Genomic DNA, 128,099 nt, shown 5'->3' with positions numbered 1-128,099 from the left:
ACCAACACCTACGGCCAATTTAGAATCACCAGTGAACCTAATGAGCGTGTCGTTGGACAGTGGGAGGAAGCTGGAGTACCTGGAGAGAACCCACGCAGACACAGGGAGAACATGCAAACTCCACACAGAAAGGCCCAGTCAGCCCATGGATTCGAACCCGGGACCTTCTCGCTGTGAGGCATCAGTGCTAACCACCTTGCCACTGTGCCGCTATTATTATTATTATTATTATTATTATTATTATTATTATTATTATTATTATTATTATTATTATTATTATTTGGTCAACCTCTGCACATACACACTTGCCATTTGTGTGACAAACATTGAAGTATAACAACCATGTCTGGCAATTATTCTGTCAGACATAGTTTCCCCTCTTTTGCTTTGGTCAAATATGTCAAAAATATTAGTTTGAACTAGGGCTGGGCGATATGGCAGGACTCAGTTATACTTAGCCAGACCTTGGATTGGTTTCACAAACTGCGGTCCAGAGACTTAAATAAACCAGTAGGAAAAACATGAAAATGTAAAATAATAAAATATCATGTACTCAATAAATAAATAATAACAAATAATTTTTAATCTCAAATCAACAATATGAATATAAAGTATTAATCATTCATATTCATTAATCATGTTGATAACAAGTTTGATATTTGTCTTAAATAAAAAAAAATACATTTGTCAATTTCCTGCACCTGTCTTAGACGTCCATATGACCTCCAGAAAAGTTATCTACCCTGACGATCAAATGTTGAACCGCATATTGACGTCCAAGTGGGGTCATGGTTTAACCGAGAGTCAGCAGCCACTCACTTGGCCGGCAAATAAACGAAACTTAACCGACTCTTTCACCACAAATCAAGAGAGACAGCCAATATGCTCACTCGCCAACAAGTTTGCAGACAACATCGGTCTGAATCTTGTCTGACTTAAAATAACCAAAATATTGCCAAACTGGTGACGTGACCTTTCCTTTTTTATCTACAATTTCCTCTCGCGCCGTGGCACTCATGTTCTCCTTTAAGTCCACGCCGTTCTTATTTTGTTGTTGTTGTTGTTGCCACCAACTTGTCTTAGCTGGGCCGTGATAGGTTGAGAAACTAAAGCCCTTCCTCTGCCTACATCCCCCAGAATGGCTTGCAGTTCTGACTGAGGGTTTTCTTCCCATTTTTCTCTAACAGAGTTCAAGTAAAATTATCGAACATTCTATCCAAGGTATTTTCTATTGATATCGATCATGTGTCTATCGCGATATCGTTATCGTTTTATCGCCCAGCCCTAGTTTGAACTCTGGTTTAATTTATTTTAAAGCTTTTTTAAAAAAAACATCCATCTTTGAACAGTTTTTTTATTCATACAAACAGCTGTAGCAAGCACTTATCAAAATAATTGTGCATCCATACAATTTTACAGATACCCTCTTTGTCCCTTCCCACCCCATGAACAAACCCCTTTCAGGTCAGAGCCAAACAGGGACACAAGACATATACACTTAAACAAGGATATAAATAGATAAAATAAGTAAGAAAAAAATAAAAATAATAATCAATAACAATAACAATGACTAAAAAATAATAGTAAATAAAAAGGGGGGACTGTAGCTGTTGCTCTAAGAGAAAACTTAATTAAGTGTCGGTGCTCAAAAGTTACGCTGAAATGTACCAATTTATCTCATCCATTGCTAATCATTGTAATGTCAGATATAATCTATTGTAAAACAAACATTAGACAAACATCAGAATGCTTTAGAAAACCTTAAACTTAAGATGTCACTATAGTCCATATGTCATGTGTTGTGCAAAGAGTACAGAAAGTAAAGATGTATTTACTGTTCTTTGTCACATTTGTACTATTTTTAATTGCCAAAACCCACTCAGCTCTGAGTATACATAATAACAAAACAAAACTATAAAATGCTCCTCCTGGAACCACCACCTTATCGTGGAGGAGTCTGAGTGCCCTAAGGATTCTAGGGAATATGCTGTCCCGGGCTTTTTTGCTTTTTTTGCTTTTTTGAGTGCTATTGACTAGATATAGTCCCCGTCACCTTGACATATAGCGTCAGCCCTGGAGCCCAAGTCCTTGAGAGGGGTTGGACACTCTTCTTTGCTGGAGTTGAGAAGCAGAGGGCCGGGGTGTACTTCATGCTTGCCCCTGTGCCTGCATGTTGGGGTTCTCCTGGGTGGATGAAACGGTTGCTTCCGTGCACCCTCAGTTCGTGAAACGGGTCCTGACTGTTGTCTGTGCTTACGCGCCAAACAGCAGTTTAGAGTATCCACCCTTTTTGGAGGCCCTAGGACCCCAACTGGAGACTCTATTGTCCTGCTGGGGGACTTCAACGCTCATGTGGGCAATGACAGCGTGACCTGGAGGGGTGTGATTGGGAGGAACGGCCTGCCTGATCTGAATCCATGTGGTGTTCAGTTATTGGACTTCTCTGCGAGTTGCAGTCTGTCCATGACTAACACTATGTTCGAACATAAGGTTGTTCATCTGTGCTCTTGGCACCATGACGGCCTGGGTCGTAGGTCTTTGATTGACTTTATAGTCATACCATGACCTCAGACCGTATATTCTGGACACTCAGGTAAAGAGAGGAGCAGGGCTGTCAGTGAGTTGGATCAGATGGCAGGGGAGGACACCGTGCAGTCCTGGTAGGCCCAAATGAATAGTGAGACATTGAGTATGAATGGGCCATGTTCCGCTGCGCCATTGTTGAGGTGACTGTTGCGAGTTGCGGCCACACTGTCACTGGTGCTGGTCGCGGCAGTAATCCCTGAACCCACTTGTGGACACCGGAGGTGAGGGGAGCTGTCGGACTGAAGAAGGAGGCCTACAGGGCATGGTTCATCTGTGGGTCTCGCGGTCCACGGCCAGGGCAGTCGCTGAGGCAAAAGCTCGGACATGAGAGGAGTTTGGTGAGACTATGGAAGAAGTCTATCTATCAGCACTGAAGAGGTTCTGGCTGACCGTACGGTGCCTCAGGGTAGGTGGGCGGCAACTCTAACCCTAGCCCAACGAAAACGGTGTGGGCGGAGAGCTACTGACGTCACATGGGCATATCATCAGGCGGCGGAAAGAATACTTTGAGGAGCTCCTCAATCCCACCAACACATATTCCATTGAGGACACAGAGTTGGAGGGCCTGGGATTGGACCGTCCACTCTCCGGGGCAGAAGTCGCCAAAGTAGTGAAACAACTCTGCAGCGGTGGAGCTCCAGGAGTGGATGACATCCGCGGTGGGTATCTTAAAGCACTGGATGTTGTAGGGTTGTCCTGGTTGACATGCCTATGCAACATTGCATGGACATCAGGGGCAGTGCCTCTGGAGTCCCTGCACCAAAGGGGTGCGAGTTTAGTCTGTGTAGCCAGTAGTAAGTCGGACCTGTTCCCAGTGATGGTTGGACTCGGTTCGGTGATCGGAGGTCTCTTTGTTTGCGGATGATGTGGTCCTCCTAGCTTCATCAAACAATGACTTCCAGCTCTTGCTGGGGTGGTTTGCAGCCGAGCAGCTGGGATGAGAAGCAGCACCTCCAAGTCTGAGGCCATGGTCCTCAGTCGGAAGGGTGGATTGCCAACTCTGGGTCTGGGAGGAGGTCCTGCCTCAAGTGGAGGAGTTCAAGTATCTCGGGATCTTGTTCACGAGTGAGGGTAGGATGGAGTGGGAGATCGACAGGCGGATCGGAGCGTCATCTGCAGTGATGCAGGCACTTAACTGGTCTGTTGTGGTAAAAGAGGGCGCTAAGCCGAAAAACGAAGCTCTCAATTGACCAGTCGATCTACGTTCCAACCCCCACCTATGGTCATGAAGTTTGACCAATGACTGAAAGAACGAGATCGCTGAATGAGTTTCCTTCGCAGGGTATCTGGGCTCAGCCTTAGAGATAAGTTAAGGAGCTCTGACATAAGAGAGGAACTCAGAGTAGAACCACTGCTCCTCCATGTCAAGAGGAGTCAGTTGAGGTGGCTTGGGCATATGGTAAGGATGCCTCCCAGATGCCTCGTGGGAGAGGTGTTTTGAGCATGTCCCACTGAAAGGAGACCTTGGGGTCAACCCAGGAAACGCTGGAGGGATTAAATTTCTCGTCTAGCCTGGGAACGTCTCTGGAGGAGCAGGGGGGAGTGGCGGGGGAGTGGCTGGGGAGAGGGCTGTTTAACTATTTACTCTCTTTTTGAAATAGTTTTTGTGAGTAGTAATCCAACTAAATTATATCTTACTGAGTTTTTAAATAAGTATATTTATAATGGATAATGTTAGTTGAAAACGTCAAGATATTTCATTCCAAATTAAACACTCATAGTAAATTGAATTACTTCAGAGTAAATTGAATATTTCGTCCTGAAATTGTATCCGATTTCACATTTAGTGTCTTATACTTGTTTGTTAAATGCTTTTGATGTCTGTTATGTATTTTAAACCCTGTTTTACTTGTACGGTGACCTTGGGTGTTTTGAAAGGCGCCTGTAAATGAAATGTATTATTATTAATATTATTATTATTATTGTGTGCTAAACAGAAAACCTCATTGTGCCAGTAGAGGAAATATCGATGGATCACCAGTTCTGGCATTAAGGCAGCAAACAATTCTGACGTGCATTTGTTTGATCAGGTTAGTAAGACCATCAGTTTAGTCCTTGTCACAATAATAATACTAACTTAGAGTTGATTTCATTTGGTGTGTTCAAAACCTGTGCGCCAACTTTGGGTCATTTGGTCTCAGGCCATGCAGAATGACATCACTGCACAATCTTCTTTAATAATGTCGTATCCTGTAAAGTTGTGAATTCATTATATTCAACAAACTAAAAAACCAATACTTTATACCACACACATAGTTATAGTCCCTGTTGACGTATGTTGACGTAAACAGTGATATTCTCAATGGGACACTGGAACATTCTGATCCCTTTCCCATCCTGATATCTTAACACTTTAGAGACACTTAAAACAAGTCTCACTACATTATCAAAGTTCACTTCAAGACACGAGACTCTGAGACACTTGTTGGAGCTTGGCCACTGTCAGAGGAGGGCACTATTTCACTTCTTCCTCTACTGCGAGGTGGTTAGCACTGATGCCTCACAGCGAGAAAGTCCCGGGTTCGAATCCATGGGCCAACTGGGCCTTTCTGTGTGGAGTTTGCATGTTCTCCCTGTGTCTACGTGGGTTCTCTCCAGGTACTCTGGCTTCCTCCCACTTCCAACCACTGTTCATGCTTGTTAGGTTCATTGGTGATTCTAAATTGGCCGTAGGTGTGCATGTGAGTGTGAATGGTTGTATGTCTTTCTGTGTTGGCCCTGTGATAGACTGGTGACCTGTCCAGGGTGTACCCCTGCCTCTCGCCCGATGACAGCTGGGATAGGCTCCAGCAGACCCCCGCGAGCCTTAACAGGAATAAGCGGGTACAGAAGATGATGAAAAATGGTATTGTCGTAACTTTGTTCAGTTGAAGCTGTTGCAGAGCTTTGGCTAGAGTTCTCTACAGCAGCATAACATTTAGTACATGTCAAAAAATACGTTAGTTAATCAAACTAGTGAAACTAAATTTAGATCTTTGGTTGAGCAGAGTATAGTTTATTTGGATCACTTGATAATACTTTTATTAAGTGTCCCTCTTAATAAGCTTTGTTACATTCGATGGTTGCTATTTATAGTTCCTACTATAAAATAGTTATTGATACTGCTTACATAACTACTCCTATTAAAGATACTAAAGCAAATGGAGCACATATTTATGATTTTGACTCTAATCTGCAAGAGAATTACTGTCAGCAGGTAGCCTGGGTGTTCCCATACTGCTTTGCGCGTGATTTCATTCTCGCTGCAAAAGCAGTCTGGAAACCATCGCCCATATTTTCTCCTGAGATAGGGAACCAATCACAGAACGGGGGGGGCAGCAAGACGATGACGACGTCTATGCGCGACACCGAAGCTTGTAGTGTGTTAATCCAACATGGCAGCGGACCTAACGTTATCGTTCGATGCAGCCTTAGACAGTGTTTTAAGTAGCTTAGAACGCAAGTTTATTTTAAAAAAAGAGCAACGTTTGGCGTTGAAAGACTTCATTGCCAAGAAGGATGTTTGCTCTGCTACCAACAGGCAACAGGCTTTGGCTATGAATCGCGCGCAAGGCAGCATGGGAATTACCAGGCGCATTTGATAGACATTCGTAGCGCCCAATAAACGGCTCTAGGCATTTGTAAAACCACGCCTCAAATACGAGAAAATAAACACGTAGTTTCCAGACCAGCATCTCATTGAGATGTGCAGTCGCGTCAACCAGGCTAGTCAGCAGGTACATTTACAAGATAATTCTCTCTTTCAGTAACTCATACCCAACATATGTGATGTCTCTTTCATGTCTGCCACACTGTATGTACCAGTACCTGCTTCAATAATAGACGGCTGGTATTATGTTATCTTACTTCAACTAATTATATTTGAAAAATGTCACCTATATTTCAAGGTATTATTTTCTTTCATCTCACAGATGTGACAGTATTGATATGATAGTATTGCCTTTATTATTTTTCATTACTGTATTTATACTTTTATTTTCCTCCATAGTTACAGTCAGGGGCATAACACCAAATTCTGGACCCTGTACACTCTTAATGTCAGTGGGCCCCTATCCATGCCAGTGCACGAAGCGTAAAAAAAATAAATAAAAAAAAAATAAATTGCTGGCATTTATTTATAAATAAGCAAGCATAAATCAGGTTTTAAGCTAAAATCAGATCAGATTTCATTCACCACCTGAACTGATGCATCTGGCCTACTTGTGCTCAAACATCTATAAACATCAGGCTACATCTGGTTTGTGTACCAACGTTTTGATCCATGACACGTTTTTATTTAAAAACATTTATTCTTGAATAGGTGCCAACAACTGTACACAGAGAATCAAATCAAATAAACTAATTTTTCAATAAAATTGTTCTTCAGCTTACAGAAAAAGAAAAAAAGCCTTGCTAAAGCCTGTAAGGATGTAATTTACTGACCCTCATGTACGAAGGTTGCGTGCGTACAAAAACGTTCCGTACGTACTCGTTCACGGAAACTATAACTCCGACCGATTGGGACTGTGCCGGTCGACCCTGAGCAGAGCCATGCAATCTGCGTGGGACGTAATTATCCGCAAAACATTTTCATTCGATCAATGTACAGATCATACGTGATGCGCAAATGCAAGTAACCAACATTGTGGCAGCGTGCCAAAGAGTACATTTTTGAGCACCTCCACTCCGGTGAGTAGGGTTTGGCAGGTGTGAACTTTAATGGAAAAGCTTTCTCCTCTTCTTTTCGTACTCCCTGTGAGGAAAGGCTGCACTGAACATCCTCATCATCCTCTGAGGTCGCAGTGACGTGTGAGAGGTCAGCCAAATCGAGCTGGTCATCATGATTAAGGAGGACATGCACCCACTTACAACTCTGCTCTTTCTCACTCATATAACCTCACCAGTGGCGGCTCCAGAGATTTTCTGTTGCAGGTGCTATAGGGATGCTCAACACTTAAGAGAAGGTGCTTTGAATTTTGGTGCGTTTCATTATGGAGGTCACATCGGACCACCCTTGGTATATATACACACGTACACGCCCACATTAACTATACTCGTTCCGTGAATATATGTAAAAGTATTCAACACAAGTAGGGTTGCCAACTCCCTGAAAAATGAATGAGGGACATTGTCATGGCCGGCCGACCCGGTTGCCTTCACCCATGCTGGCATGGTGAAAATTTTTAGCCCTTATTTGTGTGTGTGAAATTATATTTTAACTATTTGACTCGAACCGGAATTGAATTAGATGCATATTTTTGAGTGATATGAACACATGGAAAACAAATTTTTATTCAACAATTTATTTTTAAAATAAAATAAATATCTTTCTTAAACAGAAACCTGTCCTGCTTAACTTAAAACTGTATAAATTAATATAAAACAATAGAAAGCAGCCCTGCGATGGACTGGCGACCTGTCCAGGGTGTACCCCTGCCTCTCGCCCAATGACAGCTGGGATAGGCTCCAGCGGACCCCCGTGACCCTTAATAGGAATAACCGGGTATAGAAAATGAATGAATGAATAGAAAGCAGAACATTCCTCTTGTAATAGTGCAAACAGAAAGTGTGAGGAAAAGTTGTAGCTTTGTTGTCTTCCGGTATCTTCTTCTCAAGCAACCAGTGTTGGGCAAGTTACTTCAAAAACGTAATACATTATGTATTACTTGTTACTGTCATTTCAAAGTAATTTGTTACATTATAATATTACTGTCTCTGAATTGTAGGGCATTACACTACTACTGCATTACTTTTAAGATACTTTCACCAAAATAACTGGAAATATATATATACTTATTCTAAATGTATCTTATTATGCTCCTAGGCTTAAAGCTAACCTTGCGTGCTGAGCATCCTCCACCAAAGACTGGAAAGACAACAATAAATGAAACAACACATCTTCCTTTAATGTCAAACTATTTGGTTTAAAAAATAAAAAATAAACTATTTTATAAATAAATAAAAGTACTTGAGCACCCCTAAAAACAGGCTTGACACGCCAATGGGCGCAGTGATGGCTCGTAATGCAATACAAGGAACAATCATAGCCTGAATTTAGTTAAAAACAGACCTTTAACTGCTTTGTCTCCGCTTTCGTCCTCAGTTTGCTTTCTTTTCACTAACTTAATGTTAGCGTGGCACCACTCTAAATGTTTCGCTGGATTACTTGTGCTATTTCGCGACGTAGATAAATATTTTGGTTACACACATAAAGTGCACTTAACTACTATGCTCCTCATATCTTTGTCTCTAACAAACTGAAAATAATGAGAGTAAGGACGAAATTTTGATTTCAGAGGTGGGGGGGGACTTCTATTTCTAGTATTTTTAATAAAACTCTAATCTTTCAGTTCACTGTGTTTTCTAGTAGTTCTAGTAGGTCTTCTAGTTTTCTATTGCTACTTTTAAGTTTAATGTTCCCTTTTTTGGTTTGACTGGTTGTAAAGCATGTAGCAAAACATTATCACCCAATTCTGTGTTTCACCTTGTTAGTCAACTTCACTCCAACTCGGTACCACCAATTTTACACTTATTTATGGAATATATGGTAAACAGACCTCATTACATACCACCACCCAGTGAAGGTGTTACGGGCTGGCTGTAACGCATTTCTTTGAGTAACTTACACTTTGACTTCTAAAGAAGTCTCTTATGTCTACTTTTCTTTTTTTAGTCATCCTGGCTGTGCCTAATTGCCAAACACATGGACACTGATTCAAACGTTAATGCAAATGAAACCTCTGATCAGTAGCGGTTTTAGGCACGGGCGAACCGGGCAGCCGCCCGGGGCGGCATTTTTTCATGACACAAGGAGGGCAGCATGAGCACTTGGAAAAAAATAAATAAATCTGCGCAGCTACATGGTTTTCTATTATCTGTCTTATCTGTGTGGGGAATTGGCAAATTGGCGCCCCCTGCAGCTGCAGGCGCCCCTGCTTGCTGAGAAGGTGCCGTGCACAGAAGCTGTGTGTGTGAGAAAGGGAAAGGGGAGGGGGGGCGCGGGGGACAGTTCACCTCTGGGTCTCTCCCAAATTGAATGGACGGGGGGGTCCACTATGATGCTTGCAATGCTTATACAACAGTAATTCGTCTAACAAACACCAGATCTAATTTCACCGTAAGATTGTGCTTTGCTACAAAACTGTTACAAGTTCACTTATTATTTATTTCCATCACGTTGGGTCCTGTAATTGGCCAACGGAATTTTCATATCTGTAGGTAGTTTCAAAGATGAACGTTTGCCATTTGCTACAACTCTATTTTGTGTCAAAACATAGTTTAACCAGTCAGAACTAAAAGTGTGCCAAGCATAGAATTCGAGGCAGTAACCAAGGAGCTAATTGTTCGAGGCGCTTGAAGGTGGTCTCGCCCGGGGCGTAATTCAATGTAGGACCACCACTGCCCAAGAACAAGCAGGAACTGAAGACAGTTGCAGTAGAGGCCTGGCAGAGCATCACCAAGGATGAAACCCAGCGTCTGGTGATGTCTATGCGTTCCAGACTTCAGGCTGCAATTAACTGCAAAGGATTTGCAGCCAAGTATTAAAAAGTGAAAGTTTGATTTATGATTGTTAATTTGTCCCATTACTTTTGGTCCCTTAAAAAGTGGTAGGCACATATACAAACTGTTGTAATTCCTACACCGTTCACCTGATTTGGATGTAAATACCCTCAAATTAAAGCTGAAAGTCTGCAGTTAAAGCACATCTTGTTCGTTTCATTTCAAATCCATTGTGGTGGTGTATAGAGCCAAAAAGATTAGAATTGTGTCGATGTTCCAATATTTATGGACCTGACTGTAACTTCTAAAGAGATTAGAGGTGAACTCCAAGGTCAAGGTGTCAGATGGCACCATCGTTGCTGTTTGAGCCAAAGTGGACTTATTGGAAGACCACAAGGGAGGACTCCATCCCTTAGTTATGCTGCTATAGGCCTAGGCTGCTGGGGGACGATGCACCAAACACATGTCCTCCTTCTTTCTTCTCTCTCCTCTGTTGCATCCTCCACTTTCTTTTCTCTGGCACAGAGCTCTTGCCCTCTTATTTCCTATCTACTACTAGTCATGCAATTCTGTGCAATTACTATATAGAATGTTTACTGCTGTGTGATTTGCTATGTTGGATGATATGGATAGAGCATGGTCATCTTAGTTAAATGTATTTTTAAAATCACTGAAATAAGGAATAGTGCAAGACAGACAATGTGGTTTATCACCTGTTTCCAGTCCTTTGCGCTTCTGGGCATGGGCGTAAAGAGGAAGCACGCCTCTATAGCTACCCTTTTATGGAGAGTAAAAGGAGGCGGGTATTGTTTTGATTGGAAGATGAAATGGGTGGAAATAATTCAGTTAATTAAGTTAAATTGTTCATGTTGTACATTTCGTTGATTAGATCTGAATGTACTGTATTTTTTTGTTTATATTGCAGAGTTTAATATGTATTTGTTGGGACAAACGAGTCAAGGAAATTATGGTTTTATTGTTAATCGTGTCCGTCCTCCCTTCACAGATCTACTCTGATAGGCTGGTTTGAACTGGAGAGAAGGCCTATCAGAGAATGGTTTTTAGTTGGGTTAGGTTTTTTTTGTATGCTATGGGAAGAGCAGCACCCCATTTGTCTTTGTTGCAAGACTGCCTTTGTTTGAACCATGGAGAATAAAAGTCAACCTGTTTTTCTGCACACCTCCTGGCCAGCGTGACGTGTTTGTGATCCTGCATCTCTCTTTACAACACACTGGACTATTCTAAAGTGGCCTTCCATGAGCTCTGATCTAAATCTTATAAAACATCTGTGGATAGAGCTGAAACATGCAGTCTGGAGAAGGCACCCTTTAAACCTGAGACAGCTGGAGCAGAGGAGCAAGAGGAATGGCCAAACACCTCTTACCTTTTAGATGCAGTTGTGTGCTTATCACCCAAGACCCAAACGTAGATAACAGCTTGTCTCTTTTTCTTCCAGTCCTGCTTGTGATGGCAATTTGAAGAAAGTTGCAGACTCAGAGAATTTATTGCCACAAACTAAAGAACAGTTTAACCGTATTGACATACGGTGAAGTAAACAGTGATATCGCATCGCTTAGTACAACTCTAAACTTAGTTGCTCCTCTGAAAAAGAAGGTCATGAATCGGAGGAGGCTAGCTCCCTGGTAGAATTCACAGTTGCGCTGTTCAAAACAGGCAGTCCGAAAGCTAGAAAGAATTTGGCATTCCACTAACTTTTGTGGCCATAACATTCACACATTTCATGTCGTTTTCGCACAATATGCAGTCAGTGAACACATTTCCACAATGCTTACATTTTCTTACAGTTTTTTCCAATTGCTTAAACACAATTTTGCAAACTAGGCTGGTTTTATCAAAATACTAAGAAGAAAAAAAGATGCTCACCTGTGGTCTTTTATTGCTTACCTCCTGATTGAAGTGTTACAGTTTTTGCCAGTTGCTTGAACACTACAGACACGTGCTTAAACCAAAGTAACATAACTTGAAGTTGTTGTTACTATACCTTAAACAAAGTGTAACCATACCTTAAACAAAAGCGCTGCTTTGCACTTTAGTTGAAATTCTGTAACACACTTGCCCCTTTCTGCAAGACACTTGCTGCTGCACACTACACACTATTTCCTACATAAGACAATGAGCTCAAAAATGAAATCTCAGGGTACCATTGGGAAAACACATCTATTCAAAATACAACACACATTGGTTTATTGAAAGCACTCAGACACACACCAGAAAATACTTACTTAGAAAAGTGAACACCAATCAGCCAGCTACAAAAAGACCTCAGTTAAGCCATTTTGAGAACTTTGCAAGCATGGAGGCAGGGAGAGCTAGAGGCAGAGGAAGAGGAAGACAGAGACAGAGAGGAGGACGTGGTCGAAGAGGCCATGCAAGGACCATTATTTCGGATGACATAAGAGCAACTTTGGTGGACCATGTCATAAACCATGGCCTGACTATGAGGGATGCTGGGCAGAGAGTCCACCCTAATCTAAGCCGTTTCACAGTTTCATCCATAATAAGGACATTCCGACTGGAAAACAGGTATGTCTTCAACTCTCTACTCTACTCAGACTCTATCTAGAGTATTTACAGTACTGTACCATATCATATTACCGTATCACATGTACTGTACACATTACCGTATCACATGTACTGGGTGGCTAATGCTCCTTTTCGAACAAAAGTGGTAGTTTTGTGAAACATATCGTGATCATGTGTTGAGATGTTTCAGTACTTTTCATGGTAAATACAATAAAGTACAGTATATTCAGTACTGTAAAAAAAAGAAGCAAACAGTAAGAATTTGTGGTTGCATTTTTCTACAGAATGACCAGAAGACCTACTGGGGGTGGAAGCTAACAGACGGCAGGATCCATAAGCCCATTTGTGCAGAATTGTGTTTTTCAGTGTTTACAGTAGTGTATTGTTTGTTTTATTTTTGTTTTATTTTTGCTTTAACTAAATTTACTGTACTGTAAAATACACTACTGTAATGTAATGATTTTGAGTATTTCACTTTTTGGTTGTTGTGAAAACTTTCTGTCTGTGAAACTGAATAAAAACAGTGAAAACAAAAGACTGCAGTGTTTTATATAAAGCAGACTAGTGTGTTGCTGCTGATCTGACAGTGTATTCATATGATGCGAGTGGGTATCATTTTGTCATCAGAGTGACATTTTGACAAAGGATTGTTAGGTTTTGATAGCAGAGTTTTAATTTGACATAGATGTGAATGGTTTATTTCCCAGTGTTGTGTCTTATTTGCTTGTGTGAAGAGTTTTGAAACACTTAGCCAAGTTTTGCAACGTGTTTAAGCAACAGACAAAAACTGTAACAATTACATAACACCTGTTTGGCCAGGTAGCACATATAGTGGCCAATCAGCTCATGTAGTGCGTCATTTTAAATGGCAGTGTTTTGAAATTGCAAACATGTGACTTTATGTCAGATTGTTGTGTCTTATGCAGAGAACCGCGTTCAGTACACTTAAAAAGTGCCATTTCAAATTGCAAAATGGGTGTAAAGCAGAAAATGTGTTTAAAGTTTTGGAGATTTGAGATGAGGTTTTGCTCCCTGTGTGTCAGTTTAAATATTTGTGCTATCCATGTCATTTTAGTGTGTTAGCAACTGGAAAAAACTGTAATAGACAAGCTATACCTCCCGACAAAATTATGGATTGTTTTTGTATTATTTACAAATGTTAACACACAACATCCCACAATAGCAAAAACAATATTCCAAACCTTAGATACAGTATAAAAACCTCTGCTTCTGCAATGATATCAGTTCAAAAACAATATATCTCAGCTGATAATACAGTTTTTTTCAATCGCTAACAAGCGCTTGGTTCCAGAGCAGGATCAGGAGGGTGAAAACATGAGGACCTTTGTAATCACCTGGGACAATGTGGCTTTCCATCATTCGCAAGCAATGACAACATGGTTTGAAGTCCACCCAAGACTGGTACGTCTCTTCCTTCCACTCTATTCACCGTTCCTCAACCCCATAGAGGAGTTCTTTTCTGCATGGAGGTGGAAGGTTTATGACCATCAGCCACATGACCAGATGTCCCTCCTTGAAGCCATGGATGCTGGCTGTAGGGACATCACAGTTGATGATTGCCAAGGGTGGATCCGACATACCAAGTGGTTTTATCCCAGGTGCATCGCCTTGGATAATCACATTATCGATGTTGATGAAAACATGTGGCCTAACCCTGAAGATCGCAGAGATTAGATACAGTAATTTTGTGCTTTTTTTAGTTCCACCCCCCCCTTTTTATCTGGGCTTTTTCCTGTTGTATTTTTTGTTCAGAATGCTCTTGTGTGTTTCATGGGTATTTTGTTCACTGTAAGCAATACTGTAAAACTTTTTCTGTTCTATCATACTGTAAACAGTATTTCTACTGTACCTCCTGTAGTAAACAGTAAAGGAAAAACAAAATGATTTGCTTTTTACTGGAATGCTTTTGAATGTGAACAATACATGTGGACATACAGTTCCAAACCAAGAAATTTAGTGTAAAAACGGTGGATTGCATGTTTTGCATGCAAATACCTGTAAAACTGAAGCATAAAAGTCTATGCAGTTTTTGTAATGTCAACAATAGCCAGTATTTTGAAACCTGGTGTACTTTGATTGACTGCATGTACCTTGTGAAGTGAAAACAAGTGTTATTCTTTGACAGAATAATTTCATTTTGAGTCATATTTCCAGTGTTTTGGTATAAAGTTGGTGTGTGCAGAGAAAGATGTGTTCTATTTTTAAATGAAGAGTTAGTATATATTTAACAAAATGTGTTTTTGACAAGAAAATTATCCATTTGGCCAAGTGTGTTTTGTACGTGTGAGTCTGAGTTAAGAGTTTAGAAAAAGTATCTGAAGTATGGGTAAGCGCTTGTTAGCGATTGAAAAAAACTGTAAAGCGCTGTGCCAGAAGTGTGTCAGACTGCAGGTTAATGAGTTCCATCTGAACATCACTGGATGCATTATCCACAATGCAGGTGAAGGGAGAGGAAATCATGTGCATTTCATTCTCAACTGTTTTAAAGTCTTGAAATCGCATTGAAAACTCACCATGCAGTGCTTCTCACATTGATGAGTACCTGTGGAAGTGATCAGCTGATGTTGCGGCTTCCTTCAGTGTTGGCAAGTGGGTGATAATGTTGTCCTTCATTTGGCTTGAGAGAAGCTGCAACTTTCTAATGAAAGCCTTCACTGCGCTGTACATTTCATGCACAAAAAGGCCCTTGCATTGCAGCCTGACATTTAGTTCATTCATTAGCGCAGTCACATCAACAGCAAAACCAAGGTCTGCCAGCCAGTCTGTGTCTGAAAGCTGAGGGATGTCATTTCCTTTCTTCACACAGAACTCCCGAATCTCCTCTCTCAGGTCCCAGACATTTTTTTAGCACTTTGCCCAGGCTGAGCCACCTAACAGCTGTGTGGTAGCTTATGTCACGATGTTCAGTGTCATTTTCCTCCAAAAGTGCAACAAACTGTCTGTGATTCAGTGCTCTTGCCCTGATGAAGTTAACTATTTTAGTGACAACATCAACAACATTCATTTTTAACACTGAGTTACACAGCACCTCCTGATGTATAATACAATGCAAAAATGTCAATTTCTGCTCAGGGTTCACTTCTGTCACTTTATCCTGCATTCTCCTCAAAAGTCCAACATTTTTCCCCGACTTACTATTTCTGGCGATTTTGTGGGATATGACATAACTTGTCTTGAACTCTGGGTGTGCAAAGATTTGTAAAAAATCCCTGTTGGTTTTGCAGTTTAGCTAGCAAAGCATTCGACTCCCTCGCGCGCTCTTCATCGGACAAGTTCTTGTATTTCTCCTCGTGTTTGGTCACGAAGTGGCGATTCAAATTGTAGTCCTTGAACACAGCGACCTGTGTACCACAAACTAAGCACACTGCTTTACCTTTGACTTCTGTGAATAAATATTTAGCAGTCCGTGTCTTGTTGAAAACGCGGCATTCGGTATCGACTTTGTGCTTTTTGGTGTGAGCTGACATTTTGAAGGCTAGCTGGCCGCATCACTCTGTTCACACACGCACATCGTGGATGCATAATACGCACGTGCGTCACATAAATTAAAAAAACAAAAACAAAACAACAGCACACAAAATAAAAGCAACACGATTGTAAAGCATGAACGGCATAAATTACACTACTCACAATAAGTTAGGGATATTGTGAGAGACTCAGTGGATGTCATACATACGGTGTTTGTTTGACTTCAGAGATTTTTGGGATAGGGAGGCAATCATATTGGGGTGATAGACACACCTCATTTTGTGTTTTCCACGTAATGGTCTCACTGTGTACAGTGTGCCTTACATATTGGGGCCAATACCAAAAAATACTAAAAGACAACCCTTTTCAATGTGGCATCAATTTCAGCATTCTGTTGGTATAAAAAGCTGGTATTGTCAGTAAGTCATTCCAAGTTCATCATTCAAACAGCCATGAACACATGACGTCACTTAACGGACGAGCAGCGCCACCTGGCCATAGCGCGCCTTCGGGTTGGTGGCAGGCAGTCAGATGTTGCTCGTGAACTTGGTGTGTCTCAAAGTGTCATCAGCAGACTTGCATCAAGACACAGAACTACTGGCAGAGTTTGTGACAGACCCAGGAGTGGAGCCCCACGAGTGACAGACAGCAACGATGACCAGTACCTGAGGACCTATGCACTCAGACATCGTTATGCAACTGCCACACAGCTGCAGGCCTGTTTACGAGATGTGAGGGGTACTAGGGTTTCCAGACAAACCATTCACAACCGACTCCACCGCTTTGGCTTGAATGCCAGACGACCGTTGCAGGTGATTCCACTGACACCAAGACACCGCCGTGTACGTTTGCAGTGGGTACAAGATCATGTGACCTGGACAATGCAGCAGTGGTCTACCGTCCTGTTCACTGATGAGTGTCGGGTCACCTTGCACAGAAATGATGGTTGTCAGTGTTGCTGGAGAAGGCGAGGTGAGCGATACGCCGAGGTCAACATGGTCCCCAGGGTTCGCTTTGGTGGAGGAGGTGCAACAGTCTGGGCAGGCATCACCAGTCAGTGCAACACAGATTTGGTTATTGTAGATGGCTCAGTCACTGCACATTCTTACCTCAGAGACGTCATAGAACCCATCATCATCCCCCAATTCCGCCAGCACACCCCCAACTTTCTGTTCATGGATGATAATGCTCCACCACATCGTGCCAGAATTGTCACAGCTCGACTTCAGGAAGTCGGAGTGCCTCATATGGTATAGCCAGCAATGTCCCCTGACCTGAACCCCATAGAGCACGTCTGGGACCAGCTGAAGCAGAGACTGGATGATCGTACCCCACCCCCACGTGACCTGGCAGAACTGCGTGTAGCACTTGTGGAAGAGTGGAACGCATTGCCTCAGAACAACATCATGAGGCTAGTGAGGAGCATGAGACGTCGCTGTCAAGCTGTCATTGCGGCAAATGGTGGAAACACCCACTACTGACATTGTCAATTTTTGTTATTTGGGGCTATCCTTGTTATTGTCTAAACTTTTGGGGTAATAAATATTAAACTAATGAAAATGGTGTTTCTTCTCATTCATTATTAGTAATATCAAAGGGAACTTTTACTTATTTCATTAAAATTCAGACCAAATAGGAAAAGCACTCATGCAAATAACAATATCCCTAACGTATTGTGAGTAGTGTATATAATATTTTTTCAGTCATGTTCGGATTGACCGTACCCTCACGCGGGCTGGACAGAGACGCCCAAAGGGCCGGATGTGTCCCGCGGGCTGTAAGATGCCCAGGTCTGATTTATATGAAAGGTACAGGTTTTCTGCAGATGGCATCAGGTATCTGTGCAGACTGCTGGGTCCCAGTGTGGAGCAAATGGTTTGTGTGGCCTTGCGCTTTTTTGCAAGTGGAGGCTTCCTGTACTCAGTGGGGGATGCAGAACAGCTGAACAAGGCCACAATTTGCCACACAATAAGGAGTGTGTGTCTGGCTATCAAAGCATTGTCAGATGTCTTCATCTCCTCATGGCCACAGAAGACTCTGTGACATCAGAGAGGAGTTCTATAGGATTGCAGGTAAGATAATCTACAAATTACAGGACAACTGTTAACAGTCATAGTAGGATACTCATTACTTTGTGTTACAGGTTTCCCCAATGTCATCGGTGCACTGGACTGCACACACATCAGGATAAAATCCCCCTCAGGTGCCCATGAGGTGGATTTTGTGAATAGGAAATCCTTTCACAGCATTAATGTTCAGGTGAACATAACTTTTTTTTTATGCAGACATGCGGGGTGTATTATACAGACCTTTGAATGTGTATTTATCCTTGTGTTGTATAATATGCTTTGATTCTGTGCTTTCTATCTTGTAGAGTCACTGTGTCACTTCAGTTTTGAAAGGAGCTGATGGTTTACCTGTTTTGATTTATCCTTATTCAGTAAAGGAACATAATGTTACACTTTGATGTGTATTTATATTTATAAGGGATGTGTATTTTATACGACGGAGTATTAGGGCCACACGGAGGAAGAAAAAAAAAGTCATACATTTATGAGACTGGTTCTTTCTGCAGAAAATATGCATTTTCTTGCATATTCTTTTTAGTCCTGATACTTATGACAATGTGATGCTGATGTGCCAAAAGATTAAGTATCTCCTTGTTTGTGAAACCTATACTGAAGTACAATTCCGCGAAACGCTCTACTGCCCTCATTTTAACAACTCTCTTCCTCTAAAACAATGGGTTACAATATTATGACTTTATTCTTGTAAATTTATGACTTTATTCTTGAAGTCTTTTTTTTTTTTTTTTCTCTCTGTGGCCCTAATATTCCGTAATTTTATATATAGCCTTATAGTCTATGGGAAACTGTAAAATATCTAATGATTGCAACATCATCTAAAATCATCATTTATCTAAAATGACTGAAATTAATGATCACAAACGTTTAAATAATGACAGTGGGTCTAGTTATATGTGATAATAATGTGTAGTGGGCAGTGGAATAACTATGGCTGGTTCAGTGGAGAACAGCTTGTTTATTCTCCTGGCCTCTGCCTCCTTGGTGTATCTCTTCAGCCGGGTGGCCAGCGCTGTTAGTCTCTGTTTGGCAGTTTCGAGTGCTTCAGGTATGGAGAGCTTGGTGTACTTCCTGGGTGCCCCTTTATTCACCATGTTGCCTTTCTGTAGTTCTGTCAGCTGGCTAACTTCCCTCCATGTTTCCCTTATCTTGGCCTCTAACCGTATTCTCCATGGTGGATGCTGTCTGTTATGGTTTGAGCCCATCTTGTAGCCAAGCATTTCTAGGATTACTGTTGCTGTACTGTGTATCAGCTTATTGGTCTCAGTGATGGTTCCCATAGGGATTGTTGTTAGTCCAGCATCTTCTGAAGGTACTTTACATGTCAGCCATATATATATATATATATATATATATATATATATATATATATACACATATATATATACCGTATATAAGGTCATGTCACCAGTTTGCCATCAGGCTGTACAACACCAGCCTGAGTCAATAATAACTGTCATTTTTTCACAAATAAACCTGCTTTTTTTTGCACTACCTTTTTGCACGAACCACTACCTCACCATCTCATAGTTTTTCAAAGTTTAAGCAATTATTTATTTGTAAAGTTTATTCCACCACCACACTGGATATACAGAATGTCTTTATATTTCTAGTTCTTCTCTATATATTTTATTTATTTATAGTATTGCTATTTTTTGTACATATTTTTCAAATTTGTATTGTGTTTTTTTTTGGTAACTCTTTTCCCTGTCGAAGTCGTCATTGTTTTCTGTATATATATTTTGCCAAATTTCGTCTTTGATGGCTGGTTATATGAGCCGAATCTTTTTTTTTTTTTTTTCCACCGCTACTGAATATTAATTAGAAATGAATGAAAATTAAATGCTATTGAATATGTCATTGTTATCATTAAAAATAAATAAATAAAGTGACGGGTGAAAATGGGTTATGACGGGATTTTTATGACCCTGTCAAAATAGACAACGAAAAAGTCTAGCGCAACCTCTGATCAAGAGGTACACGGCATATATATATATAGATAGATATATCGACTGATATACAGTTTCTGTTAAATATTCCTGCTGTACTATGAGCCATTGAACCGAAATTTCTTTTTGATGAAAATCAAAATGACAAATAGTCTGTCTAAAGTCTAATATGAAACACTTATACCGTGATACATTTTTCAGCCATATCGTAATAATAATAATAATATATATATATAAAAGTCAGCAAAAATACTCTCCAGTGTGCGATGTATACCACTTTTTGATTTTGTAATAGTTATATTGCACACCATCAGCACCTGGAGGAAGAAGGGCTGTGCACAGGGACTTTGTACCTTGATATATATATATATATATTATACACCAATCAGCCACAACATTATGACCACCTGCCTATTGTGTAGGTGTGCTTTGTGCCTCCAGAACAGTTTTGACTCATCAGAGAATGAACATGGGCCTTCTGTGGATGGCTGGCAACAGAATGTTGTTAGTGGGGGCCTTTGGGTCCTATGGGTTCAGGGAGGGGCCTCTGTGGCTCAGGCTTGTCCCAATGTGTCCCACAGATACTTGATCAGTTGGGGATCTGGGGAATTTGGAGGCTAGGTCAACACCTCGTGCTGCTTTTGAGTTGTTCCTAAACTGTTTTTATGTGCATGCCTGTGTCAGGTTGCATCCTGCTGGGGATGGCTGCTGCCATCAAGGAGCGTCATCTCTATGGGGTAGGGGTGGCTGATCTGGTTTAAGTGCGTGGTACATGTCTAAGTAACATCTACACCAGGGATGGGCAACCTAAATGATGGAGGGGGCCACAATTTTTCATCGACACTAGATGTTATTCACTTCTCCTGTCAGTGGTTTTAATGTTGTGGCTGATCGGTGTATGACGCTGCTTCATAATTCTTTGTGTCAACAGTAAAAGGCATGGTTGAGAGAGAGACATCCTTGAGAAAGACAAATAATCTGTTATGAATATGAAACGCTGTCTTGGTTGCTTTTGACTAAGAACTGTTTCAGCACTAAAACTGTACAACTGTGGTAGGACCACTAAGTGGATCTGTCCATGGTTCTGAAACCGAGTCTCGACCATGTAGGACTTCGGGCTGCTTTCGGTTTTCATATAATGTATATTCTGTTTCTTCCGATTGAGAAATACATCAATTAGTTCTCCTTCTGTGTTTTTAATGAACGTCTTTACTTTGTGTGTCAGACTTTAGACAGTACGAAAACAGCCGAGAGACCGAAGGGGCGGGGGATGATGTCATAGTTTTTAGTCTATGGCATGGAAGAAGCAGATGGCTGCAGCATTCCCTCTTTGCACTCGTTCTTGATCACATCTCCTTCCCAAAAACCAACCACGGCATCAAGACTATTCCTGTGCAACGAGTGATAATCGGCGGGAAGGAATCATTCCAGGTAGGCTAGAAGAAACAAAGCCGAAAGCGATTTACGAAGCGAGCGGATCGTCAACCGAAGATTGTACCAATAAAAACGTGATATGGATTATCTTATAAGAGGAAGCAAGGGGTTCCGTCCGGGCTTGATTTTTGCCTTTGCTCTGTATTATGAACAGACGGCAGTGTGAAGGAGCTGGTCCTGATCAGAAAGGAGGAGGTGTAGGAGAGAAGAGCAGAAGGGTGTCGACGGAGAGTCAGGGGTGGAGGAAAAGAGGAGGGGAGGGAAGGTAAGGAGGAAAAATAACTGAGTGATATTTCAAGATTCTAACTGCCTAATGGCGGCTAAATCGGACGGGGTCCTAAAGATGAAGAAGAGCGACGTGGCCTTCACCCCCCTGCAGAACTCGGAGCACTCTGGCTCGGCGCAGGGGCTCCACCCAGGAGGCCAGCCCGACTGCTTGGGCACTGGGGACGGGGACTTCGCCAACGGAGAGTCGCGGTGCTGCGGCGGTGGAGGCTCCAACTCGACGTGCCTTCGTCTGGGCATGGGGCAGCAGAAATACACTGTTTGGGACTGTTTGTGGATTGTAGCAGCAGTGGCTGTGTATCTGGCCGATGTGGGCACCGACGTGTGGCTGTCGGTTGACTACTACCTCCATCGCGACTACTGGTGGTTCGGCCTGACGCTCTTCTTCGTGGTGCTGGGTTCATTCTCGGTGCAGCTGTTTAGCTTCAGGTGGTTTGTCCATGACTTCAGCACCGAGGACGGTGCCGATTCTGACTGCTCTCACATGGATGGGAATAAACTGCTGAGCGGCTCAGCGTCACACGGCGATGTTACTGCTCAACACCACCCGGCCACGCCGCAGAGACAGGCGTCGACGGCCAGCAGGAACACCACAACCAACAGTGCCGCGAGTACGGCGATTGGGAGCAGGAGCAGGAAGCGACCGGCCTACTACTCCTTGTGCGTCTGGTTCGGCCAGTCCGTCATCCACATCCTCCAGCTGGGCCAGATATGGAGGTAAGATGGTAGCTAGAATGGAGGCCTCGGGGTGCCCGAAATGATGTCATGTGTAGATGTGTTCATTTATGTGTGTATGTGTGTGTTTGTGAGTGTGGAATAAACGAATGAATGAACAGAGGACAGGCGTAGACACTGTGTTGGCCTCTGGAGGACGCCAGCCCTTACACCAGCTACCACCTTTAGTCAAATTTACTTATCTTTAACAATTCATCATGAATGATAACACAGACTTAATACGAACCTTCCATCAGCCCTAGAAACAAATGGTCTTAGTCCACACCTGTCAGGCTTTTTCACTCACCTTTATTTATTATCCTACTACCTCTGGAATAAGATGTTAATATACAATCCCTGTAGGTATTGGTTTATTCATATAGGCATGTTTACATCCTCCATGGACTTTTGGAAAATTTCAAACATTTATAGCACAGTTTATGTATTGTTCTATTTCTTTAATATTTTTTTATTTTTATTTTATTGTTTCTTTCTTTCTTTCTTTAAAAGTGTCTTGTTTTGAATCTGAATATGAATCTGAAGGTGTTGATGGGGACATTCTCGCCTTTGGTGCCACTGGAAATAACTCTCATGGCTGACCAAACAGTTTCTATGTCAAGTAATGAATTTAAATTAACCACAATGCAAGACAGATACATTGGCGGTTTGACAGCAGGTAGCACATAGTATACCATACATATGGACAGCATGCAGCAGTGAAGTTGCGTTTTGTTGAAGCTGATCAAGATAGACGTAATTGTTTGGAGGGTTTAATCTCTCTCTGAAAGGCAGTGAAGCAGCAGTTTTTCTCAGTTGCATTAGCATTTCTTGAAAAATGTTTGTTGTTGTCAACACTGAAGGTGCTTTTTCTCAATACACTTGACAAGTGTTACAAAGCACTATACTTAAGTAAGATTTTACTTGTAAACACAGTACTGTTTCAAGGCAGCTGTACTGACATCACAGCTATTTCATTTAACTTTGTAGAGTTAGTTCGTTGTGACATGATATACACTATATTACCAAAAGTATTCGCTCACCCATTCAAATGATCAGAATCAGGTGTTCTAATCACTTGGCCTGGCCCCAGGTGTATAAATTCAAGCACTCAGGCATGCAGACTGTGAAACAAGACATTTGTGAAAGAATGGGCCGCTCTCAGGAGCTCAGTGAATTCCAGCGTGGAACTGTCATAGGATGCCACTTGTGCAACAAATCCAGTCGTGAAATTTCCTCGCTCCTAAATATTCCACAGTCAACTGTCAGCTCTATTATAACAAAATGGAAGCGTTTGGGAAAAACAGCAACTCAGCCACGAAGTGGTAGGCCACGTAAAGTGACGGAGAGGGGTCAGCGGATGCTGAAGCGCATAGTGCAAAGAGGTCGCCGACTTTCTGCACAGTCAATTGCTACAGAGCTACAAACTTCATGTGACCTTCAGATTAGCCCAAGTACAGTACGCAGAGAGCTTCATGGAATGGGTTTCCATGGCCGAGCAGCTGCAGCCAAGCCACACATCACCAAGTGCAATGCAAGGCGTCGGATGCAATGGTGTAAAGCACGCCGCCACTGGCCTCTAGAGCAGTGGAGACGCGTTCTCTGGAGTGATGAATCACGCTTTTCCATCTGGCAATCTGATGGACGAGTCTGGGTTTGGAGGTTGCCAGGAGAACGGTACATTTCAGATTGCATTGTGCCAACTGTGAAATTTGGTGGAGGAGGAATTATGGTATGGGGTTGTTTTTCAGGAGCTGGGCTTGGCCCCTTAGTTCCAGTGAAAGGAACATTGAATGCTTCAGGATACCAAAACATTTTGGACAATTCCATGCTCCCAACCTTGTGGGAACAGTTTGGAGCGGGCCCCTTCCTCTTCCAACATGACTGTGCACCAGTGCACAAAGCAAGGTCCATAAAGACGTGGATGACAGAGTCTGGTGTGGATGAACTTGACTGACCTGCACAGAGTCCTGACCTGAACCCGATAGAACACCTTTGGGATGAATTAGAGCGGAGACTGAGAGCCAGGCCTTCTCGACCAACATCAGTGTGTGACCTCACCAATGCGCTTTTGGAAGAATGGTCAAAAATTCCTATAAACACTCTCCTCAACCTTGTGGACAGTCTTCCCAGAAGAGTTGAAGCTGTAATAGCTGCAAAAGGTGGACCGACATCATATTGAATTCTATGAGTTAGGAATGGGATGGCACTTCAGTTCATAGAATGAGTAAAGGCAGGTGAGCGAATACTTTTGGTAATATAGTGTATCTTCAGTACTACCTATGATGGACTTGCTAGTCCTCTAGAACTGCAGTCTTCATGTATCTGAGTCTTACAACATTGTATGCAGTGACCATGTCGTAAGCCTGGCTGAAACAAAAGTAGATTAGCTCAGAGGAGTGGTTGTACATAATTTGTAGCAAAACAAAATACTAGGTAGAAATCACACATGGGCAGATGCAGCTCCAGAGATATAAAGCGTCTGAATAGATAGATAGATAGATAGATAGATAGATAGATAGATACTTTATTAATCCCGAGGGAAATTCAAGCATCCAGTAGCAGTTACAAACATTGAACATAAAATACAAAAGCTATATAAAAAATAGAAAGTGACTAGAAATAAAATGTTTATACAACTATAAACTATGTTAAAAATATAAAGTGACCTGTTAGAAAATATAAATATAAAGTGACCTGTTAGAAATATAAAGTGACCAGTAGAAGTAGAAGGGTTGTTTTTTTTTTTTATATATAAATATGAGAGCTACAAATGGGGGAAAAAAAATGAATGAAAATCACAGTCACCAGATGTAGCAGAGGTAGACAGACATGGTTATGACAGAGTGTCCAGTAAGTAGGTGCAAAAGATTTGTCCATTGTCTATTGTGTCTCCTGCCATCACTGAGAGCTGTTGTACAGCCTGATGGCCAGGGGGACAAAAGAGTTCTTCAGTCTGTTGGTGGAGCAGGATTGAGACAGCAGCCTGCCACTGAACACACTCCTCTGCCTGATGAAGGTGTTGTGCAGAGGGTGGTGGGCGTTGTCCAGTATGGACAGCAGTTTGTCCAGGGTCCTTCTCTCTGCCACTGAAAATGCCACTGAATGTGTGACATACAGTATGATTCAATAGTTCTGCATTTTTGAGCCCTATCCAGTTTGTTTGTGTCAAAAGTATTGCATGTCATTCAAATAATTTTATATAACGAATCGATAACCAGTACAAGGAGGTTAAAGCTGGACTAATTTAATAAGTGGTGGGTGTTTCTCAGAAATCTTAAGAGGTCTGTACATTCTGAAGATGAACTCTCATGTTTTCTCTGTGTCCTGGAGGTATTCCGACGCTGGTAGAATAATTGAAAAGTATTTGGATGCTCCAGATGGGACGAGGCTGTATGAAGTCCTAGACTGCAACCTCTGTTTTAAGTCCATAAGCTGCTTTAATATATATATTAAAATTGCTTTAATATATATATGTTAAAGCAATGAAAACGATACATAAATCATGAGTTTGCCCATTTGGATGCAACAAGGCCATAGTTGTTGAGGCAGTTAGCTGTTGTTGTCCTGGGCACAGGAACATTTTAGACAGGTGAGTAATAGAGCCTGTAGGTAAATGATCTTGTAGTTACATAGTGGTTTTCATGATTTCTATTTATGTGGGTTTGCTTTTAAACTTGAAATGTTGAAAATACAGTCTCTGTTCCAAGGACATACTGCATTGTGGTTCCTAAGTTACAAACTGAATTAGGGAAGACCGTTTTCTGTCTTTCTTTCATGGTAAAACTTACAGTCAAATCTTAAGCATCAAAATTTAGTATCCCTGAACAAGTTTAAAAAGATGGTGAACTCTGTTGAGCCCAGTTTGTCTGTGTACAAATGTTTTAATTTGAGCATTTCTTTGCTATGCAACTCTGTGATTCTATGTTGTGTTTTCTATGTTATTCCTGTTGAAACTGTGCTGCTGCCAGTTTTGGCCAGGTTCACCCTCGTAAAAGAGATCTTTGATCTCAAAGGGACAAACCTGGGTAAATAAAAGATGCATGTGCTCCATGGACTACAAATCAAACCACTAACCCTCTGGTTCGCTGACAACCCACTCTACCTACTGAGCCACCCTGTGGGAAAGAGAGGTTAAACATGATGGTAGACAAGTGTACCACCCACGCCCGCCGATAGGGGGGGGCAAATGGGTCTGCTGTGCCGGGCCCAGGATAGACAGGGGGGCCCAGAACTGGGCCCACATTAAATTATGGAATAATTAAAAAAAATAATAATAATAAAATAGGCCTATTTGTGAAAGCAATATGTAATATTTGAGTTACACAAAAGCTTTTTATTTGTTTTCTTCCTAATTGTCCTTGAAATAGTTGTCAACACAAAAATGGTTTGGCCACTGATCAAAATTTGATGTTGCCATTTGATTTGAAGTTCAGTACGCTCAAAGTGTTCGGTCAGCACAAGTCCGGTGCCCAGAAAAGGAAAGAAAAGAGAAGAGAAGAAGAAGAAAATAGAGGCCTTAAAGATTTTCTTAACAAATATTTAAAAAAAAGGTGGTGACGGTGAAGCTGGGACTATAGAGCAAAGTAAGAAACAGCGCAGCCAACGTTTACCAGCCTTGTAACGTAACCTAACAGGCTAGCTCTAATGTTAAAGTCCATTAGCTTGTATAAAAGCCTGACACAACACGTTATCTTTGACAGAAAACAGTTGAGTTTGGTAGCTCTGTCAGAGAGGATGAGACAGAGAGGAGAGAGATCCAGCTGCAGTCAGGTGACAGAGAGAGTGATGCGGGAGGGGCCCGCTGTCCCGGAGCGGAGGGACAGAGTAAGACTACCGGTGTGAGAGAAGAGCGAGAGAGAGAGAGAGAGAGAGAGAGAGAGAGAGAGAGAGAGAGAGAGTCACAGTGGGGGGGGGGGGCATCTAAGATTATCTCGTCCTGGGCCCAGGCAAGACTGTCAGCTGGCCTGGTACCACCTGACAACATATGTGGTACTGTTACTTTAGTGATATCTATTTTTCTGGATTTTACATGGTTGTGCTGAAGGAGTAGACTCTGCTCCTTCTTGGACAAGGTCATTTGAGTCACTCAGCTTTTCTTTTATATCAAAGTGTGCAAAGGTGTTGAGGGAGTGGACTGTCCAAGTGAGGTCTGATATTGTAGTCCATAATGATTTTAATGCCTTTCCAGGTGCTTTGGGGGTTGTTGTCTTCAAAGGGCTCTCAATGCACTGTTCATAACCTTGACTGGTCCCTGTAATGCCCTTCTTCTGGTCTCTCTGGACTATTCTATAGACCAGTATCAAAAAGAGAATGGTTGATATGTGTAGCCTATATAAATCAGCACCGTCAATAGCATTTAATAGTACTTCACAGCATGTTGTAAGATAATATAATGTAGCCAGGATTAAAAAAAATGAGCTATATCCCTGAAGCCTTCTCCATGTATACCAGCTAAAGATCTAATAACTTTAGACAATGATATTCACCAGCAAATTGCTGATTGTTGACTTGCAGCCTCCCTCTCTCCGTTACAGCAGGATGTTTGGTGAAGAAGTTAACTGACTGCCACTGATAGGATTTTCGGTAGCGGAAGCCTTTTCAGGTGATGCATTGCAGTAGTACATTTATTGTATATCAGGACTGACGTACACATTCTGCATGTCACGGTAGAATGGGATTCATCAAGTATTTCCACACACTGCTGCTAGTTTGTTGCAATGACCCACTGGTAGGGGTGTAACAGTACACACAAGTCATGGTTCAGTACGTACCTTGGTGTGGGGGTCACGTTTCGGTACAGGTTTGGTACAATGGGAAAAAAGCAACACAAACTCAAGCATGTATAAGACTAGCTTGTTTAATTTATTTTTAACAGACACCAGTTGACTGAAAAAACAAAAAAACACCTCCTGTTATAAAAGTAAAAAATTGAATAAAACATAAAACAAAGGCATTAGGAGGGTTCTCACGCCATTCATTCATTTTGTTCATTCAGAGGAAAAGAAAAAGCACAATTTCTTGGGATAAACTGAGGTAAGGTAGCAGGTAGCAACTGGCAACTTTGGTAATTTCATTATAAGAAACCAACATTTCCAATGTTGTATTACAAAGTAAAATGTAATCAGTGAACATACTCTCACATTAGCAATGTTGTCAAACAAATATTTCAAATAGTACCAAAACTGAAAATCTCCAGTGTTCCATATTCCAGTGACGTACTGTCGGCAGACAGTCTTTGTCCAATACACCACTCGCGTGCAATTGCCATTATGTTGCACTGCACCGGGAAACCGAAGCGTTCCCACACTGGTGATTTAAATGAAGCTGGCGGCTCTTCCAACTTCACACCTCTCTTAGTACATCTATGCTCCACGTGCTCCTTTAGTTTTCTTCTTCGTCTGTTTTTCTTCTTCTGTAGGCGTTAGCTGGCAGCTTTTACTCTCATCACTGCCACCTGGATTGAAGTGAGGACTCAACTTTTTCTTTTTTTTAATAGGCTACTCACTCAGACGTATTCGCTGTATGAGTGCGTGCACCGAACCGTGACGCCCGTACCGTGACGCCCGTACCGTGACGCCTGTACCGGCCGGGACACCGCGCGGCGAATATACCATTACAGCCCTACCCACGGGGCTCCTCATCTGTCTTCTTGGAGGTGTCACGTGAATGGTGACTAGTCGACTTGCTGATTAAAGCGTCACGGCACAGCAGTAAAGGCGACTAGTCGGTACAACCCCTAGCGGCTGGGAGTAATTTTAGTCCAATCCTCAGTACAGAACCACTTCAGTTCAGAAATGTTGATGAGTTTCTTGACATTAACTGCTTGCTTCAGTTCCTTCCACAACATTTCTGTTGGATTAAGTTCAGGACTTTGAGTTGGCCAGTCCCAAACGTTCATTTTGTTATTCTTCAACCATTCCTTAGTAGAACGACTTGTGTGCTTGGGGTCATTGTCTGCCTGACCCAGTTTCACTTAAGATTCTGCTCATTTCAGCAACATTTTCTTTTAGAATTCTCTGGTATAATTCAGAATCCATCAGTCCATCAATGATTACAAGCCATCCTGGCCCAGATGCAGCGAAACAGTCCCAAACAAAGACATTACCACCCCCATTTTTCTTGGATGTAATGAGGTTCTGATGCTAGAATGTAGTGTTTTTAAATATCCATATATGAGCATTTCATTTAAATGAAGTAATTCTACTTTGGTCTCATCTGTATTTCATTTAAATGAAGTAATTCTACTTTGGTCTCATCTGTCCACAAAACATTTTCCCAATAGTCTTGTCCACATGATGTTCAGAAAACTGTAGATGTGCAGAAATGTTCTTTTTGGAGAGCAGTGGCATTGTCCTTGCCACTCTGCCATGCACACTATGGTTGTTCAGTGTTCTCCTGATGGTGGATTCATGAACATTAACATTAGCCAATGTAAGAGAGGCTTACAAGTTACCCTGGGATCCTTTGTGACCTCTCAGACTATCATGCGTCTTTTAAGTAATTTTTGTTGGTTTTCCACTCCTGTAGAGGGTAACAGTCATCTTAAATCCTCTCCATTTGTTCACAATTGGTCTGACTGTGGATTTGTTCGATTCCAACTCTTTAGAAATGGTTTTGTAAAGCACAATAATGTTTCTATTTCATTTGTTTAACTGGGTTCTCTTTGTCTGCTCTTTCGACTTGTAGCGGCATGAATTCATTTTTTTTATTTCTGTCTCTGCCTCTTTTGTTGTTTGTTTCACAGCTTAAACATAAATTTCAGTGCTTGTCTGCCAATTTATGCAACCTCCTTACTCTTTATCAAAGGAACACATAGAAACACAAATTTGTAATGTATGAGGGGAGTTATATACAAGGGATAGACTAAACATGAAGAATTAAAAAACTGTTAACTTGTTTACTTGTCCACATTTGAAGGCGATCCAAAACATGACATATGCTATAATTCTGAGTGCACCGTCAGGCCTGAAAGTCGACGCAAAAATAAATAAAATGCTTGATAATGTTGAGGGGTTGTTGCAAACCGGAACCTTGTTGTGTGACACTGGAGACATGTTAGAAAACGTTCATGCATTGTACACGTTTTCTCCCGGAGTCTTTATTCATTCACATAACATGGTGTCAGAAGTCAAACGGAAAGGAGTAGGAGAATAGAGAAACAAACTAAATGTGTGGAAAAAAAAATAATTAGAAAAAAAAAAAATAATAATGGATGGAGGCACGACGGCGCCGCAGTTAGCGGCACAGCTAGCGCCGCCAGGCAAGTTCGACTTCTCCAGTGCTAATGACTAGCCGAGATGGATGAAGCACTTTGAACGTTACAGAATAGCGTCGGGACTGGACAAGCAGTCGCAAGAGTTTCAAGTAAATGCGTTCATGTATGCAGCCGGTGACGATGCTGAGGACATCCTGAAGGTAATGCCCCTCACGGAGGAACAGAAAAAGTCGTACGATGCGGTCTCGAGAGTGTTTATGGCACACTGCGTCAGCAAGCGGAACGTTATCTTCGAAAGAGCACGCTTCAACCGATGGTACCAGGAACCCGGTGAGAGTGTCGAGTCTTTTATAACGGCAGGATATACATTGGCTGAACACTGTAAATTCGGGGCCCTGCGAGAGCAGCTAATAAGGGACCGAATAGTAGTTGGTATAAGAGATGCTAAGCTGTCAGAAAGTTTACAGCTGGATGCTGAGTTAACTTTAGAAAAAGCCATGACAAGAGCGAGACAGAGTGCAGCAGTGAACTAACAGCAGCCTATGTTACGAGTGACGGAACAAGCGTCAGGACAAGTTGAAGTAATACACAAAAAACACACAAAAGGGCAAAAAACATCTAAAGATAAAGGTGAAACTAAGACAACTGACAGGTGTGGAAACGCAAGAAGACACCTCTGGGCGGACTGTCCAGCCCGGGATGCAGAGTGCAGGAGCTGTCACAAAAAGGGACACTTTGCAAAGAAATGTAGATCAACAGGCCGGGTCCACAACATCATAGCGGCGCAGCAGGAGAGTAAAAGTGAGGATTTTGCTTTTCTGGGTGAGATGTGCTCTGATAAGGAGGAGGAGTGGACTGAGTTGCTGAACCTGAATGGAATGAAGACTGTTTTTAAATTGGACACAGAAGCAAGTGTTACAGCCATTCCAAACAGCAGCTATTCCACCATAGAGCACGGGACACTGCAGCAGCCACACAAGGTGCTGTATGGACCAGGGAATCATAGGCTGGAAGTTAAAGGATGCTTTAAAGGGGAACTGTGTACCAATAAGAAAATTACTGAACAATACATTTATGTTGTTGAAGGACTGTCAAAGCCACTTTTGGGACTCCCTGCCATTAAAGCACTTAAGCTAATAAAACGAGTCGACACAGTTCAGGCCCAGCAAGAGGATTTTAGAGCTGAGTACCCTACAGTGTTTACTGGACTGGGAAAATTAAAGGAGTCTTACAAAATGGAGCTGGAGCCAGGTGCTATCCCATACGCTCTGTCAGCCCCACGTCGTGTGCCTCTACCACTGCGGGATAAAGTGCAGGCCGAGCTGAAACGGATGGAGGACATGGGGGTGATTTCAAAAGTGACTCAACCCACACAATGGTGCGCTGGTTTGGTGGTGGCACCAAAGGCCCAGCCCGGGAAAATCTGCCTGTGTGTGGACCTGACACATCTCAATAAATGGGTGCGGAGAGGGAGACACATCCTTCCAGCAGTAGACCAAACACTAGCCATGCTGGCTGGAGCAAAAGTGTTTACAAAGCTGGATGCTACTTCCGGCTTCTGGCAGATTCCATTGTCAGAAGAGAGTTGGGTCCTCACTACCTTCATCACCCCATTTGGGTGGTACGCCTTCAATCACCTACCATTTGGGATCTCATCAGCTCCAGAACACTTCCAGCGTCGCATGTCCCAGATGTTGGAGGGGTGCGAGGGAGTGGTGTGTCATGCAGACAACATCGCTGGGTTCTGCTCAAGGTTTCTTCTTGTTAAAAGGGAGTTTTTCCTTGCCACCGTCGCCTTCAGGCTTGCTATGGGGGTTTCAGGCCGGGTTTTTGTAAAGCGTCTTGAGACGATTTGTATTGTTATTGATGCTATATAAATAAAATTGAATTGAATTGAATTGAATTGAATCGTTGTGTATGGCGAGGACGTGTAGCAACACAACATGAGGCTGCATCAGGTCCTTAAAAGACTGAAAGAGGAGGGACTCACGTTGAATGACAAGTGTGAGTTTGCTAAGGACAGCATCATGTTTGTGGGTCACCGTGTCACAGCGGAAGGAGTGACACCCGATCCAGAAAAGGTCAGAGCCATCAAGGAGATGCCTGAACCGACTGGAGTTGATGGCGTGAGGAGAGTAATGGGGATGGCTAATTACCTCAGCAAGTTTTTGCCTCACCTGGCATCATACACCCGACCCATTAAAGAACTGCTCAGTGAAAAAAGTGAATGGTGCTGGGGAGCACCACAGAGAGAAGCGTTTCAAAAACTCAAAGCTGAACTGAGCTAGTCACGGGTGCTAGTCCCATACTCACCCACAGCAGAAACTTGTGTGTCAGCAGATGCCTCGTCATTTGGTCTAGGAGCCGTCCTCAGCCAACAACAGACAGACGGAACGTGGAAACCGATAATGTTCATCTCCAGAGGTTTGTCTGAGGCAGAGAAACATTATGCACAGATCGAAAAAGAGGCTTTGGCTGTGACCTGGGAATGTGAAAGATTGACGCCTTACCTGCAGGGACTGAAATTCAAGTTGGAGACTGATCATAAGCCCCTAGTGCCATTGCCGAGTACCAAGGCACTAGATGAGCTCCCTCCCAGAGTCCTGAGGTTTCGACTAAGACTCATAAAGTTCACGTTTGATATTGTGCATGTGCCAGGCAAGTGCTTAATAACAGCAGACACTTTATCGAGAGCACCTGTAAAACACACGGCCACACAGGACGAAAAAGACAGTGAGGCAGAGGTTAAAGTGTTTGTCGATGCAGTAATACAAAGCCTTCCCGCCACAGAAGTCAGATTAAAAACTATACAAAAAAAACAAAGACAAGACCCCGTGTGTGAAAAACTGATCAGGTACTGCAAGACAGAGTGGCCGGAAAAATATGCCCTACCAGCAGAGCTGGCAGCATACTGGCCAGAGAGAGAGATGGTCACACTGCCAGGAGAACTGCTTCTCAGGGGCCAAAGGATTGTCATTCCTCACAGCATGAGACAAGAAATCCTGAATGACCTCCATGATGGATCTCAAGGGATAGTCAAATGCAGAGCGAGAGCCCGCCAGTCAGTCTGGTGGCCAGGACTGTCTGTGCACATCAACCAGCTGGTCGTGAACTGCAACACATGCTCACGACAGAGAGCAGAGCACAGAGAGCCTCTGCTGACCACCCCAGTACAAGAGAGGTCCTGGCAGAGAGTGAGCACAGATCTGTTCTTCTGGGAGAAATGAACTTATTTCCTAGTAGTGGATTACTTCTCACGCTTTATTGAAGTTGCCCTTCTTCACATCGCCACTGCCAGCACAGTCATTGCTGCCCTGAAAGATGCTTTTGGTTGCCATGGGATACCTGAAACTGTTGTGTCTGGCAATGGACCACAGTACAGCTGTCGAATGTTCAGAGACTTTTCCACAGAGTATGGTTTTACACACATTACAAGCAGCCCAAGATACCCACAGGGAAGCAAAGCGAGCAGTAGCAACAGTGAAAGGACTGTGGAAAGGAGGAGGTGAGAAAGCAAAAGCTCTGATGACATATCGAGCCACACCTCTGGAGTGCGGTTACTCCCCTGCACAACTTCTCATGGGAAGACAGATTCGCACAACCATACCACAGCTCCCGCTATCTCAATTCCCTTGATGGCCAAACATTAAAGGACTAAGAAAAACGGAGCAGCGGGCAAAGGAGAATGTGAGACGCCGCTACAACCTGCGCTACAGAGCCCGTCCACTGTCTCTGTTACAGTCTGGCCAACATGTTTGGCTTCCAGGAGATGAAAAACAAGGAACAGTCGTACAACAGGCAACAACACCCAGATCCTACATCATCCACACTGATGAAGGACAGGTCAGAAGGAACAGGAAACACCTGCACCCACTGGACCAATCACAACCTCAGTTGCCTCCTGATAAGACTGTTACCACAATGGCAGAGCCAAGTAACACTGACATTCAACCAAACGGGACCAGTGGTGGAGACAATCACAAACAGGCAGTCGCAACTAACACACCATATGTGGCAAGTTCAGGAAGAATTTCCCGTCCTCCAGAATGTTTGAGATACTGCTGAGTCAAGTAGCAGAGAACAAAAGTATTCTGTAAATGTTCAGTTATGAGATGTGAGTTTGGGAAAAATATGCCAACAGAGGTATAGGGGTTATGCATTGCTTGTTAAGTATCAGGAGGAGATATTTACTTAAAGAGGGGAGGTGTTCTGTAATAGGAACTGTTGTTCAGGGGTAGTTGCAAACCGGAACCTTGTTGTGTGACACTGGAGACATGTTAGAAAACATTCATACATTGTACACGTTTTCTCCCGGAGTCTTTATTCATTAACATAACAATAATAAGCCTTAATAATAATGAAATGAATTCATTTCAGTTCAATTCATTCATTCATTACCCGCTTATTCCTGTTAAGGGTCGCAGGGAGCCTATCCCAGCTGTCATCGGGCGAGAGGCAGGGGTACACCCTGGACAGGTTGCTAGTCCATCGCAGGGCCAACACAGAGACAGACCACCATTCACACTCACACCTACGGCCAATTTAGAATCACCAATTAACCTAATGAGCATGTCTTTGGACGGTGGGAGGAAGCCGGAGTACCTGGAGAGAACCCACGCAGACACAGGGAGAACATGCAAACTCCACACAGAAAGGCCAGCCGGATTCGAACCGATGACCTTCTTGCTGTGAGGCATCAGTGCTAACCACCTTGCCACTGTGCCGCCCTCAATTCAATTCAATTCAATTCAGTTCAGTTCAGTTCAATTCAATTCATTTATATATATATATATATATATACACTATATTACCAAAAGTATTCGCTCACCTGCCTTTACTCATTCTATGAACTGAAGTGCCATCCCATTCCTAACTCATAGAATTCAATATGATGTCGGTCCACCTTTTGCAGCTATTACAGCTTCAACTCTTCTGGGAAGACTGTCCACAAGGTTGAGGAGAGTGTTTATAGGAATTTTTGACCATTCTTCCAAAAGCGCATTGGTGAGGTCACACACTGATGTTGGTCGAGAAGGCCTGGCTCTCAGTCTCCGCTCTAATTCATCCCAAAGGTGTTCTATCGGGTTCAGGTCAGGACTCTGTGCAGGCCAGTCAAGTTCATCCACACCAGACTCTGTCATCCACGTCTTTATGGACCTTGCTTTGTGCACTGGTGCACAGTCATGTTGGAAGAGGAAGGGGCCCGCTCCAAACTGTTCCCACAAGGTTGGGAGCATGGAATTGTCCAAAATGTTTTGGTATCCTGAAGCATTCAATGTTCCTTTCACTGGAACTAAGGGGCCAAGCCCAGCTCCTGAAAAACAACCCCATACCATAATTCCTCCTCCACCAAATTTCACAGTTGGCACAATGCAATCTGAAATGTACCGTTCTCCTGGCAACCTCCAAACCCAGACTCGTCCATCAGATTGCCAGATGGAAAAGCGTGATTCATCACTCCAGAGAACGCGTCTCCACTGCTCTAGAGGCCAGTGGCGGCGTGCTTTACACCATTGCATCCGACGCCTTGCATTGCACTTGGTGATGTGTGGCTTGGCTGCAGCTGCTCGGCCATGGAAACCCATTCCATGAAGCTCTCTGCGTACTGTACTTGGGCTAATCTGAAGGTCACATGAAGTTTGTAGCTCTGTAGCAATTGACTGTGCAGAAAGTCGGCGACCTCTTTGCACTATGCGCTTCAGCATCCGCTGACCCCTCTCCGTCACTTTACGTGGCCTACCACTTCGTGGCTGAGTTGCTGTTTTTCCCAAACGCTTCCATTTTGTTATAATAGAGCTGACAGTTGACTGTGGAATATTTAGGAGCGAGGAAATTTCACGACTGGATTTGTTGCACAAGTGGCATCCTATGACAGTTCCACGCTGGAATTCACTGAGCTCCTGAGAGCGGCCCATTCTTTCACAAATGTCTTGTTTCACAGTCTGCATGCCTGAGTGCTTGAATTTATACACCTGGGGCCAGGCCAAGTGATTAGAACACCTGATTCTGATCATTTGAATGGGTGAGCGAATACTTTTGGTAATATAGTGTATATAGCATCAATAACAATACAAATTGTCTCAAGACGCTTTACAAAACCCAGCCTGAAACCCCCAGAGCAAGCCTGAAGGCGACGGTGGCAAGGAAAAACTCCCTTTTAACAGGAAGAAACCTTGAGACAACAGATATGGAGCTACACAGGCCAGGTGACTCAAACATCTAAACACTGCATCAGCTTCTTGTTAAATGCTTTTACCTACCTGAAAGTAGCTACAGGCTAGATTCTTTTCAAAACAACAACTGTACTATTGGGTTGGTACTGTGTCGCTCTCTTAGGGAGCGTTGTCAGACCAATTCAATTCAATTCAGTTCAGTTCAGTTCAGTTCAGTTCAATTCAATTCAGTTCAGTTCAGTTCAATTCAATTCAATATATATATATATATATTTTTTTATATAGCGTCAATAACAATACAAATCGTCTCAAGACGCTTTCCAAAACCCGGTGGCTGGGCCTTTGCCCATGGGGTCCGGCCAGGCCCAGCCCGAACGGGAGACATGGGCTCGCCTCCCTGTAGGCCCACCACCAGCACGAGGAGCATGAAGGGTCTGGTGCATTGTGGATCGGGCAGCTGACCAAGGCGGGGGAGTTGGCGGTCTGATCCTCGGTTATGGAAGTTGGCTTTTGGGACATGGAATGTCACCTCTCTGGCGGGGAAGGAGCCGGAGCTTGTGGAAGAGATTGAGCACTATCGACTAAATATAGTGGGCCTCACCTCAACACATAGCGTCGGGTCTGGAACCCAAGTCCTTGAGAGGGGTTGGATTCTCTTCTTTGCTGGAGTTGCTCCAGGTGAGAGGCGGAAGGCCGGGGTGGGCTTTTTGCTTGCCCCTGGACTATCTGCCTGTACGTTGGGGTTCTCCCTGGTGGACGAAAGGGTTGCTTCCCTGCGCCTTCGGGTCGGGGAACGGGTCCTGACTGTTGTCTGCGCATATGCGCCGAACAGCAGTTCAGAGTACCCGCCCTTTTTGGAGGCCCTAGGACAGACGCTGGATGGCGCCCCGACTGGGGACTCCATTGTCCTGCTGCGAGACTTCAACGCTCATGTGGGCAATGACAGCGTGACCTGGAGGGGCTTGATTGGGAGGAACGGCCTGCCTGATCTGAACCCGAGCGGGGACCGGCTAACACATCTCTGCAACATTGCGTGGACATCAGGGGCAGTACCTCTGGATTGGCAGACCGGGGTGGTGGTCCCCATCTTTAAAAAAGGGGACCAGAGGGTGTGCTCTAACTATAGGGGGATCACACTCACCAGCCTCCCCGGCAAGGTCTAGGCCAGGGTGCTGGAAAAGAGGGTCCGGTCGATTGTTGAACCTCAGATCGAGGAGGAACAATGCGGTTTTCGTCCCGGACGTAGAACCATGGACCAGCTCTTTACCCTCACTAGGGTGCTGGAGGGGAAATGGGAGTTTTCCCAACCAGTCCCCATGTGCCCCTTTGTGGATCTGGAGAAGGCTTATGACCATGTCCCCAGGAGCATCCTGTGGGGGGTACTCCAGGAGTATGGGGTGGATGGCCCCTTACTAAGGGCCATTCAGTCCCTGTACCAAAGGAGTGCGAGTGTGGTCCGTGTAGCCGGTAGTAAGTCGGACCTGTTCCCAGTGAGGGTTGGACTCCACCAGGGCTGCCCTTTGTCACTGGTTCTGTTCATAACTTTTATGGACAGAATTTCTAGGCGCAGCCGGGTGGGGGAGGGTGTCGGGTTCGGTGATCGGAGGATCTCGTCCCTGCTTTTTGCGGATGACGTGGTCCTCTTAGCTTCATCGAACAACGACCTCCAGCTCTTGCTGGGGTGGTTCGCAGCCGAGTGTGAAGCGGATGGGATGAAGATCAGCACCTCCAAGTCTGAGGCCATGGTCCTCAGTCGGAAAAGAGTGGATTGCCCACTCCGGGTCGGGGAGGAGGTCCTGCCTCAAGTGGAGGAGTTCAAGTATTTCGGGGTCTTGTTCACGAGTGAGGGTAGGAGGGAGCGGGAGATCGACAGGCGGATCGGCGGAAGCTCTCAATTTACCGGTAGATCTGCGTTCCAATCCTCACCTATGGTCATGAACTTTGGGTAATGACCGAAAGAAGAAGATTGTGAATCTGGTAAGGATGCCTCCCGGACGCCTCCCGGGAGAGGTGTTTCGGGCATGTCCCACCGGAAGGAGACCTTGGGGCCGAACCCAGGACACGATGGAGGGATTATATCTCTCGTCTGGCCTGGCAACGCCTGGGGGTCCCTCTGGAGGAGCTGGCTGACGTGGCTGGGGAGAAGGCTGTCTGGGCTTCCCTGCTGAAGCTGCTGCCTCCGCAACCCGGACCCAGATAAGCGGATGAAGACAAGACGAGACGAGACGAAAACCTTGAACAAAGGAAAACTGGGTGGTTGGTTACCAACAAAAGTGATAAATAAGTGAAAATGTTAAACTGCTACATGGAAGCAAAATGCAGTGCAGACTAATATTAAACTATAACATACTAGAAAAAGTGCTAAGAATAAAAAGAGAATGAACTAAAATGCACAAAAAAGAAGCAAGTAGTAAACTAGAAAGAAGAGTCTAGGAAGAACTTGAAAACTGTCTCGGTCCCTTTGTCTCTGTCAGGCTACCTTTTCCCTGATGGCAGGAGACTGAAGAGGGGATGTAAGAGCTAGGAAGGGTCACTGGCAATGCTGATGGTTGTGAGGGAGGGCAGAGGGGCACCGATGATCTTGCTAGATGTGTTGACTACGCGTTGCAGGGTCTTTCGGCAGGAGGCAGTAGAAAGTAGAGGCGTTTTTGAGCCCTCTTGATGTTGTGTTGTTAGTCCAGGAAAGGTCTTCTGAGATGTGTACCCCCAGGAACTTGGTGCTGCTCACCCTCTCCGCAGCAGCAGTCAGTGGAAATGTAAATTAGTCAATGTAAATGTAGAATGGAAAAGATATAAATGGCATGTGGCAAACCAAATGCGTTAACTAAAATCCTGTGCATGTGAGAGAGATAGGCAGACAAGAATCAAGAATACAGATTATGGTGAGCTGTTACATGTGGAAATAACAAGATGATTCATCCAAATAAATTTCAGTTTCGGTTACATGATACTGCATTCTTGTTGAGTGCAATTACATCCCCTATGAAGAGGAACAGCAGAAACCATATCGAGGAAATTTTTAAAAGCTGCAGCTTTACACTTTTCTCTGTACTGCAGATTGCTGTGCTCTGAAAGGCGTTGAGTTGTCGATGATGAAATGGGCATTCCTCAATTATCCTGCTGGACCAGGGAGGTTAGTTTATCTCCTCCCTTTTCAAAGCCCCTGTGGAATAAGGAGCTTGAAACAAAAAGGACCTTAGCCTACAATTGAAAAATCAACATAGTAGAAAGGATAAGCCAAATATTAAAAACTATGATTTCCTCCAAAACAGACAGGAACTACATAAGTATACTGGGACAAGTGTATAGCATTGCTGTAGGATCTTCTCCTCACTTCTCCTCATCTTCCACGCCATTCAGCCAACTAAGCATCCTAGCCACGGCCTTGTCTTTAATCACACAAACTGACTGTTTCAACTGGTCTGAACCACAGGATGCAACCCCAACTTTTCAGAAACTGATACTTCAGATACTGCCAACACAGCTGTACATTGACATAGAGTACTGTATGTTAAACGTATAGCACTGCCACTGCTTATAAAAGCATTGCATGTATAATATAGATTATTATTGATTAGTATTTTGTTGATATGTGTTTTGTGTGTACCCGGGCTGACATAAGTATCGCTTCTTTTCCGAGATATTTCTCGTGCTGATTTACTGCTGAGCAGGCAAGCATATTAGCCCTTTGAATTCTGATTTTTATCTTACTTCGTTTTGTTGACCCATTCTATGTCACAGTGCTAAAATGTTGTATCCTGCTTAGTGGGTGCTGCAGCATGATATTTTTCCTCTGTTTCCTCCAGGTATTTCCATACCATTTACCTGGGAGTTCAGAGTCGTCAAAGTGCTGAGACAGACCGTTGGCGTTACTACTGGAGGATGGTCTATGAGTTTGCAGATGTGAGCATGTTGCATCTACTGGCCACGTTTCTAGAAAGTGCTCCACAGTTGGTACTGCAACTGTGCATCATCATACAGACACACAAGCTCCAGGCTGTGCAAGGTAACATGCACAAACACCGCTGCTACAACCGTGTAATCACAGAATATAACTGTATGACTTGGTCTTCATCAATTTTATAACTTAAGCAAGCAAAATCTCAACACAAACAATATGTTTTACTATCCTTATACCAGAAATTTGATTCTGTTCTTCAAAGTTACAGATCTTATGTGAACATAGTGTCTATTCCTATAATCATTTTTATAAAATACTCAAATAGCAATAGCATGCATCATCAATGTCAGTCCATGGAAGACATGGTCCAGTGTAAAAACATTGAAAAAGCTTCAGTTAAGAAGTGATTTTTTTTTTTTGTTCAAATACCTGATAAGATAGCTATTGTATTCTTTTTCCCTTTCTGTGATAATGCGGTAGCCTCAGGTGAACAATTTGTAGCTATCAAGCTACTGAGCTGATGGATACTATAATAGTGTAGATGTCCTTGAAATTATGCTGCTTTTCTCTGCATCTCTGTTACGTCTAAGGGAAAATACAGATTGATGTAGAAGTACAGCTCTGTATTAACTGAAAATGCTATCAAATTGGTCAGAAATGATGATACATTATACTTTGTGTCAATTCATATCTGAAACTACAGAAATAAAGAAATATTCATGCATTTCTTCTCATCAGATTTGTTATTCTAAAACAAGGAGTGTATGAGCAGTCTAAATTCAGTTCCCTCAGTTGGCCATAAAGAAATGTCAACATCCCAGTTTTGCATTGTTTGTATCTACTCTAATCTTTCAGCCGCTGTCTGTGTTGTATCAATGAGGTTCTCCAACAGCAGCAAAGTGTTGTAAACTGTTATTATGTATGACCATTAATTAGTGTATTTCACTATTATCAAATCACACCATGTTCCTTTTTAATGAAGATTAACTTAATGAATATAAATATAAAGATAACCAAATGAAAATACAGAAAAAGAAATGATGCTCCAAGTTGAATAAAAAGAATGGTAAAATAGAGCAGCCTGAGCTATAAAGGACTCAAGAGTTTTCAATGAAGCCTGTATTTTTTTCACATTCCATTTCCAAGTGTTTGTTACATTATTCTTTAGATAAACATTTCCCCCGGTTTCAGTCTTTGTCTGATAATCTTGGGTAAAAGCATTCTGAAATATTCTATGAACTTGCTACACAGAGATTTTCCCTTCCCATATGATGTGTGCGTCCAAAATATTTGTCTATTGTAGGTATGACAGCTGCAGCCTCCCTAGTATCTCTGGCCTGGGCCCTCGCCTCCTATCAGAAGGCCTTGCGAGAATCTCGAGATGACAAGAAGCCCATCAGCTACCTGGCAGTCATCATCCAGTTCTGCTGGCACTTTTTCACTATAGCAGCCAGAGTCATCACCTTTGCACTGTTTGCCTCTGTGTTCCAACTCTACTTTGGCATCTTCATCGTCCTGCACTGGTGCATCATGACCTTCTGGATTGTCCACTGTGAGACAGATTTCTGCATCACCAAGTGGGAGGAGATTGTGTTTGATATGGTTGTGGGTATAATCTACATATTTTCGTGGTTCAACGTCAAGGAAGGGCGGACAAGGTGAGGACACTCAACTCATTCAATGTGATGTTATGAGGGTCTTACTGTGTGCCACATCAAAACAAAGAGATTTCTAATGTTCTTAGAAAGAATTAGGGGATAATATGATGCATAATAAAACTTCGTGGAGTTGAGTTTTTAACTTGATGTGAAAATTTCTTTTTTAGTTAAGTATGGAAAATACATGCTACGCAGTCCAATGGTCCTATCCTCAAATATACAGAAGCACACCACAACATTCACCAAAGAAACTTTCTAAAAATTTCAAAAAGAGACAAAAGTGCTATATCCTGTGAAACATACCCAAGCAACATACTGCCTTTCATGCGTTTTTTTGCACTACATTTACTCACCTTCAACAATTAATGATAATCTGACTAATTTCTTTTTATCACATCTCTTGCATTTGTGCAGGTGCCGCCTTTTTATCTATTACCTGGTTATCCTGGCGGAGAATTCTGCTCTCAGTGTGTTGTGGTATCTCTACCGATCACCCCACGCCACTGATGCCTTTGCAGTGCCAGCACTCTGTGTTATTTTCAGTAGTTTCCTCACTGGTGTGGTTTTCATGCTCATGTACTACGCCTTTTTCCATCCCAATGGCCCCCGCTTTGGCCACTCACCAAGCAGCCAAGGCCTTGACCTGGACCCTACTGCTCAGTTTTCCACACTGCCATCTGAAGGTGCCACTAACTCACTGCGCTCCAACCGAGGAGCCACCACAACCCTCGAACGTGACATGGGAAAGTATTCTGAGCGTGACAGCTGCATGCCTGTATTTCAGGTACGCCCTACAGTGCCATCCACGCCATCGTCTCGTGCTCCACGCTTAGAAGAGACCGTTATCAAAATCGATCTTTGTAGGAATCGCTACCCAGCCTGGGAGCGCCATGTTCTTGACCGCAGTATACGCAAAGCAATCTTGGCCATAGACTGCTCCCTTACTCCTCCCCGGTTGCAGTACAAAGATGACTCTCAGGTGCAGGAGCGGCTGGAGTATGAGACCACGTTATAAGATCATCCTGCTCTCAGAATCCATACAGGAGTGCTTCATTGGGTGTCGCCTTGCTATGACATAGATAGCAACAGGGACAGTGTCAAAATGAATTTGTTAATACCAATAATCCCTCTTTTCATGTGTCATTCCCCTTTTTTATTTTCCTCTTCCACAGCATCAGTGCCCACCCAAGAAAATTCAGGACCTTCCGTAGTGACTGGTTTGGCAAGTTCAGTCACTGGATGTGTTTGGGTTGTTTGTAAGGTTGTCGGTGTTATTTTTTCTTCCACTAATCAAAGACAATAAGAGGCAGTGGCTAGTAAAAGATGGAGCATTTAGTTAAAAAAAGTAAAATAAGTTTAGAATGAGAAGGTTATTACTATTTAGACAAGTTTTATGTCATCAGATATTTACAAAAAACCTAAATGACACCTGGATTACATTTCTCTATTGTAACGAAAAGAGAGGTAATCTCAAATAATCAGCAACAGTAGAAAATGATATGAAAACATTGGTCATATGTTTGTATCTGTTTTGTTTTGAAGTTCTGATGATGTATTACTTTAGGAGTCACAAATGAGTCTATAATTTGATCAATATTTACATAAAAACTGTCATTTCTTCCATTCGCATTGTGCCAAAAAGTTTCCATGGAAACATCATCTAGCCACCGTGGGACAACTTAGAGTTGGCTGGGCAGCCCATGAGCTTTTCTCTAATTGAGACCTTCATTTTTCTTGGACAATTCTAATCTATACTGAAAGAAGGTCAGACTAAAAATGAACTACAACACAGTGTTCACTGGCAATAGGTTAGTAGCATCTATGCTCAGTCAATGGGTTTTGCTTGGACAAAATGAAACAAACCTTATTGGATGGAGTAAAAGGAACCAAGATAGAACGGATGGACGTTGATAAGTCATTCATAAGTCAACTCATACAAGGCTGAGAGAAAAATCTATCTGACAGCTTAACTCAATTACTTGAAGTCCAGTCTCATACACTTGACTGTGTAGCGATATTATTCTTTTCCTATCAGTGAAAGGGAATGTGGAGCAGAGAGCAAAAGAAAGGAGCAAAGCACCAGGCTGCAATGAATAAGAGGACAGGAGAGGATGACTGGGAGTCTGAAATAAGTCGAGGATGGAAAAGAAAACACAGACAAGCAGGCCTCTCAAACAAACAAATCTAATCACCAGGAAACAGTACTGTGATACAAATTTACATTTTTACCCCCCTTCAGAGATGAGGTAGAGGGTAATGAAATCATTGTACTTCTGTGTTATTTCCGGTTGAGTGTGTGTTAGTGTGTGTGTTATTGTGTGTGTGCATGTTTAGGAAGACTTGGCTGAATGCCTGAATTGGATCTTATTCAAGGGGACAGCTTCATCCTCACCATCATCCTACTTTTGTCACCCACCTGACCTGGAAACGATTTTTTAACTTTTAACACAACCTTTTCAACCAAACCACAAAGCAAAAATTTGAGAAATACTCACTGTGTATTTGCCTATACGAAAGCTTGATTCTGGACTGTCATACCTTATACATTAACATGGTCTGTAAAGCACAACTAATGAAATAAAGACATTTTCAAAATGGAACAAATAAAAAAAAACATGCGGGTTTAAAGTATAAGTTCATATGATTTGTTACAACAGATATTCTCAACACAATCTATCATCTAAATAGAGGCAAGAAGATCCGCTGGGCATGGCTCCTGGCTATCACACTGTTCATCTACGGGAAAGATATTGAACAGAAATGCATCGAAGTGAGTTGGCCCTGCTATTGCTGGTAGCTCAGATTACAAAGTTTTCTTGTTCAACTAAATATGAAGTGTCAACTTCATATCAAGTGTCAAATTCAAAAACATGATGGATAAGATATCTGTAGTAATTCTCTCAGTATAAACTACACATGTATATTAAACACAATGAACACAGACAGGGAAAATATGATTTTAAGCTACCTACTGTGTAAGTAGTTGTAAGAGAAAAATGTATGTTTTCAAAGGAAAAAAACAAGGGGATGACGATTCCAAATTTGATATTTGAGGGCAAAGGGATATAAAAATCTATCGCAAGTGCTGTAGTGTAGAGAACTTTTTTAAAGTGAGGCGGAAATATGCACAGTATAATTTTGTTTCCCACTGACCTGGAATGGAACAGTTGTCTTGATCTACTGTCACACTCAAAAGACATTGATTATGAGATAGGAAAATGTCCCCACCGTTAGAAGTCACTAAAAAGATTGTCTTTCATCTGGCAAGTTTATATTTTCATTGCTGACAGACTGAAACCCAGCAATCCATCAAATCCATCCACTTCTGGACTTGCCTAATCTGACCAGTGATGACCATACTCCAGGAGGTGTTCAGCAAACGATATGGCATTCATACAAAGTTAGACTTTTGGGGTAAAGCCCATTCTGATTAGGAGATACAGCATCCACTTTGGATAATACAATACATAATAAATTCAAGAAATCTGGCTGGTTTTATTAGTCTTGCAAAAACATGACAATCCAGAAATGAGGCCTGGAGGCCTTAGAATCTCCCAAATCCCGAAAAGCCATGTTATATTTTAAGGCAATGTTACACAATCTATTTGATTCCCAATAATAAAAAGTTATTAAACTAAAACAGAATAATTTAATGTGGACTGTCCAATATTCGACCTTTCTTGTCTAAATCTTTCTTAGTAAGTGACTTGACATCATCAAAATGATATATATATATCTTTTTTTTTGACAAGCTTCAGCTTGATGCATACATTAAATGAATCAGTGCCATCCAGACTACTTCTTGAGGCACTGAGGAGAAGGAGTGCCAGTAATCTTACATTGTAACTTCTTCTAAAAGCCTTACGTTAAGTCTCTCACCCCCAAACTGAAAAATACAGATAACATTATATATAGTTACATTTGTTGTTGTGTATCATCCACCTGCTCCTAATTAAGTTTTCAGCTAAATTCTCAGGCTTTTTATGTGACTTAGCATTGATAATAAATAATAATAAATTATAGTGGGCCACTCATGTAGATGTTGACAGTGACAGACTGAATACTTTAATTCATTTGGGTAGTTTAACAATGTATAAAAAGGCATTCTGTAAAACTAGAACATCATATTATTCATGAGTAAGATAGCAAAACAAGATAAAAAACAAACTTTTACTTTTCAGTGATGTAGCCACCGACAAGTCATAGCTCTTTTGAGCCATGTAGTCCTTTAACCCTTAGAAGTAATGACTTACTTAATTCTTTACTTAACAAAACTGTAGGAATAAAAGAGAGAATTCAAGACCTAGACATTTTCCCCACAACTGTTAAAATGTATTGATAATTACAGTGGCATTAGAAACATCTGTGAGGCCCTGTAAATATTTACACTGTTTCTCTGATATTGATCTCCTTTATCTACTACTACTGCACTACACTTTATTAATGTAATGGTTTGTTTGAAGATTTTCAGTCAGGTTTTAGAGTTCCTCGTCATACAGGAACAGCACTGATTAATATACTAATTGCCACTTACATCGATCAGGCATAGCATTATGACCAACTTCCTAATATTGTGTAGGTCTCCCTTGTGCCTCCAAAACAGTTGTGACTCATCAGTGAATGGACATGGACCTTCTGAGGGTGTCCTGTGGTGTCTGGCAACAGACTGTGTTAGTGGGGGCCTTTGGGTCCTATGGGTTGGGGGTAGGGGCCTCTGTGGATCATTCCACAGATACTTGATCAGTTGGATCTTGGGAATTTGGAGGCCAGGTCAACACCTGCTGTTTCTCATGCTTTTTTTTAGTTGTTCCTAAAGTGTTTTTGTGTGTGCCTGTGTCAGGCTGCATCCTGCTGGGGATGGCTGCTGCCATCAAGAAGTGTCATTGCTATGGGGTGGGGGTGTCTGGTCTGGTCTTGATGGGAATGCCAGGTCCAAACATTGTCAACGTTATTCATTTCACCTATCATTGGTTTTAATTTTGTGCCTGGTTGGTGTATACTTCTCCTGCTGAATCATAGTACTGCATTTAAAACTAAAAGAAGTAAAAAGAAGTAAGTCATGGAGTAACACAGGGTTCTTTGCAAAGACATACAGTTGAAACCAGATGTTTACATACACTGTGTTAAAAGACGCATAAACATTTTTTCCTCACTGTCTGAAGTTAAATTAGACTAAACCTCTCCTGTTTTAGGTCAGTTAGGATTACTAAAATTATTTCTATTTGCTAAATGCCACAATAATGAGAGAGAGAATTGCTTATTTCTTATTACTTTCTTCAAAGTCAGAAGTTTACATACACAAAGATTACTATGTCTTTAAACAATGAAGGAAAGCCCTGATGATGATGTCACAGCTTTGGAAGCTTCTGATAGGTTAACAGACAACATTTGAGTTAATTGGAGGCACACCTGTGGATGTATTTTAAGGCTACACCTCAAACACACTGCTTCCTTATTGGACATCATGGGAAAATCCAAAGAGATCAGCCAAGATATCAGGAAGAGAATTGTGGAGCTCCACAAGTCTGGTTCATCCTTGGGTACAATTTCCAGATGCTTGAAGGTGCCACGTTCATCTGTTCAAACAATTATATGCAAGTATAAACACCATGGGAATGTCCAGCCATCATACTGCTCAGGAAGGAGACGGGTTCTATGTCACAGAGATTAATGTGTTTTGGTCTGAAACGTGCGAATCAACCCAGAACAAAAGCTAAAGATCTTGTCAAGACGATGGCTGAAGCTGGTAAGAGAGTGTCATTCTCCACAGTGAAACGAGTCCTGTACCGACATGGACTGAAAGGCCACTCAGCGAGGAAGAAGCCATTACTCCAAAAGAAACATAAAAAAGACAGATTACAGTTTGCAAATACACACAGGGACAAAGACCTTAATTTTTGGAGACATGTCCTGTGATCTGATGAAACTAAAGTGGAACTGTTTGGCCATAATGACCATCGTTACATTTGGAGGAAAAAGGGGGAAGCTTGTAAGCCTGAGAACACCATCCCAACTGTGAAGTATGGGGATGGTAGCATCATGTTGTGGGGCTGCAGGAGGAACTGGTGCACTTCATAAAATAGACGGCATCATGAGGAAAGAACATTATGTGGAAATACTGAAGCAACATCTCAAGACATCAGCCAGGAAGTTAAAGCTTGGGCGCAAATGGGTCTTCCAAATGGACAAAGTGGTTTAAGGACAACAAAATCAATGTTTTGGAGTGGCCATCACAAAGCCCCGATCTCAATCCCATAGAAAATTTGTGGGCAGATCTGAAAAGGCGTGTGAGAGCGAGGTGGCCTACAACTCTGACTCAGTTACACAAGTTCTGTCAGGAGGAATGGTCCAGAATTCCAGCAGACTATTGCGAGAAGCTTGTGGAAGGATACCCAAAGAGTTTGACCCAAGTCATACAGTTTAAAGGCAATGCTACCAAATACTGAGGAAAAGTATGTAAACTTCTGACTTTGAAGAAAGTAATAAAAAAATCTCTCTCATTATTGTGGCATTTAGCAAACAGAAATAATTTTGGTAATCCTAACCTGAAATAAAACAGGAGACGTTTAGTCTGATTTAACTTCAGACAGTGAGGAAAAAAGGTTTATGTGTCTTTTAACACAGTATGTAAACATCTGGCTTCAACTGTATATAATACTTAATATATACTTACTATACTTTAAATACTGTGTACTTTTAAACTCTGACAAAGTCAAGGTCATTGTATTTTCCCAAGACCTTAGAGATTCACTATTTAATAAAAATAGTTACGCTGGTTGGCATTCCCTTGGTCCACGGTACTGTTGTGAGAAGTGACCAGCGATACTGATAAACAAGTTACTTCTGGGCTGGACTAGTGTCATTTTTTTGTCACTATCTTTAAAGACCAATCTTGATTTTGTCTTAAAGATTTCATAGTGCCATATTATTCCAACAGTGTTTTGTTCTCAAAGTGCAAGCTTACTTGTGGTTATACCACAAATTTTATAAGCACCCTGCCCATTCTGCTTTTCTACAATGAATAATTTTAGGTCTAGGTCTATCCAGTGTTTTTTTAACCACAATCGTTCTTCCATGTATCATACCTAGTAAACACTCTTGTTTGTATCATGTTTATTTGCTGCAGGTTTATTTGCATGTATCCAAATGTATCTGCTTGTCTGTTCTTCTCTTCCTCTTCTCTCTTCCCTGCTGTCCCGTCTCCCTCTTCTGTTTCTGTCTCTTTACCCGGCCGTCCTAACACACACAGGTCCCTATCAAGGTTTCTTCCTGTTAAAATGACGTTTTTGTTTAGTTTTGCTTACTTTTACTTTATTTTTATTTATTTATTTTAGTTGGCATTATTGACTATATACTGCAAATAAAACTGAATTGGATTAAATTCAGTTCTGATCTCCCAACCCAAACAGTTTGACTTCAGGGAATAGTGGAAAGCCAATAGCAATGAAGCTATCATACAGATGAGCTTTCAGTTAAATTCACCATGTTCCCTCATGCTCTCTCATTTGTGCCAACAGATTCAAGGCAATGGTATTCAGGTGGTAACATTATGCCTACACAATTTTTTTCTAAAAATGGCACATAAATGAGATAAAGCACAAAACAAGTCAATGGGATAATCATGGCATTTGACTGTAAACTGCTTCCTCTTGATTAACCAAACCAGTCACCAATATACTGAGCTATTCTGAGATATTTACATATTTTGTAAATAAACAAAATTACCTCCCCTGATGACTGATAAAGGCTTCTCTTATCTAAATTATTAGCCACCTCAACTGACTCCTCTTGACGTGGAGGAGCAGCAGTTCTACTCTGAGCTCCTCCCATATGTCCGAGCTCCTTACCCTATCTCTAAGGCTGAGCCCGACCACCCTGCGAAGGAAACTAATTTCAGCTGCTTGTATTCGCGATCCTGTTCTTTCGGTCATTACCCAAAGTTCATGACCTTAGGTGAGGGTTGGAACGTAGATCGACCAGTAAATTGAGACCCTCGACCTTCGGCTTAGCTCTCTCTTCACCACGACTGACTGGTTAGCATCCGCATCACTGCAGATGCCGCTCCGATCCGCCTGTCAATCTCCCGCGAACTGGAGGTCGTTGTTCGATAAAGCTAAGAGGTCTACGTCATTTCCCCTCTAGCACCCTAGCGAGGGTAAAGAGCTGGTCCATGGTTCCATGTCCGGGACGAAAACCACATTGTTCCTCCTCGAGCTGAGGTTTAACCATCGACCAGACCCTCTTTTCCAGCACCCTGGCATAGACCTTGCTGGGGAGGCTGAGGAGTGTGTTCCCCCTGTGGTCACACACACCCTCTGGTCCCCATGCCCGAGTTTTTGCCTCAGCGGCTGTCCTCGCCGCGGACTGCCTAGCCATCCGGTACTGGTCAGCTGCTTCAGGAGACCCACAGACCAGTCATGTCCTGTAGGCCTCCTTCTTCAGCCTGACAGCTCCCCTCACCTCCGGTGTGCTTAAACCAGAAATATAAAACTACAGCAATAGAAACTACTACAACAGAAATCTCTTCGCAGTTTTGTAAAGTACTTCCAGACACAGAGATGTTTAGTCACATTCTTTCATGGTTAATTTTGGTTTATGACAGACATAAAAAAGACAGAATGAAGTCTTTTTTTGCAGGTAATTACAGTCGATGTTCAAAATTTAAAGTGATAGTCTCAAAGATGTAAGTCCTGCAAGTTAGCAGTGTTTAACGCAAATGCAGTTTAATCCTAATATTTTTTTGAACCACATTCAATCACAGTATTTGAATAACATTCAGTGACTACCACTGTCATAGACTGCTAGTGTGCCTCTAAATATGTCTAAATAGCATTAGGCCATGTTCCACTGAGTATTGCCATTGAAGCCTTGCAGTGTTGTTCTCATATACTCTATACTTTTTTTAAATAAAGAATTCAGCAATAATTTTCATTTTTCCAACTCCCACAGAGAAAAGAGTTGGTTACCTTGCTGGGATGAATGAGGTGTACAGCCTGTCATCTACATCATTTAACTGTGGCTGCTCTTTCTTGTTACTTTAAACCCTGCAATATATCAAACTCATGCAAAAAAACTGTCAAAGGGGTCAATCTTGTTTTGTAAATGCATATTTAAGTCATCAACATCAAATGATGTGAAATGTGCTAAAACCACTGAGAAACAGTTACCTGTGCTTTAAAACATAAATTCTTTTAATGTGAGATCTCAGCTGTAGGAAATGCTTTGTTTGCGTAATAACAGTCTTGGAAACCATCAGCTGATATGTTTCTAGAAATTACAGTTCAATAGCTTAATACAGTGGAGAAACTTATTTCAATATAAATCTTGAAAATTGCCACAGAATTTACCATCTTACTCTTTTGGTTAAAAATAAACAGCTCTAAGCAGATAATTTAAAGGTCCAGTGAGCAGAAGGACATATTGGAAGATATAGCCCAAAGAAATATATTTGAAATTACTGTTTATTTACATAGTGTATATTGCATAGGGTAGCCATGGATCCCACCACCTTGTGCGACTACATTCTTACAGCAACCTAGCAACACACCTATACTACTAAATGTTACACCTTTAAAAAGTTCAGTATATAGACCATAGAGGCAACCACGAAAACATTGCCATAATTCACTGCCCTGGCAAATATTGGCGCATTTCATTTGCTGTTTCTATTGGATGGAATTTTAAACCACAAATTAGATTTCTGTAATAATTTATTGGTTGTGACAAAAAATGCCATGTCACAGTTTTTCTGCAGTAATCTACAACCTACAGCATTTCTAGAAATACTGTATTCCCCTATGTCTAACTGAAAATAGTATAAAGATGACATGCCATATGTTTAAATTAAGAAATGCTTTTGTGATTTTCTTTTCAAAAATATATCCCCATTTTAAGTTTGATGCATTTTTATTTATTTATTTTAAAAAGCTGAGATGAGTATGTTAACCACTGTGTTGCATTGCTTCTTAACACAACTATGCAAACATTTAGAAATTGAAAAGACCTATTGCTGTGGTTTTACCAAGAGTTTTCCAATTTCAGCTGCTCAACAATTCAGGGCCTCTTTTGTTGTATTTGTAATTTCATAATGCACCACATTTCTGGAGCCATGCTGCTTGAAATACATCTAGAAGGAGGTTAGACATTGGCAAAGCCCCCTCCCCTTTTCTTTCTTTTGCCTGGATGACACAGCATTTCTGGATCGTGTTATATTGTTTTCGTGTACTTGCGTTTGCATGGTTAAGATTTAGTTTATTTTGTGGATGCAGTAATGAACTGACAATGGTTTGTGGAAGTGTTACTGCACACACAGTCAAAAACTGTCTCCTTCTGGGGGCACTGGGAGTCTTACATTATTGGTTTGTGGCCTTGTCCCTTAAATCCATATATGGATATTCTAATTTTTCACAATTTTACTTTGAGAAACGTTATTCTTAAATTATGGGTTGCCCAGACACTTTCTCAGTGTTTTTGTTTTACTTCTAAAAGACTCAGCGGGTTGCTCTTTTTATATTCAAACTTAACCTATTATATTTTTTTTTTTTTTTTTTTTTTCCCTTACACATCGTCTTTCATTGTCCTTGTCCCAACATTTTTTAAATGGAATCAAATTAAACTGGAACATATATTTTCAAAAGTAAAAAAAAATTAATTTCAACAAATACAATATATATAAAAAAGATATACTAATAATTTGCATGCTTTTTTTTTTTTTTTACTGAATATTTCACATGTCTAAGATAAGCTAAACCAATCAAACACAATTAGGTCTGGCGGTGTGGCGTTTTGACTGAAGCAATTTTTCTAGACCTCTGTAACTTGCTATCTCTGCTGCAAGCAGCTTGTAGTCAATGCAACTTATCTGCCCACAGTCAATGCAAGCAGCATTAACCACTACTAACTTAAAACATCTGACATTCCGGCTGTGGCTGAGCTTCATTGTGGTTCAAATAAACTGCAAGGATTTTGTTTGTTTGTTTGTTTTCTAGTAGAAACGACTGGGTTCAGCAGTGGCTGTCTGCCTGTACAAGAATCTATCAAACCCACACCAAAAGGAAATCCATTGTGCAAGTCTGTTTGCCATATGAAAAGCAGATTTCTTGTTTGTAGCCTGCTTTTTATTCAGTACCATGACCTGGTTGACTGAGAACCTTCACAGATAGGCTGCTTTTTGTAATTACTTCCTTATATCATTTGAAAAAGACATCAAAACACTTTATTGAAACTAATTTTCAGCTTCCATTTCAGTGCTTTCCTTTCCAAACTCAGTGTAGCCTTAGTTCACTCATTAGCATCTCATGGACTTGAATACACAATGCCGATTTGCATGATGTGATGCCAATATGTACTGAAGCTACCTCGGTTTGTTTCATGTACAGAAAGGCCTCGACCCTGACCACAGGCAAAATGCTGTCTTCTGTAACACAGGATTCCCTTCAGAACTACTGTATGTCAATATTTCTGGATGGAATTCGGACCAAAAATCTGTTTTCCAAAACTGAAAATTCTCAAATACACTGTCTGGCCAAAAAAAAGTCACCACCTGGATTTAACTAAGCAAATAGGTATGAGCCTCCTATTAATAATTACTGCATACTACTCAAGCAGAGAAAACATCTAAGGAGATTGCAAAAACTACTAAAATTGGGTTAAGAACTGTCTAGTGCATTATTAAAAACTGGAAGGAATGTGGCCGGAAAAAAAATCCTGATTGATCACGATCGGTGAAATCAAATCAAATAAAAACAACAGTAGAACTCAGGGCTATGTTTAATAGTGAATGTAAAAGCATTTCCACACACACAACACGAAGGGAACTGAAGAGATTGGAAGTGAACAGCTGTGTAGCCTTAAGAAAACCACTAATCAGTGAGGCTAACCTTAAAAAAGGCTTCAGTTTGTTAAGGAGCATAAAGAATGGACTCTGGAGCAATGGAAGAAGGTCATGTGGTCTGATGAGTCCAGATTTACCCTGTTCCAGAGTGATGGGGGCATCAGGGTAAGAAGAGAGGTAGATGAAGTGATGCACCCATCATGCCTAGTGTCTACTGTACAAGCCTGAGGGGGCAGTGCTATGATCTGGGCTTACTGCAGTTGGCCAGGATTCATCAGGCTCAAATTGTGAATGAGACATCATTTTTCACACATGCATTGGCCACCACAGGGTCCAGACCTTAACCCCACTGAGAGTCTTTGGGATGTGCTGGAGAATAGAATGTCTTTATTGTCATTGTACAACAAAATTAAGGTGACCTGAGGTCCCCCCTTTGTGCAGTGGTCAGACTCTCCCATCATCAATACAAGATCTTGGTGAAAAATGAATGCAACACTGGATGGAAATAAATCTTGTGACATTGCAGAAGATTATCGAGACAATGCCACAGCGAATGCATGCTATAATCAAAGCTAAAGGCGGAGTGTGTGACCTTTTTTTTTGGCCAAGCAGTGTAACACTCAGTCCTCCAAATCATATACTTAACAACATACAGCAACATATATACATCAGATAATGAAACTGAATAAATATTGGGCTGCTTATAATCATATTTGCAGGTAACGCGCCAGACAGGAGTTGTAAATTTGTTTTATTTTTATTTTGTTACTGATTTACCAGATGTCCATTAAAGCAATGCCTTGTTTACTCTCACAGCTGAAAGATGAAATTAGACTCATACAAAGAGCATAATGCATTAAGGTTCCACAGATGCTCTAATTTACTCAGATGTATGTCAGTTCACTGCAGGAAATGTATCAGAAATGGGAGGATACATAAACAGACCTCCTTTGCTCTGGTGGTAACTCTTTCTGTGATCCACTTACTGTAAAAAAGAATATATTTCTATATTTGTCCTTATTTCAACCTCATCACACAGGACATTGTTTGACACTGTACTGAAAGTGCAACCTGTTTTTCTGGTTAACCTGGTGTGTGCGTATTTGTGCGTGTGTGTGTGTGTGGGGGGGGGGGGGGGGGGGGGGGGGGGGTTGATTTAACACTATTCAATAATGTGTCAGCAACTGTTACTGTGCTTATACTAGGACTATGCCATTGCCCAGCAAGGAGCTTTTAAAGACTTCGGCACTCCGTCCTCAGATTCTCTTTGGCACCAAGAAGAGTCAATCTAAGACACCAGTTGTGACAACAGTAATACATAATAAAATATAGAGAATAATATCACTAAAAGCAAAAAGTGTTCCCTCATATGACCCTTTGTTTCTCAGTTGCTGTAGGAAAAATATTCCAGTCGATCGCTATCAGTTTTGTCTGTAGTCTGACCTCACAGTGTAAAGGTTGTGACATTTTGTTGCCTTAGGAATCTATATAAACAATATCTACAAACATCAGGGATATAAAAATATGTTAAATATATCATGGAGAGAAGGAAGATGGTGTAGCCGTATAATTTGAAACATAATTGTCTCACCACATACACATGGCTACTTTTACTGTGAAAACAGTTTTATCTCCACCAATCCAAAAATGCTGCTTGCCTAAATATAACTAAAGTTAAATGAACTTTTTTGTTTAAAGGTGTAAGTGGCTGTCTCCACATCCACAGGACACTGATGAAAAAAAATTGAAACTTTCCAAAATCCAGCAAGAAGCCAGCAAACGGCAGCAGTGTATTGTGTTTCTGTGCCCTTTGAAGCTCTCTTAAATAGGCTGTGTTTCTTGTGAGCATCATGGCTCTTACATTGCTCTGTTCACCAGCTGTAATGAAACAAAACTCTGCTGCAGTGGTCAACATGCATACCAGCCAAACACAAGAGAGAAGTCGACTTTTGAACTCTTACCTATTTAACCAGATAAAAATTACTGCTTTAGTCAATACAAAATCTATGCAGCAGCAGCAGTTCCAAATGAGAACATCCAGCCTAAGTACAAGCACAGTAACCAGCAGGTGAATAATAATAGAATTCCAGGCATATTTGTATAATCATTCTGTACAGAGGTCTTTAAAGAGAGTTAGTTGTAATTGGAGATCAACTCAAATGCATATCTGTAAATAAATGTGTGCAAAGTGTACGTTAACATAAAAAAACTCCTCTCTTTTTGAATTTTAACCGTGAAGGACGTCATTAGAGGTTTGATGCCACCATGATGGCTTTAACTATGACAATATACTACAGAGAAAAAAATAAATAAATGTTGTGCGTGTTGTATTAAAAAAAAAATGCTTAATGTATATGGTCTTTTCAGTAGGTTGCATTGATGAAAGTCTAAAGTGCTAAAATGTGTCGGTGAAAGTATGGGAAAAGTGATAAAATAATCAGAATTACTTTTTGTATATATGGGAATTTTGTAAATTTGTAAATTTTTATTTGAATCTAATGCAACACAAACCAAAATTAATTTAATAAAGTACACTGTGGTTATTTTTCTGGCCCCAGGTTTGTTGATTTTATTCATCTCTAATTAGTAAATCTCTGCACTTACACTGATCAGGCATAACATTATAACCACCTGCCTAATGTTGTGCCTCCAAAACAGTTGTGACTCATCAGAGAATGGACATGGGCCTTCTGAGGGTGACCTGTGGTGTCTGGCAATGGATTGTTGTTAGTGGGGGCCTTTGGGTAGAGGGGAGGGGCCTCTGTGGATCAGGCTTGTTCCAGTGCATCCCACAGATACTTGATCAGTTTTGAAGGCCAGGTCAGCACACTTTGTGTGTCTGTCTGTGTCAGGCTGCATCCTGCTGGGGATGGCTGCTGCCATCAAGGAGCGTCATTGCTATGGGGTGGGGGTGCCTGCTCTGGTCTAGGTGGGTGATACATGTCCAAGCAACATGAATGCCATGTCCAAAAGTTTCCCAGCAAAACAATGAATTGCCACAAGATGGTCAATATTATTTACTTCTACTGGCAGTGGTTTTAATGTTGTGGCTGATCAGTGTCTATCCTCATTCACTGGTCTCTATTAAGTCACCCATTAACTACTGGATACAGTAGCAAAATATGCAACTGTGATAAGGCAATTTAAAAAAACAGCATCTTGAGAAAATACATTTATTAAGTAGCTGAAGTGGCTGCCAATACTTAATAGTGCAACAAAATAAATATTTTGATATAATTTAAAAATACATTTTATATAATCTCAAAACTAACAACATAAACATGGCAACCAATCCACAGACATCCCATCCAGTTAGACATCACTGAGAAACACCCTTGGTCTTGTGTTAAAAATTAAAAAAGTCATTTGCTGAATCACAGTATCTACAAATTTATATTACAATTGTACATGGCAAATGATTAGTTAACACCAATGATAAAGCACTGAAGATCCAGGAATGAAACAAAAACAATAATATTACACCATCAACAGTAATATTACACAGAGTGTATGTACTGACTTTAAAATTTAATCTCTTAAATTTTGGCGATTTGCTTCTTGATAAGACATGTACTCATAATGTGATTGAGTAAACAAATTAAGGTACCCACAACAATACCCTAAACACAGATACAGACACACACACATTTACTTTAATATTATTTACTTATATTCAGACTGAGATGGAAACAGTGACACAATGCTGATGCTTTTTAAAAATGTAAAACAGAACTACTACTCCAGTTACTTCTTTTACCATTTTTTCCTAGCTGCCTGAAACACTCCTTTTTTTTTTTTTTTTTTTTTTTTTTTTTTTTTTTTTTTTTTTTTTTTTTTTTTTTTTTTTTGTGTCCTGTCCAGCATCAAGGCAAGCAGAATAATGATCTGTTCTTCATATTGTGCTGAGCAGATTTTGATTTGCCAAGGGGAGCTTTATGAATGATAAGGCTCCTCTTGATAATCTCAGTTAAACTTTATTTTATTTTTTATACATGTTGGTGGATGGACCTTTACATAATATTGCTGAACCTGACACGGAGAGAGAAAGAGAAAGAAAGATAGAGTGGACAGGAGTTGAGAGAAAAAGGGGGGGGGGGGGGATGGAGAGAAAAAGAGGGATACACCAAGCAGCAACTGCTACACCTGTTGAGAAACACAACAAAGAACATCACCCGGTCTCGGCCGGAGAGCAAGCTGACAATCCTAAAAGGCACACAAAAGAGAAAGATTACACTGGGGTAGACAACAACCATGGCACAAAAGTTTTATACACTCGTGTTTAAGTCTACACATACATGTTTGTATAACACAGCAGATAACTGAACCACAGTAGTCCTTAATGTTCACGGTTTGTATACACGGTTTAAATGTTCACCAGAGGATGCAGTGACTGTGTCACCATGCAGAATGAGGATGAAGAGTGTTTAAAGATGGCTGTGATGGTGCAACCGTTCCCCCAAGGAGAGCAGTCAATGGACAGGAAGTCCCAGGATCCCAACCACCAGCAGCAACCCCAGGGTGCGTGTCCCCACCACCACACCACAGAGGGACATGCCTCCATCCAGCTGGTGGCATAGGAGGCCCCCGGCCAGAGCCCCCCCCCCAGCTGCAGCGAGCAGGCCCCGGCGGCCCAGATAGGCAGCCACCAACCTCGTCAGGCAACCAGCCACCCGGGACAGGCACGGAGCAGGGTCCACGGCCCCACGAGCCCGAGGGCAGCACCCCCCACCCCCACCAGACACGCGGCCCAGCCGACGCCCACAAGGACCAGGCCGCCCCAGACGGCCGCCCGGGACGGGCCAGCACCCGCCCCCACGCCCAAGCCATGCGCCCAGGGACCCCGGCAGCACCCACCCCCGCCCCCCCTCCCTTCCTCCCACCCACCCACCCAACCCTCCCCTGCCACCTACTTGCACACCCACTCACTCATACACTTCCATCCATCCCACTCAGCCCTCCTCTCATTTCCTCACTCATTCACACCCTCCACCAGGTTCTCCCACTCATTCCGTGCACTCACCTTACTCACCTCCCCCCTCCCTCATTCTAACACGCTCTCCCCCTGTGACTCACCCAGTCGAACACAAACAACACAAACCACAAACAAACCGTGACCGCCAGTCGGCAGCCACACCCATCCCCCAGATCTCCAGGGCCCTACACCCCCCCGCCGGCAACGGCCAGACAAGCACCCAGGGACCCCCCCATCCCGACAGGGCCCCACCCCACCGTACTCCCCCCCCAAGCAGTCCCCCCAACCACGGCTCGCTGCCACCACACCGGGACCACCACCCTGCCAGAACGAGGTCCCCACCGGATCAGGCAGATCCCCAGCGATACAGCCGGCAGGTACCGCAGGCCCATGGGAGAGCTGCCAGCCCCCCCACCGCCACCCCGGCGCACCCAGGGAACAGGGGAACAAGACGACCCAGTCGCCCCCCCCACCCCCACCTATGGTTATTTGTGAGATGTGAGTTGTTTGCGATTAAAATTGGGAGGTAGTGACCACACTGCGCTGGAGGCGAGGCCACACAAGCGGTCCTATCCTCCTGAACGGCCCCGCCCACCAGACACTGCATAGCCCACCCCCCATGGGTGATTGTGTGCTGTCAGTGTTCCATACGTTTAATGACTAAGTGTGATTAAAACTGAGAAGCATGTCATCCCAGGGTGCAGCAAACGAGGGCACTTAGATGCCCCCCCTCGCTGCGCCCCCCATGGTGTGCATGCCCCCAAAGCCCTACATGTGTGAGTGAGTTAGGCTGGAGGATGGGAGGGGTCCCGGGAATGTGTGTCTGGGGTCAGATGAACCTCTCCCAGAAGACGAGCCGCTACCAGCATTAGGGTTCCCCCGTTCCCGGAGGCCGGCACGGGACAGGAGCGGCCACCCCCACGGCCAGAGCCCACACCGACTGCAGCTAGAGGGCCCTGAACCGCCCCAGTGGGCCTCTGCCCCCGTCAGCCCCATAGCAGCAGCACATCGGCCGAGAGACCCAACCCGGAGGAGGATCGGGGCACGGGGCCCCGCTAGGACCAGAGGAGCCCCCGTCGCCTACCCGACCGGCACCAGCGGGACAGGGCAGCGCCCCCCCCCCCGAAGCACACACACCATACCTCCCTAAACACACACTCCCCCCATGCACACCAACCCACCTGCGCCTCACACAGCCCCCACCCAAACACACCCACACACCCGCCCACACAACCTTGCTCTCGCCCACCTATCCGCATACACCTCATACAGCCCCCCCAAACACACACGCACCCACACGCACACATAGCTCTCGCACACCAATCCGCATGCACCTCGTACACCCCCCGCCCCCCCCCCAAACACACACACAGTGCCTGAAACACTCCTAATGTATGTACCTCAGATCTGTTCCAAGTCCTCTGGGAAGGCAGTTTTGAGTTCTAGTATCGTTTAGTCTGAGCTGCTAAAAAAAACCTGACACCGGATGGAAGGGAAGCTGTTATCTTCAAATGCTCATTTCAAGTCTTTTAACTCTGACCTCTGCTTAATCGCTAAAACTGTATTTTTTTCCAATCAATTTACTTTATTTCAAATAAAAACTGTCCATGCTTATTTTTGCATATTTTTCTTTGTAACTGTATGTGCATAGATCGCCTTTTTACTAAATATGACGCGACTGGTCTGATTCTAGGCTCAGTTTGTCATTCCCCTGTGAATTTTCATCGATTGATACCTTGGTACCTTCACCATCACCATCAGGTCAACAAATGATCTCCTGTCACTTAATAATGAAATGCCCACACTGCTGCTACCAAACATTATTATCATTTTTGATTAATGAATTGATTTGTTCATCTCAACAAATGGCATAACTGTTTAATCTGTATAATGCCAATAAGAAGAAGTGTAAAATGCAAACTGTACGTCAATTGATTTAAATCAAATATCTTGTTTTTTCCAACAATCAAATATTGTTAATGAACTGATGATGATGACGAAGTTGCTGTGTTTTACTACTAGCAACCATCTTTGCATAGTCTCTGCAAGTGACAGGCATGGACAATAATCCAAACTGTTGATTAGCCAGCATTATGGATTCCTTATTACATAAATGTACTTCTAATTCTAATTTGTGATAAGTAAATTGCCTATATTCCACTTGTTTCAGAACAGATCTAACGACCAATTGCATCTAATGTCATGAGAAAACATTGTGCATGTGTGTACTGAAAAATGTAGAGTTGATTATTATGTAGTATGTATTATTGTTAAGTCCCCTATCACTTCATAAAGTATAGCTTAAAAAATATTCTTATTGGTTACAAGCAGATGAAAAATGTAGTCTAGGTAAAAAGAGAGGCATGAGAGGTATAAAAGAACCTCAACTGTCAGTGCAGTGGTGAAAATCGTGCAAATATTTCAACGTATTTTGCCACCAAACCGGTTCTCACTGCAGACATAAAGTATGTGCCAATATGATGTGTCCGCTGGCCGCACACTGGATAGTTTGTTGTGTGTCTGATATTAATGGTCTTTATGTTTGGTCTGGAATCTCTCCAACAGGGCTCTAAGGATGTTTCCTGGGATCTGCTGGTGCTCGTCTATCAGGGACTGGACTGCCTGTTGCACCTGCAGAGTAAAAAAAAACAAACAAAACAAAACCATTATGTACAAATGACTGGTTAAATTATTGTACTTTTATGCATTGATATAACAAAAACAATAATGAAAGTGCAGCTTTTTTAAAGAGAAATGATAGTTTAAATCTTTAGAAAATTCATAATTATAAACTGGATATGAAAAAATATTTAAAATCTTCCAAATAAATAAAACATAAACAGAATAAACCAAAGCCATATATGAATTCAGCCTTTTTTTCTTTGTCTTTTTTTTAAAAAAAAAACATTTTAATAGACATTTGGCTCTGGGGAACAGCCAATAATTTCTCAACAGTCAATATACCGCCAATATTTCTGTTTTTCAATGGTTACCTTTATTGAAGTGAAAATAACAACATTCATTCATTCATTCATTCATCTTCTATACCCGCTTATTCCTGTTAAGGGTCGGAGCCTATCCCAGCTGTCATCGGGCCAGAGGTGGGGGTACATCCTGGACAGGTCGCCAGTCCATCGCAGGGCTAACATAGAGACAGACAACCATTCACACTCACACACACACCTACAGCCAATTTACCTAATGAGCATGTCTTTGGATGTACCGGAGTACCCTGAGAGAACCCATGCAGACACAGGGAGAACATGCAAACTCCACACAGAAAGGCCCAGTTGGCCCATGGATTCGAACCCGGGACCTTCTCGCTGTGAGGCATCTGTGCTAACCACCTCGCCACTGTGCCACCAAAAATAACAACATATATTAGTGAAATAGAATGCTTGTTAGGTTAACTGGTGATTCTAAACTGGCCGCAAGTGTGCATATGAGTGTGAATAGTTGTCCAGTAGTTGCCTGCGATAGACTGGAGACCTGTCCAGGCTCCAGCCCCGCCGCAAACCTTCACAGGGCAAGCGGTTACAGAAGGTGAATGAATGAATGTGTAATGGCCTGGTAAATGGCCTTGCTTTTATATAGCGCTTTTCTACCTATTGGTACTCAAAGCGCTTTACAGTCACAGACACATCTACCCATTCGTTCACACAAGCACACACACATTCACACACCAGTGCCACGCACTGGGAGCAACTGGGGGTTCAGTGTCTTGCTCAAGGACACTTCGGCATGTGGCACATTCCGGGGATCGAACAGCTAACCCTCTGGTTCGTGGACAACCTGCTCTACCTACTGAGCCACAGCCGCCACAGCCGCCCGCCATGTGTGTGTGGTCTACTGGGAGCAGGCTTGGTTGTACTGCCTCACAGCAACAGGAAAGACGGACCTGCGGTAATGCTTCTTCAGGGAGCACAGGTGAAGCAGTCGCCTGCTGAAGGTGATGCCCAGTGTTGTTATATAGTGCCACAAAGGGGGTGGGATTGATTTTTCATGACAGCTTTGCTATCATCCTCCGATCACCCACCAGATCCCCAGGCTCAAGAGGGCAGCCAAGAGTGTTTGGTCTCTTTTTGTCTGCCCTTGAGATGCTACTGCTCCAGCGGACCACTCCATAGCAGATGGCTGATGCCATTACAGAGTAATAAAAGGTCCTCAGGAGTCCTCCCTGCACTCCTAAGGACCTAAGTGTTCTTAGCAGGTAGAGTCTGCTCTGGTCTATCACTGTTACAGTGGTCAGTCCAGTTCAGGTTAACATCCAGGATATGTACGGTGTGTGCCTGCAAAAAAAATCCAGCTCCAGCTCCTTGGTTTCATCCACAGTCAGCTGGAGGCAGTTTTCCTGGCATCAGAATACAAAGTCTTGGATGAATCTTCTATATTCTCCATCTTTCCCATCCTGGATGAGGCCAACGACTACAGTCATCTGACCATTTCTACAGATGACAGGTGGTTGAGAGGTGTCCAAAGTCAGCAGTGTAGAGGGAAAAAAGGAAGGGAGCCAGGACAGTTCCCTGAGGGGCTCCCATACCGCGACCACATCAGACACACAGTCCTCACATAATGCAGTCTATTGGTCAGGTAATCCAATATCCAGGATATGAGGTGGTGGTCTAGTCCTGTGTGCACCAGGTTGCCCCTCAATTTGATAGACTGGATGGTGTGGAAAGCACTAAAGAAGTCAAAGGATGTGATTCACACAGTGCTCCCAGCCTTCTTAAGGTTCAGTTCAGTTCAGTTCAGTCGTTTTTATTCAGACATTTAAACATTTAACAGATAAAGATAAATAAACATCAAGTCTGAAATGGAATAGGCAGAAGCTAAAGCTTATTGTGCCTATCCCAGTGTATTTACAGACATAAACGGTAAAAGCTGCCCATGTCTTATGCATGCACTCATACATTTTTTATTTTCAGATCATCCCAAAGAAGAAAAGAAAAAATCTATCATCTTAATTTTGCATCCTTAGCATCCATTCTCAACATATTTTTTTATAACTGATTTCTTCAAAAAGAGTTTTAAATTGAATTAAAGTTTTACAGTCTTTTAGCTCTTGGTCCAATTTACTCCATACATTAATCCCAACAAAAGAAACACAATGCTGCTTTGCACTTGTTCTCACATATGTTTTTTTAAACATTTCTTCCTTTCGGAAATTATAACCACAGTCTCGTTTTTGGAATAATCCCTGAATATGCACAGGTAACTTGTTATGGCTTATGTTATACATGAATTGTGCTGTTTTAAAGTCAACCAAATCCTTTAGTTTTAGTGCTTTTAGCTTAATGAAAAGCTCATTTGTATGTTCCCTGTAAGCCACTTTATTCACAATGCGGATCGCTCTTTTTTGAATTATAGTAATTGGATTAAGATTGGTTTTATAAGTGTTTCCCCAAACTTCTAAGCCATAGGTCATGTAAGGAAGAACCAGGGAACAGTATAAAATATATAAGTTTTTTTCATTTAAAAGTTCTTTGACTTTAGATATTATTGCAAGAGATTTACATAGTTTTGCCTTGATGTAGTTTATATGGGGCTTCCAGCTGAGCTTATTTTGTAAAAGTACTCCAAGAAATTTTATTTCATTCACTCGTTCTATCTCAGTATCATTAATTATTAACTTTCTATGAACATTAATGGCACGATTTCCAAAAACTATAAATTTGGTTTTGTTTAAATTGAGGGTTAACTTATTTGAATCAAACCACTTCTTTAACAAAAATAATAGTTTTTCTACTACATCAATTAATGTTTCTAGATTTTTACCACAACTAAGCATGTTGGTGTCATCAGCCAATACAATAAGGTTTAATGTTTTTGAAACTAAGCAAAGGTCATTAATATACATAAGGAACAAAAAAGGACCCAACACTGACCCCTGTGGAAGGCCGCAGGTCACTGTCAGCAACTGGGAATCAGTGCCATTGATGTGGACATACTGGGATCTGTTCTTCAGATAAGTCTGGAGCCAAGAAAAGGCCACTCCTCTAATCCCATATCTGTAAAGTTTTTGGAGTAGCAATTCATGATTCACTGTATCAAAAGCTTTGGTGAGGTCTAGGAACACACCAACAGCATATTGTTTATTGTCTATGGCATTTGATATTTTTTCTACAAGGTCCACTAATGCTAAGGTAGTGGTCCTATTGGGTCTAAAACCATACTGCTGTTCACAAAGAATATTTTGCTTATCTACATAACTGAATAATCTTTTATGGAATATCTTCTCCAGTATCTTGGAAAACTGTGACAGAATGGAAATGGGTCTATAATGAGTGAATTCATGTTTATCACCAGCCTTGTGAATAGGTATCACTTTAGCAATCTTCATTCTTTCTGGGAAAACCCCCGATTGTAAAGAAAGATTAAAAATGTACGAGATTGGTTTGACAACACATTCAATAATGTCTTTTAATACTGACATGTCCAGTCCATTCCAGTCAGCTGACATCTTAGTCTTGCAGTTTTTGACCACTGAAATTATTTCATTTTCATCAGTAGCTTGAATAAATATAGTTTTATCAGTGGTTGGTATTTTGCTTAAAGCATCAACTTTATTAGTGTTGACTATTTCTTTAGCCAGTTTAGGGCCAATATTCGTGAAATATTGGTTAAACTGATTTGCAATTTCATTGGGTTAATTGATCAAAGTTCTATCGTTTATTAGGAATTCAGTTGGAATGTCAGCATTTTGATTTCCCTTTTTGATTAGTTTATTTAAAACACTAAAAAAAGTATTTTTAATGTTACTTTTATTCTTCTCCAAAAGGGCACCATAATAGTTAATTTTACTTGATCTTATAATACTAGTTAATCTATTCTTATATTGTTTGTAGGTACATTCTGCCTCTTTTGTCCTCTTTCTCAAGAAGTCTTTGTACAGTTTATTCTTTCTCTTACATGCTTTTTGAATACCCCTAGTAAACCAGGGCTTTTCTGTAAATTTATGGTTCATTACTTTACTAACTAGAGGGCAGTGTTTTTCATACAAGGTGATAAATATTTTGAGAAATGCATCATATGCAATATTTACATCATCTACATAAACATTATCCCAATTTTGTTCCTTTAATTCATTCTTTAGTCTAGAAATAGCCTCTTGAGATTTTAACCTTTTTACTATGATTTTTTTTGTTTTCTTTTACTGATTTGATAACTCTCTTTATTACTGTAAAGACTGGTAGATGGTCAGATATATCAGTAATTAAAACTCCACTTGTTATTTCACTTTCTATAACATTAGTGAATATGTTATCAATCAGGGTTGCACTGCTTTTTGTTATTCGGGTTGGTCTTGTTATGGATGGATACAAGCATAAACTGTACATGGAGTGAATAAATTCTATAACAGTATTTTGTTTTTGAGGATTGAGCAGGTCAACATTGAAATCTCCACAGACAAAGAGCCTTTTACTATTTATATCCTCATACATATCAATCATTGTTTCCTTAAACTTTTCAATACAGGACCCTGGTTTTCGATACACACAACTTATTATGGCATTTCTTGACTTTTCAATCTCAATCTCTACTGTAACACATTCCATGATATTATCCAGGATTAGACACTTACTACTGACAAGTTTACTTCTCAAGTTCTGATCAATATACAATGCTACTCCCCCGCCTTTTTGACAATTTCTACTTTTGAAGAACGCATTATATCCTTCTATTTGGTACAAGGAAGATTGCTCTTCATAGCCAAGCCATGTCTCTGAGATTGCTATTGCAGAGAATTTATTTTTTGTTTGTGCTAAGCAATCTAAGATCTTAGAAAAATTTGTATTAAGACTCTTACAGTTGAAATGTATAATGGACAATGAATCTCTGAGAGTCATTTGGGCCTCAAAATGGTCCTCGGTAAAGTATTCACAATTATTCTTTATTTTTGTATAAAAATTGTTCTCTGGATCAAGATCATTTTGCATATCTTGTGGTTTATACTCTGTATAATCAAACGTTTTAAATTGCAGATTTTCATAATCAGAATAACCAGAATCTGCTCTTACTGTGTTTGCAGTTGAAATAGGTCCATCTGGTTGTGTCATGTATCCAGTTTATTGTGTTTCATGGCGTTGACTTCTTTCAATCTGGGTGATACACAGCAATATTCAGTCATTTGTATTGATCCAGCTCTGTTATATCCTTAACAGCGATCACTTTTGCTTCTTCAGGAGGTCCGTTCAGCTTGATGAGAACTCTGCAGTTTCTTGTCCAGGTGTCTTGAATCTTCTTTTCTTTCCTCAGAATCCTTGCTTCTCTTGCAATTGCAGCATTTCTCTTAGTTAGGTGCTCATTCACATAAACACCCGTTCCCTTTAATTTTCTGGCATTCCTAAGCACCTCCATTTTGTGCTTCCTGTTGACAAAGCGAATCAGGATATTTGTCTTTTTGCGGTCTTTCTGAGGCAAAGTATGGCAAGCAGCAATGTTCTTACTGTCTATTGTAATGCCATTACTATCAAAGAAGTTGATTACCTGTTGTTCAAACATTGGTAATTCAGGATTTGAAGCAGGATTTAGCAGGTTTTCCTCTCCCCCACCACTGGCTGCTGCCTGTGCATAAGAGCGTTTTATTTCAAGCCCTGATATCAACAGGTCATCCATCCTTGAATACTGCTCCAAGTCATCAATTCTTTTTTCCAGTTGTTCAATTTTCTTGTCCTTTACTTGTACCTCTTTTTTCAGTTGTTTAATTTCCTCCAGCAATTCCTTTAGGCCTCTTTGTTCAGTTACCACTTGAGTTATTTCCTGTGACAAGAAGCCCAGAGACTTCTTGATTTCTTCAATATCTTCGGCCAACTTCTTATTAGCCATTGCTTCAATGAAGATTGTACAGATAGGTATGCAAGCAGGCTTGGTCTTGTGATTTATTCAGTGTCTGCTGTTTCGCAGTTTAGGCCTTGTGTCCACAAATGTCCAAGATATGCCACCAAGACTCAAAATACTTGCACATCCAAAATCCTTATTTGTTCAGTTCACAAGGGATTACTTTAAATGAGGTAGATGCTGTCTTGTTTCTTTGATAGAGTTAGGATTGTGGAGCTAAGTGACACCACCACATCAGCACGGCAGCCATCTTTAAATCCATCAGGTGGTATAAAATTCCAAATCTAAGTATACAGAAAACCCACACACATAGATCAATACTCTAATCACAATAAGTCAGGGATATTGTGAGAGACTCAGTGGATGTCATACATACGGTGTTTGTTTGACTTCAGAGATTTTTGGGATAGGGAGGCAATTGTATTGGGGTGATAGACACACCTCATGTTGTGTTTTCCACGTAATGGTCTCACTGTGTACAGTGTGCCTTACATATTGGGGCCAATACCAAAAAATACTAAAAGACAACCCTTTTCAATGTGGCATCAATTTCAGCATTCTGTTGGTATAAAAAGCTGGTATTGTCAGTAAGTCATTCCAAGTTCATCATTCAAACAGCCATGAACACACAACGTCACTTAACGGACGAGCAGTGCCACCTGGCCATAGCGCGCCTTCAGGTCAGTGGAAGGCAGTCAGATGTTGCTCGTGAACTTGGTGTGTCTCAAAGTGTCATCAGCAGACTTGCATCAAGACACACAACTACTGGCAGAGTTTGTGACAGACCCAGGAGTGGAGCCCCACGAGTGACAGACCGCAACGATGACCAGTACCTAAGGACCTATGCACTCAGACATCGTTATGCAACTGCCACACAGCTGCAGGCCCGTTTACGAGATGTGAGGGGTACTAGGGTTTCCAGACAAACCATTCACAACCGACTCCACCACTTTGGCTTGAATGCCAGATGACTGTTGCAGGTGATTCCACTGACACCAAGACACTGCCGTGAACGTTTGCAGTGGGCACAAGATCATGTGACCTATACAATGCAGCAGTGGTCTACCGTCCTGTTTACTGATGAGTGTCGGGTCACCTTGCACAGAAATGATGGTTGTCAGTGTTGCTGGAGAAGGCGAGGTGAGCGATACGCCGAGGTCAACTTGGTCCCCAGGGTTCGCTTTGGTGGAGGAGGTGCAACAGTCTGGGCAAGCATCACCAGTCAGTGCAAAACAGATTTGGTTATTGTAGATGGCTCAGTCACTGCACATTCTTACCTCAGAGACATCATAGAACCCATCATCATCCCCCAATTCCGCCAGCACACCCCCAACTTTCTGTTCATGGATGATAATGTTCCACCACATCGTGCCAGAATTGTCACAGCTCGACTTCAGGAAGTCGGAGTGCCTCATATGGTATGGCCAGCAATGTCCCCTGACCTGAACCCCATAGAGCACGTCTGGGACCAGCTGAAGCAGAGACTGGATGATCGTACCCCACCCCCACGTGACCTGGCACAACTGCGTGTAGCACTTGTGGAAGAGTGGAACGCATTGCCTCAGAACAACATCATGAGGCTAGTGAGGAGCATGAGACGTCGCTGTCAAGCTGTCATTGCGGCAAATGGTGGAAACACCCACTACTGACATTGTCAATTTTTGTTATTTGGGGCTATCCTTGTTATTGTCTAAACTTTTGGGGTAATAAATATTAAACTAATGAAAATGGTGTTTCTTCTCATTCATTATTAGTAATATCAAAGGGAACTTTTACTTATTTCTTTAAAATTCAGACCAAATAGGAAAAGCACTCATGTAAATAACAATATCCCTAACTTATTACTTTTTGATCCTGAAACAGCTTTGGGCTATCAGAACTCTACATCATCGGGCTGAGTCTGTACCCGCACGGATTATGGGACACACAATTTAAGCAGCTGTATTTTGACTGTAAAGGAAGAGTGTAGCTGTATGCACATGATGTCATGTTAGTGCACAGTGGCACTTTTTCAAATAAACCATTTATAGCAACTGGAACCATGTCTCATAAGTGCAGTGTTGGGTATAGTTACTTTGGAAAGTAGTTAATTAGGTTACAACGTTACCATCAATTAAAAGTAATCTGTTACATTGCAGCGTTACCTATGAATAAAAGTAACGCGTTAGAGTACTCGTGCGTTACCAAAAATTAAAAGCCGTTTGCAGCGCCTCGCACATGCTGCAACTTAACTGACACGGACACACAGCCTCCTTTAAATGCACCGAGAAGTCCTGACAATGAATAACGTCATTCATCCAACCAAATTAGCTCTGCAGGATAACAATACCAGGGTGATAGAGTGGTGCTTGGATACAAGATGTTTTTTTTTTTTTTTAAATTGGAAGTGGAATTTTTTGCGGTCGACAGAAGCTTTTCACCAACGCAGAGTGTGCATTTTACCTTTATGTTGTTTTTGTCCTTTTTGCTGACGAATTGAAAATAATGTGCGTACTTCCACGATTCAAAAGCTGTCCTCTCTGTCATCTTGCTGTGGAAGCTTGTGGAGGAGCAGTAAGTCAAGGTGTGAGTTAGGACATTAGAAGAGGTCCAGGGATGTTCAGCATGAGTTGGTTGTAAATGCGTCCCTTTGATCCTTCTACAGTTAATTCTAACTTTTTCTTACCAGTCATGATCCTCATTTTCCCTCACACCTTTCTATGTTCTGTCACAGCTCTCTTTCAATGCTGTAAGACTATAGAGATCCTCAAACCGTAATGACAAAACATGCAGAGGAATGTAGGATATGCAGTTCAGTTGAAGGCACATATGCTTGCCTTGAACAGTCTCTTTTCTACTCTCCTCACAGAACTTGAAGACGTCAGTTAAACAGTGTAAACCAGACACAAGAACTTGTCCATTTTCTTGGTCAATGAGTGCACATTCCAGATAATAACAGAGTGAAAACAAGTCTACATTACAGTCCTCTCCATCTTCTTCTTCCTTACTGTTGCTCCAGTCTAAGTTCTTCTTTTTATGTCACCCCACAAGTTTTCTATTGGATTAAAGGTCGAGGGATTAACATTAATTTTGGTGGTCTGAAACCAAGATGCTGCCCCCTTACTGATGTTTGGAGTTGTCTTGTTGAAACACCCATTTCAAGGGCATTTCCTCTTTGACATGAGGCAACATGACCTCGTCAAGTATTTGGATCTATTCAAACTGATCCATGGTCCCTGGTATCTGTTAAATAGGCCCGACACATAGCATGAAAAACATGTGCCACTATGCTTCACAGTGTGCTGTGGCTTGAATTCGGGGTTTGTCTGAGAAACTGACTGCACCCCCTTGAAAATCTTGCTTTCATCAGTCCACAAAATGTTGCGTCATTTCTCTTTACGCTAGTCAGTGTGTTCTTTGGCAAATTATAACCACTTGAGCATATGTTGTTTTTTCAACAATGGGAGTTTGCAGGGGTTTCTTGCCAATAGCATGGATTACACAGGCATCTTCTAATCATTGCAGTACTCACAGGTAACTTTAGACCTTCTTTGATCTCCCTGGAGCTGATCATTGGCTTTGCCATTTTGGTTATTCTTCATTTGAATGGTAGTTTTCCATTTACTTCCATGTCTTTCTGGTTTTGGTCGCCTTTTAAAGCATGAGAAGATTTTAGCTGAACACCCTGTCATTTACTATACGTCTTTATATGTCATCCCCTCATTAATGAACTTTTTAATCAAAGTGTGCTGTTCTTGTGTGTAATGTCTGCACTGACCCATTTTATTCTGATTTTCAGAGAAAAACGCACTATAACCAGCATGTACAACATTTACTGCTTTCGTCCTTAATTAAGGGCCACCTGTTTGACACCTGTTTTTGTCACAGAAACAATGACCTCACTAATTGAACTCCATACTGCTATTATTTTAAACAGGCCCCTTTCAATTAATAATTCAGTTACAAAGAATCAGTAGCATGCATGTCATGAATGTTGGGTCTGTTGATTTTCTATAAATCTACTACACCTACTAGTAAATTACTTGCCATGTAGAAACATAATTTCTACCAAAAACAGTGAGTGATGCTTAATACAAAAGCATGTCCACCCAAAGGATAAAACATCCAGGCAAAAGCAGAGCAATGTATGGAGTTCAGTGCAGTGTTGAAGGCAAGGAAATCTTTCACACTTGCAAGGTACAACAGGAAAGTTCCTTTTCTCCATCTTCATCTGTAGAATAACACTCATTTCAGGACAGTAATGTACACATTTTGGCCAGACCACTGGGGAGTGAAAATATTTTTATACAACTCACTTTCTCTGCCAACTCTGAAGCATTTATGTTGGGGTCATATGGGATGGGATCACCAAGGAAAGTTCGAAACTTCACAGGAAATCCACCATAAACAGGAGCTGCAGGGATACGAAATTTCTCATACACCCAGCGGAAAAATCCTTAACGAAAATCCAAAGAGAGAGCAAGTTAGATGGGGGAATACAATGTGAATGTGACACAGTGTTCATATAACCAAGATATTCATAACCACCCTGTATAGTCAGTACATTCCTCTACCATGCTATCTTGGGGCTAATGCTGGTGATATTTTATCGAGGTACACGTTTATGTATCAAAGTCACTCTGTGCTATAGAACTTCATTGGTGACCAAGACCTACAGCAACAATGACCAACACTGCTGCACTGGGCGACATCTTGCTTTATTTCAATGATCACCCTCATTTCACACTGTCTTGTTGCCTCAAATACTCCAAACCGAGATATTATTGATAACTACAACTACATTTCTGTGACACTACACCTCTGCGTTGAAATGCCATTTGTGTATAGAATGACCTATACTATACACAGAGTTTCCCATACAATGTTAATACTATGGTGGCCTGCCATGGTCTAATTTACTCCGCCGTGGATCATTTTTATAGTCAAATTTACTGAATTTACATATTTCTTGTATACATACAGGGAGAGATTTTCCATACCCCAGTTAATGTATTTCATGTATAAGTGTAACATATTTAGTCTTGTTTATCTGACACTAAACCGCACTGAAAAAGCACGAGATGAGGCAGCCAGTACTTCTGCCTCATGGAAGAGGGCGCTAGTGAGCCAAGGGTTCATGTTGTTGCTCTTCCTCTACACTGAGTCCAGATTTACCCTGTTCCAGAGTGATGGGCACATCAGGGTAAGAAGAGAGGCAGATGAAGTGATGTACCCACCATGCCTAGTGCCTACTGTACAAGCCTGTGGGGGCAGTGCTATGATCTGGGGTTGCTGCAGTTGCTCAGGTCTAGGTTCAGCAACATTATGTGTCCACAGAATGAGGTCAGCTGACTACCTGAATATACTGAATGACCAGGTTATTCCATCAATGGATATTTTCTTCCCTGATGGGACCTGCATATTCCAAGATGACAATGCCAGGATTCATGGGGCTCAGATTGTGAAAGAGTGGTTCAGGGAGCATGAGACTTCATTTTCACACATGGATTGGCCACCACAGAGTCCAGAACTTAACCCTATTAAGAATTTTTGATTATCGGAAGTTATCAGAACAATGCCACAGCGAATGCGTGTTTTTTTTTTTTTTTTTTTGGCCAGGCAGTGTATATTTGATTAAGGAGACAATTTGGGTTAAAATTCAAATACTATGTCCATTTGCGTTGTTTGTTTTTCTCACTGGGTACTCTCATGTTGAATGAGTATAAATGAACTGTGGAATTGCGATGGCAAACGCGCGCTCTTCTCTTATTCCCTCTCTTAATCGCTATAGATTTGGCATTGTTCCTTTGGCCACATATGTACCGTACCTAAAGAATGCTCATTTGAGATATGAAATATAACCAGTTAGCGTGAAAGCAGTCAATTGAATGGCGAATTTAAGCTATTCCATCGGGTTCATAATTGTAAATCTGTGCCTCACCAGCCACGAACCTCACTGTATATTGCAAAATTTTCATTACCGCCACTTCTTAAGACCCAGTGTTTTTTAGACCATGGAGATTTATAATTATTTAAAGAGAGTTGGTCAAAACACAAAGGAAATGACTCCAGACGTAACGTTAACTAGCATTGTTAGATGAAAAGTCAACTGTTTACTATAAATACGATTTATTTGCTGACACATTATTTAATGGAATGCCAAATCTCAACATTTAAAAAAAAACAAACAAAAAAACCCCAAAAACAAATACCAAGGTCTGCATGTCTTGTGTGAAATTCTTCCACTAGTGATTACACGGACTTGTGCTAGATTTAACTGTATTCTATACTTACTAAGTGTTCCCAGAGATCTGAAGCCTTCTCGCACATTTTCAGTAAACATTGGAATTATTGGCTGAAAGAGAGAGGAAGAGGAAAAGAAAATGAGAGAGAAGAGCACTGAAAAGGGACTTAAAGAAATGTTATGTATACTCTAGTTAGCAACAGTGTGCCAGTAGACATTGGAATTCATAAAAACGATACAATATGTTGTTGGCAAGCATTGATAAGCTATTGATACAGTTTGTTAAAAACAAAGTTGCATTAGGTGTATCTATAAATCTTAAAAGTGTTCAAAGAAAGTGCTAGTCAAATATACTATTTTCTAATACTTTGCAGGTTTGGATAAACTGCCTATTAGGAGTAGTCTTCCAGCTGTCTGTTAATGTATCCAATGCTACATTTTAAACATAAGTAAACTTCAACCATATTGTATTTGCAAGTATTGTGGAAAACTAGAGAATGTAAATCATTATTTGAAACTGAACGTACGCACCACTTGAGAGTCAATGGCCACCTGGGCAAAACCTTTGCGTTTGCCCCATAGAAGAGGGTATGTCTCATCACTAAACAGAGCTTCCCGCACTCCTCCCGGAGAAATCCCTAACAGGTGACCATTCCTCAGAGCACGCACACACTCCTCCTGAGGACCATGAATCACACTGAAGACCTCCAACAGCAATTTGAAACCTGAAGAAATGGAACAAGATGCGAAAGTAAGGATACTAAATATTAGAAGACATGAAGATAAACTAAGTAACGTGAAGGTAGCAGTGAAAATGTGAGCAAAGGATTGCCTTGTGAGGAAACAAATACATAAAGCAATTTTAACTGTACATTTAAGTAGTGCATTCCTTGGAAGTTTTGCTCATGCATGTTCTATAAAATTAATATTCAGCTTAAGCTAGATGTTGCAGCGCTGGCCAGGAATAATTATGACCAATGCAAGCAGTACACAGGAAAATATGTTTGATAGCAGCTGTCCCCTTTCTAATACATACACATTGGCAAAAAGCACATCTGTGGCCTCAAGGTACAATAGGAAAGGATCTCTAAAGGCTAATAGACTCATATAGGTTTGCACCATAATCTTGTCTCCGTGTCTGATCAGGCAGAGTCAGGCATTCTAGCTATGGTTTGATTCAGGGATACTGCAGACAAAGCAAACTCCAAACAACCACAGCTTGCCGTCAATTCTAGATTTCCTGGGACCGACTTTGTAAACTATATTTAATTCGGGTTCTCTCAATGCACGTGATGCTGAAAGCTCATCACTAAGGTTTCTACAAGAGGATTTTTACAGGGCAAGTAAAAGAGATTTGTAAAGCCACAACTAGACTAGACTAATTTAGTTCTTGCGTAAATCTTCATTTCCACTCCTGCATGCATCCTTAAAAGGACCCATCATTGGAGTGATCTCTGATTCATCATTATTAAACATCAGAATGATTATTAATCTAGAGAGCTTAAATAAATAGACTGTGCAAAGTACTCATGTTCAAATGAAAAGATCATTTACAGGGAAGTCATTTCTCAAACGGTGAAAGATTTACCCCTTACAGATAATTAGTGTTTGTCTCACCAATTGCACTCATATAAGAAATGTTGCAATTAGTGAAGCAAATCATTGCATTACTCATGTTATCAAATAATCAACTGTAATTTTGGGCTGATATCAAATACCCCTGCTATTTGTAATTACAGTTGAGCCCTAAACAACTCAGAGGGACCATACTGAGCAAATAAAGTGAAAGACCAAGCCCAGCTCCTGAAAAACAACCCCACGCCATAATCCCCCTCCACCAAACTTCACACTTGGCACAATGCAGTCAGACAAGTACCGTTCTCCTGGCAACTTCAAAAGCCAGATTCGTCCATCAGATTGCCAGACGGACAAGTGTGATTCGTCACTCCAGAGAACGCATCTCCACTGCTCTATAGTCCAGTGGCAGCGTGCTTTACAAGACTGAATCTGACGCTTTGAATTGCACTTGGTGATAATTGGCTTATTTATTATATTTAGTAGCGAGGAAATGTCACAACTGGACTTGTTGCATAGGTGGCATCCTATCCTACAGTACCGCTCTACAATTCGCTGAGCTCCTTAGAGTAACCCATTCTTTCACAAATGTTTGTAGGGGCGGTTTGCATGCCTAGGTGCTTGATTGTACAGTCCCTGACAAAAGTCTTGTCACTTATCCATTTTGTAGAAACAACAGTTTATAACCTGACTTTTAATTAATCCATTGGTTTTAGAAATGGCTCATATGAAAGCTAAAACCCTCCCAAATTATGTTTGATATACTAAAATAAATTTGCTTCACTGAAGAAAGATTGATCATTTAATGAACACAGAAAGGTCAGATTTTGGCAAGACAAAAGTTTTGTCGCCTACAGAAAGTAATGTGAAAATTGAACAAATCATTTACTTCAAATACAAAAATATGATGCATAACATCAGTGAATTAAGTACTGGTGCTGTGAGATCCATATTTAATATCTTGTATGACTTCCATGAGCTTGAAGGACTGCATCCATGCGGTTCGACAATGATTCATACAATTAATTGATGAAGTCATCAGGAATAGCAAAGAAAGCAGTCTTACAAGAATAAGAAAAAGATTTGAAGAGACTGGAGATGTTTTTGACAAGCCCAGGTCCGGCAGACCCCGCAAGACAACTGCTCGGGAGGACCGTTTGTTGGCTCGAAAATCCAAGGCCAGCCCCTTTTCCACTGCAGCAGAGCTCCACCAGGCCTGGTCACCTCAAGTCCCCGTGTCAACCAGAACAGTTTGTAGAATCCTGTCTCGAAATGGCCTCCATGGTAGAATCAGTGCCCAGAAACCAGCACTAAACAAAAGGCAATTAAAAAAACGTGTGGCATTTGCCAAGGCCCACAGCCTGCTAAAAGGATGGACGCTGGAAAAGTGGCAGAAGGTGGATTTCTCAGATGAATCTTCGGTTGAATTACATCACAGCCGCCGCAAATATTGCAGGAGACCTACTGGAGCTCGCATGGATCCGAGATTCACCCAGAAAACAGTTAAATTTGGTGGCGGAAAAATCATGGTCTGGGGTTACATCCAGTATGGGGGTGTGCGAGAGATTTGCAGGGTGGAAGGCAATATCAATAGCGTAAAATATCAAGAAGTATTAGCTACCTCTTACATTCCCAACCATAAAAGGGGTCAAATTTTGCAGCAGGATGGTGCTCCATCGCATACTTCCATCTCTACATCAAAGTTCCTCAAGGCGAAGAAGATCAAGGTGCTCCAGGACTGGCCAGCCCAGTCACCAGACATGAACATCATTGAGCATGTCTGGGGAAGAATGAAAGAGGAAGCATGGAAGACGAAACCAAAGCATCTTGATGAACTCTGGGAGGCATGTAAGACTGCTTTCTTTGCTATTCCTGATGACTTCATCAATAAATTGTATGAATCATTGTCGAACCGCATGGATGCAGTCCTTCAAGCTCATGGAAGTCATACAAGATGTTAAATATGGATCTCACAGCACCAGTACTTAATTCACTGATGTTATGCATCATATTTTTGTATTTGAAGTAAATGATTTGTTCAATTTTCACATTACTTTCTGTAGGCGACAAAACTTTTGTCTTGCCAAAATCTGACCTTTCTGTGTTCATTAAATGATCAATCTTTCTTCAGTGAAGCAAATTTATTTTAGTATATCAAACATAATTTGGGAGGGTTTTAGCTTTCATATGAGCCATTTCTAAAACCAATGGATTAATTAAAAGTCAGGTTATAAACTGTTGTTTCTACAAAATGGATAAGTGACAAGACTTTTGTCAGGGACTGTATATACACCTGTGGCCATGGAAGTGATTGGAACACCTGAATTAAATTATTTGGATGGGTGAGTAAATACTTTAGCAACATAGTGCATTAATGAAAAGAAATAAAGACATGCACATACAACAAGCAGTGCTTGTAGTGTGAAAATACTGTATGTGTCAAACAGTGTAAGCACCTGGGATCTTAAAGAGGAAGTGATCAGCAACGGAGTGGCAGGTCCGACCCTTCTGGATGATAACACTGGCCAGGAAGTAGTAGTAGTCAATTGGAATGGCTCCATGATAGTACACTATCAGAGCTGGTCCTTTGTCAGGGATCTTCTCCATCCCATGTATCTCATAGCCTGGTACACAGTTCAAAGAACATAATGCATGAGTATACAAACCATACTGTACATCAAGGATCAAGACCAATACATTGATTGTGATCGACCAGTAGATCATATGCCAATAAAAAAAAAATCCACCTCCAGAACAAACAAGACAAACTTTCGTCTTTTTTTTATTTATTTTTTTTTGTGTGTACTTTTTATTGTTTGTGTGTGTGTGTGCACGCCCGCCGATGGGGGGGACAAATGGGTCTGCTGTCCCGGGCCCAGGGTAGAGGGGGGGCCCAGAACTGGGCCCTCATTAAATTATGGAGTAATTAAAAAAAATTAAAAAATTAAAATAGGCCTATTTGTGGAAAAAAAACATGTAATATTTGAGTTACACAAAAGCTTTTTATTTGTTTTCTTCCTAATTGTCCTTGAAATAGTTGTCAACACAAAAATGGTTTGGCCACTGATCAAAATTTGATGTTGCCGTTTGATTTGAAGTTCAGTACGCTCAAAATAACCGGTCAGCAGAAGTCCGGTGCTCAGAAAAGGAAAGAAAAGAGAAGAAGAGAAGAAAATAGAGGCCTTAAAGATTTTCTTAACAAATACTTTAAAAAAAAAAGTGGTGACGGTGAAGCTGGGACTAGTAAAGTGAACATAGAGCAAGGTAAGAAACAGCGCAGAGTTTACCAGCCTTGTAACGTAACCTAACAGGCTAGCTCTAATGTTAACATCCATTAGCTTGTATAAAAGCCTGACACAAGATGTTATCTTTGACAAAAACAGTTGAGTTTGGTAGCTCTGTCAGGATGAGACAGAGAGGAGAAAGATCCAGGTGCAGTCAGGTGACAGAGAGTGATGCGGGAGGGGCCCGCTGTCCCGGAGAGGAGAGGAGAGGAGAGGAGAGGAGAGGAGAGGAGAGGAAGAACAGAGGAGAGGAAGAGCAAGGGAAAAGGAGAGATCTGGGCGTGGGGGGGCCCATCTAAGATTATCTCGTCCCGGGCCCAGGCAAGACTGTCAGCTGGCCTGTGTGTGTGTGTGTGTGTGTGTGTGTTGACAGCAGATGTTTACATTCACTGTGTTAAAAGACACAAACATTTTTTCCTCACTGTCTGAAGTTAAATCAGACTAAACCTTTCCTGTTTAAGGTCAGTTAGGATTACTAAAATTATTTCTATTTGCTAAATGCCACAATAATGAGAGAGAGAATTTGTTAGAGAATTTTTTATTACTTTCTTTAAAGTCAGAAGTTTACATACACAAAGATTTAAACAATGAAGGAAAGCCCTGATGATGATGTCATGACTTTGGAAGCTTTCTGATAGGTTAACAGACAACATTTGAGTTAATTGGAGGCACACCTGTGGATGTATTTTAAGGCTACACCTCAAACACACTGCTTCCTTGTTTGACATCATGGGAAAGTCAAAAGAAATCAGCCAAGATATCAGGAAGAGAATTGTGGAGCTCCACAAGACTGGTTCATCCTTGGGTACAATTTCCAGATGCGTATAATTTCCAATTATACGCAAGTATAGACACCATGGGAATGTCCAGCCATCATACCGCTGAGAAAGGAGACAGGTTCTATGTCCCAGAGATGAACGTGTTTTGGTCCGAAACGCACAAATCAACGCTGTCCTCACCATCCGGGCTAAGTCCTTCCTGTTCTGTGCTGTGCAGCTGCCGTACCACACTGTCACACTGAGGCACAGGATGCTTCCGATGATTGTTCTGTAGAAGTTCATGAGCAGCTGTGAAAAGAGTCCACTCCGCTTCAACTTCCTGAGAAAGAAGAGCCATTGTTGAGCCTTCCTCACCAGGTGTGACGTGTTCGAAGTCCAGGAGAGGTCAGAGGAAATGTGGATGCCCAGGAACTTAATGCAGTTCTCCACTGCCTCCCCACGTAAGCAGAGAGGAGCATGTTCAGTCTTTCTGATCCTCCTGTAGTCCACTATGGCCCCCTTGGTCTTGCTGATGTTCAGGATAAGATTACTACTGGAGCACCACTGAGTCAGATTCTGGACCTCTCCTCTGTAGTGGGTCTCATCGTTGTTGGATATGAGACCCACCACAGTGGTGTCATCCGCAAACTTCACAACCATATTTATGTAGTGGGTGGCAGAGCAGTTGTGAGTGAAGAGGGTGAAGAGGGCAGGGCTGAGCACACAACCTTGTGGCATGCCTGTGTTGAGGATCAGTGAGGCATATGTGGACTCCCCTATCCTCACCACCTGGAGTCTGTTGGTGAGGAAATCCCTGATCCAGGAGCAGAGCGATGCTGACAAACCCAGAATGTGGAGCTTCAGGGCCAACACGTCCGGGAGAACCGTGTTGAAGGCTGAACTGAAGCCCACAAATAGCATCCTAGCATAGATGTTGCAGGTGAGTCAGGGCTGTGTGAGTGGTGTGGGAGCCCCACAGGGCACTGTGCTTTCTCCGTTCCTGTTCACCTTATACACCACTGACTTCCAGCACAACTCAGACTCATGTCACATACAGAAATTTCTGATGACTCTGCAGTTGTAGGGTGAATAATCATTGGACAGGATGAGGAGGAGTATAAAAGGCTGGTGGACAAATTTGTGGGGTGGGCTGGAAGGAATAACCTGCTGCTCAACATGGAGAAGACCAAAGAGATGGTAACTGACTTCAGGAGGATGGAAAACAGCTCCTCTGCCCCTCTGCCCCTCTGCATCCTTGGTAGGTATGTGGAGGTGGAGGAGGATTACAAATACCTGGGAGTGACCATCGACAATCGAGGACCAACAGTACAGGTGTGTACAAGGGGGGGCTGCAGCAGACTCTATTTCCTAAAGGAAGTACATTCAGAACAGCGCTGCCAGGATCCTGATGAGGGTACGCAAGCATGACCACATCACCCCCATTCTGAAATCCCTTCACTGGCTCCCTGTCCCACTCAGGATTGAGTACAAGGTCTCCCTCCTCACTCACCAGTGCATTCATGGACATGCCCCCCTTTACCTACAGGAACTCCTTACCCCCCACACTTCCTCATGCACCCGGTCTGCAACCTCAAACACCCTTCAAACCCCCAGAACCAAGCTCTGCAGCATGGGTGATAGGGCCTTTGCTTCTGCTGCCCCCAGGCTGTGGAACGCCCTCCTTGACCACCTGAGGGCCCCACAGACTACAGATACTTTTAAAAAGGACTTAAAAACATATCTTTTTAAAAAAGCCTACAACTAAATTGTATTTATTTCTTTCTTCTATTTTTATTTTTTAACCTTAATTTTAAATTTTTGACCCTGGATTATTTAACTTACATTATTTTTAAACTGTTTGCCCTGTAGCACTTTGAGATTGCTTTAAATGTAAAGTGCAATACAAATAAAATTGATTATTATTATTATTATTAGCTGAGGTCCTTCAATGTGTGCAGCAAGATGCAGACCTCTATCAGTCTGTTGTGACCAGCACTCTTTTCTCTGCTGTGGTCTGCTGGGGCAACAGCATTACAGCCAGAGACACAAACAGACTGAACAAGCTGATCAGGAAGGCTGACTCCGTCATTGGCTGCAGACAGAAACATTTGAATCAGTGGTGGAGAGGAGGACACTAAACAAACTGTTATCAATCATGGATAAGCCTGACCACCCTCTCCACCACACAACAGACAGACAACAGAGCACCTCCTCAAGGAGGCTTAGACAACTTTGTTGTCTCAAAGAACGCTACAGGGGCATTTTAATAGCCACAGGACTATTACTATTACCAGTGTAACGTTTTATTTGTATGATGTTGAACTTTGGAGTTTAGTTATGTCATTCATGTTTTGGAGCTCTGAAGAGCAGTTTTGAGAATGACGGCGAATAGGGGGAAGTGTTGTTGTGGAAGGGGGTGATTCCTGCGCGCTGCCTGTTTGGCAGAGAAGGGAGGGGATGTTCTGTTTAAGTTGGGGCTAACGACTGGTTTTTTTTCTTCTCTTTTCTTTTTTGAAACATTATGGATTATTTTGTTTTTACTGGATTTTTCGAAGGTTTTGTTTGAACATAGAGGGATGTATGACACATTTTTCATGTATAAGAATATTAAGCAGCATGCTAGCTATTGTACTGGATCTCATGGGTAACTATGGCTAACTTAAATTATAGGTTTGGGGGGGTAGCAGTCCGATTCATATCCTGGAATGTAAAAGGACTTAACAGTCCAATGAAAAGGTCTAAAATATTCACTCATCTTAAGAATCTTAAAGCTGATATTGTATATCTCCAAGAAACACACTTAAAGAACTCTGAGCAATTACGTTTGAAAAAGCAGTGGGTGGGACAAATTTTTCACTCAAGCTTCAACAGTAAGGCAAGGGGAACTGCTATTTTGATACATAAAAAAATACAATTTACTGCCTCCAATATCATATCTGATTCTCAAGGACGTTATGTAATAGTTTCTGGACAACTTTTTAGCACCCCTGTTGTACTAGTGAATATATATGCCCCCAACTGGGATGATGCAGAATTTGTACATAGACTTGTCTGTAGGCTACCAGATCTGAACCTACATCCTATGATTTTAGGGGGCGATTTTAACTGTGTCATGGACCCTAACCTGGACAGATCTAACCCCAGATCTACCACACTATCTAAAATGGCCAGTAAATTTTCAGATTTCTTTAAGCATGCGGCATGTGTGGATCCATGGCGATTTTTGAATCCTCATAGTAAAGTCTTTTCTTTCTTTTCCAATGTACACCATTCATATTCAAGAATTGATTACTTCTTTATTGATAAGAAATTTTTAGGCTCAGTTGAAAAGGTTGACTATTCTGCTATCGTAGAATCTGACCATGCTCCTGTAGTTTTAAATTTAGCTTTTGCGCATAATTGTAATAGTCGACCTCAATGGCGCTTTAACACTACATTATTATCAGACGAGGTGTTTTGCAATCTGATCTCTGTAGCCATTAGTGATTTTTTAAAAACGAACAGATCAGAAGCCGTGTCCCCATCATTACTTTGGGAGACTCTAAAGGTAGTACTTAGGGGAGAAATAATAGCATACTCTGCACATATCAATAGAGAAAATAAGAGGAAAAAACAAGAATTGATTGATGCAATATTTGATTTGGACTGTAGGTACTCCATGCATCCAAATCCATCACTTTTCAAGGAAAGAATTGCCCTACAGACTGAGTATAATTTGATATCAACTTCACAAACAGAAAAACTTCTACTACGATCACGAGGGGTATTTTATGAGCATGGGGAGAAGGCTGGGAGGCTTCTAGCTCACCAATTAAAATCTAAATCAGCTTCTCAATATATATCTCAGATTAAGGATGATACTGGACAACTTACTACAGATCCTCTAAAAATAAACGATATATTTAAAGAATACTATTTTAACTTGTATACTTCAGAATCATTACAGGATACTTCACTCTTTTTGAGTTTTTTTGATAAAATAGAGGCTCCCACTCTCTCTGCTGGCCAGAAAACACAGCTAGATGAACCCCTGGAACTTAGAGAGGTCTTCTCTGCAATATCAGCCATGCAAAATGGAAAGGCCCCAGGGCCTGATGGGTTTCCCATTGATTTTTATAAAAAATTCTCTACCCAACTGGCTCCTTTGCTATTAGATATGTTTCACCATTCTTTTTCTGAGCGTAGACTACCAAAATCTCTTACAGAGGCATCCATTACACTACTATTGAAACCTGGTAGAGATGCATCTAAATGCGGTTCATATAGACCTGTGTCTTTATTAAATGCTGATGTCAAAATTCTTTCAAAAATATTGGCCATGCGATTAGAGACACCTTTGCCATCTTTAATTTCAGCAGACCAAACAGGTTTTATGAAGGGACGGTACCTATTCTCTAACATTAGACGTCTATTAAATGTCCTATACAGCCCGTCCACTAATGATATCCCAGAGGTAGTTGTTTCATTAGACGCTGAAAAAGCGTTTGACCGCGTCGAATGGGATTATCTTTTCTTTACGCTGGAGCAATTTGGTTTTGGGAAGGCATTCAGGAAATGGATCCAACTTCTCTATTTCTCTCCCCAAGCGTCTGTGGTTACAAATCAATTGCGTTCAGAGAATTTTTCTTTATCAAGGGGCACAAGACAAGGTTGTCCACTTAGTCCACTTTTGTTTACGTTGGCAATTGAACCATTATCCCTCATTTTGAAATCTACACCGTCAATACAAGGTATAAGGAGATTTGGATTGGAAAATAAGTTATCTCTTTATGCTGATGATATGTTGCTTTATATATCTAACCCACTGGTATGCATTGATGAAATCATTGCATTGTTAAATATTTTTGGACGAATTTCAGGCTACAAACTGAATTTGTCAAAGAGTGAATGTTTTCCAGTAAACAAACTGGCGATCCAACTCCCTGATCATGCATTGCCATTTCATATCTCTAGATCTGGGTTTAAATATTTAGGCATTAATATAACTCCTTCCTTTCAAGAGCTCTTTGATAAAAATTTTACCCCATTGATTTCTAAACTCAAATCTGACCTGCAGAGATGGGATGTCTTGCATCTGACTTTAGCTGGTAGAGTAAATTGTGTTAAAATGAATGTTTTGCCGAGGTTTTTATTTTTATTTCAATGCCTGCCTATTTTCCTGTCAAAGTCATTTTTCTCTCAAATAGATAAATTGGTTTCAAAATTCATATGGAATGGTAAAAATCCTAGGATTTCAAAAGACTTTCTTCAACGTCAAAGAGCAGAGGGCGGATTAGCTCTTCCTAATTTTAGAAGTTATTATTGGGCAGTTAACGTACACAAACTTACATACTGGATGCAATCCCCAAATACGGATTGGTGTGTCTTGGAGGGTGGGTCATGTGTGTCAACTTCCCTACAGGCCTTAACCACATCTAGCCTCCCAGTTAGGATTTCACAATTTACATCTAACCCAGTTGTAATCTCTACTCTGAAAATATGGAGCCAATTTAGGAAACATACTGACACAAGAAAAACACTCTTACTTCAGAGTCCACTATGTAATAATCATGCCTTTTTGCCAGCTAAATTAGATCAGACCTTTGCTGTGTGGAATAGGAAAGGGATCCTAAAATTTAGTGACCTCTATATAAATGGTATTTTTGGTAGCTTTAGTGACCTACGTTCTAAATACGATCTTCAGCAGAATGACCTTTTCCGTTATTTCCAGTCTCGCCAATTTGCCAAAAGCCATAGTCCACAATTTCCATCTCTCCCAAGTAAATCCCTTGTGGATTCACTTTTGGAAATTCCTTTTTGGGTGCAGGGGTTTACATCACATTCATACTCATTAATTCTGTCTATGAATAATGATAAATTAGAGAAAATTAAGGCTAAATGGGAAAAAGAACTAGGGATTGAAATGTCTGAAGAAATTTGGACTGAAGCCTTACAAAGGGTAAATAACAGCACCTCCTGTGCGAGATTGGGTCTCATTCAGTTCAAGGTAGTACACCGGTTGCACTGGAGTAGAGCTAAAGTGTCTTCATTCTATCCTGAGGTGGATGGCAGATGTGTTAGATGTAAAACAGATATAGCGGATTTATCTCATATGTTCTGGACATGCCATATGCTGGCAAATTTCTGGTCAACAATTTTTGAGGTTCTGTCTAATGTTCTTGGGGTGACTATACAACCTTGTGCTGAGATTGCTATATTTGGTGTACCAGATACAGAAATGAACCTGACAAAAAAACAACTCAATGTCATAGCTTTTGTATCTCTGTTAGCACGTAGAAGAATTTTATTACTCTGGAAATCAAGCATCCCACCTACTGCGGCACAATGGTTACAGGATGTAATGCTTTTTCTACATTTGGAAAAAATTAAATTTACTTTAAGAGGCTCTACCAAATTTTTTTCAGTTTGGGAGCCTTTATTGTCATACTTTGATGGCCTTCAAGAACTGCCCAGTTAACAGGATTATTCATGATCCAAGGAGAGGGCTCACCCCCCAACACAACATAGAAAACCCAACAGTCCATTAAACCATGTTATACTTGACACTTCAAGGGTCATACTGTCCACATCTTTTTTTCTTTTTTTTTTTTTTTTCATGTATATGTTTTATTTTAATTCATAATGTAATTTGAATTTGTTTTATTGAGAAATTGTATGTGTTACATTTTGGGTTATCCTTTTTCAGTAAGTCCAGTCAGGGAGGGAGGGTGAAGGGTTGTTTATATGTTAAGAAAATACAATTGTAACTGCATTCCTATGTCCTTTTTTTATTTCTATTTGTCAATAAAAAGAAGTTTAAAAAAAAAAAAAAAAAAAAAAAAAAAAGAACGCTACAGGAAATCTTTCCTGCCTCAAGCCATCAGTCTATATAACTCCTCATCTGTGTGTGACAGATGACACTCTGGACTTTTGTTTTTCAAGCACATTTACACATGTTTGTTTGGTTATTGGTCGTAAATTCATCACATTTCATTGCAATTTAATTTTTAATATTCACTTGTTTTTAATATTCACTTATCTTTTATTCATTATACATATTGTGTATATTTTTTAATTTTTAATTTATTTTTTATTATGGATTTTAGCTTTTTGTTATATATTATGTGTGGTGTCGAGTGCTTGTACATTGCTGCTGCAACGGTGAAATTTCCCAGTTTGGGATTAATAAAGCATCTATCTATCTATCTATCTATCATTTAATGTTTTTTCTTCATTTTCATGATAATTTACATTGCAGATTCTCACTGAAGGCATCAAAACTATGAATGAACACATATGGCATTTGTTAATACACAGGATTAGATGTTACAATCCCTTGTGCCAAGATCCCAGGCAAAACACATTTAAAGGCCCTGTCCAACTGAGAAACCCTAACAAACCTACAGTCATGAGATATGACAATTAAACCTACAATCTAAATTAACTAAGTAAATGCTGCTGGCTTGTACGGCCTGCAGAGCAGCAGACAGTGGACAATTCAAACCTTGTGAAATATAAGCTAACCAAATGCTACTGGCTTGTATAGCCTGCTCAGCAGCTAAACAAACAAAGAAATATCGCTACCAACCAACATGAAGACATCAGATACCCGGCCTAGTCAACGGCAGTGTGCAGAATGTCATTGGGGTTTTCAAGTGGGCATCTCCCTTCACAGATGTTTTGTTAAGTTAGGCCCACGACACCTCAAGAAGGCTTAACAGTGACTTCCAGCATCCTGGTGTTACCCCCCCTCCACACTGCCACTGCACAACCCTGTTTTTCTCACCAATCAGTGACAATCAACAACTAATCTTTCAATAATTTGAGCCTAGCCCTTTTATGTAGCAGTCACACGTACCTGATACGTTAATGCGGTCTGAATTACGACCCAAACAAACAAATCTACCGTGGTTCGCCCCAATGATGCAGACTGAACCACAAACCAATCGACCAAATCTATCATGATTCGCAAACACTAAAGTTATGCAGCCAGCCTTACCTTTAGCGAGCTCCCCAGCTAGCATCCTTCCCCCTTATCCAAAGCCACTTGCTTGCTCTCTCTGCTGCCCGGGCAGTCCTCTGTTTTTTTCCGCATATGCCCAGCTTGCTCAGAAGAGCAATCGCCGATTTTGCCACAAATCCATGGCAGCCCACCTCTACAGCCATTCTGCTCTGCGTCTGCTGCTAACGCTGCATATTTAGCTCTCTTGCGCTTGGTAGCCTACTCAGCTCTATCTTCCTATGGAACAGTACGTTCTATGAAATAGACTACTTTCTCTGGCTCAGACCACAACAGCAGATCTGGCCATAGTCAGGTGCTAGCTATCTCAGTTGGAATAACTAGCGGCTCATTTAAGTCCAGTCCATCTCCTAGGCTCCTCCTACTCTTAGCTCTTCCGTGTTATGCCTGATGCTTGCTAGTCTAGGCTTTTCTCCCTTCCCGGAGAAACTCGATGTGTCTATTCCCTTTGTTAACGGCCATGGAATTTACTTTCACCCGTTTTTCCTTAATTGCAGCTGCTAAACATTTCAGTACCTGGTTGTGACGCCAACCTGTTAGAATATGGCTAAGTGTACATACACAACTGCACAGTGGGCAGGCAGCAACCTCAGTAGTAACTGGGAGCTCCAATACGCTTTTGTCATACAAGGCTGCACCGCTTAAGCAGCGCGGGACACCGAGCCATTTTCTGAAACATGAATTAATCGTCCTTCTAATTTTTCTACCTCTGAAAAGAGGAATCTCATACACTGTCAGTAGCCACATTAGCCAGGGCAGTAAACCAAATTGCTGTCCTTAAAATGCCTTGAATCATTTCCTGCCTCAACGCCTTATCACTGAGACTTGGGTCATACCATCTCCCCAAACTATTCACTGGCTTCTCTAGCACTGTGGGCACAAGGAGCGGTTGACGTTGTAGTCATCGTATCCATGTAGGCCTTAAATTGGAGGGAGGCGAACCCCTCCCTGCAGCTTTTCTCCATCCATTTAGAAGCCCTAATAATGACCTCCATAGCCATTGTAAAGGCTAGTGGAGAGACTGTACACCCTGCCATGATGCCTACCTCCAGCTGCTGACATGCTGTAGTGTACTCTGCTGTGGTAAAGCAGAGTTGAATGTCTAAAAAGTATGCTTTGACTAAGTTTTTTATACTACCTGGGACTCTAAAGAAGTCAAATGCTTCGAATAACAAACTATGTGGTACTGACCCAAAAGCATTAGCCAGGTCTAAGAATACAACATGCAGGTCTCTCTTCTCTTGCTTTGCTAACTGAATTTGGTCTTTTCCAAGTAACTGGACAACCTCTGTGCCACAACACTGAAGAAAATCTTCCCCTCAACATTAAGTAGACTAATTGGTCTAAACTGGTTTATCTCCAGCGAGTCCCTCTCTTTGGGAATAATAATGCCTCCTGCCCTGTGAGCTTGGGAATAACTTGTTTCTTCCATACTATCTTCATCAATCTCCACAGGAACCTCAGCGAATCTGACGCACTCTTATACAGCTGGTAGGGGACCCCATTAGGTCCTGGGGCTGAAGAGGCTCTTGCACGTCTTAAAACTTCTTGAACCTCTTTCCACCTTGGTGGGCTGTCACTCAAGATTCAAGATTCAAAATTTCTTTATTGTCAATTTTTCAATACGTTCACAACATACAGAAAAATCGAAAAACCGTTTCTCTCTCTTCTCACACAATAATAAAAAAGAAAAACCTAAATACACCTAAAGTGGATGAAGTGGCAGTGAAACAGTTACTATGTAAACATTCTGTATAAATATATGTATAAATATAGTGAATAAATAGAAATAGAAATTACTATGTACAACTTAGTGCAATGTATAGTTTGCAGCTTGGGTTTTCCCAGTAAATATGCAAAAGGTGCAGTAAGGTGCCGATTACTGTCAGGTTGAGTCTTTTTGTTACTAAGGGAGGTGAGGTAGAGTCCCTGTGTGATGGGTGGGTTCTAGTCCAGCAGGGGGCATGAGGCGGGGGGGAGGGGGAGATGGGCAGAGTTCAGCACCCTGACAGCCTGGTGGACGAAGCTGTTCAGCAGTCTGGTGGAGCGGGCCCGGAGGCTCTGGTACCTTATCCCCGATGGCAGGAGACTAAAGAGGGGATGTAGGGGGTAGGAGGGGTCACTGGCAATGCTGGTGGCTCTGCGAGTGAGGTGGGTGTGGAAAATGTCTGTGAGGGAGGGCAGAGGGGCACCGATGATCTTGCTGGCTGTGTTCACTACGCGTTGCAGAGTCTTTCGGCAGGAGGCAGTGCAGCCTCCGTACCACACAGTGATGCAGCCAGTGAGGACACTCTCAATGGTGCCCCGGTAGAAAGAACACATGATGGAGGGCGGGAAAGTAGAGGCGTTTCTGAGCCCTCTTGGCTAGTGATGTTGTGTTATTGGTCCAGGAAAGGTCTTCAGCGATGTGCACCCCCAGGAACTTGGTGCTGCTCACCCTCTCCACAGCAGCACCTTCGATGGTCAGCGGGGGATGCTGGGGGTGACCTCTCCTGAAGTCGACAACAATCTCTTTTGTTTTCTCCACATTGAGGATGAGATTGCTGTCTTTACACCACTGCACCAGTAGGCTCACCTCTCTTCTGTAGTTGGCTTCATCGTTGTTGGTGATGAGGCCCACCACAGTTGTGTCGTCCGCAAACTTGATGATGTGGTTGGTGCTGTAGGTTGGAACACAGTCGTGGGTTAGCAGGGTGAAGAGCGGCGGGCTGAGCACACACCCTTGTGGAGCTCCTGTGCTCAGCGTGATGGTCTTTGAGGTGTTGCTGCCAACCTTTGCTTTATTAGGGGTCCATGCAACAACATTGCAGGATCCTTATTGATTTTATTGTGATTTTTCTTCTTCTTCTCCTTCTTATGATTTATCTTATTCTGCTTAGCTAAAAGTGTCTGCCCAGGACAAACTGCAAGGGCGAAAGACATCAAACCTGGTAACCTGATATAAGTCCCAGCATTTCACTTTGCCAAGGTGTCAATACACATGCCTACATCTAGGTGGCGCTATAATAAGCCAATTTACGTATTGGCTGATATCTTGCGAACTGTGTGGCCCAGAAACAAAATTCTTTCTCCCTCTGATTCCTTACATAGCCCTGGTTCTAATGGACTAGGCCATGCTCATTTCCACTTGTCATTTTTTTCCGCCATTTTGAAAAAATTGCAATCAACTCCGTTCATCCAATTCTCACCAAACTTGGCATGTATCACTTATGGACAAAGACAATGAAAAGTTCTCAAAAGAACTTTAGCAGGGTTATTGATTACAAAGTTAATGGCTAATTAATTTTTTCGGCTTAGCACAGTATAAGTCCAAAGCTAATATTTTGTGAAGTATATACTCAAACTTAATCAAATCTTATACCATTGATAATAATATGATTCTGTACAAGCACCAAACTTTTGTGACCCTTGGTCTCTAGGGGGCGCTACAAAAGCAACATTTCAATATCTCCAAAATTGCAATAGCTGGCTTCATGAAATGTGGCACACACAATCTATAAAATATTGTGTAGACACACGTCAAGTTGCGTGACATTACGTCTACAGGGGGTGCTACAGGTGACACGGAAACATTTCAGAAGACTTCAAGGCCAATAACTTTTGAAGTATTCACCCTATCCTTACGAAACTTAGCAACCATCATTATAACATGCTTGAGTACAATCATGCCAATCGTGAAATTCGGGCTGTAGGGGGCACTATAACGAATACATGTTTATATCTCACAAACCACCACAGTAAACTGCTTGAAATTTGACAATAATAATATGTGGATGACTCCTTACAAGCCCACCAACTTTCGTGCAATACGGTATATTGCACGAAAGGTCTGATATTAGCATTAGTTGTGAAACCAATAATCCTGCAGGAAGCGTAACATTAAAAAGGTGTCAAAATTGTCATCTATCAGTTACTTATCTCGTCATTTGAGGAATCAGTTCACTTATAATTCTTGGACTAGTTTAAAAAAAAAAAGGCAACTGGGCTTGTAGAGTTTTTTGAGAAGACATTTCACCACTCATAGCTTTTTCAGTTCTGAACTGAAGAACTGAAGTAAACTAGCTCACACTAAGAATGTATGGGCACTTGTGAAACCCTCATGTGTGGACCAAAACAACCTATCCCAAACAAACACTGGAGTGGTTCATTTGTGGTGGGAACGAGATCTCACCTTAACTGGCTCCAACTACCAGGTCTACTCAGTAAGTTTGTGATTAATGGCTTTTATAGCCATTAGCCGTATAAGTTGGAGCACCAACTAGGGAATGTTGTAGCCCCTCTGAAATGTGAAAATATTTGTACAGCATTTGTTTAGGTTTATATTAACTTATTTAGTGAAGATTTCAGAGTCAGAGAGAAATCTTCTAAGCCAATTTGTATGGTGCTACTTAGAATATAAAATATTTACCCATTGCGCGCAGCGTGTCAAAGATAGAGAATTCATAGAATTTAAAGGCCCAGACACATCGAAGAACCTGCGTGACAAAGGCCGACTGTATCACTGCCGCATGTCACATTTGTCTAGACCTGAAGGTTGCACTGGAGATTACACTCAAATACCACATGCCCCTGCATGAGAGGAAAAGCTCTCAATACCAGCAGGTGGCAGTAGTATATTCAAACAGGTAAAGTAGAAGAATTGATATACAACTGTCTTACTGAATTGCACCCTCCTAAATCATGTTGATCAGATGGTGTGCAAACGGCTATGTTGTGAAATTATTGCATGGCAATGTTCAAATGAGATGAAGATGGATACCAAGAAGAGCATTTTGTTTACTTTCAGCTGTAGTGCATTGGTTAATTATCTTAACCGCTGGTCAGACGTATTTTTTTCACAAACCGGCTTTGCTGTTGATTCCCAATACGTGTGCATTTCCAAGTGTAGTAGTGTGCTACATTGTTTTGAAATGCACAATTTTAAATATGCAAATTATATTTAAAGTGACCCGGCACGTGAGCTTCCCCTCTCTGCACGATCAGAAAATGAAAACATAAGAATGAGTAAGATGGGAAAAAATAAGAACTTCGCAGAAAGCGAATTGGAGACGCTACTCACTGGAGTGGAGGTGCGCAAAAATGTCCTCCACGCGCCACAGTGTTGGTTAATTGCATTTGCGCATCACACATGATCTGTAAATTGATTGAATGAAAATGTTTCCTGTTGACACAAATTATATGATACAAATTCAACATGTGATAGCGCTTTTATTGCAATGTGTGTGCGGTCGATAGCTCCGATTACATTCAGAAAACTGTCTCTCGCTGCAAACTGCAGCTTTAATGTTGACCTGTTCAGATGCATTGTATGGGAATTTGATATACTTTTCCTCTGTATTAATAAAATGAACCCTCCTAGTGCATTTGTTTTATGTTTTGTTCTGTTTTTTTACTTTTATTTAAAGCTTTTTTCCCGTTGTACCGAACCGTACCGAACTGTGACGCCCACACAGAGCTACATACTGAATCGCGACTTGTGTGTACCGTTACACCCCTAATCTTGATCAGAGGTGGACAGAGTACACACCTTCACTACTTGAGTAAAAGTACAGATACTCCTTGTCAAATATTACTCCAAGTAAAAGTAGCTTAGTCAAAATATTACTTAAGTACTAAGGTATTTGCTTAAAAAAATACTTAAGTAAAAGTATTTAAAAAGTATCTCAGGAAATACAGGAAAGTAGCTTTATTGTCATTCTCTCTCTCTCTCTCTCTCTCTAATGTCAGTAGCTACTTTACATACCGCGAAGTGCTTTTTCAGGTTGGAAGATGAGTTCTTGTAGGCCGTGATATGATTTGTTCGCGGTAAGCACAACAAACATTTAAACTGAAACGAATCAGTTTTTGTGGCAAAAATCAAACATGGGTTTGAGATAAGGCCACGGGTGCTCGGTGGGAGTTTCTCCAGTTTCTTCCTGCATTGTATGGATTGTATGGCATGATGTAGTACAGGTACGGCAATACGACTAAGACAAACCATATGCAAATCAGCAGAAACAGTTTATTATATAATAATATATAATAATAATATTATTATAATAATAATAATCAGCTGATGTAACGAGAGCATCAACAGAAATGTAGTGGAGTAAAAAGTACAATATTTGTCCTTCAAATGTAGTGGAGTGAAAGTAAAAGTATCCCCCAAAAATAATGCTCAAGTAAAGTACAGATACTCAAAAACTGTACTTAAGTACAGTACTCAAGTAAATTTACTTCGTTACTGTCCACCACTGATCTTGATACATCTGAACTTTTCCGTGAACAAGAACGTATGGAACGTTTTTGTGCACACGCACCCTTCGTACATGAGGCCCCTGCACATTTGAACGTTATGTCTTCAGTAGTGCTACACTGTAGAAAATAGAAAGAATAACACAGTATGTAAAATTGTTGATATTTCCAAAAAAGGTTCAAAAAAAGGGCAACTGGACTTGTAGAGTTCTTTTTTTGAGAAGACATTTCACCACTCATCCGAGTCCCCTAAAACTGAAGAAGCCACTTGTATGAGTGAGAGTTGAACCTTTTTTGGATATACCATGACCTGGATGACTGAGAACCTTCACAAACATATTGTTGATATTGTCAGACATAATAATAAATGTTCACTTCATTAACATAAGGGACGATTGGTAGCATCTTACCATGCCATATTGCTCCATGTCCATCCCACAGAGTAGCCAGAGTCTTCCTAGCTCCATCCCACAGGTTGTTGCAGTAAGCTTCCCTCAGCTGATTCTTCCTCTAGTAGAAGGAAGCATCAGTCAAGGTAAGTTTTAATGTGTGTTTTTTTTCACTAGTTAGAGATTAACATTTGGTCAGCTGGGCTTTCTCAGGAGGAGATTTGGTTATTAGTGAAACTAATAATTATCGGGATTAATAAAATAATTTATTAGAATTAATAATTATAGGGCAACTGTGACGACCTCTCCAACTCTTTTCCTTTGTTTGATGCTGGCTTTCAGGTAGAGCTGGGAAGGTCTGCTGCATGTACCTGCCCATGTGGGCTTGGTCTCTAGAAGGGCATAACAGACAGCCCTTCTCAGTCTCTCTCTCTCTCTCTCTCTCTCTCTCAGCCAGGCCTACTGCATCCTCCTCAGCCTGTTCCTTTGTTTGGTTTGTTGCACCCTCCAACATGCATCACATCCTACTTACACCCATCCAGTCACAGCTGACATTACTGTCTCTTCTGATTTACACATCACACTGTTTTTCTTAGTATCATAATTTTGATTGATTTAAATAAACTATTTTGTTGGTTATCTCTGTGTGTGGCCTCCCTTTTTTTTGCCAGCCTTGAGCCCAGCGGTAACAAATGGGGGCTCGTCCGGGATCATCATTTTCCTTATAGTCTGTTGTCTTCTGAAGGGATGGTTGAGAACCTAGGTAAAGGTAATGTGTTTTTTAAGGAAGTGCCTCACACAGATGTTAGTTGGCTCAGTCATGAGGATTGATATGTTGGCTTTATGTTACCAAGACTCTCTGTAGTCTGGTAAATGTACCGATTCTTAGATTTTGGTCTGGTAAAGCTGAATTATATTTTCTTCGGGTGTCAGTAAGTGGTGAGGACTGATATTCTTCATTCAGTCATATTCTTTATTCCTGATAGGCATAAACAATGAAGGGCACTTTAGCCTTTTGTTTTTGTGAAATGGCTTCCATTGAAGATTTAGTGAGGCTACATGCATTCAAAAAGGATCAGCTCTTGAAAGTGGCTGACCACTGTGGCATTGAGGATTAAGTTAAATAAATAAAGATGAATTGCTGGCCATATTAAAATTTCAACCACTGGAAAAAAAAGGTTTCGTCTTTTTTAGTGACTACAAGTGCACCTGGAGAATCTCAAACCATAACAGGCAGCATCCACCATGGAGAATACAGTTAGAGGCCAAGATAAGGGCAACACGGAGAGAAGTTAGCCAGCTAACAGAACTACAGAAAGGCAACATGGTGAATAAAGGGGCACCCAGGAAGTACACCAAGCTCTCCATACCTGAAGCACTCGAAACTGCCAAACAGAGACTAACAGCCCACCCGGTTGAAGAGATACACCAAGGAGGTAGAAGCCAGGAGAATAAACAATCTGTTCTCCACTGAACCAGCCAAGGTGTATTCTCAGTGGCAGGGAGTAAATGACAACCGGTCAGACCCACCAAGAGCTGAGGTGGAAGAATACTGAAAGGTTATATAGGAAAAAGAGGCATCACACAACCCAGATGCCCAGTGGCTAGTGGACCGAAGAGCAGACCACAGCAACCTCCCAGAACAAGAAGCACTAGTTTTTAAGTGTGTAAAATCGTACACCTGAGAAAGCTGTGCAAAAGTTCTGCTTGAGAACTGGGGACCATTATCTGTGACTAATTCGTTTGGACATCCCCATCTGGCAAATATGTTTTTCAGTTTAGCTCTAGTAGTTTCACTGGACATGTCATTGAGATAGGCTATTTTTATGTACCTTAAAAAGTAGTCAACGACTACCAAATAGTTTTGTTTATTCAACTCACATATGTCAGCTGCTACTCTTTCCCATGGACGGCTGGGAAGTGGGGTAGTGATCAGGGGTTCTCTTTTCTGGGCCTGGACTCTTGACAGTGATTACATGCGCTGATTATTTCCTGAATATTTCTACTTATCCTAGGCCACCACACACTACAACTAGCACGTTCTCTGCATTTCACAATGCCCTGGTGCCCATCGTGTATGCGCTGCAGTATCTCTGACCTCATCATGTGTGGTACTACTATTCTATCATTGTACAATACCAGTCCACTGGATGTAGTTAGGTAAGGTCTGGAAGTGTAGTAGGCTTTTACCTTGTCTGGCACTTTAACTGCATACTTGGGCCAACCTGTTATCACATAATGCTGGACCATTTGCAGTTCAGCATCTTGCAGGGTCTGCTGCTTGATCAGGTCGAGCTTGGTCGGTGAGATGGGCCATGCTGTGTGGACTGCTTCCTCGTAGGCCTGTATTTCACTTGCCAGCTCTGCGATTTCTTGTGTCTCAGCTGCCTGTGGGTGTCTGGAAAAGGTATCAGCTATAACTAGTTCTTTCCCTGGTACATGTTCAGCTGTGGGGTTATAGCGCATCATGCGTAGCAACAGTCTCTGGCATCTCATAGGCACAGAGTTGAAATCTTTACAGTCAAGGTCAGTAATGGCTTTGACCTTGGCCTCATCTGGTCTAATGCCATGCTCATCAATACAAGTAGTTGAGGTAGTTGAGTTGTCGCTGACACAGGAGACATTTTTCATGGTTTAACTTTAAACCTGCATTCTTCAGTGTGTCCAGGACTTTCTGTAACCTCACTTCATGTTCTTCTGGAGTGTCGGAATATATGAGAATATCGTCCATGTAAATGGCTACACCTTTGTGATCCTTCAGGAGCTCAGTCATTTCACGCTGAAATATTTCAGGCGCACTTGTGATACCAAAGGGCAGTCTGTTGAAATAATATCTCCCAAAGGGGGTTATGAATGTTGTCAGTTTGGCACTTTCAGTGTCTAGCGGTATCTGCCAGAAACCACTGGCTGCGTCTAAAAGAGAAAACACCTTGGCACCTGAGAGTTTGGGCAGTATATCATCAATGGTGGGTAGAACATATTTTTCTCTCTTCACAGCTTTATTCAACATTTTCAAATCAACACAAATCCTTGGCTGGTCTTTCTTTTTCTTTGGTACAGCAACCATCGGAGCACACCACTCCGTCGGCTCTTTGATTGGCTGTATCACTCCACTGGTTACCATGCGGTCTAGCTCTCTTTTCACTTTTGGGAACATGGGTACTGACACACGCCTGGCAGCGGTCACACTGTAAGGTATGGCATCTTCTTTTAGAATGATTTTGATTGGCTTTATGTTTACTTTACCAATCTCTGCTGGATGGGGACTGTACAGCTGTTCTGTACTCTTGATCTCCCCTATTCACTTTATCAAGCCCATGGCAGCAGCTACTTTGTGACTCAGGAGGTGGCTGCTATGTGGGCCCTTTCCTAACTGTAGTGGCTATAAAGTGTCCCATACAGTCCAGTGTACCCCCTGGGCTCACTAGTCTTATTGCTTGTTTTCTAAGTTGTGGTCTGTGCTTTAACTTATTAAAAGTCTTTTCAGGTATGACACTTGTATCTGCTCCTGAATCAGTCTTAAAGTCTATTTCAATACCTTGTATAGGCAGCTTCACAGTCCATGCCTCATTTGAATCATCCACGTCTGTTATTTCTCCTAGGAAATGTGCTTGACTCCCTTCTCCTTCTTTATAGGGTGCAGTAACCTCGTTGACCACACGGGAGCGACACGCACTTGCGGCATTCAGCATTTCGTTCTGGACACACGTTGTCTTTCATATGCGCCCGGCCACATCTGGAGCATTTATGTCCTTGTTTTCCTCCGTCCCCTTTATTGTGTCCGTGTCCATTTATGTGCCTCTGCTTCACCCTGCATGGCGCACGTTTGCACGCGACCTCACTCACTTGTGCACATACAGCATTAACGCCTTGCTCACTAACATGCTGTTTCACTTGTTCTGACTGCCTCACAAGCCCTACCGCTTTGTTGAGCGTCAAGTCAGGTATTAACTGTAGCTTCTCTGATAGCTCTTTATCCAATATCCCTATGACTAACCTGTCACGGATATGTTCATTCTTAGCATTGGCAAATGCACAGGTGTCAGCTAGATCATGCAGGCTCCTGATGAATTCCTCCGCAGTCTCCCCCGGCTTTTGAAAGCGCTGGTGGAAGGGGGCTCTTTCGTGAATTGTATTCACTTTGGGCACAAAATAATTGTCCAATTTCGCCATAACAGTCTCATAATCATTCGGATCTTCCTCGTCCCCTTCCGAAAATGTAAAAGTCTTGTAAACTTGTTCAGCTTCTTTTCCCAGCGAGTAGAGCAGTGTACAGACCTGCACCTCTCCATCTTCCTTGTTTAGTTTTGTAGCTATCCTGTATCGGTGAAACCTCTGGCGCCATTCGGGCCATTGTTCCGGTCGGGAAAAGTCGAAATTCTCTGGAGGTGGGAACTTAGCCATCGTCCGGTGAATTCTGACACCATGTAGTGTTATGCGCCTCATAAGGATTGTTCGGCACACAGCCAAACAATGAAATCATTTTGTTCAAGCTGTAACAGCCAGAATATAACATGGAGCATTACCAGTTTACGCCACAAGGCGGCGCCTCCTTTGTTTTCATCGCTTAGTTCAGCAGGTGTCACTCTTGTTGCATCCGTTTTTAATTTTTTTTTACTTCCTCCATCTCTGTAATGTGGACGCTGGTGAAGGCTACAAGCCACGAACGGTGCAGCAACACATTACAAACCGAGCTGAACATCGGATTCCACTTCCAGGTCTCATTTGTAGTTTAATTTCGGCGTACTGCTAATAGTTATATTTAATAAAGAACTACACAGAACACACAGAACTAACTGTGAATACCACCGATGCACTGGACGAAATGCGAATGAAGCAGTAAATGGACCTAAGGATTTAAGACTTGACGAAATGTAATTTAAGACCTACAATGCAAAATATGCATGACTTTTTAAGGCCTTAAATTGGCATTATCAAATTTAAGACTTTTTAAGATGTTTTAAGACTCCGCGGAAACCCTGACTTTAGGAGTGTTAACATACCAACACTTCAAAAAGAGTCAAATTAACACTCTGTGGTGTGGACCCATATAGACACTTTAAAAGTGTTGAGATTAACTCTGATGGTGTTGATTTGGGTATGCTGAATTTGCTGTGTATCACAGCTGTATTATGGCTGTATGTCAAACACCAATCATATTAATGTGATGTTGAATTTTATTTTGTATACGTATGCCAAGATAGTTGAACACGTTTTGAAGTATGCTGAAACTATTTTTTACTATTACTATTCATAGTACTGGTTAAAGTTACCAATCTTAAAGTTACCATCTCCTCATGGCTTCAGACAGTGGACTTGTCTCTATACTTGTTCTGCTAGATCTTAGTGCTGCATTTGACACTATTGATCATAATATTTTACTACAGAGATTTGAAAGTGAGATCAAGATTAAAGGAACTGCATTGGACTGGTTTGAATCCTATCTGTCTGACAGATTCCAATTTGTCCATGTCAACAATGATTCTTCGGCTTATACAAAAGTAGTTATGGAGTTCCTCAGGGTTCTGTGCTAGGACCAATACTCTTTACGTTATACATGTTGCCATTAGGCAAGATTATTAGAAAACATGGCATAAACTTCCATTGCTATACAGACAACACCCAGCTATATTTATCCATGAAACCAGATTAAACTAATGAGCTGGTTAAACTGGTTAAAGGCTTGGATGACCTGTAATTTCCTACTCTTAAACTCAGACAAAACAGAAGTCATTGTATTTGATCCTAAACATCTCAGAGATTCATTATCTAATGACGTGGTTTCTTTGGATGGCACTACCTTGGCCTCCAGTACTACTGTGCAAAACCTTGGTGTTATATTTGACAAGGATATGTCCTTTAAATGTCACATAAAGCAAGTAACCAGGACTGCCTTCTTTCACCTGCGTAATATCGTCAAAATTAGGAACATCCTGTCTCAGAGTGATGTTGAAAAACTAGTTCATGCATTTGTGTCGTCCAGGCTGGATTACTGTAATTCATTACTGTCTGGCTGTCCAAATAGCTCTTTAAAAAGCCTCCAGTTGATTCAAAATGCTGCAGCAAGAGCATTGACAGGAATTAGCAAGAGAGATCATATTACTCCAGTTTTAGCTTCTCTTCACTGGCTCCCTTTAAAGTCTAGAATAGAATTTAAAATCCTCCTCCTTACATACAAGGCCCTCAAAGGCCTAGCTCCATCATATCTTAAAGACCTCATTGCACCATATCATTAAGACCTTCCTTTTTGATAAAGCTTACAGTTAGGGCTGACTGAACCATCCCTTAGTTATGCTCCTATAGGCCTAGGCTGCTCGGCAACAATGCACCAAACACATGTCCTCTTTCTTTCTTCTCTCTCCTCTGTCGCATCCTCCGCTTTCTTTTCTCTGGCACAGAGCTCTTGCCCTCTAATTTCCTATCTACTACTAGTTATGCAATTCTGTGCTATTACTGTATAGCATGTTAACTGCTGTGTGTCCCTCCCCTCTCTTCTCTGTCTCTACTCGGCTGGTCTTAGGCAGATGTGTCCTTCCATATGAGCTGGGTTCTGCTCAAGGTTTCTTCCTGTTAAAAGGGAGTTTTTCCTTGCCACCGTCGCCTTCAGGCTTGCTCTGGGGGTTTCAGGCTGGGTTTTGTAAAGCGTCTTGAGACAATTTGTATTGTTATTGACGCTATATAAATAAAATTGAATTGAAAAAATTGAATTGAATAATTCAATTCAATTCCAAGAATAGTGAAGTTGAATATAATATTGCACATGACACAGTTGTGTTTTGTTTAGTAACTCATAATTTGATAAGTTGAGTGGTAAATGGATGATCTTCAACACATAGCTAGTTACCTGAACTTCCCAACTTACCATATGTCCTCCATGATTCTGGGGAACATTTACAGTTACCACTGCAGTTAGATGTTCCATTTTTTCTGCATTTAGAGGAATCACTTTTTTCCAAGTTTCCCCTACCCATGATTTTTACATTTTCAGCAATGTATAGTGCATAATTGAGGACAATGATTATTACAAATAAGTATATCCAAAATGAATATGAAATTCTGCTGCCTATTAACCTACAATGTAATGAAGCAAAGTAAAAACAAGTTATTTTATAAGATTTAATATTTAAGTGACTAATACTGTAATGCCCTTAATAGCCTTGCTGGGATGTCTCTGTTTATTAAACTATAAGTGGCAGTTTTCAAGCTGACAGTGCCTTTTCAGTCTTGTAACACAGAAGAACTGTTACAGGCAGACCTCAACTGATTACCAAAAAAGTTCTTATTTGAACAGAGACTATAGTTTTCTATAGTTTTCCTATTTAATGTATCTGTTCAGACAAGTTTACACTGATAGATGGATAAGAAAGGTTGTCCTTGACATTAAAGTAATCCTGCAGTACCGTTTATACTATGATGTCTGACAACACTGTCTGGCAGACATATTTTTGAACATCAATATTAATATTAATATTACTCGAACATTTTGCTTGTCCATTTGTATGGCTAGTCCTGTCGCTGGATGCTCAACTTCACTCTCATCATCTCTGAGCTGGCATAAACTGTGGTTCACTGTTCTCATAATGCATGAAGTGGAAAGATTGTTTGCGTACCTTATAGACATGAAGGAAGAGTATAGAGAGGTATAGGAGGATAACGATGAGGAAGGGGACGATGAAGACGATGGCTAGAGGGGTGAAGACCCACAACAGGTACTCCAGAACACTCAGATAGTCCTCGACCTGTCCAAACCCTGCCCATTCTTCCCATGCACGAAACAAACACACCTGTGGATCAGGACAAACCAAGTAAATACTTGGACAACCACTTTGGTCCATAATGAAACATCTCAACGTGGACTGCTATACAATTTTAAACAGACATTCAGGTTTGCAGGAGCCTGCAGCTTAATGGATAACCTGTCTTAAAAGGCTGACATAATCTAGTACTGAGAGAGAGAAATTGACTTACTAAATGTGAAAGAAGCTGCTATTGCAACGAATGAAGCAATATTAAGAACTGTATATATGTCATATAACAGTATACTGATCAGAGGTCTTGAACATCATTTCAAAAAGGATACGGAACTATTGAGGACCAAAAGTTCCCAAATAAAAAGAATAAATAATAAAATTAAAAATAATAAGAAATAATGAATATATTCATTATTTATATTATGATTAAGAAATAAATGCAGATAAATGCAAAACAAATCATATTAGGAATAAATGATATTTCATTTCAAATTTGCTACTCTATTTTTATAGCTATTTAACAGCATTTTATTTGATTCAGTTTTGAATATTTGTTTATTTCTGTATTTTCTTCCTTCGCATTTCCCAAATTTATTTTTTTCATTCCTGCTTTAAAACAGACCTGTCTTGATACTCAATCTGCTAGATTATAGTGCTGCATTTGACAGTATTGATGATATTTTACTGCAGAAACTGTGGGTCACTGAGAATAGAGACATTAGGCAGGAAACTCAATGATGTTTCTTCCACTTATACATACGTTAAGGAGTTCCACAGGGCCCTGCACTAGGTCCAATACTTTCCATGTTATACATGCCCTTCTTAGGCAATACTGCATACATTCCCATTTCTATGCAGATGTCAACTAGCTGTATTTATCCATGAATCCAAATGAAACCAATCAGTTAGTTGAGCATTGCTTGAAGACATAAAAGTTTGGGACCAAATATTCGGCCACTGAAGATTTTTGACAGAAAATTACCCAGAAGTGCATTTGTGGTTTTTGGCCTAAAGACTTTTATCACCGAAACAACACAGCCGAAACAGGATGTTGTGATGACGCAAACAAATACCGCAGCCAGCCCTGACATGTCTGGAATGGCCAACATGTCTGCGGTGTGGACATATTTCAGTATATAAAATATTATATAAATATTATATAAAAACCTACAGATAGCAATTTGCCAAACATGTAATGCTGGAATTTCAAGAGGGGTACATCTGCAAAGTATTTAAATCAATACAAACATCCAAGCAAGGACGTTTCCGAGTGATGGTGCCATGGCAAAGGGCGGGGGTGCCCAATACGTCGTTCGCGATCGACCGGTAGATCGCGAATGCAGTGCGGGCAGGTCGCGTGCGATTGGAAAAAAATGTTTTAGAAGCCTAATCATTTATCTGCTTCACCTCTAAAACAAACAGCAAGACAAACTTTCATCTTTTTTTTTTTCACTTTTTATTGCGACATGCCTGTGCAGCGGCACACATCCACAGCATACAGTCAATGATTCACAGCCATGCACAACTTCAATTAAGACTACCGTCTTTCTTAAATGGACGTTGCTATTTTTTTCCAGTGGACCTATTTTTTTTTAATAAAAATAAAAACAAATATGCTCAGTCAGCAGCGTTTTTAGGCAAGGGCGAACCGGGCAGCTGCCATGGGCAGCATTTTTTCATGACACAAGGGGGACGGCACGAGCAAAAAAATAAATAAATAAATCTGCGCCACTACATGAATTGTGTGAAATGGCAAAATCAAAACAGGTAATACAAAATGATTATGTGGTCACCAAGGTGAATTGGTTTAGTCATGACTTCTGGTCGTGAGTGACAGCGTTTGGAATCTGTTGATTGTCGAGTGTCAAATAAACGCAGAGGTGGACAGAAAAAGGTCAAAGCCATCAGGTGACCAATTTAGGAAAAAAGGAGAGGAGAAACAAGCAAAAGATAAAAGGTATGCTATGTTCTCTCTGTATGATTACAGTATCCATGTTATGAATGAGGGGCTAATGTTAATTGGTGGTATACGTTTGTTAGCCTTTTTGCTATGATGCTTGCAATGCTTATACAACAGTAATTCATCTTAACAAACACCAGATCTAATTTCACCATAAGATTGTGCTTTGCAACAAAACTGTTACAAGTTCACTTATTATTTATTTCCATCACGTTGGGTCCTGTAATTGGCCAACGGAATTTTCATATCTGTAGGTAGTTTCAAAGATGAACATTTGCCATTTGCTACAACTCTATTTCATGTCAAACATAGTTTAACCAGTCATAACTAAAAGTGTGCCAAGCATAGAATTCGAGGCAGTAACCAAGGAGCTAATTGTTCCTCCCTGAAAGATAAATATATCGTCGAATGACAGACATTTAGCATGTAAGGGCATGTTTATTTAAATTTGCAATTTATGGATGTTTTATATAAGAGTTATATTGTAGTCTACGGTCTTTTGATGTCAGTTTCAATTGCAGGGGCACTTCTAAAATATTTTGGAGCATCCTCTGCCACTGGTCAGGATGAGCCACCCACCTCCCCTGCTAGACCTGCCATCTACCGACCTATGTTGGAGGTGGAGATTGTGCACCTTAAAAAGTGTGTTTCCTGTTGTAATTGCAATAGTTGAATAACTGGAGGTCCCGGGTTCGAATCCATGGGCCGACTGGGCCTTTCTGTGTGGAGTTTGCATGTTCTCCCTATGTCTGTGTGGGTTCTCTCCAGGTACTCCGGCTTCTTCCCGCTGTCCAAAGACATGCTCATTAGGTTAATTGGTGATTCTAAATTGGTCGTAGGTGTGAGTGTGAGTGTGAATGGTTGTCTGTCTCTCTGTGCTGGCCCTGCAATAGACTGGCGACCTGTCCAGGGTGTACCCCTGCCTCTCAGCCGATGACAGCTGGGATAGGCTCCAGCAGACCCCCACGACCCTTAACAGGAATAAGCGGGTACAGAAGGTGAATGAATAACTGGATTCTCTTAAGTGTGATTTTCAAATGTTCAATTGAAGGATTTGTGCAATTGCGTAATATAAGTTTTTGTTTGTTTCACTTATATTATTATAAAAAAAGCATGGCTGTTTGTGCAAAATTTTGTGTTATTTCTTTTCGGAGGGGGTATCACCCGGGGAGTAATTCAATGTAGAACCGCCACTGTGCTCAGTCTAACTGCACAGTGGATCGATGCTGATTTCCAGCTGCAAAAGCTTCTGTTCCATTATTATTTAATGTACACATAAGTGGGATCAAGTTAAACATTTTATTTAGAATTTTATTTTATATTATATTGTGCATTGTTGGAATGTGCTAAATAAATATTTTCATAATTTTGTAATTGATGTATTCTTTGAAACATAATGTTTTATGCAATTTATCCAATTGCAATGCCTTGATTTTAGTGAGGTTAGTACACAGTCATAGCCATATATGCAATGGTACTAATGATTGTCATAATAATTTCTTTCGGTGTTTCAGGTTTTGGCCTTGGTTTCATCATTTTTGGTTTTGGCCAAGAATTGTCATTTCAGTGCCCTTGCCTGACTTGTAACTTTCTACTTCTACTAGACTTAGGCAAAACAGAAATCATTCCTGTAATGCAGGGATGTCCTGATCAGTACTGGGGCCAATCAAGGCTTTTTTATAACGATCATGCTGAGCACATAGCCAAGCCCAATTTTTTTGTATTTGTTCTATGGCTACCATAAATCATACCCAAACATCAAAGAATGTGACTCAACAAGTGTGGAAGTACTGTACTTTAGAGAACTAAAAATGAATTTCTGTTGTATAGATTTATAAGGCTATTCAAAGGAAAATTGTAATTTAGTATTTGTTGAGACAGTTTGAATGTTGAAGTTAACCAGTACAGTGCAGAGCTTTTTATTTGAGTTTAAAACCTGGTTATTTATTTTGCTAAAACCACCCAGCTCAATGTGTTTTTGTGATAAGAGCTGGTATACTTAGTTTACCAGTTATTTATTTTGCACAATGAACAAGGCTCCACATTAATACATTCATTCATTTTCTATACCCGCTTATTCCTGGGTCGCGGGGCTCTGCTGGAGCCTATCCCAGCTGTCATCGGGCGAGAGGAGGGGGTACACCCTGGACAGGTCGCCAGTCTATCGCAGGGCCAACACAGAGACAGACAACCATTCACACTCACACCTACGGCCAATTTAGAATCACCAACCAACCTAATGAGCATGTCTTTGGATGGTGGGAGGAAGCTAAAGTACACGGTGAGAACCCATGCAGACACAGGGAGAACATGCAAACTCCACACAGAAAGGCCCAGTCGGCCCATGAATTCGAAACCGGGACCTTCTCGCTGTGAGGCATCAGTGCTAACCACCTCGACACTGTGCCGCCCACAGTAATACAATAAAATCTTTAAGGAATGGTTTGGATTTTTTTTTCTTTCTTAATGCTTTGCAGAGCAACTCAATTGTCAAGCATATGGACATCATTGGATTGATTTTGTTTGTTGGAATAAATACAGCTGTACAATGTACACATGACATAGGAGTATACAGAACAGATAACAAAAGCCTTGATGAATCATCATCATTTACAAAACATGCAAATTATTACAAGAAATCAGCTTGCATTGGCTAATAATCAATGTAAAATAATAGGGATCTGCCCCTCCTCTCAAATCTCCCTCGTCTTTCTGTGAGTGTCTCCTTCCTGAAGAGGCATGTATCTGATCTGCAGAACAGCATGCGTCTCATCTGTGGTCCTGGTCCCACCTACTAGGCATTTCATTGCTTACATTTCACTATTTTTACATACACACAAATACACTGCTTGGTCAAAAAAAAAAGTTGCCACAAAGGAAAAAAGGTCATACTCTCCAATACACTTCCGCCTTTAGCTTTGATTACAGAACGCATTCACTGCGGCATTGTTTCGATAAGCTTCTGCAATATCACAAGATTTATTTTCATCCAGTGTTGCATTCATTTTTCACCAAGGTCTTGTATTGATGATGGAGAGTCTGACCACTGCGCAAAGCCTTCTCCAGCATATCCCAAAGATTCTCAATTGGGTTAAGGCTGGACTCTGTAGTCAATCCATATGTGAAAATGATGTCTCATGCTCCCAGAACCACACTTGTACAGCAGGCATGATGGGTTTATCACTTCATCTGCCTCTCTTCTTACCCTGATGTGCCTATCAGTCTGGTAAATCCGTACTCAGCAGACCACATGACCCTCTTCCATTGCTCCAGTCCAAACTTTATGCTCCCTAGCAAACTGAAGCCTTTTTTCCAGTTAGCCTCACTCATTAGAGGTTAGTGGACTGTTAAGTCCCAATCCATTGAGTTCCCATCGCATTGTATGTGTGGAAATGCTCTTACTTTCACTATTAAATATAGCCCTGAGTTCTACTGTTGTTTGTCTTCGATTTGTTTTTTATCAAACATTTAAGTGATCACGATCAATCAGGATTTCTTTCTGACCACATTTCTTCCTCAAAGATAATGGTTCCCTACTATCCTTCCAGTTTTTATAATGCGTTCGACAATTCTTAACACAACTGCAGTAGTTTCTGCAATCTCCTTAGATGTTTTCTCTACTTGATGCATGCCAATGATTTGGCATCTTCTCCATGACCACGGGATGTGTCTTTCGACACGGTTTAAGAAATGAGAAGCTACTCATTGCATCACTTGGGGTTAAATAACTTGTTGCAAGCTGAAAGATAATCACCCATGCAGTAATTATCCAATAGGAAGCTCGTACCTATTTGCTTAGTGCATAGTTGATTGATAATGGTTAAATATAATGTCTTAAGCAGATATGATGGATATAACCTGGATTTAACTAAGCCTCCTACTGGATAAGAACTGTCCAATGCATCATTAAAAACTGGAAGGATAGTGGGGAATCATCGTCTTGGAGGAAGAAATGTGGACAGAAAAAAATCCTGATTGACCGTGATCTGGATTTGGTGAAATTAAATTGAAGGAAAACAACAGTAGAACTCAGGGCTATGTTAAATGTTCAGGGAGCATGAGACATCATTTTCACACATGGATTGGCTACCACAGAGTCCAGACCTTAACCCCACTGAGAATCTCTGGGATGTGTTGGAGAAAGCTTTGCTTTTATAGAGCAGCAGATGGCAGCAAATTAATCAGGTTCCTTCTACTCCTCCATCACCCCTTCACTTCTCCCTGGTTTTCTTCAGAAAATACGGATTGTTATTGACACAAAACAAATTGAATTGAATTCAAATTATTTTCTTTATTTTTTGTATACTGGCAGTTCCATCCCTCCATACAGTACCACCAAATCTCAGAACAGACTATAAAACTGCACAAGTATGCACTGGACTGTGTGTGTCTCTGACAATTCAATTATTCCGAACCATCACCCATGTCAAATCAAACTCAAAGATATCAATTAAAAAAAAAAAAAGGCACTATTTTATATACTTATGTAGTTGTGATTGTCTAAGAAAAAATTAGTTTAGGTTGATAATTCTTTCTGGAAAACTGTATCAGTTCATCATCAAGTGATAAATGTTAGTATGTTAGTATAATTAGAGAGTTCATACCAGGAGGGAAACCATGTCCTCTGCTCCCATTAGACATGTTTGGTTGCCACTGTCTGACATTCTGCTCTGTTATCAGTCACAGGAGCTGTAGTTCAGTCAGCTGATGACAAGATCCACTACTCCTCCTGCCTCAGGGGGAAAGATCCCGTTGCGTGGAGAGCATCTGCTGCTACATAAAGATGAACTAGAGGAGAGGAGTGAAGATGAGACCACTCACTTAGTTCTATAACTGTATTTTTCCTGCATTTAACAAACCTAAACAAAAGATGGTTATGGACATCATATGGACTATGTGCCAAGACCAACACTTTTCACATCATACATTATTCCCTTATTTCCATTGCAATGCAGATAACAACTAATCGAAACTAAACTCCCAAGAACGGCTTGAAGACACAAAGCTTGACCAACCTGAAACATTCAACTTAGAAATTCAGACAAAACTGAAGGTACTGTATTTGGCCCTATGCAAGTTAGTGATTCACTACCTAATTATAGGTAATTATCAGTTACCTCGAGTTACCTTGGCCATTCTTGCAGTAGCTACTACTGTCAGCAGGATATGTCCTTTAATTTGCTCATAAAACAAGGACTGCCTTCTTTCACCAACACAACAACGTCAAAGTAAGGAACATCCTGTCTCCACGTTTTCTAAATGTTAGAAGGAACTTCCTGTCTCCACGTTTTCTAAATGTTAGAAAACTTGAATTATTTATATAATAATAACAATAATACAGACGCCTAGTTGTTAGCACTGAATCAAAGAACAGCTATGTTGTCCTTTTAACTTATAAGCTTTGTTTAGTGTTTGGATTAACGATACAAGACAGCTATAAGAAGAAGGCAGAAAACTAAATACTATAATAATACTACTAATAATAACAATATTAAGACTGGAGCAGCAGCAGTAAGCTACCTCGCGTTAAATGACGAGAGAGCTGAGCTGGAAAATGGGACAGCTGACAGCCAGCGTCGCCCATAAACGTCACAACTAAACACAAAACAAACAACAAAAACGTTACCTAAATGCTAGACAAGCCAGTATATATTCAATGCTCTTCTTTTTCGAGATTTACTTTACATTCCGTGTCACCCTAGCGCAGGATACTACCCCGACAGCTAACCCACATCGTCTCTATTCTTTCTCTTCTTTGTGATTTTGGCAGTTTTAACGCTACTGGGCGTATTGCTGCCCTCTGCAGGACAAAATTACTCACAACGAGGAGATCAACACCTGTTTATAACCTCAGCGGAACGCTTTTTGTACCTACAAAAGAAACTGCGTCTTCGGCTTTGTACTTATGAAATTCATTCATTCATCTTCTAAGGGTCGCGGGGTCTGCTGGAGCCTATCCCAGCTGTCATCGGACGAGAGGCGGGGTACACCCTGGACAAGTCGCCAGTCTATCGCAGGGCTAACACAGAGAGACAGACAACCATTCACACTCACACTCACACACACACACCTACCAGAGCCGGTCCTGGCTAGATTTACGCCCTGGGCGAACCATCCCTTTGCCCGTTTCTTCTTCTTTTCTTCTTTTTCTGAACTGGGCACCTGATGCTTCTTTGGTCTTTTACTTTGATCCATGATGAAGATGAGGACTCAACATCATTAACTTTTGCATTACTTTTTGCCAACACCGTCCGTTCGCCCGTCAATCAACCGGAGTTACGTGAGTCACGAAGATGACTGCACAGATTTTTATTTATTTATTTGTAATTTTTCACATAACCCGATTAATTACATGTAGGTATATGGGTCTATGGGTCTATGTTAATTTTAGGAATGAAATACAATTTATTTGGAAGCAGTCTGTGTTGTGTAGCCTGGGATCAGTCTATCCCTCGACCCCCTCCTCCTTGCCAACCTCTGCAGTCGCAAGTTGATCCCCCGCCCCCTCCCCCTTGCCTCCTCTGACACACACACAACCCTTATGACTCTCAGCAGCAAGTTGACACAGACATACACTCCTGATCAAAAATTTAAGACCAGTTGAAAAATTGCAAGAATTTACATTTTGCACTGTGGGATCTTAAGAAGGTTCTAAGTAGTGCTTCAAATTGCAAAAAGAAGAAATGGGAGTGAGACAAGAAAAAAATTTGAGTAAGCAATTTATTGCAAACAACCATTAAACTGAAATAGGCTGTTTATCAGCTGATCAAAAGTTTAAGACCACAGCCTTTAAAAGCCCAAATCTTCGTAAAAATGTGGATTCAGTGTCATTTTCTGTCAGGTACCCACACTGTCATGACCTCCTGATGGCAAAGGCAAAAAAGCTTTCTCTCTTTGAACGCGGTCGGATTGTTGAGCTGCATCAGCAAGGCCTCTCGCAGCGTGCCATTGCTGCTGAGGCTGGACGCAGTAAGACAGTCATTTTAAACTTCTTAAAAGATCCTGAGGGTTATGGGGAAAAAAAATCAAGTGGTAGACCCAAAAAAATCTCACCGGCCCTGAGCCGGAGGATCCAATTGGCTGTCCGTCAAGACACGGGATGATCCTCGGCCCAAATTAAAGTTGTCACTGGTGCCAACTGCAGTCCCATAACCATTAGACGGCATCTGCGAGAGAAGGGTTTTAAGAACAAAAAACGTCTTCAAAGACCTCGTCTCCTTCAACGGCACAAAATTGCCCGTTTGGAGTTTGCACGAGGGCACCAAACATGGGACAATGAAAGGTGGAAGAAAGTTTTATTCTCTGATGAGAAAAATTTAACCTTGACGGTCCTGATGGCTTCCAACGTTACTGGCATGACAAGGAGATCCCACCTGAGATGTTTTCTACACGGCACAGTGGAGAGGGCGCCATCATGATCTGGGGGGCTTTTTCCTTCAATGGAACAATGGAGCTTCAGGTTGTGCAGAGGCGTCAAACGGCAGCTTAGATTGCGCCCTGGGCGGTCACCCACATTGCCCATAGCAAAAACCGGCCCTGACACCTACGGCCAATTTAGAATCATCAATTAACCTAATGAGCATGTCTTTGGACGGTGGGAGAACCCATTCAGACACAGGGAGAACATGCAAACTCCACACAGAAATGGATGGACCTACGAATTTTTCAGAAGGAAGTATGTTTTTCAAAGGAACACTCTGTAGTCACTGATGCGATTCCTTCTGGAATCTTAAATCTCCTAAAAGATATTGCCTCCGATTACATTTGATACTCCTGTAGGTATGCTGTCATTGTGACAAGACATGTAAATGGCCTTGCTTTATAGCGCTTTTCTACCTATTGGTACTCAAAGCGCTTTACAGTCACAGACACATCTACCCATTCACTCACACAAGCACACACACATTCACACACTAGTGCCATGTTGATCCTGCTTTACCGATGTACATTCGTTCCCCACTCTATGAAGTGCTGATGGCTGCCCATGCACTCCGGTGAGACAGACAACAAAGACGTGGTGAGTGAAATAGTTTTATGTTTACGATAACGTTTGTTTTAGAGACAATGCGTTGGCAGTTGGCATACAAAGACAATTTCTGTCTAGAGTCTAGCCTGAATGTTAACAAGGGGCGCTAACGTTTGGTAACGGTTAGCGTTAGCTAATGATTTTCAGTGGAACATGGAAGAACACAGAAGACCCAAGCGTCAATGTCAAAGTTCTTCATACCCCAATCATCTTCTGAGACTGATACGGTATGAGACATTATGTTATGATTGATTACCTATCTGGTTGTGCTTTTGCCAGAAGATGTCAGTTCATGATCATAGCATATTTTATTAGACTATTGTGGTTTGATTGATTGTTTAGGACAGTGGCGTCAAACTCAATCAGCGGAGCTAACCACATTAACATGCTAATGCTAATACCTGTTAAACATGCTACTGTTATTTGGCTAACGGTCACTTTCAGTGTGTCTGTATGGTAGCATGTATGCTAACAGACTGGTGTTTAGCTGTAGTGGTGTTGTCATTTATAGTAAGCTTTCTGTTAGCCATGTGTGCTACCGTAGAACAGTAGGCTAGATTTAGCCCGTTGTCTGCTAACTGGTACATCTTATACGCTGTACCAGTAAACATATTTTAGTATTTAGTGCTCTAATGGTTGTGGCTTGAGCTTTTATTGGTCAACCGTATGAACTTCAGCGCGCTGCGCTGCCGCACCGATTCGCTGAGCAGTTGCAAGGCAACCATGAGACTCTGAGGAGTTTTGCAATAAAGTTGGGAGGATGAGCTGATTGACGTACCTGCTTGACGCACGCAAAATACCTGCGGGTCAGTTCTGATAGATATAAAATATTATCTTGCCTGATACAGTTATGGGCCTTGAGTTTGACATGTGCGGTTTATGAATGATCATTTATTTGATATACAGTAGTATTAGCTAATATAAATATTATATATGGTCATTTAAAAAAACAAATCATACTTATAGATTTACAGTTAATAAATAAACTTGTTTATATTTTAAAAGTTCATTGGTACAGATTTCATTAAAGATTTAATTAACTGCACTTTGTAAGAGAATGTGTTCATTGTCAATAAAGCATTTCAAGCTTTAAGTATGACTAATGGCTTTCTCCATCACCCCTTTACTAAGAACACCAGCACAAAATATAACATACCACTGCTGCAGGCCCCCTGTCCTACAGGAGTCAGGTCTGTGGTGGTCATGGCCCCGAGGAGCCGTGGTGGGCGTTCCTTATTTTTATTTCTCAAAGGTGGCAACCCTATATGGACAGCACCATATCTTAAACTCGTGCTGAGAGTGTTTATGGAGATGTGTAGAATCATAAATGTACAGTTTTTAAATTTGTTAAGTGTTTGTTAAATGTGCAGGTGTGTGTACTGTGTTGACATTCAAGATTTATTTATTGTCAATTTTTTCAATACGTTCACAAACGTTTCTCTCTTATAATAATAAAAGAAAACCTAAATAGACAAAAGTGAATGAAGTTGGCAGTGAAACAGTTACTAAGTAAACAGTTATAATACAGTTATAATACTGTACTTGCTCAGTACCTCGCTGTGCAACTGGATGCTGGACTTCCTGACTGGAAGACCACAAGCAGTGCGGGTTGGCACCAACACATCCAGCACCATCACCCTGAACACAGGGGCCCCCCAGGGATGTGTGCTGAGCCCCCTCCTCTTCACTTTACTGACCCATGACCAGGGTTGGGTCAGATTACTTTGAAATGTAATCGATTACTGATTACAGATTACATGGCAAATTTTGTAATCAGTAACGTAATCTATTGGATTACCCAAAACATGTAACGTAATCTGATTACTTTAGGATTACTTTTTACACAACTTGTACAAGACATACACAATCTTATTTTCCTCTGTCTTTAATTCAAAGTTGTGGCGATGTTGCCAAGTACTGAACGTATTTTTGCCGACTGGAACAGGTCTATTCCCAGATAGCAAGAGGCTGGCGGACCAGCGTCAGCCCACTGGGGATAGACCTGGCAGTCCGCTGGAGTTTTGCTCATCGGTTCACTGGCGGTCCGCGAGCGAGTTGTCGTCAAATGCCCCAATATTTTGTCACTATTGGTCTAAAACCTTTTTCATTTATTCAGTTATACTTCATCCATCACTTTAATAACATTTCATGTATTTTCTTAATATTCATGATAAGTTAAATTTCAAGAGATGGTGGACCAACGGTGGACCACAAGTGGCATGCCACCAGCGGTCTGCTATCTGCCAATCTGATTTTGCTATCTGGGTTGGTTGACGTTGACGGTTCCTCCATCTTGGGTTTTGATTTGAACCTTTTTCTTGTCAAGAAACTACACAGGCAAATGGATGATAATGACATCTAGTGAACAAACAAATGGGCTGCTTGTCAAATGAAAACACTGGCTAGGCTATCATAAAAAAGTTGCATTGTTTGCATGATAAAATGTAATCAGGTAATCCCCAACAATGTAACTGTAATCTAATTACGCATTTTTGTATTGTAGTCTGGGCTGATTACAGTTACTTGATTTTTGTAATCTGATTACGTAATCTAGATTACATGTAATCAGTTACTACCCAACCCTGCCCATGACTGCACACCGATGGATAGCTCCAACCTATTCATCAAGTTTGCAGACGACACGACTGTGGTGGGTCTCATCAGCAACAGAGACGAGACCAACTACAGGAACGAGGTTAGCCGCCTGGCTATGTGATGCGGAGACAACAATCTCTCTCTGAATGTGGAAAAGACAAAGGAGATTGTTGTGGACTTCAGGAGAGCGCACACTCAGCATGCTCCTCTGATCATCAACTGTGCTGCTGTGGAGAGGGCAGCACCAAGTTCCTGGGTGTGCACGTCACAGAGGACCTCTCCTGGGCGACCAACACCGCATCACTCGCAAAGAAGGCTCAACAGCGCCTCTACTTTCTGCGCAAACTGAGGAAAGCCAGAGCACCGGCCCCCATCATGCGCACCTTCTACAGAGGCACCATCGAGAGCATTCTGACCAGCTGCATCACTGCGTGGTATGGCGCCTGCACCGCGTCCTGCCGCAAGACCCTCCAGCACATAGTGAGAACAGCTGAGAAGATAATGTGTCTCTCTCCCTTCCCCCCAGGACATTTACGACACCCGTCTCACCCGCAAAGCCCTCTGCATTGCAGGTGATCCCACCCACCCGTCACACAACTTCCTCGTTCTGCTGCCATCAGGGAGGAGACTGCGGAGTCTTCAGGCCAGGACCAGCAGACTCAAGGACAGCTTCATCCACCAGGCTGTCAGGAAGCTCAATTCCTTACCTGCTCTGCCCCCTCTCCCCGTTCTGCTCCCCGCTCACACACACACACACACACTAACCTGGGACTCTGATCCCCCCACCACCACCACCCCACGGACTATACTTCATCTGAGAGACCAATATTGTATATACTGTATTATATATATCATATATCATACCCTTTGCACCTGCCCAACTCAGGGGTCGCACCAGCCACTTTATTTTATTGTAGCTCATTCTATTTTTATTTTTATTTTTATTTTTTTTAGGTATGTATGCGTGTAGTATATATATGTGTATATGTATATGGGTGTGTATATGTATGTATATATAGATACATAGATATATATATATCTTATATTTTTACATTTCATATTTGTACATTTTGTGTTTAAGTTGCTGCACCGTAGGAACTTTGAGGAAAGAAATTTCAATCCTGTTATGTGTTGCACATGTCAGAATTGACAATAAAGCTGACTTTGACTTTGACTTTTTTTTTTTGACTTTGACTTGTTGATTTTATATATATATATATATATATATATATATTTATATAAATAATCTGGATCAAATACGGCACATAAATTAAGTGGCTGAGTTAAGGTTGAATTAAGGCTGACATCAGGAACCACTTCTGAAAATGGTTTGGCCCACCATAGGGCCAGATTAGGGCCAGCTCTGGTTGCAGTTTGGCTGAGTTGTGGGCCTTATGTGGCACACATGTTGGAAGCCAGATGTGGACCACATAAGGGCTGCAATTCATTCTTGCATGTGGGCCAAGTGCAAGTGGGTTGTGTGGCCCATCACTGGGCCAGACCAGTTTTGCTATGGGGGAATGACTGATAGCATAGGTCTTGTATGAGAATCAATGGAAATTGGTGAAAACAGATCAGATCATTGTAATATTGAAATAAATGAAGGTTTCTGTCCCTGCTAGCTTAAAACAGAGTTTAATGCAAATCCAGAGATACATAGCTTTCAGAAAAATATTGTTAGTGACACGCCCCTTTTTAGTTAGTTTGTTCGTGCATACTGTAAGCTAAGTCGACTAGCCTGCTAGCAAGCTGCAAATGATAATTTTGGTAAAGCCAAATGCAACATAACGACACAAACATTGCCTGCAGGCCAAGGTAATTCAACATTCATAAAAAAGTGATTTGTCCAAATTCAAAACACGTTGTCAAATCTGGGATCTAGGTCCGAATGGCCTGCAGGGAGAAGCTCCTCCTCACTCCTTCTGTGTTTGTCTTCAAGGAGCGGAAACACTTGATCTCAACAGAGTGAAGAGGCTGTTGTTCTGGCTATCTTCTTGGTCCAGCACCACTTGTTGTGTATTGACTCCAGGTCTCTGCAGATGGTATGCTCCATCCTCCACTCTCGCACCGCCTTCTGGACTTAAATTCATGTTTGTTAAGACTCATATAACACTGTACAAAGACTATTAAGAATTTAATTTAACGTTATGATCCCGCAGTGAAGTTGACATTTAACCTTTTGGATATAAAACATTGCGTTTTATCCAATCAGACATTGGTGGAAATGGTTTTGTCATAATTATCATATGACTTCTTGGCCAAAATCATGTTTACTGTGGTCGCAAAGACCTTGGCTTTCGACCCTTGAACACCTAGTATTTCTGAGATATCGTGGTCATAAGAATGGAACTGACTGATGTAGAACCAAACTTTTAGTCGATTTCCTGGTCTGTGGTCCCAGATGTTAGACAGTTACGCCTTACAGCAGCTGAAACATACACACAAAGCACAAATGATTGGAAATTAACATTTTTGTGTGATTAGGTAGCTACTGTAATTCTATTAAAACTGATCCTGATGACAATATTCTGGTGTCAGACCTCAAGTGTTTCCCCTACATCTACTCCATAGGTTCGTCTATATCATTTAGTCAAAATGAATAAGCAAGTTTAACAGTAAAACAGTGCAGTCCATCCTTTCCTGAGCCGCATTTTATGCTAACGCTAATCGTTAGCTAATGCTAACCGTTAGCCACATAGCTAAACGTTAGCGCCCTTAACATTTAGGCTAGACTCTAGACAGAAATTGTCTTTGTATGCCAACTGCCAACGCATTGTCTCTAAAACAAATGTTATCGTAAACATAAAACTATTTCACTCACCACGTCTTTGTTGTCTGTCTCACCAGAGTGCATGGGCAGCCATCAGCGCTTCATAGAGTGGGGAACGAATGTACATTGGTAAGGCAGGATCAACACCGCCACCTACAGGAATATTTTTTTTTGGGGGGGGGGTTGTTGACTTTGCATCGGTTGAGACCTTCGCGTACAGATTGGATTGGAAAAATGCGAAAGGAATGTCTCAAAATTACGTAAGCGGAAGAAGGGATGAATGCGCGCGTTGGATGATCCGCAAACGCAGATTCAACACTTCACACACGGAAAGTAAGAGTCGCAAATGAAATTTCAAGACAGATGCAGGTGTGAGAAGTGATATATTTGTACAAATTAGTATGATTTAATTTGCAAGTTTCCAAACATTTGAATAAATCATTACACCTTTGTGCAAATACCAATTTACAAGTCACGAATCTTGACTTTGCGCTTGCAAATTAAATTTACAAGTCACGAATCTGGACTTTGCGCTTGCGAATTTTATCATACGCGTGCATTTCGGTGTTTGCGTATACGAATAATATTGCGACATATCTCTCTCCATACAAAATTACGTAAGCAGAAGCAGGGATGAATGCGTGCGTTGGATGATCCGCAAACGCAGATTCAACACTTCACACACGGAAAGTAAGAGCCGCAAATGAAATTTCAAGACAGATGTGAGTGCGAGAAGTGACATATTTGTACAAATTGGTATGATTTAATTTGCAAGTTTTCAAACATTTGAATAAATCATTACACCATTGTGCAAATACCAATTTACAAGTCACGAATCTTGACTTTGCGCTTGCAAATTAAATTTACAAGTCACGAATCTGGACTTTGCGCTTGCGAATTCTATCATACACGTGGATTTCGGTTTTTCGCGTATACGAATAATATTGCGACATATCTCAGTCCATAGAACCCTGACTGCACAGTGCACATATGTGAAACTCGAGGCCCGCTGGCCAAATCCGGCGGTTGCCAAGGCAACCACTCGGCGTATCGGTACAGCAGCCCGGCGCTCTGAAGTTACATCAGTCCACATAGTTGATCAATAAAAACTCAAGTCACAAGCATTATGGCACTAAATACTAAAATATGTTAATGGAGATTCTTATACAAAGACGTAGTAACGCTATACCAGTTAGCAGACAGCGGACTGAATCGGTTAGCCTACTGTTCCGGTAGCACATAGGCCTACAGCAAACAGAAAACTTATTAAAATATATGATTTTAGTACACTGCGGCTAAACGGTTAACAAAAAAGAAATAACACAAAATTTTGCACAAACAGCCATGTTTTATTACAACAATATAAGTGAAACAGAAACTTATATTTCTCAATTACACAAATCCTTCAATAGAACAAAATCACAATTAAGAGAATCCAGTTATTCAACTATTACAACAGGAAACACACTTTTTAAGGTGCACAATCGCCACCTCCAGCATAGGTAGGTAGATGGCAGGTCTTGTCTAGCAGGGGAGGTGGGTGGCTCATCCTGACCAGTGTGTTAAGCATATTTGATAAACAGTGGCAAAGTCATGTTAAATAGCCCACGTAGTGATGTCATGCTGAACGTGAGTGCCTGCGTGCACCGGGATGTATGTAACGGGCATGCGCAAAAATAAATGGCCAGTGTGAGTGTGTGATGAGTTCCAGGCCAAAGAGACGATGGAGGGTCAGTTATTTTCTCCCGTGAATATTAGCCATTAGCTGCTGCTAGTTAGCCACCGTGGTGACTGTGTGAACGATAGACTGCTGCAGGCAGGCCACAGGTGGCTGAGACTTTTATTCGACAGTGACGAGAAAAGTTACGAACTCTGGGAAACAAGGTTCCTCGCGCACATGGAATTGCATGGTCTCAGAGGTGTTATCCTGGAGGATCCGGAGATAGATGAAGGAGACGAAGAAGCTCTCGCGGAAGATGAGGCAAAGAACGGAGAAGCATATGCACAGCTAGTGCAATGTCTGGACGATAAGAGTTTGTGGTTGGTAATGAGAGACGCGAAACGTGATGGAAGAAAAGCACTGGGGATTCTTCGCGAGCACTACGCAGGAAAGGACAAACCCCGCATTGTGAGTTTATACTGTGAACTTTCTTCACTCTATAAGGCTAGCAATGAAACAGTTACTGACTATATTATTCGAGCAGAGACTATATTCACGTCATTAAGAAGAGCAGACGAACAAATAAGTGATGGACTTCAGATAGCAATGGTAGTAAAAGAGTCATACAAGCCGTTCGTCGTGCACATCACACAGACGAATGATGTTGTAACGTTCGTCGAGTTTAAAACGAAACTGCGAAGTTATGAGAGTACAGAGAAATATGGGAGAGGTGACGTGAATGTGGAAGACAATGTAATGAAGACAAGCGGGGCAACGAGAGCATGTGGTGGAGGACGTGGAAAGAAAATTGACTTGGCTGATGTCGAGTGTTACACGTGTGGTAAAAAGGGCCATATGTCCAGGGCATGTCCTGACAAAACCCAACAGAGAAGAGAGGATCGAAGGTGGAACACACCACAGCGAGGAAGAAGGCGCGGTCGAGGACGAGGCCGTGACCACGTGAAGAAAGCTGATGGAGAGACCGAGGAAGCGTCTACAACTTTCTGTTTCTTCCAGATAAGTGACTGTCCTATACAGCAAGCCGACAAGACGGGTCTCATGGTCGACTGCGGTGCCACTTCACACATGGTCAATGACGCCACAAAGTTCAAAACAGTGGACAAGAGCTTCAGACCAGAGGACCACATGATCGAGCTTGCCGACGGGACCAAGGTGAGCGGGATGGCGGAAATGAGGGGAGACGCCGAGATCTACTTTCTGGACAGCGAGGGACGACGGGTGAGAACGAGGCTCAAGCAAACACTCTACATCCCATCGTTTCCACAAAACATCTTTTCAGTCAAAGCAGCGACAGCCAATGGAGCCGAGATCCGCTTCAAGGACGGTGATGACTGGCTGATCAAAACGCACGGTACGCAGTTCAAAATGAACATGTATGGTAGGCTGTATTACCTTAGCACAGTAGAGGATGAAAATGTTGATGAAGTGTGTGGTTGTCATGACATTCAAACCTGGCATAGGATACTTGGCCATTGTAATTTTGATGATATTGCAAAGTTAGAAAAGGTGGTTGAAGGAATGTCGATAAAAGGGAAAAATGACAAGTCCAATCAAAATTGTGAAATATGCACACAGGGCAAGTTTACACAGAGCAGAAACAGGCAGGCTGACGCAAAAGCTACTGCCGTACTAGAGCTAGTGCACACAGACTTATGCGGCCCTATAGAACCAGCAGATAAGGATGGATACAGGTATGCGATAGCATTTACTGATGATCGACTTTTGCATTTTAGGGTGCCTGTTAAGATCTGGCTAGGGACAACAGATGGAAACTAGCACTTGTAGCTAACTCTGGCTTGTTTACGGCAAGTAACTTGTCTGTTGATTAATGAGCATTGTCCCTATCAAATAAATAAACAAAATAAAATAAAAGATTACAGTGGGATGATTTTCCCATACTTTATCAAAGCAAAAATTCAATTCAATTCAATTCAATTTTATTTATATAGCGTCAATAACAATACAAATCGTCTCAAGACGCTTTACAAAAACCCAGCCTGAAACCCCCAGAGCAAGCCTGAAGGCGACTGTGGCAAGGAAAAACTCCCTTTAACAGGAAGAAACCTCGAGCAGAACCCAGCTCATATGGAGGGACCCATCTGCCTAAGGCCAGCCGGGTACAGACAGAAGAAAGAGAGAAGAGAACAGCAAAGAGAGAAGAGAAGAGAACAGCAAGATAAACATACATCTGTCATAGATACACATATCTGACAAAAGCGTACATGTGGAATCTTATGATACAAACTGATGATGTTACATGACAGTTTGAAAATGTAAGAGGAATCATAGGCAGGTGACAAAAAGTGACACGACAAAAGCTACAGAGAAACCAGGGGCAGGAGTTCCAGTCTTTACTTAGGAGTAAAGGGATAAGGCACGAGACAAGTGCACCCTACTCACCTCATCAAAACGGAACTGCTGAAAGAGGATGGAGAACCTTATTTGAGATGTCACGATGCATGCTATTGGAGAGTAACCTTCCAAAGCAGCAGTGGCGGTTCTACATTGAATCACGCCCCGGGCGAGACCCCCTCCGAGCCCCCTCTGGAAATAAATAAGAACTGAACTTGTAACAATTTTGTTGCAAAGCACAATCTTACGGTGAAATTAGATCTGGTGTTTGTTAAGACGAATTACTGTTGTATAAGCATTGCAAGCATCATAGCAAAAAGGCTAACAAACATATACCAACAATTAACATTAGCCCTTCATTCATGACATGGATACTGTAATCATACAGAGAGAACATAGCATACCTTTATCTTTTCTTTTTTTTCTAAATTGGTCACCTGATGGCTTTGACCTTTTTCTGTCCATCTCTGCGTTTATTTGACACTCGACAATCAACAATCCCCCAGCGCTGTCACTGATGACCAGAAGTCAAGACTAAACCAATTCACCTTGGTGACCACATAATCATTTTGTATTACCTATTTTTATTTGGCCATTTCACACAATTCATAAATACAAAAACGTGCAGAAATTATAGGCCTGTATTTATAATATTATGAATAAAATGTCAAGGGTGACTGACTTTAGCCCTTTTATACAGTGGATCCCCCCGTCCGTTCAATTTGGGAGAGACCCAGAGGTGAACTGTCCTCTGCGCCCTCCTCCCCTTTCCCTTTCTCACACACACCTTCTGTGCACGGCACCTTCTCAGCAAGCAGGGCCGCCTGCAGCTGCAGGGGGTGCCAATTTGCTAATTCCCCAATTCCCCACACAGATATGACAGATGATAGAAAACCATGTAGCGGCGCAGATTTATGTTTATTTTTTTCCAAGTGCTCATGCCGCCCCCCTTGTGTCATGAAAAAATGCTGCCCTGGGCGGCTGCCCGGTTCGCCCGTGCCTAAAACCGCTACTGCAAAGCAGTTATGGACCTATGCTGTACAGACAGCAGCTCAAATTCGTAACAGGTGTTACAGTAAGCACCTAAAGCAGACACCTTACCGTGTTTTCACAGGAAAAACACCTAACCTATCTCACATGAAGGTATTTGGCTCTGAATGTTACGTATATAAGCAGGAAAAAAAGAAGTTGGATTCTAGATGTGACAAAGGGATCTTTGTCGGCTATGATAAGTATAGCCCAGCATACAATGTGTATTATCCAGGGAGACAGGGAAAGTCCTAAAACATAAGCTAGTGAAATTTATCACCAAGGGTAGCGCAGATAGCCAGACTCAGACAGATTGTGACATGGGGGACAACATTGAGAGTTATAGAAATACACCACCAAGGACAGTCAACCAGGGTCAGGGACGGCCAGAAGAGAGTAAAGAGTCTAGTGTGGAGGAGACTACTGAGGCAGGCCCAACCCAGGCAGATAGCACTCAAAGAGAACAGGGAGAAAGGAGAAAGGAGAGCTCCAGAGTACTTAAAGGAGTACCAATGTAAAGCTGAGTGTGATAATGATGAGTGTGAAAATGTGGATTATTTCTACAGAGTGACTTATGATGTACCTAAAACATTTAGAGAGGCTATGGACTCTGAGAAATCAAAAATGTGGATTGATGCAATGGAAGAAGAGATGAACTCTTTGACAGAGAATGAGACTTTCACTCTGACTCCACTGCCAAGGGGCAAACAAGCAGTGGGAAGTCGCTGGGTATATGCAGTGAAAGAAAGCCCAGATGGATCTGAGACTTGTAAAGCCAGATATGTGGCAAAGGGGTATGGTCAAGTGGAAGGGATAGACTATAAAGAAACTTTTTCACCCACAGCCAACATGACCTCTGTCCGAGCATTAATGCAGGTTGCTGTACAGGAGGATCTTGCCCTACACCAAATGGATGTGAAGACTGCTAACCTCCATGCTCCAATGGACTGTGAGGTATATATGGAACAGCCGGAAGGTTTTGAGATTAAGTCAGATACAGGAGAACATTTAGTGTGTAAACTCAACAAGTCATTGTATGGGTTAAAACAGTCCGGTTGTAACTGGAATTTGTTACTGCATGATCACCTTACAGGGAATGGTTTTGTACAAAATGATGCTGATCATTGTGTCTACAGCAGAGAATCTGAGAACGAGAAAGTGATTCTGTTAGTGTGAGTAGACGACTTAATCATAGCAGCGAGCAACAACACATTACTCAGTGATGTAAAAGAAATGCTGAAGAGAAGGTTTAAGATGAAGGATATGGGTCCACTTAAACACTTCCTGGGTATTGACTTTAGTCACAGTGAGGGAGAGATCAAAATGACTCAGAAGAGACACATAGCGAAGATGTTTTTGGTGTTCAGACAATTTGGAATGTCTGAATGTAAACCGAGATCCACCCCATCTGAGCAAAAGTTAAATTTTGACAGTGAGGGTGAGGCTATTGACTCAACAGGATACAGAGAGATAGTAGGTAGCTTGATCTACATTATGACATGTACCAGACCTGACTTGAGCTGGGTTGTTAGTAAGCTATCACAACACCTAGCCGAACCAAAGCAACAGCATTGGGTTGCAGCAAAACACCTACTGAGGTACTGAAAGGGTACAATAGATCAAGAATTACACTATCGAAAATGTGAGAAAAGGCTACAACTTGAGGGATATAGTGACGCTGATTGGGCAGCTGACAAAAATGATAGGAGGAGCATATGGCGCTAGCAGCCACTACCCAAGAGAAGCTACACAGTGGCAGAGGATGCTCCAAAATATTTTAGAAGTGCCCCTGAAATTGCAATTGAAACTGACATCAAAAGACTGCAGACTACAATATAACTCTAATGCAAAGCATCCATGAATTGCAAATTTAAATAAACATGCCCTTACACATGCTAAATGTCTGTCATTCGACGATATATTTATCTTTCAGGGAGGAACAATTAGCTCCTTGGTTGAAATAGAGTTGTAGCAAATGGCAAATGTTCATCTTTGAAACTACCTACAGATATGAAAATTCCGTTGGCCAATTACAGGACCCAACGTGATGGAAATAAATAATAAGTGAACTTGTAACAGCAAAGCACAATCTTACAGTGAAATTAGATCTGGTGTTTGTTAAGATGAATTACTGTTGTATAAGCATTGCAAGCATCACAGCAAAAAGGCTAACAACCTTAGCCCTTCATTCATGACATGAATACTGTAATCATACAGCGAGAACATAGCATACCTTTATATTTTGCTCGTTTCTCCTCTTCTTTTCTTTTGTTTTCCTAAATTGGTCACCTGATGGCTTTGACCATTTTCTGTCCATCTCTGCGTTTGACACTCGACGATCAACAGATTTCCATGCCCCAACGCTGTCACTCATGACCAGAAGTCAAGACTAAACCAATTCACCTTGGTGACCACATAATCGTTTTGTATGCCCCCCCCGCTACTGTAGCTTAGCCCCGTAGTTAGCTGCACTCTCCACCGTGTAGTATAAATCGAGACTGGCCGGACGTGGTAGTAACTTACTGAACACACTACACACACGCACTACATTCACTAAACACGCTACACAGATGTTAAAAAGACAGTAATTTTAGCGATACAGTTACTAAATGTGAAGTCCTCTGCCCTGAGTGGCAGTTCTCAGGGGCGCAGATGGGATTTTTGAAGTGGGGGGGACCAAGCTGTCAGCAAATGATTTCAACTCAATAAGTTATTTTTGTGTAATTTGGGTTTAACTAGCGCTCAAGTAGTTACTTTCATAATAGGCTATGGGCCAATGGTTTGCACTAAAAAGCCATTGGAGAATTCCTATTTGAAATCCTGGATAAACAACAACGAACATTGTTAAACAAAGGCCAACCTGATCAACAATATCTGATATCCTCTGTAGAACCCACCGCAGAGCCTCCAAGGCTGCGTGGAAGGAGCTCCCATGGACCAGTATGTCATCCAAGTAGACCAGACATTCCTGTCGGACAATGTCATCCAGCACCTTCTCCATCAGCCGTTCAAACGTGGCCGGGGCGTTGCACAGGCCAAAGCAGAGGACTCGAAACTGCCACAACCCAAAGCAGTGGTTGGTCTGACTTCAGGGCTGAGGGGCACATGCCAATACCCGCTGCGTAGTGTTGTGGAAGTTTTTTCCTCTGCTGCTGGTGAAGAATGAAATGGAGACTTCTGCCGGCCGACAAGGTTTTATTTTCTTTGCAAAGAAAAGGTCAATCAACACGCGAGCGGTCAAAAGTGAAGAAAGACCCCGAATGTGGGGAAACCTAAACATTTATACCTGAGGAACACCCCCTTTGCATCCCTTTGTCTGCTGCAGGGGTGGCCCCACTGGGAAATGTTGCCACACCCTTTTGTCTATTGCAGGTAGCGACGCCGACCCCCCGTTGGTGTGTTTTACACTTGGAGCATCCTGCAGGATCTTGCACTTAAGCGCAAAGCCGAGTCCAGACATCACAATCCACAAAGGCAAAAGGGCCCAGTATCTCACGTTAGGAAGGGGGAGGTCGGCCATCTTGAGTGGCCGAGACAAAGAAATTAAAATTTCTATTACAATTCCCCCTTTTGATTACTGATTAATCACTAATGGTAAAAAAAAAGAATACGAATAAAATAAGATAAAGTATGTGGTCACAACTTAATTATCCGACACATTAATTCACAGGGATTTTAAAATGTATCATCATGGCAGTTGTTTAGAAGAGTAAGAAACGAAGGGAAGAAAAGAAGAAAACTAAATAACGAAAACAAAAATAAAACAAAAACATTATTTACACAATGCCATCATCAAAGGGTGTGGGGTAATGATGGGAATATTGAGGCTGGATTGTGATTGTCATCTTGTCTAGTTGGTGGTTGTTGAAATTATGGAGATATTCCTCGTGTCGTCCCCTCCTTGCGCTTGTTCGTCCTCGTGTTGTCCGTCTCCGCGTCACCCGTCCTCGTGTTGTCCGTCTCCGCGTCATTCATCCTCGTGTTGTCCGTCTCCGTGTCATCCGTCCTTGTGTTGTCCGTCTCTGTGCCGTCCGTCCTCCCGTTGTTCGTCTCCGCGTCGTCCGGTTGGCAGCTGAATTCCTCTGTTGGTTCAGGGACCTTCCTGCAGTGGCTGGCGTGAATCCACGTTGCTCTCTCAGGGATCTTCAAAGCAGTATGCGTTGTCAGGAGCACCTGGAAAGGACCTCGCCAACGTTTGGAGTTCCAGTGCTTCCTTCTGAAGTCCTTTATCACCACCCAGTCGCCAGGCTGGAAGTCATGAAGCAATGTGGAAGCTGGTGGTGGAAGGGCTGATTTCACCTGTTGAGAGATTTGGGAGAGAGTAGAAGATAAGTTTTTGCAATATTGTAACATGTCATGGTCACATAGGCTGGTGGAGGGGAGTGGCCTGGTTACAGGTTCCACTCCTAGGGATGGAGGTCTGCCAAAAAGAATTTCAAAGGGGCTCATGTTCACTCTGGATCTTTTCCTCATTCTAATGTGCATTAGAACAATAGGCAGAGCCTTTGTCCATGGTAGCCCCGTTTCCTCACAACACTTTGCTAATTTTGATTTTAGCGTGCCATTTTCTCGTTCAACTGCACCTGCACTCGCAGGGTGGTATGCGCAATGTTGTCTGAGGTCGATGGCAAGAAATTTACTGATTTGGGTTATTGCAGAATTGACAAAGTGTGAGCCATTATCACTACTCAGTCTAGTTGGTATTCCCCATCTGGGAATAATTTCCGTTAACAGAGCCTTTGCTACCACTTGACTGCTTTGGTGTCTTGCTGGGAATGCTTCAACCCATTTTGACCACATGTCAACCATTACCAAGCAGTATTTCTTCCCTTCTGCTGGCGAAAGTTCTATGAAATCCATCATCAAATGTTCGAATGGTCTATCTGGTGGTGGGTGTGCAGCGTGTGAGATTGTTTTGGTTTTACCTGCGTTATGTGTTGCACAAACCATACACGATTGACAAAACTTCTGCGCATGAACTGAAAAACCTTTGGTGAACCAGTGTTGAGTTATGGCATCCAACATTCCCCCTTTTGAGACATGGTCCAACCCATGTATCAATTTTGCGAAGTGAGGAAAGAAATGTTTGGGCAGGCAAGGTTTGTCGTCAGGTCCCCGCCACACTGCTTCCTTCTGTGTGGCACCGCAGTGTTTCCACAGCGTCTTTTCTTGTGGTGTGGCGAAGGATTGCATTGCTGTAAGAGAACTTGGAATAGAGACTGGAGTTGAAACAAACAAAGGATTAAGGATGGTGGGTCGGAGTGCAGCATTTTTTGCAGCAGCATCAGCTCTTGCGTTCCCTAGAGAGACAGAATCTGA

General features: G+C 41.7%; 2 protein-coding genes across 3 annotated transcripts; one reads left to right on the top strand and one right to left on the bottom strand.

Annotated features, from left to right (window-relative positions):
• Window positions 1-21,878: 21,878 nt before the first annotated feature.
• xkr4 (XK related 4) lies at window positions 21,879-43,643 on the top strand (the record flags this gene model as incomplete). Its single annotated transcript, XM_084546219.1, has 4 exons — window positions 21,879-22,567; window positions 40,759-40,958; window positions 42,157-42,511; window positions 42,926-43,643. 4 exons carry the CDS (start codon window positions 21,879-21,881, stop codon window positions 43,524-43,526), a joined length of 1,845 nt encoding a protein of 614 aa, XP_084402345.1. The 3' UTR covers window positions 43,527-43,643.
• A 13,250-nt stretch (window positions 43,644-56,893) lies between these two features.
• tmem68 (transmembrane protein 68) lies at window positions 56,894-110,066 on the bottom strand. 2 transcript variants are annotated; one of them, XM_084546220.1, is made up of 10 exons: window positions 109,954-110,066; window positions 108,932-109,115; window positions 102,227-102,400; window positions 94,638-94,737; window positions 78,409-78,576; window positions 74,909-75,102; window positions 74,428-74,488; window positions 72,450-72,589; window positions 60,693-61,947; window positions 56,894-58,118 (listed from the first exon to the last, which is right to left on the bottom strand). In XM_084546220.1, exons 2-9 carry the CDS (start codon window positions 108,989-108,991, stop codon window positions 61,843-61,845), a joined length of 1,002 nt encoding a protein of 333 aa, XP_084402346.1. In that variant the 5' UTR covers window positions 108,992-109,115; window positions 109,954-110,066; the 3' UTR covers window positions 56,894-58,118; window positions 60,693-61,842. The 2 variants fall into 2 exon arrangements, with proteins under 2 accessions (XP_084402346.1, XP_084402347.1); XM_084546221.1 differs by lacking the exon at window positions 102,227-102,400.
• Between the last annotated feature and the right edge of the window lie 18,033 nt (window positions 110,067-128,099).

This window comes from Chelon labrosus (assembly GCF_963514085.1).
Source record: "Chelon labrosus genome assembly, chromosome: 6".
NCBI classification, from domain to species: Eukaryota; Metazoa; Chordata; class Actinopteri; order Mugiliformes; family Mugilidae; genus Chelon; species Chelon labrosus.
Note: the sequence above shows the minus strand (reverse complement) of the source record. Positions and strands in the feature narration are given on the sequence as shown.

Excerpts from the sequence above, each read along its gene's own strand:
- tmem68 (XM_084546220.1), bottom strand. The coding sequence starts at position 108,991 with ATGTCAGACAGTGGCAACCAAACATGTCTAATGGGAGCAGAGGACATG. Across the intron at positions 102,401-108,931 it reads AGGACATGGTTTCCCTCCTG|GTGTGTTTGTTTCGTGCATG; the intron begins GTATGAACTCTC and ends CCTGATCCACAG. Across the intron at positions 75,103-78,408 it reads CTTCCTCTTTAAGATCCCAG|GTTTCAAATTGCTGTTGGAG; the intron begins GTGCTTACACTG and ends CCATTTCTTCAG.